Source organism: Ursus arctos, unplaced genomic scaffold (genome assembly GCF_023065955.2).
Source record: "Ursus arctos isolate Adak ecotype North America unplaced genomic scaffold, UrsArc2.0 scaffold_9, whole genome shotgun sequence".
Lineage (NCBI taxonomy): Eukaryota > Metazoa > Chordata > Mammalia > Carnivora > Ursidae > Ursus > Ursus arctos.
The window spans coordinates 64,762,843-64,907,021 of record NW_026623111.1 but is presented as its reverse complement, the minus strand read 5'-3'; the positions used below and the strand labels follow the sequence as shown (position 1 = coordinate 64,907,021).

The 144,179-nt window shown below is 41.0% G+C and overlaps 2 protein-coding genes across 13 annotated transcripts in view; one reads left to right on the top strand and one right to left on the bottom strand.

Annotated features, from left to right (window-relative positions):
- Nucleotides 1–33,419: 33,419 nt before the first annotated feature.
- On the bottom strand, nt 33,420–95,543 carry GPAT3 (glycerol-3-phosphate acyltransferase 3). 8 transcript variants are annotated; one of them, XM_057309639.1, is made up of 15 exons: nt 95,281–95,502; nt 94,306–94,596; nt 86,410–86,476; nt 62,051–62,126; nt 61,042–61,166; nt 54,135–54,405; nt 50,987–51,061; nt 50,371–50,460; nt 48,318–48,411; nt 43,946–44,061; nt 42,728–42,783; nt 41,619–41,704; nt 39,890–40,018; nt 39,101–39,180; nt 33,420–34,694 (listed from the first exon to the last, which is right to left on the bottom strand). In XM_057309639.1, exons 2-15 carry the CDS (start codon nt 94,444–94,446, stop codon nt 34,598–34,600), a joined length of 1,503 nt encoding a protein of 500 aa, XP_057165622.1. In that variant the 5' UTR covers nt 94,447–94,596; nt 95,281–95,502; the 3' UTR covers nt 33,420–34,597. The 8 variants fall into 8 exon arrangements, with proteins under 8 accessions (XP_057165622.1, XP_057165620.1, XP_057165621.1 ...); XM_057309637.1 differs by lacking the exon at nt 95,281–95,502 and adding an exon at nt 94,889–94,996; XM_057309638.1 differs by lacking the exon at nt 95,281–95,502 and adding an exon at nt 94,745–94,870.
- Nucleotides 95,544–132,653: 37,110 nt separating this feature from the next.
- Nucleotides 132,654–144,179, top strand: part of ABRAXAS1 (abraxas 1, BRCA1 A complex subunit) — a 16,770-nt gene continuing 5,244 nt past the window's right edge. The window contains exons 1-6 of one of the 5 annotated variants that reach the window (XM_057309594.1): nt 132,680–132,825; nt 134,406–134,615; nt 134,843–134,933; nt 138,808–138,844; nt 141,616–141,682; nt 143,429–143,622. In XM_057309594.1, the coding sequence (XP_057165577.1) occupies nt 132,739–132,825; nt 134,406–134,615; nt 134,843–134,933; nt 138,808–138,844; nt 141,616–141,682; nt 143,429–143,622 (686 nt within the window). In that variant the 5' untranslated portion in view covers nt 132,680–132,738. Of the gene's footprint in view, nt 132,826–134,405; nt 134,616–134,842; nt 134,934–136,255; nt 136,403–138,807; nt 138,845–141,615; nt 141,683–143,428; nt 143,623–144,179 lie in introns of those variants that run through there. The other 4 variants (XM_026509820.4, XM_057309595.1, XM_057309597.1 and 1 more) reach the window with 4 other exon arrangements.

Here is a 144,179-nt window from a genome sequence, read left to right as displayed (position 1 = left end):
GCAAATGGATGAAATGGCTCTCTAATTATTAATAATGATAATATGCACAGCTATTTACTGGGTACCAACCATGTACCAGGAATTATGTTCAACTGCTTACATTAGCTCATTTAACCCTCCTGACCAAACTCCAGTGAAGAAATTGTGTCCCTGTTCACAGATAAGAAAATGGAATTCTGGGGCACCTGGGTGGCACAGCGGTTAAGCGTCTGCCTTGGGCTCGGGGCGTGATCCCGGCGTTCTGGGATTGAGCCCCACGTCAGGCTCCTCTGCTATGAGCCTGCTTCTTCCTCTCCCACTCCCCCTGCTTGTGTTCCCTCTCTCGCTGGCTGTCTCTATCTCTGTCAAATAAATAAATAAAATCTTTAAAAAGAAGAAGAAGAAAATGGAATTCTGCAGGGATTACGTGGATGGCCCTAGGTTACACAGCTAGAAAGCAGTGGAAAAGGGATTCCAATAAAGGACCGTCTGACTCTGCCCTTAACTTCTAATCATTGGTCATTGGCACTTTTTACACTTTGATGAAAACCAAGATAAACATCCTGCACTCAGCCTACTTTCTTCTTCTTCTAAGAGTGGCTATGATCTATGCCAGGGCCTGCCCATCCTGAGATCCCCTCAGAGCACCGTATGCTTCATTCCTGATGCCTCCATCTGCAGACCCTCCTCCAGCCAGCCTGGCTTCTCTGCAGCAGGATGCCTCTCCTGCCCAGCTCACGGTTTCCTTCCCTCACACCTAAGGCCACTTCAACTGGACGCACCTCTCAGAGATTCCAGGCATGTTTTCTCAGTCGGCTACTCACTTTTAATATTGGAGACAAATACATAAGAGATTCCAACTTATTTCCATCTTTGAAATTTTCAATAAAGCCCAAATCTCATTTTGAATCAAGGACCAACTCTTTCTGACTCAAAGGCTTACTTGCATCTTCTTCTCTTCTTAGATACTCCATAAGCACTGCGTTATTTGCATGGCATGTCACAACGACAGGTATTTTATGTTTCACTGGAAGAAGAATGTCTGAGTGCAGATCATCTCCACCCTGAAAGGACCATCCCATCCTTGTACTCCCCTGGCCTGTGTATGTGTTCCTTCAGCACTTGGCTTAGGCTGCCTTGCCTTCAGCTATCTGGAGACTACTATTCTGGGTCAAAGTTCATTGAAAGCAGGAGACTTGTTTTGCTAATCTTCTGTCCTTGGAGGCTCTTTACAGAGGAAGTGCTCAGAAAAAAAAAAAAAAAAAAGTTGAGTTGATTTTTGTATTTCTGTCATACAGAAACGAAGTTCAGAGAAAACCAGTCCTCTAGGGATGCCTGGGTAGATCAGTCAGTTGAGCGGCTGCCTTCGGCTCAGGTCATGATCCCAGGGTCCTGGGATTGAGCCCCAGGTCGGGCTCCTTGCTCAGGAGGGACCCTGCTTCTCCCTCTGCCTACTGCTTCTCCCCCTGCTTGTGCACCCGTGCTCGCTCGCTCTCTCTTTCTGACAAATAAATAAATAAATCTCAAAAAAAAAAAAAAAAAAAAAAAAAGAGAAAAGAAAAGAAAAAGAAAACTTGTCCTCTAGAGTGACCAGCTCATCCTGGTTTACCAGACACTCTCCAGGGTCTGGCACTGCAAGTCGCGTGTCCTGGGAAGCCCTGGATGGCTGGTCACCTGTCGCCATCTCTGGCATGTGTGCATCTACTTCAAGGGTTCCCCACCAGTCTCAGGGAGTACTCCAAGGAAAAGCCAAAATCATCACACACACACCTTGGAACTTTTCCAAAACACATGAAATAGAATCTAACATAGGTGTAAAGACATAATGAGCTACAAGATAAACTTAAAAAGGAAAGAGGATTTTAGCCCTAAAGATATTTCTTTTCTATTTCTTTTAAAGAACTTCATAATTACATCCTAACTACTGAAGATACAACCTGAAGGGTAAAATGACGGCAGGAAGAAGCCAGACCCTCAGTGTGCACTGTCATCTCTTAGAACACCAGTGTGGTGTGAACGAAACTGCACCTGTGTCATTTTAGCAGCATACTGTGCACATGTTTAAAAAAAATCAATTTTTCTTAAGAGCCAAAGGGTTAAGGAGAGGTCGCAGGCACAATTGGAGAGCCTAAAAGCCAGATATTATTTTTGAGAGACTATAATAGCCTGGTGATCAGTTCAAGAAAATCACAGTCATTCAAGATGATGTCTTACATGTACTGGCTTCTCTGTAAAATGAATTTACCTTTTCATTATTATTTACTGAGTGAGCCAGGATTTCATTTGTATGGATTTTATCCAGCAACTAGGGGGAAAAAAAAACACAGAAAATCTAATAAAAAGATGAAGCTTCTGTACAACATTTTGAGTCTGTATCCTGTCTTTTGAGGTCACATTTCTGTCTTTTTTATGATGTTCATTTTTAGAAAATGAAAAAAAATGTATACATATGGACATATGCATTGTATGTATTCCAATTGTCAGTAAATTCAACCTGACAAGTATGGAGGCAGACTTATCAGGAATGACAGCAACAAAATAGTGGTAAAAGTAAAATCACAACCTCACAAACAGGTTGGTCTCATTGGTCTATCATTTGAGTAATAACGTAGCATCTTGTCTGCCCAGGACAGGCACTTCAATGTCTACTATTTCTGGATGGGTGGTGGGGATAGAATACAGTTAGATTTGGCCTGTGGTACCATTCCCTGTGCAGAGGGTTGAACCCCTGAAAACATGTTCATTAGCAAGTCTCCTGCTCTCGAAAGGGGCCTTCACTAAACCCCCAACCTTTCCATTTCTCATCATCCACAGGGTGGTAGAAATCTTCAGAGTTAAACATCTTGTTTATGATACCCTTATATCGTGCTGCCATCCAGGTCAGAGTTCACTAAAAAGCCTTTTAAAATTAAAATCTCTTGGGAAATTATTTTCCAACCTGTGTACCCCCAAGGGGCCATAGAGTCACTGCAAAGGAATCATGACTGTATTTTGGATTTTCCTAATCAATAAGATACTAAAACAATATCGCCACTGGAAGCAACCCAAGGGTCCATCAACAAATGAATGGATAAGCAGAATGTGGTATATACACACAATGGAATACTATTAAGTCTTTAAAAAAAGGAAATTCTGACACATGCTACATCATACATGAACCTTGAAGACAGTATGTTAAATGAGATAAACAAGTCACAAAAAGACACGCACTGTATGATTTCACTCTAGTCAGATTCATAGAGACAAGAAGTAGAGTGGTGATTGTGTTTTATACCACTGAACCGTACACGTAAAAATGGCTAAGATGGCAAATCTTATGCAATGTGTATTTTACTACAAATAAAATATTGAAGAAAAATACATGTAGCTACCACCATATAAGGGTTTTAAACTTTTTAACACAGAAACAGTGTCCTCATACTCAAAAAGGGTTGGGAGCTTCCAATCTAGTGGGAAAAGTATGAGTAGAAAACAGAAGTTATATTTTTATCCTATCTCAGACACTAACTAGCTTTTGGAGCCTAAGCAAGTTATCTGTCTTCTCTCCACCTTCGTCTCTTCGGAAAAATGAGGATGGTGAAAGGAAGTTCATGGAAAGTATAAAAATACCTTTCAAAGGAAACAGTTATGACTTATCCAGCTTCCAGCCCATTGCTAAAAACCATTACCCCAGATGTTGAATTAGCCATATTTGTTTCTCAAATAAGTACCTTATCCCCTGGAACCATAATTATGAGCCCTAATTTCACTGATCAGGGTTATTCATTCCAAGTCTATCCCTAATTGTCAATACTTGACCGTACTGTGGTTCTCAACTCTTCAGCTGCTTGTGAGCACTAGAAAGCTTACCTGTCAGACAACACTGTGTACAGCATCGAAACCCATGAGGTGATATTCCCTTTTAATCAGTGAGCCGTTTAGGGGTCTGTACGGCCCAGATCCATGGAGGCAGCCCTGAACTTTATAGGCCCATCAGGAAAGAGCAACAGTCATTCAGGACTCTCAGCCTGCCAGAGGAAAGGAAAGCTGGGCCACGTGTCACCAAGGTGGGAAGGTGGGACAGGTGTTGGCTTGTTTTCTCAACTAGCTATTACAAAATCTCCAGGCTCTTATACCTATTGTTGATTTCCCCTAATTTGAGAACTCAAGCTGAATCCTGAATCTTAGCTCCAGCTGAAAATCAAAATTAAGCTAAAATCAACACTAAAATCTGCAGTAATTCTAAACAATGGTGGTCTTTGAAGCAGCATAGCTGTCCACTTTAATTTAAAGATGAGCTTCAGAAATTCAATACTAAAAACCTATCTGAAACCACAGCTCTGTGGCCCATCTTGATATATATAAAATAACATTACTGCTTGTATGAAATAACATTAAGGAGGAAAAATGGAATATAAAATGGTATTTTTAAGACAAAGTAATAGGTTGATTGATTATAATTATGCAGAATGCTTATATGGACATTAGTAAAGATAGATTATTTTGAATAATAAAAATGGTTTAATATTTATTATTTTGGGTAAAAATTTTTTATGTTTAGAAGGAAATTAGAATGGAAAAAGAGATACGCAGAAAGATTCACTACAACTTCAGTGGTGAACCTGTGATGCTAGCCCATCAAAAGCTCCCTCAGAAACCTGTGACATCTTCAGGGTCAAATGTCCATAACTCAGTGGCCATTTCATTACCTAAATCCAGCGGGTGCCATCCTAGTCCTACGCTCCCCCATCCCGTTTATTTTTGTCACTCTTTGCTCTGCCCATGTCAGGAGCTGCAAGTTGTTAGAGAACCAAAAGTACTGCTCCGTCGGAATGGGTGAAATCCCCCACGTGTTTGGTCAGATGGTATTATCTATCAGAGCTGCAGAGACACAAAGCCAATCGTGAGAGAAGAGTCTCTGCTGTATGTTAATGCTGACCTTCTCTGGAGCAACGTGCTCTCTTTAGCTTCCACACATGTCTAATCACTAGGGAGTTGTCTAGCTACACGAATTTTTCACATTTGTCAGCTAAATCAGTGCTCCAAATGCACAATGCAGCACTTAGAAACATTATGTGAATTTATTAAATTCTCTGGAGGACTTTGGGTCCATAAAGCAGTAAATTGATTACAGGGAACTGAGGCCGTAATATTTTCATCAGCAACAAAAGCAGCCGTGCTCCCATATTGTCCATGGCATGGCAAGAGGAACTATTCCTCACTTCACTCAAGCCAGCGGGCTGAGAATCACACAGCAAATGAGGAGAAAGCCCTGGGATGCGCCGACATAATCTGTCATTTAATGGGTTTCTTTCAGAATGCCAGCTTTCTGGTACACCAGTTATAAGAAAACATGTGAGAAATATAAATGGCCTCTTTCTACTCTGGATTTGCCTATGAATGCTTTCAGAATTAGCTCCTGAGATGATGTGCTCATTGACTTTACCATGAAACGGCCTATTGATTTTGCTATCAAAATAAGGAGCATTAGTAGCAAGCCAAGAGGAGATGATGGGTCGAGCTTGATGACATAATTTTGATACTAAACATCCTTATATGTGGTTTGGTGGCCATGCGACTGACTACCAGTATCCCCTCCAAAGAAGGAAGGGACAATCCTAACATTTTCTAGGATGCCTAATATGCCAGGGAGTACTATAGGAGCTTTTCCCAGAATGTTTTCCTATTTCAAACATTACAAAACTTTATGAGTTAGGAATTATAATTCCTGTTTTTAAGTGAGGAAACCAAGACTTAGAGAGTAGTTAAATAAACTGCCCCAAATCACAGAGCTGATACATGGTTAGGCTGGGATCTGAACCACGACTGTGTGTTTCCAAAAACGTCCTTTTTCTATGACCCTGCTTCAAAATATTTGCTACTCATTTCTTCTAAAACTTTGACTCTTGCAGAAGGTAACTGCAGCTCAGCACCTTGTCAAGTTATACATGCCAGAGTATTAAGAATTATTTTGTGAGTTGTTTTTAAATATAGTAATTTCTGCCACTGCATGGGGCAACTTTCACCACCTTGAATCTTTCTGGATGATGAGAAGGTAGATCTGGGGGCAATCTGGTTAATGTCTTGGCACAAGAAGTGTCATTGTAGAGCCTTCTTCTAGAAGATGACATTGATCATTTTACTCTGTCTTTGAACTTTCTGCAAGCATTCTGGAAAAGAGTATGATTATAAAATTCAGGTGTGACAAGTGATTTTTTTTTAACCTATCACTAGATTTTAAGAAATATCTAAAATGACAATAGTGCTTCCCTCTGTTGAAGGGTGTTAGTACAAGAAGCAGAATCAGAGGGGAAGCAATTCTTACTCCTCTGTAGCCTCCAGAATAGTAGATAAGGTCTCTGTACAAGGGAAGCAGGGACCTTGGATTTAGAGAATCTTAAAGGGAAGAAAGGACCATCCATTTAGGGAGTATTGACTTCCTTCCCTGCACCACAGCCCTTGGATCAAGACGTTGAGCTATGACGGAGAAAAAGCAGGGTCTCCATAAGGCCTGAAAACAGCTGGGCTAAAGGCTAACATAGAAGGACGGGTTCTGTTTTATTAATTTGTGGATTCCCAGTGCTTGGCAGACTGCCTGGTACATAGTAGACCTCCAATAAGTGTTTATTAAATTCAATTGAAATATTAAGACGGCTCAGCAGTTTGTCAAGTTATACGTATCAAAGTATTAAGAATTACTTTGTGAGTTGTTTTTAAATGTAGTAATTTGCAAGCACAAATGTATTTCATACGTGGTTATTCACTAAGCCAAGTTCAGCTCTTCCCAGTTCATCTTAAAACCATATATTCAAGCAACCCTTGACCCTGGAACAAGAACCAGCCACTATACTCGAATTTTTCCTAGCATATATCCCCATCCAGAACAGTCTTTTCAAAACTGGAATTATCCTGTCCATTCCAGGGCATATCATCAATTTGCAATTAGCCATGGTTTTTGTGTATTTTTGTGTATTCTGCCCCATACAATTGGCTGCAGTTGTATGAATTGCAAAGATCGTATCTCCCTCTGATTTTTTTGCTTATGAAAGGGGGTGGCTGGCTTTTTTTCTCCTTATTGCTTGTCTGTTGCTAAAAATCCTATCAATCGTTCAGAAACTAATCTAATTCATTTTGAAATTAATGTTGTGAACTCGATCACAGTCCAAATCCAAACAGCCTCAATTGCTACGTGAAACAGCATCACCTACTGGCAAAATTGTTGCATTACATCCTTTTTTTTTTTTTTTTTTTTTTTCTGGTTCTGAAATCTTACCTAAATGCTGAATTTTCTTCCTTTGGGAAACTTTGACAAGTAACTTCACAAACAGAACCAATTAGAAAGACTTCAAATATAATGAATTTCTGACTCTATCTCATCTTCATGAAAACTACTCCTTAATCACAATATTTGTTTTTTAAAAAGGAAAATATCTCATCTCTACCTTTTTGGGGGGGACCAGAAAGTTGTAGAAGACCAAAAAGTTTCCTTCAGGTCTGACACCAGTATCAGATGGAGTCAAGCCAAGAATTTCATGGCTTTGTGTTAAATTAGTTCAGCAGTACTATTCTATGTGTAATACATTTATTTCTTACAAAACACCAAAACTAGCTTTAATAATCATCAGAACTGGTCTTTTCACTGTGAACACTTATTTTTTCCTAAACAAAACATTCATCCGACAAGTATTTACCGATCACTCAAGCTTGAGAATACCACCGTGAACAACACAGATCTCGACCCTGCCCACATAGCCTAGAAGGGAAAAAAACCTATACAATGTCAGAAGTTTTATAATGGAGGAAATAGGAAGCTGTGGGACCACAGAGCAAGGGTATCTAACATAGTCAAGGGGGATTAAGGACAACTTTATAGCTGGTGCTGCTGGTACCCCACCAAAAACCCCTCAACACACACTGAAAGTCATTGGTAACTTCAGTAGATAGTTGTAGTCACACCGATGGTTTCCTCCATCAAGCACTTCCTTGCCCCTCAGTAGCTAATCCTGAAATGTATTCCAGTCAGGCGCCTACGAAGTCCCTAGCAGAACACACACAATTAGTATGTCGACAGGACTGTTAGGATTTCAATAAACTCAATAAATAGCATCCATCTTCCCCACAAATGCAAGGCAATTAAAAAATAAGACCAAAGAGAATGGCAGATGAGAACTGGATATCACATTGCTAATATCGGAGAATGTGGAGCATACCTTTAGGCAAGTGAGTTCCACTATATTCAACCTGAAAATCACACTCATCTTCTGAGTCCCAAGCACCACTGGAACTGAGCGAGCCCCTGGTCTATTTACAGCAAAGAGGGTCAGAGCAGAACGCAAGCTTCCTGCAGGCAGTCTCACTCCCAAGAGAAAAAGAGGAGAGTCTGGGCCCCACAGCCGTTTACTCCTTCCACATTCACCAGATAAGTGACTCCCCTCCAGAAAGAAACAAAGAGGGGGGCAAAAAGAAAAAAAAAAAAGCCAAAAGTACTGCACCGGCAGGGCTTCTTCCACATAGAATAAAACATCAGCGATGGAAGGAAGTGTCCCCAACACCGCCACCAACACTCCATCCTCTCAGCAACACCTTAACGTAACTGTACTAGTCCAGTGATCCCCCCCACAACACACTCAATAAATTTTTTAAAAATCTTTTAATTTCCATACTCTCAATACTCTTTCCAAGTGATATTGGCCCTAATTAAGACCACAGTAATCAATTACATGCAGAGACAATCATTAAATCAATGGTCTTTATGACATTAACAAATGAATTTTAGCCATGTAGTGCCTGCCTGTATAAGGCATTTAAGAAAAGCTTTGCTTTTTTTTTTTCTTTTAACATTTTTGTACCCTTAAGGTGCTAACACCATTAGATATTTATTTAATCCTCGCAATAACCTTATGAGGTTAGTCCTGGTATTATTCCCACTATAGCAGCCATCCCCTTAACTATAGAGAATACAATCCAAGACCCCCAAGGGATGCCTAAAACCACAGAGAGTACTGAACCTTAAATACGTTTTTTTCTGGGTATACATACCTACGATGAATTTAATGTATAAATTAGGCAGAGTAAGAGATTAACAAGAACTAATAATAAAATAGAAAAATTGTAACAATATACTAAAATAAAAGTTATGTGAATGTGTTCTCTCTCTCTCTCAAAATTCCTTCCCGTACTCACCCTTCTCCGGCTGACGTGCCACGATAAACCGCCTACGTGATGAAACGAAGTGCGGGGAATGACGTGGCATCCTGACGCAAAGTTAGGCTACTATTGGCCTTCTGACGATTCGTCAAAATCATCTGCTCCTCCCGTTGATGGTGGGTAACGAAACTGCAGGAAGCAAAACTGCAGATGGGGCGGGGGGCAGGTAGGTGGGGCACTGTACCCCATCAGGAAACTGAGATGCTAGAAAATTTGCCGAAGGTCACACAACTAATGGAAGTAGAGCCAGGATTCAAACCTTGGTCAATCTTACGCCAAAACCCATACTCTTAAGCACTAGCCAATCGTTCCCCTGTAATCATTAAGCGAAATGTATGTCTTAAAATAAGTCAATTTGCTTTAAATTGGAAATGCCAACAGGACAATGAGCTCTGAAACTAATGAATAATATAAATTGATTTCAATATCATTTCATGATTAATTATCCCTCAAGTGCATAAACCAAACTCTGCTCAGAACAAAAGACTAAGAAAACTAGAAAGAGGAAGAAAATGCATCCATCATTTGAGATAAACCATTGCCAAGTGTTTTCCAATCTGAAATAATCTTAGTAATATCTCTAACTCTTTGAGGTTCTATTTATCCCTATCCTCTATGTCAAGGAGATTCTTTTATTTCGGTGGTTTCGATTTACCACAAGCACCACTTGTAAAATAGATACAATTATGGAAAACGCTGCAAATAGAACATACATACACAATGCATACTGCAATTGCAGCCCCTCGTTACTTAGTATTATAATTATGGTTCACGCCCTTAAATTCAGAGAAGTCAGGGACATATTCCAAGCACCCAAAATTATACCTAACAAATAATAGGAATCAAATCAGCATTTATTTGAATGAATAAATAAATGGATGTCTCTGAAGTGTTTGACTTACAAAAATAAGTTTCTCACAGGATTTTTCTCCTTTGGAAATTTTTTAAGGTATGTTAAATGGACCCAAAGTAGATCAGTTCAAGTGAACTGACTTTGTGGTCAAGGTTTTGGGGTTTTTTTGTTTGTTTGGTTGGTTGGTTGGTTTTGTTTTGGTTTTGGTTTTGGTTTTTTTCCTCAATGGAAATAGATACTTGGACCAAGAGAAACCACATATCTGGACTTAAGAGGAATACACGTTTCTAGAAATCCTAAACTTGGCGTTGAATTCATCAATTCAATCTATCTTTGAGTTGTCTCCTCCTGAGGAGGGGGTGAGTTTGTGCTGCTGTATTGTTCTCAGGAAACAAAGTATCTTGGTACTTTCAAAATTGCGGGCATGGGGGAAGGGTACGGATATGCGCTGGTGTCCAAATAGTGGAATGTAGTAGTGGGTTATGTTATTCCTTCAGTTTGCTCAATTTCCCAGGAAGCATTCCCACATAATCTGTCACTAAGGTAACATGCTCATGTCACTAAAGTCCCATCTTTGCCCCCTTCCCCCACAGATGATCACCAGACTCAAGCTCGGTGTTCATGGTGTCTCATTCCCCTTATCACATGATTGGTGCAAGGCATGGCATGTGACCCAAATCAGGCCAAAGTCCTTCCTTGAGGTCCTTCTATTTGTTCCTGAGTCACAAGGCAGAAAATATTTGAAATCTGGACAACTGGCAACAATCTTCTTTGAAGCAAGGGAACTAAAATGAAACAGAAATAAGAATCAGAGGGGGCAGGTGCTGGTGACACTGGGTCCTGGATCTAGCCTCCACCACCTTGGCTCCTACAGCAACTCCTTCAGTTCTGTGAGATAACCCCTTTTCTTTCCTAAGCTAGTTTGAAATAAATTTCTATCCCCTGAGGCTGAAAGAGATCTGATTAATATACCAAGACTTTGGGGCGCCTGGGTGGCACAGCGGTTAAGCATCTGCCTTCGGCTCAGGGCGTGATCCCAGCTATGTGGGATCAAGCCCCGCATCAGGCTCCTCTGCTATGAGCCTGCTTCTTCCTCTCCCACTCCCCCTGCTTGTGTTCCCTCTCTCGCTGGCTGTCTCTATCTCTGTCAAATAAATAAATAAAATCTTAAAAAAAAAAAAAATACCAAGACTTTGCCATAGCCAGGTAATGTAAACTGCCTTTATGACATGGTTCCATAGGGAGGTATTTCTAAGTCCAAAGTGCCCAAAGCCCTCACAAACTTTTTTTTTCTATTTTGGGAGGCTTTTTAATGTTTTATTTATTTATCTTTTCTTTCCTCATAAACTTTTCAACACAATCTTTCTGGCAAGTTGAGGAGTTGAATTCAATACATTCATAATGCTGACCACAAGATGGCACCTAAAGCATTCTTTCAAAAGCTTAACCAGCTATACTAGGGATGATTGCCAAATTCTAATGTTTTATTGATGCCCCACATAGATCCTATTAGGTTGCAATATTGTTCCATTCTAGAGGAGTCCATATGCATTCTGGTAGTTAAGTGTTAAGACCATCTTGCACTTAATGGTCTCCAGCAGATGGTCAAATCACCAAAATGGTGAACAAATGTAAAAAGGTGAGTTTTGGTCATTTCTTTCATGATAACAGATCTACCTGTGATGTGTTCAGAAAATTTAGTCATATGACCATGCTCTATGACAGCTGAAATAACCAGCCCTTATTATACAACCATGATATTAGCCTGATTATCTGTCCCTTTTTATGGCCAAACACAGCTCTGTATTATTTTTAAACTGTTTTCCCTGCTGAAAACTCAGTCACCAGCTTATGTCCCTGTGTATAAACCAGATTTAGTGTATACCAACTGGCCCAAAAAGTCTTCTTGAAACTTGCCTTCAGTTTTCAGTCACAACCTACTACACAGAAGGTCAACACAAAAATATACTACATCTTACAGATTTTATCTTTGGATCATGTTCTAATGTGAGTTTATTAAAATAGAAGGACAAAGCCTCTTGGATAAAATACAAGGAACCCACTACCAGAATAAGTGTTTGCAAACCCTCTTTATGGGGAAAAGTCCTTCTCTGTTGCCCCTCCCTTGAGAGTAAAACACCATCACATGTTATATCCTGATCACAGCCTATGTTTGTTTGTTTTTTTAGCATTTGGCACAATTGGTAATTAAACACTTCTATCGAATTGTTTGCTTAGTATTTTTCTCCCTTTCTCTACAGTTACTATCTCCATGAGGGAGGAACTGTTTTGTACCACTATGTACTTAGCACCTATAACAATGACTGGTACTCAATAAATATTTATTGAATGAATAAACAAATGAGAGCATCACGATTGTAAGCCAATTTCCTGAATACAGAGAGTTACTATAAAACAGGTGCAATTATTTGTCAGGATTCGATCTGCCTTTTGCCCCCCACCCCAATACATACACACACACACACACACACACACACACACACACACACAGACCCATCTCTAGGCACTACCTTTTCCAGCTTGAAATGGTAGTGGAAAGAGCTTCTAGAAATCTGACTCTCTTCTTTTTCATCTATAACAGCCTAACTCAATCCTTATGTGTAAAAGTACATAGTAAGTTGCTACATACATAGAAAGATAAGTAGGTTTCTTGTTAATAAAGTGTTACTTCTGGACTGTGCCCCTGCCCCTTACAGGGCTTTTCTCCCCTCTTTCCACTCCTGCTCCCTCAAATCCAGCAGCCTGATGACTAACAGGTTGGGGCAGGGGGGTGATGATGCAACAGAGAACCTGATGACCCAAATCCCAAGAGGAAGTTACAGCCTGAAAAGAGTTTAATATGATGAACTTTGTTCAGGTGTTGGGAGACTGGCCTCTCAATGAGTCTCCTTGCCATTCTTGAACCTTTAAGGAGGTCCAATAAACAGCACCCTTCTCCTCTGCCTGACTCCTGAACAACGCCAGAAGTGAGATAAATAGGTCAGCATGCAGAGAAGCCAATTACCAACTTTATTCATAAAGGCCGGGTTGGAGAACAATGCCTATCCTGAGAGTCCAGACAGGCTTTCTCAGCCTAGCCTTGATCTCAGAAGCTCAGCTGAGGGCAGGTGGGCAGAGTCACGCATGTTGGTCACTGCCTGGCCAGGGAAGGGCAAAATGACCAAGCCTTGTTTTCAGAACTTTTCACGGGCTACCTCCCCCCAGTCCAGAAGCATGTCTGTCACACACTTGGCATCTTTATTTTCTAAACTCTAACTAGATTTAGTATTTCCTTCAGTTAGAGTTATAAACAACAAACCCTGTAGTATTAGCAGTATCTGTGACTTAACCAATCAATACCACAAATATTTGCACAACACTATACAGTGGTTGCAGATAATTGTGAAATGTTACATAAATTCATCACTACTTTCAAATTATAGTAATTAGACCTAATTACAGACCTACTGAAGATGTACATATATTATGAAGTTTAAGCCATTTTAAGAATTATATTTCAATATAATTGGTTTCCTTTGTGATCCTACTTATTTTATTTTATGCATTGAAAAGTATTTTTCTGAGCTTTACTAGACTGATTACATGGCAAATAAAAGTTAATCATCCCTGTTCTAAGGGAAGACAATTTAAGACTTTCAGCCAAATGACACGATCGTATTTGTCTTTCATAAAGAAAACTCCAGGGGCGCCTGGGTGACTCAGTGGGTTAAGCATCTGCCTTCTGCTCAGTTCATGATCCCAGGCTCCTGGGATCAAGTTCCGCATCAGGCTCCCTGCTCAGTGGGGAGTCTGCTTCTCCCTCTACTTGCAGCTCCCCTTGCTTGTGCTTTCTCTCTGTCAAATAAACAAGTAAAATCTTTTTTAAAAAATAAAAATAAAGAAAACTCTGGGAACCTATACAGAGTGATCTAGGGTTAGGGGAAATTAACTTGTAATACAAAGGCCTTTGCAATGCGGCATTCAATGCCCCTGCCCTGCCTACTGTCCTGCCTTTCTCCCACATCTCTGTGACCTTCAGGACACCTCGTCTTCTCACTGACTCCCGTACATTTCAGGCTCGTTACTTCTCTAGAACTCTGCACATGTTGCTCTCTCTCCTCGGAATGTCTGACATCCTCTCTTCCACATCACGAGCACCTATGCATTCTTCACAACCCAGTTCACATCACCCTCTCTTTGGAGCTACCCCGATTCATAGTCCCATAGCCATAGCACCTTGGACATAACACAGCACATAACAGATGGAGTTCTTCGTAACCATGTCTCTCCATCTCCCAGACTAAGCTGAAGCAGCTATTGTGTTAGTATCCACAGGCGTGCAGTCTGCCAGCCCTTTTGATCTGTCTGGCCTCATGCTGCCTTTGTTGCTTACACAACTCGTCCTATCTTTCTGTGGCCTTGGTCCCCACTGCATACAGAAGCGTCTTATGCCTCTCCCCTTCCCTTTGGCCTCTAGGCCCATGCCAGTCATCCTGGGTCCTTCTCCTCTTACCAAGGCCTCTGCAAGTTCCTAGTTGGCTCCCGATCAATCCCATGCGCCTCTGGGTTCCTGGTCTGTGCACCTTCATGTGTGCATGTGGGTGAACGCGGAGGGATTGTGCCCACACCTGCCACACACGCCACTGTCCCTGCTCTTCTTCAGCTGTGCCATGTTAGCAGGAGAGTTGGGACAGAAGGACTTCTTTCCAAGGCCTGCTGCCTCCAGACTTCCCCTGAGAAGTGAGGGGTAGGTGCTCTCTGCCCTAATACACTCCAAACTCACGAAAGTGTCTCCCCTTCTGATCCTACACCTCCAGCACATGGCTCAGTGTAGCAGTGCCCTCTGAGGCAGTCTCCAGCCTCAGAGCCCCAGTCATATTCCCTCTGAATCTTGGCTTCCCACGAGTCACTCAGGCTTTAATGCCTGTTGGATGGGGAACTGCTCCCACAGCATTATGCATCCTTCTCTAGACTACAGTCAGAAAGTAAAGTCAGTGCTTAGAAAGAGAGAGGGGGGAGAAAGAAAAAGAAAAGGAAAGAAAGAAAGAAAAGAAAAGAGAGGAAGGAAGGAAGGAAGGAAGGAAGGAAGGAAGGAAGGAAGGAAAGAAGGAAGGGAAAAACTCAATGCCTAAGGACTCCTTTGCTTTCTCAAAAACCCGACTCTTCCAAAAGAAATCCTGGTTTCCAATATAAAAATGAATGCCACATGGGGCGCCTGGGTGGCTCAGTTGTTGGGAGTCTGCCTTCAGCTCAGGGTGTGATTCCAGGGTTCTGGGATCGAGCCCCACATCAGGCTCCTCTGCTGGGAGCCTGCTTCTCCTCTCCCACTCCCCCTACTTGTGTTCCCTCTCTTGCTGGCTGTCTCTCTCTCTGTCAAATAAATAAATAAAATCTTAAAAAAAAAAAAAATGAATGCCATATGGGCGCCTGGATGGCTCAGTCAGTTAAGTGTCTGCCTTCAGCTCAGGTCATAATCCCAGGGTCCTGGGATGGAGCCCCACATGGGGCTCCCTGCTCAGTGAGGTGTCTGCTTCTCCCTCTGCCTGCCTCTCCCCCTGCTTGTGCTCTCTCTCTCTCTCTTTGACAAATAAATAAATAAAATTTTTTAAAAAAGGAAAAAAGTATTTTAAAAAATGAATGCTGCAGTGTGTTTTTTAATCAATTCAGAAACTCATTTTTTACATTTTCGGGGCCAAAGCAATGAACGTTGCCAATAAGTAGAAGCCTAAAGGGGCAACAGAAAATTTGCAGGAAGAAAAGCATTTGTAATTTTATCTTCCCGTACTAGTCTGTGTGTTATGTGTGGAATTGGAAAGGGACAATAACAGTATTTGGATAGAATTTTCTGAAGTCAAATAATGAGTTAAACTAAGCCAATAGAAGTCTTGAGAAGTAAATCTAACGTCATTAAAAGTCACAGTCAGGAAAACCTGGAGAACTCATTTTTGTCTAACGCCTCTCGCTTCAAACATGAGGCATTGAAGCTTTGGGAATTCCATGACTCACCCAAAGACACTTTCTATTTTTAGCTGCCATCTACTGGGCACCTGCCAGGCACGCTGGCATCGCGATCACTGTCTCATTTACTCCTCCCAGCACCCATGAGCACTGCGGTGATTAGGCTCATTTTACAAAGGAGTAACTGGGGCTTACGAAGGTTAATTTATTCGCCCAATGTCATAATGCTACTAAACGAAGGGCCAGTTTTCAATCCGGGGATATTCGATGCTGGAGCCCAGGCTCCTCGCCTAGACCTACTGTGCGTCAGACACGGTGCTGAAGGCTGAGAACACAAGAGAAAACGAGATACAGTTGCTGGGTGGCCTGGAGATCCACGCTGCTGTTAGTCTGCGACTGTAGGCTGCAGTCATACTTCTGTCAGGTTAGAAACAAGGATTTCTCCTCTGAAATCTACTCCGTAGCAACTACTCACTCACAGGCAATGTTGTTTAGTGCAAAGACCAAGGACTTAGGGTCAGAAGACTCCGGTTCTAATCTCAGCTCTGCTGCCTACTTGTCAAGTATGAGTCCCGCGCCGGCCTCTGTTTTCTATCTGTGCAAGTGTAAAACGCCCATCCTGGCGGGCTCGCAGGACTGTTGTGAATTTCAAACATCACAGACTTGAAAGTGCTCAGCAAAAGGTTAAGAATGATTGCAAATACCCAGCTGCCGTCACATTGCATATTCTCCCGCAAAGATTTCCGAAGAGTTTTATACGTGATTAAATCAGTTCATGAAAATTTTAAGAAGTACGGCACAACAGTGGTTCAGAGAGGGAGAGGAAGGATGGGGAAAGAAAGGAACCACTGGTCAATACAATAGCATTAGTCATGTTCTGGCTCTGAAGTTATTAGTGGTTCTATGGGTGTTCTGTTTCTTAGTGTACTTTTTTTTTTTTAAGATTTTACTTTATTTTTAAGAGAAAGAGAGAGAGCGCATGAGCAGGAAAGAGGCTCAGAGGGAGAAACTCTGACTCCCCGCTGAGCCGGGATCCCAACGTGGGACTCAATCCCAGGACCCTGGGATCATGACCTGAGCGGAAGGCAGACACTTACCTCACTGAGGCACCCAGGTGCCCCTGTACTTCTTCTTTTTTTTTTTTTTTTAAGATTTTATTTATTTATTCGACAGAGATAGAGACAGCCAGCGAGAGAGGGAACACAGGCAGGGGGAGTGGGAGAGGAAGAAGCAGGCTCATAGCGGAGGAGCCTGATGTGGGGCTCGATCCCATAACGCCGGGATCACGCCCTGAGCCGAAGGCAGACGCTTAACCGCTATGCCACCCAGGCGCCCCTCCCTGTACTTCTTATATACATGTGATACAGACATTCATTTTTATATACTAAATACTGAATAATAAATACTTGAATTTTTAAACAAAGAAAGTAAGGTGTTATTGGAGAAAGGCTGAAAAGAGATTAGAACTATGTGGACTCTCTTCAGAGGAACTTCTGTGTTTGGTTTCTTTTATGGAGGGAACTTAAGGCCACACAGATTCTCTGGGTGTAGGGGGGTAGAAGCAGCATGTCTGACCTACTGACTTCTTTAAACTCAGATCCCACCACATTTCAGCCTTAGAATAGTTCAGTGTTCACTTTTCCCTTTTGAATGGTAGGAGATCATTTCCTCTTCCAAAAAGGACTCTCATGTAGTCTAGAGAGATAACACATTTGTCATAACTATAAATTTCTTTGGAAGAACGACTGGGCTTTACACAGGCCATCTGGAGAAGACAAATGTTTCATGTAAGCATGTGGGAAATTTCACTGACAACATATGTAGCTAAATGAGCTGTCCTCACCGCTGCCAAGAGGAGAAAATTCCATTACACACAAGGAAGGTATTTCAGCCATCACCTCAAAATAAATACACATCAATATTTTAATGTGACTGAAACATATGTAAGGTGTAGCTATGTTTCTTTTCAAGGTACTGACCACCAAATATGCAGCCTCTGCAGAGGGACGCATTGGGTTCAACCCCACAGGGACAGCCTGGAAAGCACTGCATTCGTTTGCTCACATTTAAAGAAACATGTCTTCCTGCAACCCCCCGTGCTTTGCACACCTTCCACTCCTCTGAACACTTGATGTGATGTTACGGAAAAGTAGTAGACAGGAAATCGAAAGTTCTAGTCCTACCCCTCCCCCATCACTAACTCACAGAGTGACCTCAAACAAGTCCTATCACCACTGTTTTCATTTTATCCCCTCTAAAATGAAGAACTAATTCCTTCCCTCTTTATGTCTTAGGGTTCCTGTGAGGATACTATTAACACCTGGTGTTAACATAATATTGTACAATTTAATAAATGTTTCAAATAGATTGTTTCATTCAGTCACAACTGTATCCCCATTTTACAGATAAGAAAATTGAAACTGTATTAGGGGAAAAGTAGTGCTACAATAAATAAATCGGGAAAACTCAGTGGCTTAACACAGTAAGGTTGATTTTGCACTCACGTAACAGCGTGATGCAGGTGTTCCTGGTCACTGAGTAACTTTCTTGCCTGAGGTGGTTGAAGACCCCAGTCTCCTTCTGACTGTGGCTCCACCAGGCCCTAGGGCCTCACAGTCCTCTGCCTTCAGCTGGCAGACTGGCAAAGAAAGAGTGGAGGAAGCACACCCACTTCCTAACAACCTCAGCCTGGCAGTGACCCAATGACTGCCATTCACATTGTATGGGTCAGAACCGGTTATTGGCCAGATGCAAGGGGGCCAGTGACAGTGTGATTCTGTCAAAGAGAAAGTATAACTTCATGGTGAACAGTTCATCATCTCTGCCATGATAGAGTAGTTATGTAATTACCTCAAAGCTGTACAGCTAGTAGATAAGTATCTCTATCTCCGCATAACACACTACCATAAACTCAGCGGCTTAAAGCAACACACGTTTGTTTTCTCACAGTTACTATGGGTCAGGAGTCTGGACATGGGTCAGCTGGCTTCACAAGCGACTGCAGAGCCTCACGAGGCTGTGCGGTCAAGGTGTCAGCCTGGGCTGAGGTCTCATCTGGAGGCTCAACTAGAGAAAGATCCACATTCCCACTCACATGGTTCTTGGCAGCATTTGGTCCCTTGAAGCTATCAGATTCATGACAACGTCCTACTTCAAGGTCAGCAATAAAGAGAGAAAGACTCTAGAGTGAGTAAGATAGCAAGACAGAGTGATATATAATGTAATGGGATTGTAGAAGTAACATCTCATCATCTTTGCTATATTTTACTGGTTAGAAGCAAGTCACAGGTCCACATACACTCAAGAGGAGGAAATTACCCAAAAATATGAATACCAGGAGAAGGATTGTGGGTCCACCTTAAAGTCTGTCCATCACAATGAGAAATTCAAACCCAGATTTTCTGATTACAAATCCAATGTTCTTTCCATTGTTTAAATTTTGATTCCATAGTCCCTATCTGTAAAATGGGGATAATATTTGCATATAACTTACCTAGTAGTTATGATAAACAAATGAAATAGTGGCTGTGAATGCATTCTATAAGCTGCAAAGTACAATGTGAATTTAATAAGCATTTATTGCTATTTTATTCCCTTGCTTGTGATGTTTCTTGCCTGCCTAAATCCTATTCTTCCCTCAAGGACCACCTCAATGTAACCTCCTCCATGGAGTATGTGTATTAGTTGGGATTAGGTTCAGTTTCAGGTAATAAGGAAACAAAATGGTGACTCAAATCACATTGAAAGTAGAGCTGATAAGATAGACCTACAAAGTCACTGGGATCCAGACTCCTTCCAGATCTCTGGTCTGCCTTTGCCTGGAATGTGGTCCTTGACCTCAAGGTCCAAAACGGCCGCTGGAGTTTCAACCATCACATCCCAAACCAACCAGCTAGAAAGAAAAAATATTTTTTATAGATACCTCCCAGAAGTACTTGGATTCACGTTCTTCTGACAAGAAACTAGTCCTCTAGTCCTATAGCTTGTACAGGGTTGCAACAGAGCCTGGTAGACACAGTTTTCCACTGGATATATGATATCTTAAATAAAAGTGGGGTTCCATGACTAAGAAGGAGGAAGAGAATGAATTCGGGGACAATAAACAGTCTCTGCCACAGGGAGTTTTGGAAACATCAAGTATGCACACATACCTGGAGGAAAGGGGATAAACAAGTTTCAGCACCTTGAAACCAGATTGAGGAGAGTCTAAAATTCCAGGCTTACTTCTTTGGTATCTAATAAGGAGCTATGGCATGATGATGAAAGGGGGCTGGGGGGTTAGCGGAAGCTCAATGTAAGGACGGTTTCAGACTTACAGAATTTCAGTTCTAAAACTTCTATAATCCAGCGAGAGATTGAAACGGTCTGAATGCTGCTTGAGTGGTGATGACAAAGAGGAATTAAATAAGAGAGATATTTCAAAGGAAGAACCCAATTATGTGTAAAAATCCCCACACTGGGGGATGTGCAGAGAACCAGTCTCCTTCAGCCTTATTTGAAATCAGAATTCTTAAAATACCAACCACCATTTCTGGCCAGCTACTAATCTGCCCACACGGCAGGACCACATGCAGCCTGTCCCCGAGGGGCACAGGTAGCAATCTCAGGAGTCAGCGCTGGGAAGCCTGACTCGCTGTCAGCGCCCCTTCCTCCTCAAGAGGCATCTAGCCCGAGGCCAGAGAGACCTGCAGACAACCTCAGCTTCCGCCCCAGGCCAAAGCAACAGACTCCCTGAGGTGGGCAAGCAGCCGCGTGAAGCACCCAACGCGGAAAAATAACACTTTTTCCCACCCAGTCAGAGGGTTGTCAGGAAAGATGCTACCTCAGTAACCACAGAATGAATGAATGAATGAATGAATGAATGAAAAGAAAGAAAGAAAGAAAGAAAGAAAGAAAGAAAGAAAGAAAGAAAGAAAAGAAAGTCCCTGAAGTTTTTGCTCAGAAAATTGGGCCATAGAAAAGTGATTCATTCTCAAAGTACTTTGAACTGTTGCCAGAAGATCCACTTTCTTAATTTCATCCATAAATATGACATGACAATAGCAGAACAAACTCTCCTGAATTGGAATTTATTAGGAAGGGTAGAGAAAAGGAAGAAATTTAAAACCTATGACCGCGGAGCAATTTCCCATTATTAAAAAAAAAAAAAAAAAGACTGCTAATATGACATTATTTACTTTCTTAATAGAAGATGAAGTTGAACTTCTGGCCTCAAACTGTGGCTTATGTCTATGAATTTTCTTCTAATGATGTAAGCAATTATTTGATGAGACCACTTTAGAAGGAAATGAGATCAGTCCTAGGACATAAATGCTTCTTTCTCCAAAGCAAATCTCATAAGAATTCACATATCCACTTGGAAATGCTTAAAAAAAAAAACCGAACACATAAAAAAATAAAAACGAAAGCACTCAGATTTGGTCATCACTTCAGTGATTACTACGCCTTTGTTAGCTGAATGAGTTGTGCTGCCAAGATATGTGATTTTGATCCAAACCTACCTCAACAGCATATTAAAAATAACAAACCAAAAATGAACGGAGCATAGGTGACCAAAGCCAGACAAGTGTTAGAGGAGTCACACTACAAATAGAAGAAACGAGAAGATGGAGAGAAAACAAGGTCAAAGCAACAACCAAAATGCTTTTGTTTAATACAGACGAAGAGTCCCAGGTGAGAGAATGGGTGACTTCTTACATTGATTTTTTTTTTTTAAATGCTGCCGTGGTTTACACGTTCAGAGATTATGAGAGTTGTTTTTCTGTAAAGCAGCTTTCTCTCCTGCGGTAGGGGTGTGTTTACAGAAGAAACACACAGGCAACCTGCTTTCTCATGCTCCCCCTAAAAGTAGGACTACATTGTAGGACCTCTAATTCCCAGTATTGATAAATCTCTTTGAGAGTGTGTTAAATTATCCCTTTTATGTTCAGCGGTCAGAGTGGTGTGTTATGATGAAATTTACCACTCTACAACTTTTCTTTTTAAGATTTTATTTATTTATTTATTTATTTGACAGAGAGAGAAGGAGAGAGCACAAGCAGAGGTTGCTGCAGAGGGAGAGGGAGAAGCAGGCTCCCCACTGAGCAGGGAGTCTGATGCAGGACTCGATCCCAGGACCCTGGGATCATGACCTGAGCCGGAGGCAGACGCTGAACCAAATGGGCCACCCAGGCACCCCCCCACACAACTTTTACATAAATATGTATTTCCTGTTGAATGTGGGGACTTCTCTCTGACTACAGAGAGTAGAATCCGGTATAGATTAACAATGAGAAATATTCGTAGATTAACAATGAGAAATATTCGGAACCTCAAATGCTTTTTTCCCCATCTCACCCCAAAACGGTGGACAGAGACTTCTGGAAAGTATCCCTCTGGTTCCTATGAGTTTGCAACAGCTGGGCCTTGCCTCAGCCTGCCTGGCTATTTGCCCTGGCACTGAGCAGAGATTTTGTGCTCTACAGCTGCTGAAAGAATCCACGCCTCTGCCGGCTCCCTTGGCTGCGGAAACACCCCACACGGGCTTCTCTGCCTCAGACGGGAGTTCTGCACCAGGCAGGAAGCTTCCAGAAACTCCTGGGCATAGTTACCTGGCTCAGTTAGACTCAAGTTTCACTACATGAATATTTGATTTAGCTTAGTTATTGACACTGTCCAGAACACTACTCTGAGGGAGACTCTTAAAGTTTATAAACGTTCAACACGTCTGTTGTACATATTTTGCATTTAAATCATTAAAATTAGGTCCACAATTGAGGGGGGGGAATTCCTTAAAACTGCAAGTTCGTTGCCTTACAGCTGTGTTTTAGTTTTTGTCTGGCAGAGCCCTAGGCTTTCATGGGAAAATATTGATGGAGGCAAACGGAGACCGAGTGAATGAGGCTCTGGCCTTTGGAGACCCATCCCACATTCAATATTATGTTTTATGGACTGTGTTTTAAAGTTCTAAGAATTATTCCTTAGCTAAAAAGAGAAAAGTGCCTGTGTGTGTGTCTGTGTGTGTACGCACGTGTATATATACATATATATTACACGTGTATATTCATAAAAAAATTTGTTTTAGGGCTGTTTCATCCGCAACACGCTGTGGCTATGAACCAAAGTGACTGTAAATGCAAACCCACTCTAGCCTAAATGGGGGGATTTTATCGCCTTTTGTATCTGGAAAGTCAAAGGGTTTTCTTTTTTTTTTTTTAAAGATTTTATTTATTTATTTGACAGAGCTAGAGACAGCCAGCGAGAGAGGGAACACAAGCAGGGGGAGTGGGAGAGGAAGAAGCAGGCTCATAGTGGAGGAGCCTGATGTGGGACTCGATCCCAGAACACTGGGATCACGCCCTGAGCCGAAGGCAGACGCTTAACGACTGTGCCACCCAGGCGCCCCTCAAAGGGTTTTCTGACTTCAGGCATTGCTGAATGAAACGTATGAAACTATATCGTCTGGATGGGTCTCTCTTTTTCTGTCTGCTTTCCTCTCTGTTAACTTCATTCTCGGGAGGTATTTTCTATCTGACAGCAAAGATGACCCCCCAGGATCTTTAGATCTGGGTAGTTCTTTCCATGTGCAATCTCAGAAGAAAAGACTCTATCTCCCTGTCTCTATTGCTCTTTCAGAAAGTCTCTGCTTGACACTCTTAGGTCATACGTCCACCCTCGGACCAAGAGAAATCTTCTAACTCGCCAGCCTGGGGGGCGCACACCAGCCTCTACGCCAGGGGAAGTGGCAGAGAAGAATACGGGAAAGAGAGGGATAACATTTATCCACTGTCTCCGAGTAATATCAGACTTCAGTTTGCTTCGTAGTCATGTTAGGAGTCAGTTGGACAGTTAGGTAATCATGGTCAGGGTCCCCAACAAGAAAATATGGCGTCAGCACAGCTAAGATAAAACAGCACTGACATCCTGTTTTGCAGCTTAGACAGAAGCACATTAGCATTCTGCCTTTGCAGCCTTTACAGAAATGACTTCTGCAAAATGTCCCAAAATAAGGCAATTAACCACAAACCATTTGTCATGATCACAGGCAAGGGGCAGTTAAGAAAAAGATGTCAGCACAGAGACATTAACCTAATAGGTAGACAGCTACGTGACCAAAGCCCTGATTGGCACAACTCAGCACATCCTGACTGCATAAGATAGTTCTGCAAACAGGCTCATAAAACCCCCATGTAGAAACTCCAGGGGTAACCCTCTCAGGTCCCCTCCCTGTCCGGGAGCTTTGTACTCTCGCTCAATAAACCTTGCCTTGCTGCCCACCACTCTTCGTGTGGTCCACCTCGTCATTCTTCCAAGCGGCATGACCAAGAACCACGGGCACTCAAGGCAGAGAAATCCTGGAACAGTAATACCACACCTCAGTTTCCAAAATGAAACTTGAAAGCAGAGGCCTAAAACATTTTCATATTCTTTGTTTATTAAAGCCAAATTAATATCCATCCAGGAAAGGGACCTAGTTATTAGAAGAGTCTCTATCTCAAATATGTCTTAAATACTTGTCTGTGTGTAATTTGAAGAAACATGTAAGGTTGAAAGCAAAGGTTGAAAAAAGATACCCGCTGCAACCATGAATCAAAGCAAATGAGCAAAAACCAGGAGGGGCTCTTCCGCTTCCCCTTTCTCTTCTCTTCCTCCTGAACAATTCAGGCCTCAAGCTACAGGCAGGGCAGAGTCAGGTGGACCTCTCCACAGTAGTGGGAAGGCCCCGGTGGACCAGAGCAGGTGTCAGAGTCCACGCAGGGTGATGCGGGTGGGGTAGGGGGAGCCTGATAGGGTGCCACGGAAAGACTACAGCATGTCATTTCTTGTTATTCCTGCCAAAGATTCATAACATGGATCTGGTCATCAAAAAAATATCATGATGGGGCGCCTGGGTGGCACAGCGTTTAAGCGTCTGCCTTCGGCTCAGGGCGTGATCCCGGTGTTATGGGATCGAGCCCCACATCAGGCTCCTCCGCTATGAGCCTGCTTCTTCCTCTCCCACTCCCCCTGCTTGTGTTCCCTCTCTCGCTGGCTATCTCTGTTAAATAAATAAATAAAATCTTTAAAAAAAAAATCATGAAAACATCATGAAAAACTCACCCGCATTAGAGGACATACTAAAAATAACTAGCCTGTAATTTTCAAAATTGCCAAGGTCGTGAAAGTCAAAGAGAGATTGAGAAATGATCACAAATTTACACATTCATTTAGCAAATATTAAGCTTACTGTGTAGTGGAGAATACGTAAAACAAATACCTGATGTTTGGAAATATGTGCTAAAGGAAATTTAAAAAAGAAAAGAAAAGCCGAGTCGGGGGATAGGAAGTGAGAGGGGCTGTTACGTCAGGTAGGACGGCCAGGCAAGGAGGGGATATTTGAGCAGACAAATGAAACTGGAAAGGAGCTTTGCAAACATCTAAGAAAAGAGCATTCTAAGCTTAAGCAGCAAGTGTCAAGACCCTGAGGCATGAATATTCTTGTTGGCTTCAAAAAAAAAAAAAAAGAAGAAGGAGGAGGAGGAGGAGGAGGAGGAGGAGGAGGAGGAGGAGGAGGAGAACAAAAAGGCCAGAGTGTGGGTGTGGGAAGAGGCTGAGCAAAGGAAAGAACGGTAGAAATCCGGCTGAATGGGGTGACCAGTGCCCAGATCGTATGTAGCAGGGCCTTGGAGGTCAGGGTAGGATCTGGGATTTTATTCTCAGAGTGATGGGAAACCACTGGAGAGTTTTGAATGTGGGAGTGACATGATTCAGTTACAGCTTAAAATGCTCACACTAGTGTCTGTTGACCAAATAGACAATTTCTTTTAAAGATTTCACCCATTTATTTGACAACGAGAGAGAGAGAGCGCGAGAGCACAAGCATGGGGAGCTGTAGGCAGAGGGAGAGGGAGAAGCAGGTTCCCTGCTGAGCAGGGAGCCCGATGCGGGGCTCCATCCCAGGACCCTGAGATCATGACCTGAGCTGAAAGCAGACGCTTAAACGACTGAGCCACCCAGGTGCCCCCCAAATAGACAATTTTGGAGCCAAGAGCAGAGGCAGGCAGATCAGTTGCAAGATTCTTACCGTAGCCCGGGTGAGGGATGATGTTGGCTTGGGCTCAGGCACTGAAGGTAGAGAAAGAGTAAATGGCTCCAAAAATGCAGAGCCAAACAGTTCTGTGATTATAAACAACTCTCTCCTATTCAGGTTTTTGTTGTGTTTTGTTTTTGTTCAAGTTTGGGCAGGGGGTGGGGGGTGGTGCAAGTACAGAACAAGGAATCCATTCACCCGAATTTTCCCCAGTTTCACCAAAAAGCACTTATTCATCCTCCACAGCTTGCTCAAACGTCCTCCCGCACCCCGCCATCCCCAGCATTAATCACTGCTCCAGACTCCTACAGCATTTTCCTCCTGGGACAGACAACAAAACAAAGCAAAACAAAGAACCCATAGGCCTTGCCACTTCCTCTTGTGCTCAGTGGTGGCGTCTCCACTTCCGGATTCTAAGCTTGTGTCACGCAGATTCCTGTCTTGGGCAGCGTAGAGCCTGCCATCATCTGCATTTCATCAACGGTGTGTCTAGTATCTAAACAACATCACTATTAGAAGCACTTGCTAAAAGGAGGTATTAAACCAAGGAATTCATTGGGGGTGATGAGGTTGTGGAATACAGGTGAGGTTCAGTGGGGTGGAGTCCGGAGCCGACGACCAAGAAAAATTCTTGAGGCGTCTTTGGTGCAAAATGACGGTTTATGAAAGCATGGGGACAGGACCCGTGGGCAGAAAGACCTGCTGCCCCAGGGTTGTGAGAGGTGGCTGATTATACACTAGGGGGTTGGGGGAAGGTAAGGAAACAGGGAAGTTGAGAAAATACTTTCATATGTTAAAGAAGACTCACAGGGTACCAGAGGCCTTGCAATTGCCAAGTTAAGGTTGTTTACCCGTCTAGTAAGGCATTAACATGAAGATAGTTGGGAACTTCCTGGAGGAACATTACACTCTGCGGGCTTCAAGTATCTGTCGATGGGCTGCAGGTTACAAAGACATTCAATTGTATTTATGTTTCCTTCCGGAAGCTAGGTTATTGATAGAAACACTTTGTTCTTGTAGACTGCTAAGACATTTGTAAACTGAAGGAGACTCGAGTGTTGCAGGGTTGTGGTCTCTATAGGTTTCCTTTAAGGGCAGCCAGGAGTGCCTGAGGAATGTCACCTACATCCCATGGGCGGGGATTGCAGGGTGTCAGCTTCTGCTTTGTCCTCAGCTTGCCTTCTGTTCCCTCATCAGGGGTATCTCATTTGTATCTCATTTTCACTCCATTGGTGAACCCAACTATTGTAGAACCCACTGGATAGAGCAGGGTTTCGAAGCCATTCCCCTGCCTCATCCTGAGCAAAAGTCTGGCTTTTCAGGACAGTTGGAGAAACTGCTTCATACACAAGCAGCCTGAATTTCCTTCCAGTTAGATATTCGGTGCTCTTTCACTTGTGCCTGGCTTAGCAACGACTAGACGTCAGGGCTGCCTGCATCAAAAGACGGTCGCTCTAATAATCAGGCCTGAACCAAGGTCAAATCCTCAGTCGACTCAGGCATAAACCGTCAGGCCTGCATTCCACAGAGCTTAAGTTCACTACCTTTTCCCAATCACGGAGCGCCATTCCACTGACACCATAAAACTGTATGAGCATACTTTTCTATAAATTCTTTCTAAGGAATGTTTCGGCATTTACTATCCCAGCCTTATCTGGAACAAATTAAAGGCCACTATGAATTCACTGTGATAGTTGTGTCCAAACATGCTTCTTGATTTTTTTTAATTTTCCGTCTGCTTCAGTAGATTCCCAAGAACCCGGCCATTTGTCTTTCTTTATCATTGCTGGGTCCCCAGATCCAGAATGGTGATGGGCACTGCAGGCAGCAAATATATGCGTTTTGCTTTATAAAGCCAGAGAAACAGTCATTTGAAAGCTTTCCCAACTCTAACCTGTGATTCCCAATTGATTTTTTTTTAACTGGCAAGGATGTATCTTAACCAAGTCAAGGATACAATTTTCAAAGCTTTGCCAAAAAAAATTAAATTCACTTATTTTCAAGAGAAATACATATCATATTTCACCTTGAGAGGAGACTGGCTCTTTGGTCCCACTCTTCCAGACTTCTCACTCCCTAATAATAGCATGGGGCTCAAAAGGATCTAAAATATTTTAGTTCACCAAGATAGAATACATGGTCTATTTTCAAAGCTATCCCGGGCATCCTTTACAGACACAGAGCCGAGAGGCCAGGAGGTAGCCAGAATCGCTCTATGCTTCCTACCAGAGCAAGGGGGGGATTTTTGACCCCCCATGAAGTGCCATAAAAGGCCTTGACAAGACCTCAGCCCAGGTGTAATACGGGCATCAGGAGAACTTACCTCTTACCACGACACAGAGGATGCCACTGAGCCAGCGGCCGCTTTCATGCTATTAGGTTACCGATTCTCTCCAGACGCTAAAAATCTAACAGCTTTTCCTGTGTCAGTCTGTATCTTCCTGTGTACCCTCATCAGAGTATTTCATTTATAGATGAACAGTTATGATTCGGAAGGAGAGGTTTTGCTCTTTATATTAAAATAATGGCTCAGCAAAGCTTTTTTTTTTTAATTTAGACTTGTTGCTTTCTCCAGTTTTTACATCTACCCACATATAACCCACCCTCTTTTTGTATGATAAAAGGAAGTTATTTTTTTTAAAGATTTTATTTATTTATTTGAAAGAGATAGAGACAGCCAGTGAGAGAGGGAACACAAGCAGGGGGAGTGGGAGAGGAAGAAGCAGGCTCACAGCGGAGGAGCCTGACGTGGGGCTCGATCCCATAACGCCGAGATCACACCCTGAGCCGAAGGCTTAACCGCTTAACCGCTGTGCCACCCAGGCGCCCCTAAAAGAAAGTTATTTTGAACGCTTTCTTAACCGAGCAAGAAGGTTATGACTACTCAGGCCAAAGACTGAGGGAAGACAGGTTAACCCAGGGACAGCGGCCGAGCAGAGGCCACCTGCTGGCTTTCATGTTGAGGGCATTGGCTAAACCAAACTGGAGCAGTAGTTTCCAGAGCATCAAGGGCCGAGGGAACAATAGACAAAATTGAACGCCCGCCTAAGGTGAGACCTCTAGTCTCCAACTAGAGACCCTTCCCTTGAAGGTCAGATCTCAAAGGGGTACATCTTTTAAGGAAGAGGAAAGGAGAAATCACCCATCCCCCACTCCCAGACACCAGCCAGGGAGGCTGTCTTTGTCAGCCCCTAGTGCTTAATGAAGGGGAAAAATAATTTTCCCCCAAGGATTTAAAATGACTTGGCAATTAGAAGCAATGAACTGCTTACAAACACACAATATGGATGAGTCTCGAAACCATGATGCAGAGAATTCAAAACCACGAGATGGCTCTCATTTGGGTTTACAGGCTAAATTCTCACTGTTTACGCGGTTCAATAAACCTCAAGCCAATAATTTAGTTTAAAGTGGTCCCAGATTGCTAATGCCCTAGACCACGGGTAGGCAAACTATTCTGGGTGAAGGCCCAGAGAGCAAATATTTTAAGCTTTGTGGGTCATTCAGTCAACGTTGCCACCACTGAACTCTGCTGCTATAATTCGGAAGCAAACACAGGCAATGCATGAACAAATAGGTGTGGCTGACTTACAATAAAGTTTTATTTACAAAAACAGGTGGAGGGCAGGACTTAGCCTCTGGGCTATAGTTGGCTGATCCCTGGTCTAAAGACCTAATGGATGATAAAAATCCACAGAAAATGACAGATCATCATGAAATATCTCTAAACACAAAACAAAATAAAACTCCATTAATGAGAAACAGCTGGGGGGGGGGGGACAACTCTTACCCTCAAAAGATGTAAGATTTTGGAATTATTGGGAAAAAATATAAAATCAGTAAGCGTAAGCTACCTCAAAACTTATCCAAGACTAAGTACGTTTGAAAAAGAACCTAATATAACTCATAGAAATGAGAAATCTAAAAACTAAAATTAAAAAATCAATGAAAGAATTAGATTAGATAGAACTGAAGAGGGCATTAGTGGAATAGTACAACGGAAGATTGTCCAGAAAATAAGTCTAGAGAGCAAAGAAATGGAAAATATAAAAAAGGGATTAAGAGACACATAGGACAGAATGAGAAAGTCTAACATTTGTTTAATCAGACTTCTAAAAAAGACAAGAGTGGGAAACTGAGATAAAGACAATATCTAAAGGGATATCTGAGAACTTTTGAGAACTGATAAAAAATGTCAGTCCACGGATAAGAACCCAATATGTCACAAACAAGATAATTAACAAAAAATCCACACCTAGATACAACAGAGTGAACTGGCAAAATAACAAAAGCTAAGAAATGATTTTAAATACACTAGAAGAAATATTACTTTCAAAACAATCATAATCAGGCTGGTAGCAGACTTCTCAATACCAACTACAGAATGACCTTTAATGTGCTCAGACAAAAGTAACTGTCTGAACATAAACGTCCACATCTAGGAATAATTTTCAAGAGTGAGTATAAAATATACTTTCAGAAAACAAAAACAGGGAGTTAACCATTATCGAACTGTGATTCCAGATGGTAAAATTAAGAGGTAAGGAGTTACCAAAAAAGTGGTAAAAGTGTGGGTAAACATTGACTGTATAAAGTAATGACCATGCTGCTGGTGGTAACAATGATGATAATTTGTGGGATTATGTAAGTAACTGAAACTCATAACATCATGTAAATTGGTGGAGGGGTGGTAGTGAATGATTGCAATTCCAGTGCTAGGGTCCTTGAATTGTTCAACAGTATAAGGATAGCGATCCATTTTAGACTTTGATAAGTATGCAAGACGAAATTTATAAGGTAACCACAGAACAAACAGAAACAAAACCATTAACCTCCAATTTAAATAGAGAAAATGGGAAAGGGAAAGTAGTAAGTCCAAAAGAAAGCAAGAAAGGAGAAAAAAATGGAAGAAAAAGAAAGTACAAAATAAAATAATAAAAAATAAATCCAATTATGTTATTAAACTAAATAAAATGTTGCTCCCCTACACTGCTGATAGGTCGTGTAAAATGGTACAACCTTTCGGAAACAGTTCGGAAGTTTCTACACTGAAGGTAAACATTCTGATATCCTACTAGGGAGAAATCCTAATTCCTACTAAACATACCAACTAGAGAAAAACTCTCGTGTGTGTATACCAGGAAACATTTACAACAAAGCTAAAAATAACACTACTGTCCATCAATAGTGAAAGGAATAACAAGTTGTGACTTTCCATGCCTTCTAGGATATATAGGCATTCGTATTCTACTTATTGGCCTGGGTAACATGTATCCACGGTAATACTGGGAAATAAGTTTGCAATTTATCATTGCCCTCAAAGTGTACCTGCACACTTTCATATACATTTGTGTGTGTTCTATAATCTCACAATAAATAAAAAGAAGATAACCGAGAATCAGAGAATTGTCAAAGGCTGCAAAGCCTGAGTGCTAAAGCCACAATTAGAAAAAGGCTTTGTGACTCTCAATCTCAACAACTTAACCATTATTCCAAAAATAACATCAGATACTACTAGCATCGATCCACTAGAAACCAGTGTTAAATAAACAAGAGCAAGCCCACAGCTTTTGTCAACATCCTTACCAGGGCCCCGCCCCTAGTTTTCAGTACCAGTATCCCAAATGCCAGCTTTGCCTCGCCTCCCATCGCATCCTCCCCAGGCCTGGCAGAAAGCCGCACCTCGGAGACAAAGACTGAGAGCAACTCTGGCCAAAAGGCAGTCATGACCGCAGAACATTATCTGTAGTCACAAGAAGCAAGAGCCCTTAGGTTATCAACAGAATGCCCAAAGTGCAACGTATGCACGGAAGGGATGATGGCAAACCACCACCATAAAGCTGAATATGCCTTGGAAAGTCTGCTTATCCAGGAAAACTTCCCCCAAGACTGATCTTTGCACCAGACTAGGATCCGGGGCCATTTCCCATGCTTCGAGTATGTTTACTGGTTCTACCATGGCTGCTCATCCAATCCTAAGAGGTGCCAGGATATTTCAGAAAATCTTGGCATTCCTAGAACCCTGTGTCTGTAAATATGACCAGGACAGAGTTGGAATTTAAAAAGGCAACCTGGAGGCTCCATGAATGAATCTATGCAAGGGTTAGATGAAAGGTCTCATCTCATGGATTTTTCTACCGAATTCTGCCTACCCTTGATATCCAGTTATAATTACAGATGACTCAGAAGTTTAGAAGACTAAACTCTGAGCAGAGAATTTCCAAAGTAGGTATAAAACAATATTAGGGAAGGCAAACGCAAAAACAGGGGTTCTAGGGAGCATAAGCTAAATCTGAGCGATTATTGCTTTCTAAAAACATGTTTGCGGCAGCACAGCAATTCCCTAGACAACTTGAAAACTAGTTGTGTAAGTCAAAGACCTGCATAAGTTCTTCCTGAGATAATGTTAGATTTCCTAACGACTACGTGAGAGCATTACTGCTCTAACAGTGCTCTTGGAATGATACCTCTTACTGGTATCCAAACAAAACAGCTGTTAGTTGTCTTATCAGCTATTCTGAGAACTGAGCTAATTAATAAAGTGGCTTCATTAACTCAACTTATATTGAATATGGAAAGTAAAAGGGAGGGGCGCCTGGGTGGCTCAGTCTGTTAAGCATCTGCCTTCGGCTCAGGTTGTGATCCCAGAGGCACCCTTCTCCATGGGGACCCTGCTTCTCCCTCTGCCTCTGCCTCTCTCTCTGTCTCTCATGAATAAATAAATAAAATCTTTAAAAAAAAAAGTAAAAGGGAAAATGGAACTCTCTGAGAAAAACAAAACAAAACAAGAGTCACCCCAACATACATATTTGGATTTGCTGATTTTCAGTCAAGATCAAAGGGAAGAATCGGGATGCCGGGCTGCCTCAATCAGTGGGCATGCAACTCTTGACCTCAGGGTGGTGGGTTTGGGCCCCCATTGGGTGCAGAAATTACTTAAAAACAAAATCTTAAAAAAAAAAAATCAAAGTAAAGAATCAAAGTGTAAGAACAGAGGGAAAAAGAATGGGGGGAGAGTAAGAACAGAAGAGTAGCTGACCATTAGGGTAACCTGTTTACAAATGTTCCTTTGGGATCGAACCCATCTAGTTTGATAAGAATATAATTAGGGCTATGCCAGACATACCTAGTTGCCTGAGTTCACCTACAAAGTAAGTGAAGTCTAGGACTTGCTCCAGGCAGAGTCCACAGGGTCAAAGTCCAGATAGTTAGGCTAAAAAGAAGAAAAAACAAACCAAAACTAGCTGTTGACAGTCTCATTTCCCAGACGTTCCAGTCCAATAAAATCTAGCTATGTCATTGATATGAAAAACAAACAATGCTTAGAATAAGAAAGAATTTAACTCACCCCGAACCAGAAAAGGGTAGAGGAGAGGGAAAACAATGCAACACGCATTTAGAAATATAGAATTTATTTATAGTCACTGTAAGACAGTTTCACATTTTGTGCACGGTTACCAGAAAAGATACAACACTCTCAGAGTTTAACACGGCATTATATCGCTATCAAACATTGCTTATGCTGTGTGAGTTGGGAAATACTTATTTTCCCCTTTAAAAAATTTAAGGCTCAGTTTCCAAAAGGTAAGTTTACCACTTATTTTTCTGTTTAAGAACCTGGGAACATTCTGAACTAAACCTCAGAGGGGCGGAGGGCTAGGGGCAGCGCACACACCGGGCTCATTCATCCTCCCGCTGAAGACAAATGTGATTCATTGCTGTGAAAGGCTCCTCCTGTTTGAAAATACATCGCGGTACAAAATCAGATCAGTAGACGGGAGAGGCACTAGATCTACACCTTAGTGTACAAACAAGGGAAACTGAAAACCTCATCACCAGTTGTCAGCTAAAAACTGTTTATTCAAAATTCGCCTACCTACAAATGCACACACGCTGTAACCCGCTCTCCCTTTTCCTTGGTACAGCTTACCAAACAGTAGCGCTCTTCCAACACACTAGTAAAAAAAATATTTCCATTTGCTTTCAACTTTCAGATCAAGTGGCCACAAATTTGTCCTGAAGAACGTCCTCCATTTTTCTTTTCGATCTTGCAGTAGAAGGTAACCATGGAGGGGTAACCTTGAACCGACAAGGAATCCCGCTGTTTAAGTGATTGAAGGGGGAGGTGTGGGGAGAAGGAGTGAGAAAGTTAATCATGAAAAGAGCTTGGGGGATGTTTTTTGAGAATTACCATATCAACAAGTTCGAAACACAGTGAGTTCCAAAAATGTTTCAGAAGCTCTTTCTCCTGCACAAGTATTTCATTCACTCAACGATGACATCATCATTTTACAAAAGGCAGAATCTGTTTAAATTCAGTAAACTACCTTACAATTCACGAAGCTAATGCTATTATCAACAACAAAAGCCGAAAAGAGCCCCCCACGGGTTCTGCCTCTGGCATAAAGAGGTAGAGAAAATCCATCCTGTAGAAAAGATTAACAACAAAAAATCAAAAACAGTAAAACAAAACAATACTTCACTCCATCGCCAAAAAACCCCCAACGCATTCCATTTCTAGGGGCTGGTTCTGGGAAGCCAAATTTTATCACCAGGGTAGCATTGAGTCTGATTCAAAGAGATCCATTGCCCACAATCATCTTGCTGTAATTCTTCTGCTGCTCTTCCTTGAAGGTGTCCTTCACCTTTGCTCTCTTCAGCCCTCCATCCCTGGGAATAAAAGGCAAATAAATAAAAGATACCCCCAACGATGAGTTAAAAGCATTAGCTAGCTAACACGCAGTTGCACCACAACACTGAGGTGGCTGGCTGGTCCGCAATGGGGCAAAGAACACGGGGTTTGAAAGCAGAAAGACCAAAATTTCAGTCTCTGTTCTACCAGTCACCAGATGAGTTTTACTTTGAGGAAGGAATAGTCTCTGTGATGCTTGATTAAAATTCAGAATAAAAATATCAGGGGCGCCTGGGTGGCTCAGTTGGTTATGCGACCAACTCTTGATTTCGGCTCAGGTCATGAGCTCAGAGTCATGAGATCAAACTCCGCCTCAGGCTCTGCGCTAGGCGTGGAGTCTGCTTGAGATTCTCTCTCTCCTTCTGCCCCTACCGCCAACCCCCCCCCCCGGCTCGAGCTCTCTCTCTCCCTCTCAAAAAAAAAAAAAAAAAAAAAAAAAAGGTTAAAGAAATAAATAAATAAAATATAGAATAATATCTCCACTCAATTTCTTTTTAGAAGTTAGTGTTGCTATATTCAGTATTTGGACTTTATATTAAAACTAGGATTGCTGGGGCGCCTGGGTAGCGCAGTCGTTAAAGCGTCTGCCTTCGGATCAGGGCGTGATCCCGGCGTTCCGGGATCGAGTCCCACATCAGGCTCCTCCGCTGGGAGCCTGCTTCTTCCTCTCCCCCTCCCCCTGCTTGTGTTCCCTCTCTCGCTGGCTGTCTCTATCTCTGTCAAATAAATAAAATCTTAAAAAAAAAAAAAAAACTAGGATTGCTTGACTATCCTTTTCCCCAAGGAAAGCAAAGTATTGTTTTCTTTCATCTAATCAACCTGTGTCTTACTAGAAAACCATCCGGAATATTTAAAATAGACCCACAAGTAATGGTGAGGGTACTGTATATGAATGGTAAAGTACTGAAAGATAAATGGGTCAATCATTATTCAAAACTAATCCTATGTCTACCAAGTTGTATTTTCATTCAAAGCACTATATATTTCAAGTATTTATAATCGTCCATATTCCAAAACAGACTCAGAATAAAAACAAACAACAAAATCACACGCTGCATTCAAGCAGTAGTTAGCGCCTATGTAAGCAGCATTCCTTAATTCAGAGCCCGTGCGTCTTTGAACTCTGTCCAGGGTGGTGAAAACACCGCGCCGCCTGGTTATAAGGACTCTGCATGCCTTTCCTTCTTTGGACAACACAAAGAAACAACAAATTGGAAGCCCTGGGAGGAGACTGGACTATAAGGGGCCACAATTTCTCTCCTAATCTAATGTTTTTGATTTTGAACTCCTAGGAGAGCATGGATGGTGAACTTGCTTACTTCGTACTGTGACTGTTTAATTTTAACCCAGTTAAGCACGAATGTTTACCAAGTGCTCTTTGATGATGATGAATGGATCATAGGTTAGCCCGTGAACTCAATGCCATGAAGACAGAACTTGACCTACAAACAAACGCCTGCCTGAAACCACTGCAACGTTCTGGCCTCGAGAGTCAAATCCAAGACACAGCCCCCCCTCACCCCCCCCCCGTAAGTCCTCAACTTAAAATAGACTGCGGTCCACATACATTCCAGGGGCTCAGCTGTAGGAAATTTCCATGAAACAGGGTTATAAAGTGCTGTTAGCTCTCCAGAATTGTCCCCAAAAGCCTCTTTTATCCAAAGGAGCTGCCTCCAACTACTCACCGCATTTATGTGAATTCTGAACAGCAAGGACTAAGCAGCGGAGCAAGAGGCAGAAGAAAGGCCATTCTTTCTTTCCTAAGGTCCAGGCCAAAACTGACAAAGAAGTTAGCAACATCTGCCCCTAAGCATCCTAACATGATTTTGATGCAACTCTCCTAAGCACTCAGAAAACTCACACTGCTCTGAGCACCCCAGCTGTGACTTGCCCCCTCTAGACTTGAAAGTTTTACCCAATTCCCCTTTGCAATGGCAGCAGATCCAAGTTTCTAAGGAGGCCAGCAGCCATATATAAAAGCCTGTTTAAGATGATACAATCGCGTTCCCATTTAATCTCGGAGAAAAACATTCATACCCAGTGTATGAATGTCAGATACACCTGGAAAGGCAGTGAGTCTTTTTTTTTTTTTTAAAGAAGAGGCTAGGTAGTTAAAAGTTATCATTTATGACAAAATTGCCATTTATGGCCCGATAAAAGGGAATTGAAAAATTCTGAGGTCATCTTTTATATATATATATATTTTAAAGAATTTTATTTATTTATTTGAGAGAGAGAGAGAGAGAGCACAAGCAGGGGGAGCAGCAGCAGGCAGAGGGAGAAGGAAACTCCCCACTGAGCAGGGAGCCCGACATGGAGCTCGATCCCAGGACCCTGGACTCATGACCTGAGCTGAAGGCAGATGCTTAACCCACTGAGCCACCCAGGCCCCCCTAAGGATCATTTCTGACAGATTTTGTTTAAGCCAGTCTGATTGGGATCTGTCCTATGGCTGACTGGGGTAGGCTGTTATCTTTCAAGGACTTCTTCCTTTCTTTGGTGTCTGAGGCTACCGATCCAAAGCTCCAAGGATTTCATATGGCTTTGGGGCAGGAACAGGACTGCGAAGTCGGATAGAGAAAGCAGGGTAAAGAAACGAAAACAATGAGCAAGAAAGAGGAAGTCAGATCCAGCGTAAAGTCGGGTCACTAGGGCATTTATGAACTAGGACCTGTGGAAGCGGGTCATTTAGTTTCACATATTCCCACTTAGGTAGTGTGATACGAATGTTAGTTTTAACCTATCTTGACCCGAACCCTGACCTTAGGGCCAGTCAAGTGGCCCTAAATCAAGAACTCATACTGTGGGGACGGTCAGCCAGGCACTGAATTAGAAGATCACGCTCCAAAGGTGCCACTCTGAGGCTTCAGCTCTCTTTGTCTTCCATCAACTTCCCAAACTTTGTGAATTCACATAAGGAATTTTAGAAAGGGGTTTTCACTATAGAAATTAGTGGCTTCCTCATTAGCATACTGGATGCCAGAAACAAGTTTCTTGCGTGAAATTGGTTGTACTCAAGATACATGAATGGATAAAATATTCTAGAGACATTCCCCAGCTTGCATAAAGAGTATAAGAATCCAGCTGGCCCTTGTTCCAGAGGCTTACTTCCTGAGCAGTCCTGGTCCCTCTGCAGGTTCTGAAGTTCTTGGTCGAACAGGCTTACAGCCTGACTCAGCCAAATCCTGCTCCTAGAACATTACTATAATTGCCTCCAGTGAACTTTTCATGCAAAGTGTTTTCAAAACACCAAAAAAAAAAAAAAAAAGATAAACAGAGGGACTTTATTAAACTTACGGGATGTGAAATATGATTACTCCCATCATAATGTAGGAATAGTCTGATACAGACTAAATGTATATGCACCCTCCCCCAAATTCATATATTAAATACCTAACCCCCAATATAATGGTATTTGGAGATGGGACCTTTGGGAATTAATTAGGTTCAGATGAGGTCTTAAGAGTGGTCAGTAATCCTCAAGGTGAAAAGAGACACTTGTGAGCCTGCTCTCTTCTCTTTCCCTCTCTCCCCATATTCACACAAAGGCAAGAAGATGGCCATTTGCCAGCTGAAAGGGAGAGAGCTCCAACCAGAAACCAATCTTGCTGGCACCCTGATCTCAGACCTCCAGCCTTCAGAACTGTGAGAAAAGACATTTCTGTTATTTAAGCCACCCGGTCTATGACAGTTTGCTATGACAGCCAGAACAGACTACACACAACCTTCCTCAACAAGCAAAACGTTAAATCCAAAGTTTCCATAACTAAGATATTTCATTGATTTCCTTTCACGTTTTTAAGTTTTCTTCAATAGAGTGACAGCTAGCATTAAACATGAACAAGCCTATCAGGTGCCCCTTGCTCCCAGGGTCCATTCCCCACCCCCAAATCTATTCTCACTTTCTTCTTCAGTAAAAGAACCCCCAGTCTCAGCTAGATATATGGCCTTCCAGAACAAAGACGGCATTCGCCGGTCTTCTTTGCAGCTCTTATCACATCACTTGAGGTCTAGCCAATGGGCAGAGGTGGAAGTGACATGCCCAGCGTCCATCCTGTGCTCGCAAAGAGACGGCAGTGTCCCTGTTTTCATTCCTTCCTGCAGGCCGTTTTCTGTACTTGGAGCCATGCTGAAGCAGCACCCTGGACCTGTCACGGAAGCACACTGAGGACGGGACAGCACAGAGCGGCCCGTCTCACCAGCCTGCACTGCCCATGCTTAAGCAAGAGGGGTAAACGTCTACCTTCTTTAAGCCATTGTCCTTTTATGAAAACCACTGTCACTTTCAGCCAAACCTCTGGCTAACCACCACAATCACTGACATTATTGGAAGTGATTTTTTAATAAAAAAAAAAAATGATAGTACTTCTGAGAAATGTCTTACCAGGGAAGCTCAGTCAATCCTCCCTGCACAGCAATGGCAGATTTAACCCTGTTAGCAAACTGGACGGCGTCTTCTCCTTCCTGGGGAAAAGAAAATCACAAGCACATCGTGGGAATAGAGTTTTCAAATAATTCTTAAAATATCTCATAGTTATTTAGATTTGTTTTAAAATGTAAGATTCAGGGGTGCCTGAGTGGCTCAGTCAGTTAAGCGTTCAACTCTTGATTTCGGCTCAGGTCATGATCCCAGGGTCGTGAGATCAAGCCGCACACCAGGCTCCGGGCTGGACGTGACGCCTGCTTAAGATTCTCTCTCCCTCTGCCCCTCTCCCCACATGCACATGCCCTCATGTTCTTTCTCTCTGTCTCTTCAAAAAAAAGGGTAAGATTCAAATCTTAGCTCCATTCTATTCTCAGTCATAGCAAATATCATTTGTTCTATCAAGAAAATGAAGTGCTGTATTGTTTAATTTTCTATCATGTCTATATATTTATTATGCTCTTTATTAGTCTTATCCAATATATAACATTCCATAATATCCGTAGGTTCACTAAACCAACAGCAACTATAAAAACTATTATGGAAGAGTCTCTGAATATAAAATAGCCTGATTTGAAGAAACCTAAATACATTTTTTTTTAAATGACCCATTCGCTGAGAAGGCAGAAAAGAAGTCCAGCTCTAGCTAATGTGAGGAAGGGAGGCACCCAGGATTTCAGGTAACAGTTTTCTCGCCTTGATCTGACTGGATAAAGCACCAAAGACCAGTTGTTATCTACGGACAGATACCTCTCTGGTCATGGGGGGCATGTACCACACGTCACAGACGATGGCCCAGCTGGTCATCATTCGAAGCAGGTAGCTCACCATGTTGTATTTACTACTGTTCCAAAACGCATCCCCAAACTGAGGGTTGTACTGAGAAAAAAGAAAAGAAAATACATCCCAGTTATGAACGAAGTGGTGGCCTCGCTTATGCATGTCAGTGTTTCCAAGGTGACAAGCCAACCATCTCTATCAGACCACAAGAGGAAGAGAAGCTGCTTCGCTTGATAGAAATGATCAAAGAAGTAACCGGGCCAGCTGAGTCCTCTGACCCGAGCCCCAGAGTGCTGCAACAAGAGAGTTACCCACTGAGTCTGAAAGATCTGTCTCCCCACTTAACCGAAGGTGGGCGAAAACGGGCACAGTAACTGTTTTGCTTATTACTGTTTAGTCTTCGGGACTTAATACAATGCCCGGCACACAATCCCCTGGTACCTATCTGTACATACATCGGAGAGAGAACGATCAAACAAACAGGGCAAGATGTAAACAGCTGGTGAATCTGAGTAACGAGTACACAAACGCCTTGAGGGAGACTTTATACACAAGAGGTCTTTAGAATACATTGGTTGGCTAAATATCTCTAATATGATGACATCACAATTTTCCCACCAACTATGTGACTGAGGCAAATTACCTAGCATCTCTGAGACTCAGTTTACAAACTGACAAAGTTTAACTAACGTTGTGGTTTCTAAACGTTCTGGTTTAGCAGCAAATTATAAATCATTTTCTTCAAACTACATCTAATGCAGAGTCCCAGTATATAAAACAGATTTGAAAAAAGGCAAGACAGATGTAAAGAAAAGGGAACCCTGGTGGGGATGTCAATCAGTACAGACACTACAGAAGACAGTATGGGGGTCCTCAAAACATCAAAAATGGAACCGCCATATGATCCAGCAATCCTGCTTTTGGGTATATATCCAATGGAAATGAAAGCAAGATCTTGAAGAGATATCTGCACCCCCATGTTCATTGCAGCGTATTATTCACAAAAGCCAAGATCTGGAAACAACCTAAATGTCTGTCAACAGATGAACAGGTAAGGAGATGTGGGATATATATGTAGTGGAATATTATTTAGCTGTGACAAAGAAGGAAATCCTGACATTTGTGACAACACCGATGGACCTTGAAAGCATTATGCTAAGTAACGTAAGTGAGAGAGAGAAAGAGAAGTACTCTACGGTATCATCTATATGTGGCCTCTAAAAAAGCTGAACTGACAGAAACAGAGACCAGGATGGTGGTTACCAGGGGCTGAGGAGGAGAGAGGACGACGTGGAGGAATCAGGGAGATGTTGGTCAAAGACTACAAACTTTCCGTTCTAAGATAAATAAGTTCTGGGGACCTAATGCAGAGCATGGTGACTATAGTTAGTACTACTGAAGTTGCTAAGAGAATAGATCTTAAATGTTCTCACCATAAAAAAGAAATAGTAATTATGTGATTTGATGGAGGTGTTTGCTCAAACTATGGTGGCAATCATTTTGCAATATGTATCAAATCAACATATGGTATACCTTAAATTTGCATGATGTGATATGTCAATTATATTTCAGTAAAGCTGGGGCGGGGGGAAGGGTATACAAATGCTTGTTATTCTTACAGTCTTAAGACTGAAGTTATATCAAAATAAAGTTACCCAAGTCACTGCCCTTCTGGGGGCCAGGGGGGCATCTCTTTTACCTTAATTGCAACTGGGTGTATGGTTCCTCCAATTTCAAAGCTTCCCTTTTTAAACATCATGACTGAAGTGTTGTTGATGCAAGTCCCTGCAAAGGCGTGGAAAGGAGGAGGTGAATATTTGTAAAGGCAGTCTTTTTTTAAACAAATTTTAAAAAAGGAATTATTTTGATATAAAATAATCTAAAATATTTAAATTATAGCAAAGTTATAGTTTATTATCATTTTGTGAAATAGATCAATCCTGCTTAAGTAATTCAACAGCTCTAAGCAAGTTTAATAACAAACTTTTATTTTATTAAATGCCCTAGAGATATGACTTTGGCATAACAGGTGACAATCTCAATATTTTAAAATAAGGATCTTTTTTTTTTTTAAAGATTTTATTTATTTATTTGACAGAGATAGAGACAGCCAGCGAGAGAGGGAACACAAGCAGGGAGAGTGGGAGAGGAAGAAGCAGGCTCATAGCAGAGGAGCCCGATGTGGGGCTCGATCCCGTAACATCGGGATCACGCCCTGAGCCGAAGGCAGATGCTTAACCGCTGTGCCACCCAGGCGCCCCACCGCTGTGCCACCCAGGCGCCCCTAAAATAAGGATCTTTGAGGGGCCCCTGTGAGGCTCAGTCAGTTAAGCATCTGCCTTCGGCTCCGGTCATGATCCCTGGATGCTGGGATCGAGCCCCAAGTCGGGCTCCCTGCTCAACGAGGAGTCTGCGTCTCCCTCTCCCACTCCCCCTGCTTGTGCTCTCTCTCACTATCTCTGTCTCTCTCTCTCAAATAAATAAATAAATAAAATCTTTTAAAGATTAAAAAAAATGAGGAACTTTGAAAAATTATAAACAATACCTGCCCAAGTTCATTACCCAGAAATGACTTTTAAGATCAAAAAGGCACCATGACTTCCAAAAAAAAAAGCACCATGACTTCCATCAAATGTCAAAAGAAAGCAAGGGATTACTGGCTCAGAGAAGAGCAGCCCATTCCTATAGGACAGCAGACATCTGGACTAAGAATGTAAGAATGCCAATTCTAGAACAATCCAAGTCCTCATACACTTTTCACGCTTGTTGTTACCAGCTAAGGCTTGGTAGGCAGTCGCCCTTTCTTACCTTCAGGAAAGATTAATATGGGTAGCTTTTTCTTATCAGCAATGTGTTCTTTTAGTCTGTGAAGAAAAATAAAGGATCAAAATGCTACCTTTATAAAGGTAGGGGTGGGCGTCCTCTTTGGTCTTCTTTACTCTCTACTAACACAAATACAGTTGTATAGCAAGAAGGAGGGGAAAAATAAGACATAAGTAAAGGAAATCCACTCAAGTTGGCCCCTTTCTAAAAAGCAGAAGGTCATCTGTACTATTTCAATTTCTCTCATCTCACAGTGAGCGACCTTCAGTGCCTTCTGCCCACTCTCAAAAAAGAATGTGAGGTAGTCACGTGACATGTGCTCTAGGGCCCCCGCCCCCCCATCAGAAGGTTTGCGCCCTTCTCCATGTACTTATATTTCGTCATCTGAAAAACAGGAATACTGATTGCTGGACCAGTCTGCCTCGTGGACAATAAGTCTAAAGAAACTCCTTAAATGAGGAGGGCTCAGCTTTGCTGTGACACAGACACCATGAAGCTGAGAATGGCGGCTTCCCGGCTTAGGTCCTGCCTTCCCGGCAGCAGCCAGCCCTACGTTTCCAACTGCTCACCAGAAGGTGGCGAGGCTCAGGTAGAGACGTTACAGCTGCCAGGGTCCCAGTGCCAAACAACCTCCAACTGGGGAATAAATAGTTGCACTGACCTTAAACAGATTTCAACAAGTACTGTTTCTAGAAGCAATAACCACAGGGCCTCCAGGTAAAGGCCTCAGACAAAAGCTCTTTCCCAGCAAAGGCTTCCTGTAGCTCATCTCTACCCGGAGCCCTAGAGGTTCCTTCTGTTTCATAAAGAGCATTACCCCTGTGTCTCTAGATGGACTTCAGTGATAACCGACATCCAGGAAACAATCGGCCATTTCTTTACTCAGCAAACAGTTACCAATTATTTAACCTTCAAGGTGGTCATTTTTAATTCTGAAAACTCAGTGACGGGCCTATACCTACGCCACAGCAATACAAATGTACGGGCCTTCTCATCCCATCATATTTCCCACCATGACTACAGAATTAAAATTTTTAAGAATGTACCGAAGACAGGTTATTCAGCAGAAAAAGCTAACCACAAATAAAGCTCCATATATTTTAGGCTTAATCCTTAGTACTGCTCTGCCCTCTTTGGCAGGAAGGCCAAGATGGATCCGATTTTATGCTACCCCCAAGGATACTGAGTAATGTCACTGCTTACCTCTTAGTGACCAAGTGTCGATCCTTCATTTCTGAGCGTTCAAACCAGACATGTGGACAAGCCTTGACCATAGCTCTCTGAATAATTCCCATCAATCCACCATGGACTTGGCCAACCTAAAGTACCATGAGAAAAAAAGAAACATGTAAAGGCACAGTGAGGCAAAGAAAGCTTTTTTTTTTTTTTTTTTTTTTTTTTTTTAAGTACCAGTAAGTTCCTATTCCCCACCAAGAGAAAAGATTGGCTTTCTTCTAATGACTGAAGTTCTTGGTCTAATCAGAGAACACGAAAGGCCAAATGTAAGCAAAAAGAGTTCTTTAGCAGCACCTTTGACTTATAAGCTTAAAATGTTGCTACACTAGTTACACTCTAGCTTTAAAAAGTAGAAGTCTTTCAGCTTAGTCCAGATAAGAGAAACGCAAATTAAAACAACACTGAAATATCATTTCTCGCTCATTTCAGTGAAAAAGACTCAAAAGCTTAACAATGCACTCTAAGCCAAGGCTAAGGAGAAATGGGCACTCGGGGCAGCTGGGTGGCTCTGTTGGTTAAGCTTCTGACTTTTGATTTCGGCTCGGGTCCTGATCTCAGGGTCTTGAGATCAAGCTGGGTGTGGAGCCTGCTTAAGATTCTCCCCTTCTTCCTCTACCCAGCCCCACCCCCCTGCTGGCCTCTCTCTTTCTCTCGGAAGGAAGGAAGGAAGGAAGGAAGGAAGGAAGGAAGGAAGGAAGGAAAGGGAGAAAAAGAAAAAAGAGAAAGAAAGAAAGAAAGAAAGAAAGAAAGAAAGAAAGAAAGAAAGAAGAAAAGAAAGAAAGAAAGAAAGAAAGAAAGAGAAAGAGAGAAAGAAAAAGAAAGAAAGAAAACAGCACTTATACATTGCTTGGGATGGGGGAGATTATAACACCCACAGAAGGAAATTTGGCAATAGCTATCAAAACTACATTTACATTTATCCTCCAACTCAATAATTCTACTTCTGGGATTTACCCTGAAAATAAACCTCCAACAAAATGAAAATACATATACACATGGTTTTAATTGTAACATTATCTGTAACTTCAAGATACTGGAAATGACCTACGTGCCAAACATAAGCAATCAGATGACTAGAAGACGCTACATACACAGAACAGAGCGCCGTGCCGCTGGGAAAGGTGCAAGGCTGATCTCTTGACTGATAAGGAGTGATTTCCCAGAGATGCTGGGTTGGGGTTTTTTTTGGTTGGGGTTTCATTTTTTTTTTTTTTTTTTTTGAGTATAGTTGGCACACGATGTTACCCTAGTTTCAGGACATGTACAACACAGCAACCGAACATCTCTATACATCATGCTATGCTCACCGTTCGGGCGATATTGCTAAGTGAAAGAAGCGAATTGCCAAAGAGCAAATATAGTATGCTGCCCTTTGTGCACAATAGAAAGGGAAATATATACATATATTTCTTTCTACAAAAAGAAAAAAAAATCCAAAGCAGCGAAGTTGAAAACTACAAGGGTGGGAGGGAACGGGGCAGAACAGACGTGGGCAGAAGTGACACTGTTATGAGTAGACCTTTATTGTTTAGCTTTGACATTTAGAAGCATTCCAATAATAAATCAACAAGGACGGGCCTAGCAAACCGAAAGCAAACTGAAACAAACAAACAAAAACAACAACTGTATTTCAAATGAATAAAAGAGTCAACACGGAAGGAATGGGAAAAAAAAAATCTAAGAAATGTACAAAGACGGTATTTGACCACACACCCTCTCTCTCTCTTCAAGGAGAACTACAAAATACCCTGGATTTTTTTTTTTTTTACAACATTTGTTTTTGTAGTAAAACAGGTGAAGCAATTCTGAAACAATTTTAGATGTATCATAGGATTGAGAAAACAGGTAAATATGTTGATATTTCTGGGAGCCAGGGTATTCACTATGAATAAAGGGAGATACAAAAATGGATTAGGAGAAAGCAAGAAAGAACCCAATGAATTGCATGAATTGGTACAGTCCCAAATTTCCAATATTATATGACTATTAGAAATAAATACTAAATATCAATATATTAAAAATATACATAATTTATACAATTTTTATGTAGAGAGGCAAAGAGAAAGCCAGCACGTGAGAATGTGGATGATAAAGCAAATGGAGCAAAACGCTACCAACGGTGACTTAGAAAATATTTCTAAATTTTTTTAAAAAGTTGAAGTCTTTGTTTAAGAGGAAAAAAGATTCTGAAAAGCCACTGAGATGGGATATTGAATATTCTTCAGATACATAATTTATGTTTAGCCAAAAGAGGCCATATGTGACCCCTGGAGGTCAGCAATACAGTCTCCTCCCATTTCTGCCCTCTCCTGCCTCGGATTTAAACCTAATTGGTGATGGGTAGTAAGGAGGGCACGTATTGCATGGTGCACTGGGTGTTATACGCAACTAATGAATCATCGAACTTTGCATCAGAAACCGGGGATGTACTGTACGGTGAACATAATGTAATAAAAAAAAATTAAAAAAATAAAAATAAAAAAAAAACCTAATTGGCTTTCTTTTTTTTTATTTTTATTTTATTTTTTTTTAAAGATTTTATTTATTTATTCGACAGAGATAGAGACAGCCAGCGAGAGAGGGAACACAAGCAGGGGGAGTGGGAGAGGAAGAAGCAGGCTCACAGCAGAGGAGCCTGATGTGGGGCTCGATCCCATAACGCCAGGATCACGCCCTGAGCCGAAGGCAGATGCTTAACCGCTGTGCCACCCAGGCGCCCCCTAATTGGCTTTCTGTGTCTATCACTCCACTGACTGGAAAGTTAGCAGGGGCTGCTCTCCTAAGCTGTGGCTAATATTGTAATTGCAGTCACACACAATCAAAAAGCATGGAAAATTCCAACAAAATTCTGAGGACTCAGTCACCAATGAGTTTTAGTCAACTTTTTGTTGACCAGAACATAGAATGAATAAATATGGTCCCAGAAACACAAAATCGTAATTCCACAAGTTGGTTAAAATGTCCAAACCTCTGCTTTCTCATCTGTAACAAAATATCAGCCCAAATCTCACTGGATTATGGGAAGGTCACATATAATGGAGGTGAAAGTGCTTGTCCACATAAATGCAAGGAATTTTACTACATATGGCCAGAACGGTGCTGGGGGCCTACCAAGGACTGTTAACAGGAGGGTCCTTGAGTGGGCTTTTAAAGAAAACCATGCTTGTATCATGCACATTTATGTCAGTTTTTCTTTCTTTTTTTTTTTTTAAGATTTTATTTATTTATTTGACAGAGATAGAGACAGCCAGCGAGAGAGGGAACACAAGCAGGGGGAGTGGGAGAGGAAGAAGCAGGCTCATAGCAGAGGAGCCTGATGTGGGGCTCGATCCCATAACGCTGGGATCACGCCCTGAGCCGAAGGCAGACGCTTAACCGCTGTGCCACCCAGGCGCCCCTATGTCAGTTTTTCTTAAGAAAGGGTACATAACTATTAACTGATGCTTAACCTAAAAAAGGTTAAGAACTACCAATTCCCATAAGTCTTTTCCTAGAAGTAGTTATAGCTTCCTTGGATTCCGAATGGGCTCCACAACTTAGACAAAATAATGATTAAAATGTTGTTGCCCAAGAGATATATATCTGAACTTCTACTTTAGACAGATTAACTATCTGGCAATAAGTTAGGGGTTTTTACAAAGGTCTTCAAAACCCCCTCAGTGATTGAGAAAGGCAATGTGGGGTGTGTGTGTGTGTGTGTGTGTGTGTGTGTGTGTATTTATCTTTCTTGCTTCATCATCATTAAAAAGTCTGATTTTTTTTAATTGTGTATGACTCCCTCAGGAAGGAAGACACAACTAATTAACTAATTGGCTGGTAAGGGATTTGCACAGCTCTAAGGAGGAAGACTAAAGTCTCAAAGTGTTATTTATTAAACATTGCAGGGATTTTAGAAGTAAGATGCAATCAACCTTGCAAAGACCTATCAAGCTCAAATATGTCTACATTCTAGTAAGTCAAAAATTTTACTACCTTTTTTTTTTAAAAAGATTGATCCATTTATTTATTTTTATTTTTTAAAGATTTTTTTTAAAGTCATCTCTACACCCAACATAGGGTTCAAACGCACAACCCCAAGACCAAGAGTTGCATTCTCCATTGACTGAGCCAGCCAGGCACCCCAGATTTTTTACTACCTTAATCTAATGGCTACTTTCTTTCTTGTTTTTGCACCACGTAGCGCTCATTTAATGTATGACACAACTTATATAGCTGCAGCAGTATGACCTAATCACTTTCTCATATAAAACTAACTCTCCAGTTTGTGCCAAAATAAATTAAGAGTTTGAACAGTCCACAAAAGATGCAATGACTTGAACTATCACTGAGCTGCTCTTACCATAGCATAGCATCCGTCCGTGGTCAAGATCAAAACATCTATTGGGGAAGTATGGTTGGCAACACAAATGCCTCCCTTCTGGGGTCTGTACTGCCTGCAATTACAAACAATGGTAAATACCAACCCTGGAAAATTGTCATTATTTTGCAGAACAGCATGTATAGATTCGTCCTATTTTGCTTTAAAAAGTAAATTAAAAAATACAGCTTCAACGTATATGGTCCATCTTAAAAAGGTTATCTCTAGGCAGTATGATGGGAATGAGGTGGGAGTATAGGAGAAAGGGCCAATGACGTGCCCTTTATACATATTTACATTGTTTTTTTGGTAATGATTTATTTTCCTTTTATAATGAAAAAGGATAATTTAAAAATATTAGACTGAGTTACAAAGATGCCATAACTTTAATATTGTGATAGGCAAGTTTCATTTATCTTAAGGATTTTCCTATTATTTTAGTCTTCCTAAGCATCACTTTTAGTAATTTCACAGTGACCCACAGAGTAAATTTACCATAGTTTCCTCCCTCCTATCCCCTTAAAGCAGAGGTTGGCAAACTTTTCCTATTGAGGGCCAGATAATAAGTATTTTAAGTTTGCAAGCCAGCCAATCCCTGTCAAAACTACTGACTCTGCTGTTTAGGCACAAAGGCAGTCACAGACAGTGTATAAATGAATGAGCATGGCTGTGTTCCAATAAAACTTTATTTATAAAAAAACAGATGGCAGGCCCCATTTGGTCGCTAGGCCCATAGTTTAGTTTGCCGACCTCTGTCCTAGAGTTCAACCAGTAGTTGACACTAATGAAGCAAAGTAGTCTTGGTTGGCCCAATACAAAGAAGAAAGAGAACCAAACGCATAACAACTCTAGCATGCTTTCCGTAAAATTAGAAGCAATTCTGTATATGATAAGTTGTGACCTCTGTAATTAAGGCACCTTTTCTGTAGATAGTGTCTCTTCTGATCACAGTTCTACCAAAGCATTTCCTTCCACTCCTCATCCTAAAGCTCAGGGCTCAAAGACAAAATCACGTAATTTTAGAAACTCGCGGGGCCTTTTACGTCGGTAACACATGATAAAGCCAAAGGAGATAATGTCTCCCTTCCACAAATGAGACAGAGAGATCCAGTCAACAAAAATCAGAGGCTTTTCTAGAACTTCTAAAACAATGAAGTTAAACGTAAAAAAATTAAATTGAGTTAACGGAAAAGTAATTCCAAAGCAATCAAAATTATTTCCGTCAGCTAATAACTTCAGTTAGCTACCCCTCTTCTCCTCTACGGTTAGGGGTGAGGGAAGCAAAGTGTGGTGTTCTGTCTTAGGGCTCAGTTACGGAACTTCAGAAGTGGCGGGACTGAGACTAGAAAGCAGGCCTCAAGGGTTAAAGGCCGGTCCTCCTTCCCCTCCCCCCTCCAGGCCTGTCAGCTGCATCACTTTTTACATGGACAGACCCAGTTCACAACCTGATTCTGCCACGAACGAGCTACGTGACCCTAGACAGCCAGTCCCAGAGCTCCCCCCTCTTCACCTGTACAACAGGACAACAGTGCCTCTCCTGGAGGATGACCTAGGAGAAGCACGGGCCCGGCCTGCACACCAGACATGCCCAATTATTAAGTGTCATTACAATATTCTGTGGCTCCTTCAGCAAATGGATGGCTTTTTAAAGGTTTATTGTGCAAAACCGCTATGTCTGTGATGGTCTCAGCAGCAGGGATGAACATACGAGAAGTATGCGGATTTCTTTCACCTGCTTCCTCCACCCACGGCTGTCAGTGGCAGGCTGGGTTTGCAGACAAAAAGGCAGAAGCATGAGAGACTATAGACTCTGGGAAACAAACTGAGGGCTTCAGAGGGGAGGGGGGTGGGGGAATGGGATAGGCTGGTGATGGGTAGTAAGGAGGGCACGTATTGCATGGTGCACTGGGTGTTATACGCAACTAATGAATCATCGAACTTTGCATCAGAAATGTACTGTATGGTGACTAACATAATATAATAAAAAAACGTTAAAAAAAAAAAAAAAGGCAGATGGAAGGCCGCACACACTCACTTGTTATGGTAATGAATGGTACCAGAGAGGGCTCGCACACAGATCCGGCAGCAAGTCAGGTGGACCAGTTCGCTCAGCCAGTTTTTGAGGCTGAAAGAAAGAGAAAACAGTTCATGGCGCAGTTGTGGGCACCCGCAGCAAACGATAGAATAAAAGCTTCAATGTGCTCCTTCCCGGCCACATATTGTGTTTTGAAACACAAGCACAGCTCACTTCTTAAAGTCTCATTGAGGCATTTAGGACAAAACTCCAGGGGAAAATAGCTCCCACCCGACGAGACTATCATGATGAATTCCTGACCACGATAAGCTGAGGCTTCTTTGGTCTCAGCCCAGTGACCCTGGCCAGGTATAAGACTCTCTTGCTTTCTGTGAGTCCCTCGGTCTGTTTCCTTCCTTTCCTTCATGTCCCCTTTGAAAAACAATTTCTCACAATATATATGAAAGTGTGATGGCAAATCAAATACAGACTATGAATATGAAGTAAGCCAAATTTTAATAAGTGTGTTGAGGCCATAAATTTGATACAATACGTAGGGATCAAATATTCTTTTTTGTGGACACAGCTAAGAAAAGTGACAATCCTATTTATGGCCAAATGGAAGGAAACATTTCACCTGCTGTCTGGCAGCTGCCCAACCAGTGTAGTTCCTATAACCAACAAACTGATCCCAATGAAAGCCAAGGTAACCCTGAAAAAAGAAAAGAAAAGGTAATGCAAAAGTTAATTGCACAGTAAGAGGCAAAGGGAAATAACCTAAAAGTTCACAGATAATGAAACTGTAAAGAAGTTTTAGTCCATCTACAATATGGACTATGGTGCTGCCATTAAAAGAACTGGGTAAATCTCTAGATTCTGACATGGAAGAATGGTCCGTGGTACATTTTGAGAGAAAAAAAAAGCAAAATAAATTTCAAAATAATTATGTAGAGTGGGGTACCATCTTCAAAATAATAGCAAGCATATAACTAGTTCATAGATGCATAGAGAAGACCTGGAAGGTCATTCACAAAACTGTCAAACAATCGATGTAATCACCCAAGGATTAAACAGGCTAGTGAAAAGAATAAATTAAAACCCTTGCCCTTTTGCTTTTCTGAATTATTTTAATGTTTTTAAATATACTCATATTAACTTCATGTGTAATGTAAGAAAAAAGGTTTATGTTGTATGAAGGATTCATGTCAGGTTGAAAGTAGTTCCCTTATTTTGTCTGGGATACACTGGTGGGCATGGTAGGATTGTAAATATCCTCCAAAGGTCTAAAACTGACTTGTTCTGTGTTTTTTAATGATGGGGGTAGATACAATTCAAATTTTTCTCAAAGGAATTTACAATTTAGAGCAAATAGCAAGAAAGGCTCTATCATAATAAGAACACCAAATTATAGCACCATGTGGAAACCCTTTCATGCAAATCTGTTGTCCCTTTGTATGTTCATGGTAACTCAGAAGTTAGTAACAAGATGACTGACAATACCTCTAATCACCACAGATACTTTCCATTTTTAAAGGTGCTTTTAATATTCATCTAATCACTTCAAAAAGAAAATAGTCATTTTCAGAAATGTAAGTAGAATTACACAAAAAGACAACATTGAGATTTAAAACCTTTCAAAATAAATAGGGGTTCCTTATACACACATTGTTAAGGTGTTAAACCTTGTTAAAGTCTTAAAAAAAAAAACCTTGTTATAGTCTTGGCTGAAGACCTTGTGACAGGGCAATTTGAAGGTCAGATTCAGCTTACTTTCGATGCCGTATTTTCATGCTAACCACTGATACACAATAACTAAATCACTGTTGAATCTTACCCACCAATTATGTAAAAGTTTTACAATAACATTTTGCTACCTTGCCCTAATGAGAATCATTTGATGCTACACATCGAATCAGAGGGGTTACATTGGAACATGTTTAACAACTGGGTTCAAAACTCTTGAAAGTTTTTATTTGGTAGATTAATAGGACAAAAACTTCCGGTTTCCAGTTTAAGTGAGCCAAGGTGAGAGCTCTCACAGATGTCACAAGTTTTCAGCCACAGTCTGTTCTTTTAAGTTTTACTGAGATACAATTTACCTATCATTGAATTTATCCATTTAAAGTAGTCAACGGTTTGGGGCATATTCACAGAGCTGTGCGACCATCAACACAATCAATGTTAGCATGACCTGCTTTTTGAGTGCTCACTCCGCAGCAACCGCTCATCTTCTAAAGCATTTACACAGCAATTCTTTCACACTGAAGACGATGTACTAAGAGTAGGAGTCTCAATTCTATTGCTTTCTTCTTCTTGGGTGCTCACATTACTGGATTATCCTACATCTGTGGTTTCTTTGCAAGAATCTTCTATGTTACTTCTTTAGTTTGCAAGCGTTAGTTTCATCTAAGTAGATAATAGAATCATAACACCATTTGCTGGCACCCACCACCGGTGAAAGCTAACCGACAAATGAGGGCATCTCAAATACTCTGTCTTCCAAAAATCCTCACTCTTCTCTCAGGGGGCCTCGGATACAGTGCCTGACTCGTGGGCCAAGTGCAGATGTAAGAGCTAACCTATATAGTCAACTTTACCAAAGTTGCATTTCTTTTTAAGACTAAAAACAGAATAAATGGAAGCTCTAATTATAAATAGCCTAGAAATGCCTAATAAATAAAAAGCTCAGATATTTCCTTCCTGCATACTGATGGGTAGTCTTGTACATGCTCAGAGTACATGAACCCCCAGTTGGGGAACACTGGCTTACGGTTCAAGCAAAAGTATATGTGAATCCCTGAATTTCACTTTGTTATCACAGCTGAAATGATTCCCAAAAGACATACTGTGCCCCAACTGGCAAACTGGCAACATGGGGGGAAAAAATAGAAAGAGCTTAGAAATGTGCCTTTGCCTATACTTAAGCAATCTCTTCACTTGTAATAAACCTGAATGAGGCAAGTATAGGCCACCCTAGGGATGGTCAAATGGTTTCAAGTCATGTGCCAACTCAAGGGGACTGATAGCAACTGCCTGGAAAGCTCTATTGAGAGGACGCCAAGGCTATGTCCAGGGAAATTAAGCAAGACCATCAACAGCAATATTGCGACTGGTACATATGCCTACGAGCTGCCGTCACCATGCTGGACACACTGTGGCCACCTGTGCTTCACCCCACTGCCCAGCGTCACCTCTGCTACGCTGAGGTTCCCCACGGTGGCTCCAGTAAAGTGCACTTGAAGGTACCGCCTCATCGGGCGGCACTCAAACTCAGAACCGGGGGGGACGCGGGTGGCGAACTTTTAATAAGAAAAGTGCATCATAAATGGAACTAGTGGGACAAGTTCCGTCTTCTAAATGGCTCTCTCTCATGGGGTAACCATTAGCAGTAATTTCTTCTCTCCTGTGCAACTGTGAACTGCTACAGACTAGCAAGGAAAGGCAGTCACAGTTTGGCTGACCCCCTGGTGAATGCAAAACCGTGAAGTCCTCTCTTCTTTTTTCTAACTTCCCTTTTCCATCTATCCTCAAATGATTTATGGCCGAAAGAACAACATGGATCCAGACTGACATATATTCGATTCTGAATACACACCTTCATTTGGGGAAAAGATGTGAAAGGAGAATAGATACTTGGTATGTTCCTGTGGACGTCACATTGGGTGGTGTTTTGCAGGTAGGAAGGGGTGAAGTTAGTGCCATAATACTCTCATGAGACCATGACATACATGATTTAAAAAGAAAGCTGAACCGTGACACCATCAATTACTGGGCAGGAGACATACCTCAGGGGTAGTAGGACACAGTAGCGTACTATGACGCCCAGCACCCACACCGTGGTGAGCCGCAGACTGATGTACTGGAAATTTATATTGGTCCTTGTGAGGAGATTCCATGATACTAGCTCCTCTGAGGAGAACCTTTGAGTCACTTCATCTTCCACAATGGCTTCCAAGCCCTTCTTGGAGAAATAAAACACGTCAGACAGCTCAAAGTCCCTTCCTCGCAGACCAGAGAGCCCTTTTTCCATGGGTGACTCATCTCTTTGGATAATACCTTAAAAGAAAGCATCAGGACATGAGAAAATGCCATAGGATACAAGAACTGACCAAGGGGGCAACTCTGTGCAGAAGACAGTTCAACACATTTTATGAGTAACGTGAAGCAGATTTCAAAAATAAAAGACAAGTAACTGCAGTGGGAAAAGAGGTGAAATCACTCAGTCTGCATAAAATGGCCTCTACCCAATGACTTTAATTCATTAGAAAGAAATTTGGTCCTCAATCACCCTTTTCTTGTTGCATTTCCTCCCTACACACCATTAGGGAAACAAGTTACAGAACGAACTCTCTGCAAGGACAGATCTAGACTGTGTAAAAATAAAACCTTCTGTTTTCCCCTGATAAAAACCATAAAGCCAAAAGCAAGCAAAATGTCAAAACATATTTACCCAAATGGCAAAAGGCTGATGTCTTTAATATGTAAAATGACTTAATAAGAAAACAATCTCAAGATCATGAACTGAATTCAAAGAAACATTAATAGTTAATAGACCAAGACCGCTTACTAGCAATCAAAGAAATGTGAATTAGACAAAGATGGGCCTATTTACATCATCAAATCAGCAACATTTTTGTTTAATGATAAAGTTCAATGACAGAAGTAAGTATTTTCATACTCAATTTCTGTGAGCATGGAACTAGTAGCAAGTTTGTCAAAATCCCTTTGGCATGAAGAGGCTAAAAATAGGTTTGCTGATGATTCAATAATTCCAATTTTAGGAATCTACCATAAGAAAATAATCAGAAATGTAGGCAAGAATGTTCACTGTAGCATTTTCCATTATAATCAATCCAGACGCGATACAATACATCTAATAAATACTGTAGTTAATAAATACCTTAATGTTAAGTGAAAAAAAGGCAGGATCTAAAACTACAGTTTAACTTTATGAGATAGATATACATAGGAAAAGTGTCAAGAAGGCCACTTTTGTGGTTATCTCTGGGCAATACGATTAGATTTTCCTCTTTATCTGTTATTGTCTTTCCCATAAAGAAAATAATTCAAAGATTTTTAAAGTAGCATAAATTTTGTAAATTGAAAAAATGATCACTGCCACCCAGTTCTGCCTACTAAATACGAGTCATGGAGGAGAAGATCTTCAGATAAAGAGTAGCTATATACACAGTGATGTAACTATTCAATCGTCCCTCTGGGGTGTGTCGCAAAGGAATTTACTTCCTAAATTAGAAAGTCTTTCCTTTTGAAATGGAGATTAAGATATTAAATTCCCTGAAAGAAGATCCCCTCTGATTTTCTCACTTTCCGGTTTACTAGGAAATCAATGAGGAGAGTGGAGAGTGCTATATGACCTGTTCCCTGGAGAACAGTGTACGTGCATCCATAGACGGAGAGCTCATAATACATCGTTTGTTTTGAAGGAATAGCAGCATAATGCACTGGAGTAGAAAGTAAAGAGGAACTGGAGTCCAAAGTCAAGGTCTTTAGGACAACCACCAGCTCTAAGACTATGCGTAATAGATAAGTCACCTAATTTGGTGTCCTCCTTTATAAAATTGGAGGTGGGAAAATTTTTAGTTTCTTTACAGGGCTAAAGTTTCATGATTTTACTTTTGGGTTTTGGGGGTAGTTTTTGTTTGTTTTTGCCACATGCAAATCTAATACCTTACCACCTTAAGAATTAGAGCAATGAAATAAGCTCTTGAACAATTCAATCATCTTTTTTCTGTCTCCAAGTCTAAGTGGTTTAACCTTTCCTCGCCCTCTCTGGAAAGGATTTGCTTCCTATTCGAGGATGAACCAAGACAGTGTCACTACTGAATTACCCTCTTGCTCTGTGGACAGCTGCAATACCTCAGAGCAGGTTACTCAAGCCAAGTACTGGCCAATATTCAGCAGTGCAAGAGTTTCGTTATTTAGCAATATATAGGGTTTTGTGGGTTTTTTTAAGTCTAGAAGGGGAGGGAAAAACAAATTACTCAGCAAATCTCAGAATGAAACACACTGGAGACAGTGGACAGCCCTTCTAAAAATACTTTTTCGGAGGGGTGAGAGATAAGAATGTAAGTTCAAGTTGCCTCATTATTTAACTGAGCCAGGAGAGAAGGGATCTGTAATCAGGGGCCAGCCCCCAGCCCCCACCTACTCGATGTGCAATATTCTCTCTGCCCCCTGACCTACTTAATTCTGCGTAACTCAAATAAAATAGAACTCAATTTTATATTTTTGTTAAGCCTCTTTCAAAGGTATGTGGGTGACTGCAATGGCTCCAATTGACAAAGGATTAATTTCCAGAATATATTAAGATATACACAAAAAAAAAAAGAAAAAGAAAAAAATACATATGGCAAACAATTCAGAAAAAGAGTAAGACTTAATGAGTACACATTTTAAAAGATGTTCGACTCCACTATCAGCAGAGAAATACAAACAAAAACGACAATGAGATACTATTTCATACCCATAAAGACGGATACAAACTTTAAATTGAGTCATTTCAAGAGTTTGCTGGAAAACAATTTGGAACCATCTAGTAAATGTAAAGATATTCATAGCCAGAGACCTAGCAATTCTACTTCCAGGTATACCTCAGGAAAACTTTTGTTCAGTAATTTCAAATATACAGAAAAGTTGCAAAAAGAGTTCACTTTACCCAGCTTCATGAATTGCCAATATTTTGTCACATTTGCTTTATTGTTCTATCCTTAGATGTATAAAATGATACTTTTTTTTCTGAACCACTTGAGAATAAATTGCAGACATCATGCCCTTTGCCCCTAAATATTTCAGCACTGATTTCCTCAAGACATGAGGTTTTATTTAATCACAATGAAATTGTCAAAATCAGGAAAGTGGACGTTACTGCAAAACTAGTATCGAATGTACAGACCATATTCAAATTTTGACAATGGTCCCAATAATATCCAAGGATCATACATTACATTTATATGTCATACATTATATTTATATGTAATCTCTGTAGTCTCCTAATTACATGACAAAGTTCCTCAGCCTTTCTTTGTTTTTTAAGACATTGACTTTTTAAACCAATAATACATTGTGTGTTAATTAACTGAATTTAAATTAAAAAAATAAATAAGGGAAAAAAGACACTGACATTTTTAAAGAGTACAAGCCATTTATTTCATAGACTGTCTCTTAATTTGGATCAGTCCGATGTCCCCTCGTGATTAGATGCGGGTTGTCCACTTTGGGCAGGCGTACTACGTGAACGATGTATCCTTCTCAGAGCATCACATAGGGACATGTGATCTGTTTGTCCCATGATTGATGATGCTTAACTTTGATTGCTTGATTTAAGGTAGTTATTACCAGATTTCTCCACTGTAAAGTTACCATTTTTCTCTTTTTGATTAGTAAGTGGGGAATTATTATCTGTAAGTGTCTATAAAGGAGAGATAATTTGAAACTATGGAAATATCCTGCTCCTCAAAGTTTCACCCAATGGTATTAGCAGCTTTGCTGATTCTTGCCCGAATACATTGGCACTATGTGTCTTTTTTTTTTTAGATTTTATTTATTCATTTGAGAGAGAGAGAGCAGGAGCAGGGGGGGTAGCCGAGAGAGAGAGAAAGAAGCAGGCTCCCCACTGAGCAGAGAGCCCAATGCGGGGCTCGCTCCCAGGACCTCAAGATCATGACCTGAGCCGAAGGTAGATGCTTGACCGACTGAGCCACCCAGGCGCCTCATTATGTGTCTCTTAAAATGGTATTTTCTCACTCCTTCCACATTTACTATTTCCATTCCACCTTAAAAAAGAGCTTTTCTGTTATACCCTAGAAATTCTTATAAAATTGTGCAAAATATATATGAGAACATTTTGCCACATTGTCTGCAACAGCAATCTAAAGGTACATTATATTAATGATAGATGGATATACAGCAATATATACCAATATCATTACGTTGTACACTTAAAACTAATACGTGGTAATTATACCTCAATAAAAATAAATAAATAACCAAAGGAAGCTCCTATAAAAAAGAGACGGACAAATACAGTGCATACTACACAAGAGCTAGAAGAAATTAACTGGAACATTCATCAACTTAGTTAATTTGCAAACATCGTCATGAACAAACAACTCAGAATGATATGTGGAAGACGGTATTTTTATAGAGCTTGAATAATGCAAAACAACAAATACTACGTGTTGTTTAAGATACATACATGTATGGGGGGAGTATGAAAATACGCACATAAATAATAAACATGAAAATCAGAGTAGTAGTTTCAGGCGTTGACAGGGTAATGGAATCAGGGAATGATACCAGAAGAATTTGATTGTTTCTATGAAGTTTTATTTATTTATTTATTTGTTTATTTGTTTATTTATTTATTTATTTATTTTTTAAGATTTTATTTATTTATTCGACAGGATAGAGACAGCCAGCAAGAGAGGGAACACAAGCAGGGGGAGTGGGAGAGGAAGAAGCAGGCTCATAGCAGAGGAGCCTGATGTGGGGCTTGATCCCATAACGCCGGGATCACGCCCTGAGCCGAAGGCAGACGCTTAACCGCTGTGCCACCCAGGCGCCCCTGAAGTTTTATTTATTAAACTAAGGAGTGGCTACACATATCCTATAACAATAACAACAAAAAAGTTACATGGAACTGGTTATTGTTCCTAAGATGAAAATCTATATTGTCAGAGACAGCTCTTTCATAAGGCACACAAAATCCGCAAATGGGTATTACTGTAAAATTCAATGTCAAAAGAAGCACTCCTGAATACATATTACTTCCTTCCCTAGGTATACTGACTATTGAGGGTCAGAATTACTGATTCAATTTACCCTACATATACCTTCTGAGAGAAAAACAAATATTTAATCCAGTCAACATATAGGGGACACTCACTATGCATCAGGCATCAAAGTACAGGCTAGAAAGAAAAAGAGGAAATATTGTTCTTTTTTTAAGATTTTATTATTAAAAAGATTTTGTGAGTTATTTGAGAGAGAGCGAGCGAGAGCTGAGTGGGGGGGAGGGCGAAGCAGACTCTCCACTGAGCAGGAAGCCCGATGCAGGGCTCGATCCCAGGACCCTGAGATCATGCCCTGAGCCGAAAGCAGATACTTGGTTGACTGAGTCAACCCAGGTGCCGGCTTTTTTTTTTTTTTAAGATGTTATTTATTTATTTGTCGGAGAGAGAGCACAAGCAGGGGGAGCAGCAGGCAGAGGGAGAAGCAGGCTCCCCACTGAGGAAGGAGACCGATACAGGACTCGATCCCAGGACCCTGGGATCAAGAGACCTGAGCTGGAGGCAGATGCTTAACCAACCGAGCAACCCAGGCGTCCCAGAAATAAATCTTTCGGCACCAAGAACTGTTCATAAGTACACTAAAAGTCTTCAAAATATAGATATAAATACATATCAGATTTAACGGGCACAGACACAATTTTGATATCAGTTTTTATCGTCATTAAGGAAACCTAGTTTTATCACGAACAAATTAGTGCTGATCCTTCAGAGCGATCCTCGTTTCTTACCTTGATAAAACCCTGACTCCAGGAAACATTTCCTTTTGTTTCATAAGTCAGCTTCAAGACTTCAGTAAAGCCATAAACATTTGACCTTTGTCCTTATACGGAATGTTCTGACGAACCCGACAAGGTCCATGCTTGGATGAAAATACAACGAGAAAAACTCTCTCTTTCTAATAGGAGAGATTAATTGCACAAGCTGCCCTGTGCCCTATGTCTTTAGCAAGTCATGGTACATAAATAATACCAGCTATGAAAAGCCTGTCAAAAGAAATAGAGGCTGAAGTTAAAATCATCTCAAATATAATTAACTCGACATTAGCTGAGTGAACTCTTGGAATGACTGCCCAATGATAAATCACAGTAGTTTAGCCATCCTGCAGATGGAAAGCATGCTTTCTAGGTCAGCTGTTGGGGAAAATCAGGGGCCTCTACAGACCAAAAGTGTATACAATAGGCTTTATATAGAGGAGCTGGTCCTTAACCTGCCAGTGGGCTATATTCCAAAAGTCAGAAGCTCGGAGTTCAAAACATACTCTCTCCTGGAAACTTTGATTGAATTAGTCTGTTTCAGCTAGAATCCTATCCAATCATAAGCCCAACTAACACAGAAACATAGGTGATCATATAGTAATAATACATGTAGTAGAAACCCCCTGTAGCTCTGTTTCTACTGGAAATTTTTAAATTAAATCTGGTTTGGAATTAACAAAAATACACTACCTTGTTCTGTAGTGCCTTCGAGGATACATGAGAACTTTCAGGGGTACTGGTAATGTTCTGTTTCTTGATCAAAACGAGAGGTACATGAGTACTCACTTTGGGAAAATCATTCAGTTGTACATTTATAATTTTTACGATCTTGCCTGTGTATGTTAAGTTTCAATTTAAAAACTATTTTACTTGTGATGTGTTGTACAATATTCCTATACTTAACGATATTGTACTAAGTACTTAAAAATTTGTTAAAAGGATAAAGCTCATGTTCAGTGTCCTTACCACATGATTAAAAAAAAAAAAAAAAAAAGAACTGAAGGAGGCAGGATCTGTGAATCCCGTTTCTGTGATTTATCCACTATAGGATTAACTAAATACTTCTTCCATTACATTAAAAAAAAAAGTTCATATCCCCCTAAGCAAGTGGGCAGGGAGGAGTTTACCTGTGGGGGCACCAACCACTGGTAGCGAAGGCTTTTCCTGGTGTGAGGAGCTCCTCTGAGGGGGTCTGGTCCGTGGCAAGAAAGCCCGGCCTACATTCAACCCCAACCATGCCCCGATATCCTTCCTGATCAATGTGATTAAAGAAGAGACCAAGGTAAAGTAGTTGTAAAGATTAACCGCACGTGGCTGGGGGTGGGGCTAGGGGTGGGGTGGGGTGGACCAGGGCTGCTGGCTTTAAAGAACAGAAATATTCACTGTCAGGCTCCAGAGGAACATTCAAGCCACCACTTAGATGGAGGTAAAGACTGAAAGGTTTTTACACTATTCGTACAACCAAGGGCCTGGATAGGTCAGACCAGCAGTCTCTGTCCTTGTTCTTGTCCGTCAATCACCACACAGATGAATACATCCATCAGGGCATCAACTACATAGTCACCTAACTGCACAGCTTTCCAGCCCTCTTTTTGTCCCCTTTTTCACAAAAATTGGGCTGTCATGCTGCAAGGCTAAGCTCTAGATATACCATGTGCAAAAAATTCCCGGGGCCATTAGTCAGGTCATAATTTCTAGCATGCAAATTAGGCGGTTTGACAATGCTTATTTCTCAGTGAATCCTTTGTGTTCCTGATTACCACTGCTCTCCTTCCTAAGTACTTTTTAAAAATCCAGTTTATTGGGGCGCCTGCGTGGTGCAGTGATCCCGGAGTCCTGGGATCGAGTCCCACATCGGGCCCCTGCGCTGGGAGCCTGCTTCTTCCTCTCCCACTCCCCCTGCTTGTGTTCCCTCTCTCGCTGGCTGTCTCTATCTCTGTCAAATGAATAAATAAAATCTTTAAATAAAATAAAATAAAAATCCAGTTTATTGTTATTAACTTGGTTAAGTGTAACAATGTCGTCAGGGTTATGTTTAAAACAAGTCAGTTTTTTGAGATGCATACACGGGGGTACTTGAAGGTAAAATGGCATACTATCCAGGATTCGTTTTAAAATGCTTCCATAAAAGGATACACATTAAGGTGAGAATACGGTGTTTCTGATCGCTTATCTGTAGTCTCTAATTTTCTGCAATGCTCACATACTGCGTCTGTAATGAAAATTTTAATTAAAAAACACTCCACAAAGGAAAGACTGGAAAAAAAAGGATAGATGACGTAAATTCTTGTTGAATTTGGGTGATAGGTATAAAGAGATAAATTGTACTATTCTCTTTATTTCTTAAAAATGAATGCTATATTTTTACAAAATCTATTTCAGAAACTCATTTGAAAAGTCAGTTTAGCTGGAAATCAATTTCCTCATCTAAATCAAAAGCATTCATTCATTTAATCAGTCAGTCAGCCACTGCAGAGAGAGAGCCAGGCACTAATTATAAAAGAGAGAAAAAAAGGAGCTGAACTCAACAGCTCTCAGGCACGGCTGCACATCAGAAATATCTTTGGAACCTATAAAAATACAGCTGTCAGGGCCCAGTCCCAGATCCACTGAACTAAAATGTCAACTACATTTTTAAAAATACACATGAATGGATAAAAAAAAAAAAAACTGTAAGGAAATACATCAAAATATTAGTTCTTAAGCACGGGGTAGTTTCAAGGAGATAAACACAATGCTTTTCCTTATAGTTAAACACATAAGTTCAAAAACACTTCTAACCTAATGACACTCAGAAAAAAATATTAGGTCTTTCCTGCGAAACAAGATTTCATATGGGTGATTTTTAACGTTCTTGTTTATACATCTACAATGTCTCCTTTTTCGATAAAGTGTATGTATTATATTACATCGTGAGAGAAAAGCACTTAAAGTGCTATTTTTTTTTAAAACTGCAATGAGATGCTACTATGTACCCACCCAAATGCCTATCAGTAAAAAGGCCCCAAATGCCAAGTGTTGAAGAGGCTAGGCAGCAGCTGGACGGAACTCGCACACTGCTCTGAGTGTACAACCCATTCTGGAAAACCAGGTAGCAGTTTCTAATACAGTTAAGCACACACTTGCTTACCCTATGGCTTTCAGTTTCCCTAGAGGGATGTCCTCTAGCAAAACAAGCAAATAGGTTCATGACAATGGTCATGGCAGCTCTATTCCCAATGGCTAAAAACTGGAAACAACCCAAATGTCAATCAACATGACAACAAATAAACAAATGGTGTATTTCAATAAAGGAATTCCATAACAATTAAAAAAATTACTGAGTCGTGCAGCATGGAGAAACCTCATAAATATGATACTTTGTGAAAAAATAGGTACAAAAGAGCACATACCGTATTATTCATTTATGTGAATTTCAAAAATCAAAAAGACTAACGGATGACAGAAATCAGAAGAGAGGTTACAGCAAGATCCGAGGGGTGAGCATCTGGGCAGGGGCTTGAGAGAGCTTTTGGATCTGGGCTGTGTCCTTAGGGGGGCTATAACAGGTTCTTCGACAGGTCTATAAATACCCAAAAATACCTCTAGCTGAACATTCGATATTTGCGCATTTTAATATATGTTAATTGTGCCTCCATTTTTTAAAAATCAGAAAAATGTCATATTTAAGAGTTGCCATAATTTGTAGCTATAATCCCAATTAGAGGTTCTAGGAAATCATACCTTTTTTTCCCGTATTTTTAAATTTCCCATTCTAAACTAGAAGACAACTGACATTTATTGAATGTTTTCTGATGCCAGACCGTGCTAAACCCTTGACACCTATATTTACATAATCCCCAGAATCCTATGAGGTTTCGTCTATTACCCCCATTTTACAGATGAGGAAACTAAGGCTCAGTAGGGTTGAGTAACTTGCCTGGAGCCACAGAGACAATAAGGAAGAGAACCAGGATTTGAAACCAACTCTGTGACTCCAAAACTAATTGCTTCCTCACATCCTAAAGCTTCAAATTCCACATCACTCTGTCCAACACCTGCCCTTTGACAAGCCCCGAATATATAAGACCTTCCCCATCGACTCCACATCAGCTCCAGTTCACCTTGCTAAACAGAAAGCCCCGAGTAACAGTTCTCACTAGTGTCTCTCCTGCATTTGAGGGAAGGAATGGAACTTTGATGTAGGAAAACCTGTATGTGGCCCCCATCTATCATTAATCTGGATATGCACTTGTCACTAACTGACTTACACTTCCTCGTCCTTCCCAGATAATTGTAACCCATGTCACTTTTTTTTTTTTTTAAACTAGGGCAGGAATCTTTGAGAGCCAGGAACACATTTGATTAGGTCTCTGTGCCTTCTCATGATAAGCCCAACAAACACCAGCCCCTGGGCAGCAGCCCACTTGATGCTCCTCCCCCAGTTCTGTAGTCAGCCAGGTCTGAGCTGTCCAAGGAGGCTCTTCTGTCCAACTTAGAACTCTGTGACTTCGGCACACATGTGTCCTGCCAGTATCCTTGCTCTTCAACACCTCCCCGAGGCACAATCAGCTGCCCCCTGTATCTTGCAGGCCAGTCAAGGTTTAGAAAGGATAATCACTTTTGATGTTTTATTTATTTTTTATTTATTTTTATTTTTTAAGATTTTATTTATTTATTTGTCAGAGAGAGAGCAAAGCAGGGGGAGCAGCAGCAGGCAGAGGGAGAAGCAGACTCCCCACTGAGCAGGGAGCCTGATGTGGGACTCGATCCCAGGACCCTGAGATCATGACCTGAGCTGAAGGCAGACGCTTAATGGACTGAGCCGCCCAGGCGTCCCGACCCTTGATGTTTTAAAGTTGTTGCTGTTAGATATACTCTAAAACCTGCAACCTCCTCATTAACCTGGGCTGTCACCCAGCCAAGGTTTTTAGGAAATAGCTGCTATCTCTTTTGGTCCCGACAGCCTGTTATACCCTCAGCCATGACTCTAGGTTTGAGTTCAAGGTCGCTGAGCCAAAGACAGATTGACCATGAAGCCAATAATGTTCATCTTCGGTCTCTTCACCTGCACGGCTCTTTCCAAGGTCCCACACCACTAGCAGTTGTCTTCTAGTTTAGAATTTTGTATATTCTTTTACCTAAAGAGGCTCTCCAAATTGCATAACTTCAGGCACCCACAAAACTTGCATTTGGCCTCACCTCTGAATCACATTGTCATTTCGTTGCTACAAGCAACAGATCCATGATAAACCATTCACCTTGTAAATTAAATTGATTTAGAAGGAGAAATATTTGGGACTCCTGGGTGGCTCAGTTGGTTAAGCGTCTGCCTTTGGCTCAGATCATGATCTCAGGGTCCCGGGATCCAGCCCCGTGTCGGGTTCTCCGCTCACAGGGAGCCTGCTTCTCCCTCTCCTCCCTGCTTTTGTGCTCTCTCTCTCTCTTAAATAAGTAAATAAACTCTTTCTAAAAAAATTTTTTTAATTAAAAAAAAAAGGAGAAATACTTGAGGTGAGAGAACCAAGTTATTACCAATAAATATTAGAACATTGGGAGTTCACAGACACACATTAACATCTTTCTGCTTATTTACATGTATTATTGATAATATATTATCTATTTGATGATCAAATCACCAATATACTCCTTAGAGGGGTTGCTGTTGGCTAGGTCATCTTTTGGTTGTTGTTTTAAGGTTTGAAGTTTCTTTGATTTTGAAAGTGGAAGATTGAAGAGAAAAATTAAAAAATGTGAATACAAGCAAAATGAAAAAAAAAAAACTCACTACATAAAAGTTTCATATGTGTCCCTATAGCAGCAAAACTGCTTTAGAAAAACTAGATTATCATATGCCATATAATAGGTCCGTAAAAAGAAAAGGGAACAAAATCAGCACAACTGTCATGACTTGTCATACGTATGAAATGTGCTCAAAATAAATGCTGGCTTAGCATCTCCTTTGGTTTCCTAAGAGGTATTCGATCATGATTGCCTTGTTTAAAAAAAAAAAAAAAAAAAAGCATTAATTATGAAACTACGCATGCTCCCCCGGCAATGTTGCCCCAGTTGGCACACTAAAGAGTCACATTCAACTTTTTTATTTAATTGCATTTTATTACATAAAAAGGATAAAGTTTGCCTTAAGCACCTATATACCCCACCAATTAATTTTCTACTAAAAAAACCCAAAAAAAACAAAACAAAAAAAAAACCTCTGCTAATACTAACACCAAGAGATGAATGCTCTAAAGAGAATCATTTGTACAAATAAAATAATGTGTGGAAGTAAAATAACTTTACCCGCCCCCCAATAAGCACCAGACCCATACAGTTTTAAGAAATTCTATCAAAACTTTAAATCTAAAAAGGAAGGGAGGAAGGGAAGGAGGAAATAAGTAGGTAGCTAATACCCTCATCTCAAGGATCAATTGCAAAAAGCCTAACCTCAATTTTGGCAGACAGTTTCCAGCACCACATTATGACCAGGCAATGTTTAATGCATAAATGCAAAGGTGACTCAACTACGAAGCTATTAATGAAATTCACCATCATACATCTAAGGGGGAAAACATATATTCATCACCAATGATGCTGAAGAAAACATGAAAAATCATTCTTGATTTAAAAGAACAAGAATCGACAAGTATGTAACATAAGGTGGAGAGCTAGATCAAAGGCACTATGGTGTTTACCGGAAAGACACTGAAGTCCCTACAGCCTGTACCCAACCAGAATGGCAACTAGCATCACCGCTATCCAGCACTGGACTGCAGTAGCAGCCAGTGCAATTAGACAAGTGAAAGAAATGAAGTATAAACTGGAAAAGAAATAAAATATAAACTAAGTTGAGTAAGAAGTCATTAAACCATCACTATTCGAAGCTAAAATGATTACTTACCTGGAAAAAGAAAAAGAAAAAAGAAATCTGAATACCTATGGTATAAGCATTCTTACTTTTATATCCTTCTTCTACCTTACTAAAATCAAAAACCTTCCGGCCTTGAATGACACACTGGACCAGATGGACCTAACAGATATATTCAGAACATTCCATCCTAAAAGGCAGAATACACATTCTTTTCAAGCGTGCGTGAAACATTCTCCAGAACAGACCACATACTGGGTCACAAATCAGGCCTCAACAAGTACAAAAAGATTGAGATCATGCCATGCATATTTTCTTTTTCTTTTTCTTTTTTTTTTTTAGATTTTATTTATTTATTTGACACAGAGAGAGACAGCCAGTGAGAGAGGGAACACAAGCAGGGGGAGTGGGAGAGGAAGAAGCAGGCTCCCAGCAGAAGAGCCTGACGTGGGGCTCAATCCCAGAACTCCGGGATCATGCCCTGAGCCGAAGGCAGACGCTTAACGACTGAGCCACCCAGGTGCCCCATGCCATGCATATTTTCTAACCACAATGCTATGAAACTAGAAGTCAACCACAAGAAAAGTTTGGAAAGACCATAAATATATGGAGGTTAAAGAACATCCTACTAAAGAATGAACAGGTTAACCAGGAAATTAAAGAAGAAATTAAAAAATACATGGAAGCAAATGAAAATGAAAACACGACAGTCCAGAACCTTTGGGATGCAGCAAAGGCTGTCCTAAGAGGGAAGTATATAGTAAGACGCGTCTACCTCAAGAAGCAAGAAAAATCTCAAATACACAAGCTAACCTTACACCTAAAGGAGCTAGAAAAAGAACAACAAAAGAAGCCTAAATCCTGCGGAAGAAGAGAAATAATAATGATTAGAGCAGAGATAAATGATATAGAAACTAAAAAAAACCCCAGTAGAACAGATCAATGAAATCAGGAGCTGGTTCTTTAAAAAAATTAATAAAATTGATAAACCCCTAGCCAGACTAATTGAAAAGAAAAGAGGAAGGACCCAAATAAAATCACAAACAAGAGAGAGAAATAACAACAAACACCACAGAAATACAAAAATGAACTATTGGGACTTCATCAAGATAAAAAGCTTCTGCACAGCAAAGGAAACAATCAATAAAACTAAAAGGTAGGAGGTGCCTGGGTGGCTCAGTTAATTGGGTGTCTGCCTTCAGCGGGGCTCATGGGCCCAGGGTCCTGGGATAGAGCCCTACACTGGGCTCCCTGCTCAGCGGGTAACCTGTTTCTGTCTTTCCCTCTGTCACTCCCCCTGCTTGTGCACTCTCTCTGTCAAATAAATAAAAATCTTAAAAAACAAAATAAAACTAAAAGGTAGCCTATGGAATGGGAGAAGGTATTTGCAAATGACATATCTGGTACAGAGTTACCATCCAAAATCTATAAAGAACTTATCAAACTCAACACCCCAAAAACAAATAATCCAGTAAAGAAATGGGCAGAAGACATGAAGAGACATTTTTCCAAAGAAGACATCCAGATGGCTAATAGACACATGAAAAGATGTTCAACGTCACTCATCATCAGGGAAATAAAAAACAAATCAAAACCAGGATGAGATACCACCTCACACCTGTCAGAATGGCTAAAATAAACAACTCAGGAAACAACAGATGTTGGCGAGGACACGGAGAAAGGGGAACCTTCTTACACTGTTGGTGGGAATGTAAATTGGTATAGCCACTCTGGAGAAAAGTATGGAGGTTCCTCAAAAAGTTAAAAATAGAACTACCTTATGACCCAACAATTGCACTACTAGGTATTTACCCAAAGGATACAAAAATACAGATTTGAATGGGTACATGCACCCCAATGTTTATAACAGCATTATCAACAATAGCCAAACTATGGAGAGTGCTCAAATGTCCATCGACTGATGAATGGATAAAGAAGATGTGCACATATATACAATGGACTATTACTCAGCCATAAAAAAGGATGAAATATTGCCATTTGCAAGGACATGGACAGAGCTGGAGAGCATTATGCTAAGTGAAATAAGTCAGCTAGAGAAAGACAAATATTATATGATACCACTCGTGTGGAATTTAAGAAACAAAACAAATGAACATAGGGGGTTAAATGAGAGGCAAACCAAGAAACAGACTCTTTTTTTTTTTTTTAAGATTTTCTTTATTTATTCGACAGAGACAGAGACAGCCAGCGAGAGAGGGAACACAAGCAGGGGGAATGGGAGAGGAAGAAGCAGGCTCATAGTGGAGGAGCCTGATGTGGGGCTCGATCCGATAACGCCAGGACCATGCCCTGAGCCGAAGGCAGACGCTTAACCGCTGTGCCACCCAGGCGCCCCCAGAAACAGACTCTTAATACAGAGAACAAACGGATGGTTACTAGAAAGGAGGTGGGGGGGATGGGCTAAATAGGTGATGGGGATTAAGGAGGACACTTGTAGTGATGAGGATTGGGTATCGTATGTAAGTGATGAATCTCTAAATTCTACACCTGAAACTAATATTGCACTGTACATTAACTAGCTAGAATTTAAATAAAAATTTGGAATGAATGAATAAAAAAATAAAATCAAAAGCTTTTCAATATACAAACAACAGTCAGTTAGAAGATAGGATGAAAGAAGCCACTCCATTTACAATAGCAACCAGAAATATAAATTTAAGAGGAAATGCAAAACCTATCTGAGAAAAACTTAAAAACGTCCCTGAGAGATATAGAAGAATACCTAAACAAATGGAGACATAATGTCCTTGTAGAATCTTACTCAACAAAGATAATGTGAAGCTGCCCTAAGAAAATGTATACATTTCATACAAGTCCCATAAAAATCAGTTGCATTTCCTCTAGATCATGGACAAGCTGTGTCTCAAGATCATACAGAAAAATAAGCAGGAAGGTTCTGTGAAGGAAAAGCAATGAGGACAATAATCCCTACTGGACATTAAAACAATCTATTAGGGGCGCCTGGGTGGCACAGCGGTTAAGCGTCTGCCTTCGGCTCAGGGCGTGATCCCGGTGTTATGGGATCGAGCCCCACCTCAGGCTCCTCTGCTGGGAGCCTGCTTCTTCCTCTCCCACTCCCCCTGCTTGTGTTCCCTCTCTCGCTGCCTGTCTCTCTCTCTGTCAAATAAATAAATAAAATCTTAAAAAAAAAAAAAAAAGAAAATTTAGGAAAAAAATAAATAAATAAATAAAACAATCTATTAAATTTACTAAATTATTAAACAATAATTAAAACAATATAATGGTACATAAGAAGATCACATAAAAATACGGAACAAAATAGAAAGTACAGAAATAGATCCAAAGAAATGCAGGAAATTAAGGATGCACTACAGATCAGGTGGGTAGAGATGAACTGTTCAACTGGGTTTTTCCACAACTGGATAGCCATCTGGACAAATACACCAGAATAAAAGAATCAAAGATTTAAGTATTTAAAAAACCCCACGAAACTAATCAAAGAAGACATTGGAGAATTCCCTTAAAATTTGGCAGCAGGAAAATCTTTCTACTAAAAAACTCAAAATCCAGATGCTATAAAAAGAAAATACTCATAAATTTGACTACATAGAAATGAAAAATATCTGCATAGCAAGAAGTATGATAAGCAAAGAAAAAAATACAAATCACAAACTGAAAGAAATATTTGTATCTCCTCACAGACAAAAGTTTATCACCTTATATATGAGAAGGTCCTAGAAATCAAATTGAAACAGAAAGGTAGGAGAAACACGGGGCTCCTGGGTGGCTCAGTAGGTTAAGCATCTGCCTTTGGCTCAGGTCATGATCTCCGGGTCCTGGGATCGAGTCCCAAGTCGGGCTCCCTGCTCAGCAGGGAGTCTGCTTCTCCCTCTCCCTCTGCCCCTCCCCCACCCCCACTTGTGCTCTCTCGCTCTCTCTCTGCAACACTCTCTCTCAAATAAATAAATAAAATCTAAAAAAAACAAAAAAGAAAGAAATCTGAGAAACAAAAATAACCAAAAAGAAATGAGTAGATGATGGTTCCCAGGAAAAAGAATACAAATGTCCCTTAAACATGTACAAAATCACTCTTTATAACAGGAATGCAAATTAAGACTCTCCTGAGTTTCTACTTCTCACCAACCAGATCGGCACAAATCCAAAAGTTGGACAGATTTACACCTGCGGTGAAGCTTTGGGGAACAGACAGTAGGCATACACTTCTAGTGAAAGTACAAATAGTGCAAACCATTAATGAAGGGCAATTTGGCAACATCAACCAAAATTACAAATGCTCTTTCACAGAACAATCCATTCGTGACACAGATTGATGTTACATGTTAATTCATGTGACAGATGTAATACTGCAGCATATATTTTTTAAAGATTTGATTTGTCAGGGAGAGAGAGAGCACAAGCATGGGGAGCGGCTGGCAGAGGGAGAGGGAGAAGCAGGCTCCTCGTTGAGCAGAGAGCCCAATGTGGGGCTTGATCCCAGGACCCTAAGATCATGACCTGAGCAGAAGGCAGACACTTAACTGACTGAGCCACCCAGGTACCCCTGAAGTTTACTTTTGTAACTCAAATGACTTTTTTGGGGGGGGGTATATTTCTTTCCTTTTTTAAAGATTTTATTTATTTATTTGAGAGAGAGCACAAGCAGGGGAAGGGGCAGGGGGAGGGGGAAGAGACTCCCCTCTGAGCAGGGAGCCCAATGTCCCAGGACCCTGGGATCATGACCTGAGCCAAAGGCAGACAGACGCTTAACCGACTGAGCCACCCACGTGCCCCTGCAGCATACTTTAACAGCAAAAGGTCTAGAACTACAGTTAAAAAGAACCATTTGTACTCATATAATGAAATTTCTTGTTAAAAAAGAAGAAACTTTCTAAGTAATAAATGGAAAGGACAACAGGATATAGGTTAAAAATACAAGGCTCAGAATAGTGTTTACTGTATGTCGTCTTAGGTGTTAGTAAGTCAAAAAATCACAAACATTTGTATTATAATAGATGTTTCCAATAGCATATGAAGAAACACTGCAACAATCCATAAGAAACTAACAGGGCGTAGAGGCAGTCAGCAATGGGTGGAAGCTATACTTATCAAACCACATGTTTTTAAATTACTATGATTTTTGTACCATGTGAATGTATTACTTATGCAAAAAAATTAAAATACTTTTTAAAGATGTATAAACCCAAATTTAAAACACTGACACAAGAACTTGCAGACACATACCCTGTGTGTTCATCTGCTAGCTCTCCCAGAATCCCATCAGTCTGATGGCTCAGTATGTCCTCAACATTGTAACAAGAAACAAAGAGAAACTTGACCATGACCGCTTTTCACATAACCAGTGTCACCCTTCCATTTCAAATCTTACCCCAAAATACTTAATTTCTACATTAGCTTTAGAGGTCCTTGATAATCCCCTACCTCGCATGTATATACACTCAGGGAAAAGCACAGTTTACAGAGAAGGTATTCAAAGGTTTTATTTCTGAAAAGGAATTGGTAGACGACATCTATTTTTCTTGGGAGAAAAATACAGCAGAAAAGAGTATCAGTGGGCAGAGGAACGAGGAGAGAGAAAATATAAAGTTAGAACTCTCACTTCCCTCAGTTTCCATTCCCTCTGCTCTTATTTTCTTCCCTGGTTGATTCTTGTCTCATTCGTTTATCTTTTCCTGTCCCTTTCCTACGAATTTTTCTCTAGTGTTTCTAAATGTCTTTCACTCTGTGAGTTCACTAAATCCACTCCCAAACTCCCAAATGTGCACCTATAGCCTGACTTCTTGCCCAAGGCTCACGCTTTATGTGGGGGCCAAGACATTCCACCTCTCCACCAACCCAGTGCTCTTGTGCGAAGCCCCAGGACCTGTAGAAAGATTTATCGTGCAAATGGTGTCAAAAGAAAGCCCAGGTAGCGATATTCATATTTAAAAGAAAGACTGTAACAAGAGACAAAAAAGGACAGTACGGGATAATAAAGGAGACAATCCAACAAGAAGATGTAACAATTGTCAATATTTATGTACCCAACATGGGAGTACCCCAATACATAAAACAGTTAAAAACAAACATAAAGGACCTAATCGATAGTTATACAATAATAGTAGGGGACTTGAACACCCCACTTATGTCATTGGCCAGATCATCCAAACAGAAAATCAAAAAGGAAACAATGGCCTTGAATGACACACTGGACTGGATGGATTTAACAGATATATTCAGAACATTCCATCCTAATACAGCAGAATAGGCATTCTTCTCAAGTGCACATGGAACATTCTCCAGAACAGGCCATATATTAGGTCACAAAACAGGCCTCAACAAATATAAAAAGAATGAAGTAATACTATGCACCTTTTCTGACCACAACGTTATTAAACTGGAAGTCAGCCAAAAGAAAGAAATCTGGAAAGACCACAAATACATGGAGGTTAAATAACATGCTACTGAACAATGAATGGGTCAACCACAAAATCAAAGAAGAAATAAAAAAGTACATGGAAACAAATGAAAATGAAAACACAACAGTCCAAAACCTTTGGGATGCAGCAAAGTGGTTCTAAGAGGGAAGTTTATAGCAAGACGGGCCTACCTCAAGAAGCAAGAAAAATCTCAAATACACAAGCTAACCTTACACCTAAAGGAGCTAGAAAAAGAACAACCAGAATTAAAAACCAGCAGAAGGAAGGAAATTATAAAGATTATTTTCATTTAAATGAAATTAAGTTGAAACTAAAAAAAAAAACAAAACAGTAGAACAGATCAATGAAACTAGGAGCTGGTTCTCTGAAAAGATCAACAAAATTGATAAACATCTAGGGGCACCTGGGTGGTTCGTTCGGTTGAGCATCCAACTCTTGATTTCAGCTCAGGTCATGACCTCAGGTCATGAGATGGAGCCCTGTGTCAGGCTCTGCACTGGACGTGGAGCCTGCTTGAGATTCTCTCTCTCCCTCTCCCTTTGCCTCTCCCCTGCTTGCTCTCTCTCTCTCTCTCAAGTAAATAAATAAATCTTTTTAAAAAATTGATAAACATCTAGCCAGACTCATTAAAAAGGGGGGGGACTTAAATAAAATCACAAATGAAAGAGGAAAAATAAAACCGACACCACAGAAATACAAAAGATTGCAAGAGAATATTATGACGAATTATATACCAACAAATAGAACAACCTAGAAGAAATGGATAGACTCCTAGAAACATACAAACTACCAAAACTGAAATAGGAAGAAATAGAAAACTGGAACAGACCAATTACCAACAATGAAGTTGAATCAGTATTCAAAAATCTCCCAACCGATAGAAGTCCAGGACAGACAGCTACCAAACATTTAAAGAAGAGTTAATACCTATTCTTCTCAAACTATTCCAAAACACAGAAGAGGAAGGAAAACTACTGAATTCATTCTATGAGGCCAGCATCACCCTGATACCAAAACCACATAAAGACACCACAAAAATAGAGAACTACAGGCCAGTATCTCCGATGAACACAGATGCAAAAATCCTCAACAGAATCCAACAATACATTCAAAAAAAAAAAAAAAATTCATTCACCAGGATCAAGTGGGATTTCTGCCTGGGATGCAAGGGTGGTTCCATATTTGCAAATCAAGGTCCCATTACCTTCCAGAATGGTTTGCCATCTACCATCTCTCCTTTTTCCACTTTCCTCTCCTTCTTCCTGTCTAATCCCACTTCTGCAAAGTTACCAGATTCATCTTCCCAAAACTTTGAGATCCCCTCACCTAAGCAAGTAACTTCTTAGCCTGGCATTTAAGGCCTTCTAGGACTTAAACCTAAATATCTATCCAATCTCAACTCTACCTCCAACTCATTCTCACTCATTCTAGCTCCAGCCAAACTAAAGGGTCTTTGGGCCCCTAATGTTTTCTGGGCTCTCTTACCCTCCTGCTCTTGGTTACAATTTCTTCCACCTGATACCCTTATTCCTAAAATCATTCAAAATTCTTCATATCTGCAGAATGTCATTTTCCCCTTTTTTTGTTTTCTTTGAGCTCATGAACCACCAACTCCATCCACCACATGATGCAGGCATTGTCTTAACTGTTTATAAGTAAAGACCAAAAAAAGACGAAGTTACATCAAACTTATGAAATGTCATTTCTAAGTTTCTAAAACAAGCTTGTACTAAAGGACACAAGGGGTGGCTTATCCTATGGAGGTAAAGGTGGAACGGCAAGGCAATGGCTTCCCTTAAGAAAAAAAGGATGTTAGTTCTTTTTGTTAATTACAAAATGCCTTTCTCTCTCCTTGAATAGATACCCCAATGCACATGCTTTTCTACTGACTGGAGATCTTAGGCACGGGCTCGTTGTATGGAACGTCAGATGAGCATCAGAGGCCGCACACCCTCACACGCTGGGATTTCATCATGCCTACTGGCATCACACACTTGACATCTGTTGTGGAGAAGTCATGTGGATTGGCCAATGACGGGAAGATAAACTCACTGTCGTGAACATATGAGTCATTGAAAATGAGGATGTTCATTTATTTGAGTAGATTTGTACCAAGGTCATTGCAGAGGCAGGAAGAGGAAGTGATACATATGCATGATAACTAACAGATACCAACTTAAGCAAAAAGCTTACCACTCTTGGGAAAAAGGAATATACACTTACTCTTTGCAAAGACTTTAAGTACTCCACACAATCTACCGAGCAGGTGAATGTTACTAATTACTCATAGCCAAAGCCTGTACTCTCTGTCCAGTCTTAATCTCCTCTTTCTCTTGTTGTTGTTTTGTTTTGTCCCTGAAGGGATGGTCTCTGGGATTTGTGATCAAGTTCCTTCTGTGTCAGCGAAGAGAATTTCTCTGGTTGCAAAGGGAAACCAGAAATCATAATGCTGTTTTCTCTAATAACCTGAAGAGTGTCACTTGGGATGCATACGCACTGTCTCCAAAGTACTTCAGCTTTTTGTAAAGGTCAAAGTCAATGCTCCTTCAAGTTGCTGGACAATGCATACAGTGCATTTTTCCAGATATTCAAAGGTAAAAGGGCCAAACTATCCCACCCCCAAAGTTTGTCCACACCGTCTCCTACATCCTCGGGCTTTCAGGTCCACTCTGTTTCCCAGTGAAGTGAGCAAGTGCGGGCTGCCCAGCACGCAACACCAGGGAAGCACAGAGGCATGGCCCATCAATTCCAGAAACACTGAGGCGAGACGGGGTGAAGGCTCTGCGACCCTAACAGAAAAGCAGACCACGCCCTAGTCTTTCCTTTTGCTCACCAGGTGTCCCCAGAGGTTACAAGGAGACATCAGGGCTCTATGGGTTTTATTCCCCGAGGAAACTTTAGAAAACAAAATAGGACTCCAGGGAATTAATGTCCTTCCCTAGCCAACCCAAGCTTTGAGGGCAACAGAACTCTGAGGAAGAGAAGCAGGAAAACCAGTCACCTGACCTAGAAAAGTTAGTGAAGGAGGTACAGAGGAGAGCTCCCAACATACTGAGGCGGGCACACCAAGAGAAGGTCCTAAGGGTTTTGCACATCCCCAGGGCATCCAGACATCACTAGGCCACAGATTCACATTACATGTTAATCCATGGTACAGACGTAATACTGTCGCCCTAAGAAAAGGACTCTCCAATCACAAGTCCAGCAGGCTGTCTCCTCTCCCTGAGCCCCAAGAGCCACTCCTCAACAGACCCAATGAACTACCACTATCTGCTCCCCGTCTCCCCAGACTTCTGCGTACCAAGCATGCTTTGGCACCCTGGCCCCTCACCTTCTTCTTTGTTCAAAAACTTATGCTGCCCTAAGAGCTTCCGCGCGAAAACAGAGAAGATTGGGAAGTGCTGTTATAAAACCTCCGAGAGAGAGGAGAAAAGGGGGAGAGGGCTTGAAGGGTTGCTGCTACTCGCTGGCAGAACAAAGAATTGATGAAGAGCCTTCTTGCCTTCTCTGCTAATGGAGTCAGTGACCCACAAACAGATACACCCATGTTACAGAGACAAATACTATTGAAAGACAGATTAAAAACTGAAAAACTTAAAATTTGTATACTGATTTTATTACAACCAAGATGACAAGGCACTGCTAACAAGTGAAAAGAGTTTTATTACATAATTCATGCTGCTCCCCAAATTCTCAACTGTCCATTCTATGTGTAAAACTTTGTGTAATCTACTTAGTAGCCTGGTCCAGTTTCATGATCATTTTTTGCTAAGAAGCTCTTTCTTACATATAACATTTTCCTTTAATGTAAGCCAGTCTTTTTGCTCCGTCTTTTATGGATATGGAGAGAAAGAGGGTGCTTCTTCCTCCTAATAATTAACCAACTGTCGTATGAATCATCCCTCAGTTTTTTTCCCACATTTCCTCATCAACCTTCGCAGGTCTGGTTGGCCACTACAGTCATCCTTTTTCCCGGCTTCAGAATTTCCTTTTTACGATCCTTAGTATAAACCAAAAACCTGGGATTCTCTGTGCCTTGACATCACATCTAAACTACTTTGCATTTGAGCCCTTCATATCCAATGTCGCCCTCTTAGCCAAGTTTATTTCTATGTCTGTCCCCTTCCACGCACTAAGCTCACTCCCACTGCTATGCAAACTATTCCCTCATGCCCCGAGTTTAGAAAGCCCTGTCACCTCAGTTAAACCCAAGCCACCTCTACATGACCGGTTCAACACTAACACGTCCACCAAAACACCCTCTCCGCAGTCTCCCATCCACAATGATCTCTTTTCATGCTGCGCTGATGAATTTTCTTGCTCAAGTTAATTGTATTTATTTTTGTGACATTCCATACCATCGGCACCAGCTGGCTTCAGGTTGTCCCCGGGATGCGTGGAGACTGGCGCTATCTCCTAAGTAGGCCAAGGGTTGCCTGAGGGCATAGTTCAGCATATGACGTAGGTACACAGATAACACCCGGTAAGCATAGTTCAGGCCGGGACCAGGGTCAGTGATCGCCAGCGGCCCAGGGTCAGTGATCGCCAGGGCTCGTCACTGTGGAGCTCAGTGACGTTCATCACGCTCGTGCTGCCACGAACTACAGCGGCATTTTAGGTTCTGCGCTCTCCCCGGCCTTCCATGCCTGAGAGTCTAAACTCTGCCTTCTGAAGCCGAAGCCTTCTCCAACCGTGTAACCAAGGCTGGCTAGCCCATTGCAGAGCATCCTCCTTGCGTAAAGGATCTCGAATGTCACCCCTCTCTCTGATGGCTCATTCATCAAAACAATCAAGATTACTTTACCATTCCGTTTCTTGGTTATTTAAAACCCAGCTAAGGGCATTCAGTCAGTGACAGGGCACTTCAATTCCGTCAGTCATCAACACAACCCCAAATGATACAACCAAATCTACGCCAAAACCCAATCACTCAAAGGATTCTCCCCCTTTTAGTTAGTGGTCCTTCGGTACACAGGTGAGAAACTTCATCTATTCTCCAGATCAAGAGCGGTGACAAGGTTTCATCAGGGAGAGCAAGTCCAAAGCAGTCAGGAGTCAGAAGCTGTCTGCGGGTTTGTGTTAAGGACGTTACATCGTGGTTCGGAGGCAAGGACTCATCACCCAGTGATGCCTGCCAGGGTTGTGGGGGGATAACAGATAGAGTGGATTTGTCGACCTGTTATTTGGAATAGGATACAATCAAAAGCTTTACTGAAATAAAGGTACGTTCAATTTTCCTGTTTTCTATAGGGTTTATGTATCTGTAATAAAACAATTTGCCCCTTTTAAAATTCTGAGTTATTTTCTGTTAGTGTCTCTCAGTTACCAAGAGTAGAAGTACTGGAGGTGTACTTGTTCTCCTGAGAAAAGCAAATGAGAACATCAGCTCCCTTTTTCATCATTATATGCCCCAGTAGTTCCCCAGAAACTTACAAAATAAGCAATGTTGATTATAAAAGAGGAAGATTTTTAACCCCAGATATAAACACTAATCATGAAATTAACCATGTGTTTATACCTATTTTGAAGCATAAACAGAGCGGAAGTATGGACATTGTAATCCATTGTCTGTCAACACTGCAGAGGAACTAATAGGCATTTAGAATTAACAGGCAGAGTTTCATTTTAACAACTAACAATTTTTTTAGTTTTTTAAAATTTATTTGAGACAGAGAGCGCAGAGCCAGCGAGACAGAACATGAGTGGAGGGGGTAGGGGCATCGGGAGAGGGTGAAGCAAGCTCTCCTCTGAGCACGAAGACTGACTTGGGGCTCTATCCCAGGACCCTGAGATCATGAACTGAGCTAATGGCAGACACTTAACCCACTGAGCCACCCAGGCGCCCTAACAACTCACATTTTAACATTTTAACATCTCGTTCGCTATACTGTTGACCCATTTCTTGGCTGACAGCCCACATTAAACTTTGTTGACTTGGACATGACTAATTTGATTAAACAAGAAATCCCACAACAGAGAAACATCTGTAAAACTTCATTGTCAAATGAGCCATCATATCAATTAAAATGTCAGCCTTAATGTGTGGCATTGATGTAGGGTATCTTTTATTATAATTCTAAATATTCTCATAGAGTCATTTCTTTAAAAGTTCTGTTGATGATTTGAAATTGAAATGTTATGAGTTTCCTAGTGCGTGACAAAGCCCACATTCAGCAGAGGAGTTCCCATTTGTGGAAGAGTTACACCTCAACCTTCAAAGGGAGAATTGAGAAGACACAGATTGACCCGAGGAGCAGAGAAGGAAGGGATAAGTTAGGCAGGGAGTGGCGGCAAGGGATTTTCAATAGGAAAGACAAATTGGATTGGGATTTCTTTTCAGTCTACCTTCCACTACTTACAAGATCCGAAGCAAGTTACTTGACCTCCTTCGCCTATAGTTTTCTCATCCATTAAGTGAGAATTAACAAGACCTTCCTCATGTAAATAATTTTGCACAATGGAACCATTGTTTAATAAACGGTGGTGATTATTATTATTGACCGGTTTTTGTCTATAAAATAGAAACAAAATGGAGAAGCTTTGTTCTTTTGACTGGGGTTTTCTCTGAGGGGTAGGGTGGCCAGAGGGGTGTGTCAGGTGAGGACGCTGGTTTGGGGAACACTTCTAAACTGACAAGATGGATTTTGGGTTTCATGGGTACCTGATGAGACGTCGGCTCCTCCCAATGGTATGGAGAACTTCTCTAAAAGAGAATGCATTCTCAAATTGACTCTCCTATCACCTAATCCGGTAATCTTCTCACTCTCAAAGAATCCCCAAGTCTCCACTCTCATCTGGCTTTTTCAAACCTCCACAATTCTGAGATGCGGGTTCTCTCCTCATCTGATGAGGAGTTTAGGACTGAGAGAGCTGAACACCAACAAGATCGTCACCAACTCAATAGTCCTGGGGACAGAACCGTCTAAAACCTGCTTTTATCACTTATATTTAAAAGCAAAACTAATTTCGTAGAAATAGGGATAGGGCACAAGGCATGTCACCTGCTTTGTTACTGCAATGCAACAAGAAAAATGATCTGAAAAATAATAGTATGTTTTATGAGCTTCCTCACTGATTTCTTAAGATGGGAGCCTTCCTTTCTGTGATTTGGGGCTTCTATCACGCCCTTTCCACCATTACTTCGCAATGCAATAAAGACGATTTGTCTGATCTGACCTTTTACCTCCTTTCCTGCCAGAACCACTCCTTCCTGCTTACTCACTGTTGGCCAGAAAAAAATGCTAAGTCATCTCCTTTCCGAGATTAGAGTACATAGTTACACACAAGTCTCCAATCCAGTCTAAAGTAAAGCTCCCTCCAAAATAGTATACTCTCATCAGATTATGAGGCAAAGTTTGAAGGAAGATTCCCTTGTCTCACCTCCACCTTTCCTTAAAGAACATGCCTTCTCTCCCACCATCCAGTGTTGTCTGATAACCCTGTTGTTCACAAGACTTAATCACATTCCATCCTTCCCCACATCAGCCACCAAAGACTGGAAATCAAGTTCTCTCCCTCAGGGGCCTATTTATTAGAAAACTAAGAAAAATTATGCTAACGATACTGGATACCAAGAGATGAACGCATTATTCTCTAAGAGCAGTGGTTCGCAAAGGAGTAGACAAGGTTAGGAGTAGAGAAAGGCTTTTGCCCCCAGGGGACAGTTGGCAATGGGTGGAGACACTGTTGGCTGTCACATTAGGAGTGCGCTACTATCATCTAGTGGGTACTGCTAAACGTCTTACAACACATATGACCACTCTCCATGAAAACAGATTATTCAACCCGAAATGTCCGTAGTGCTGAGGCTGAGAATCCCACCTCTAACAGGTAAGACATCTTGATTAACAACTCTTGTTCCATAGGTTTACGTTTCAATTGCAGGCACTGGTCAGACTCCACGGGGATGTGTTTTGGAGCGGGTAACCATCAGTCACACCCTTGAGACAAGTATTTTATTTTCTATTCATATAAAACTAGTTCTATACATCAGACTAGAGACTTTAGCTGAGCAATTCTTGATATTTTATTTAGTTCAGTTTTTTTTAATTTTTATGCTTAAAATATAAGTTTATCCAAAAAATATGAGTTCAACAAAGACAAAAGATACCCATTGTCATATTTGCCTCAGATGTTCTTTAAAGAAAAAAAACTGGAGATGCAGTTAAAGCCCGTATCCCCATCCTTTCTCCTCCTTCCTAGAAGATAACCACTAACATGTGGTATATATCATTTCCACATATATTTTATACTCCTCTACATCTATCAACATAATTACATAGTATCTGCTTCTAGTAGTAATTTTAAATAAATGTTTTTATACTATACATTTTCTTTTCACTCAACATTAAGATTTGTGTACTTTGTCCTCTTCATGTAAATCCAGTTAATTCATTTAGACCAGCTCATATATTAATTTTCCTCTGGATGAGTGACTGCGTTGTCCCCACATGTTCACTATTTGTATCCACTTGTAGCAAGTCTCCTAACACATACATGCTGAGAGTTTGGATAGGTTTGCTATTTTAGGAGAAGTGGAAGTGAGGGATTATAGACTAAATTTCATGTAATATAAAAATTTCATGTAATAAATTTCATGTAATAAATATCATGGAATATTGCACTTAGAAATACAGATGACTAATTCTAGGGTTTACAAACAAACAAAGAAAAGCCCAAGGATCAAAACTTTGTCTTACACAGAGCTATAGTAAGCTGTGAGGATAAAAATGTAGGGTATGCTAGTGAATTTTTTCAGAATCATCTGCTATTAAGTAATTTTTGTTCCAGGAACGAAAACTGTACTCCATATGTCCAATAAAGCAGTATCAATAAATAAATAAACGTATCTGTAGACCATGACTGAATCTTGGTTCAAACAAATTTTAAAAACATTTTTAAACTGTTAGGGGAATTTATATACGGACTGTGTATTAGGTGATATTAAAAAATTAAGTTTGAGTTAACTTAATAGCACCGTGGCTATTTTTTAAAATCTTTTTCTAAAAAATGCATAAAAGATATGAAATCTTATATTGCATTGACTATTTTAGCAAAAAATAAGAAGGCACAGATGAATCAAGCGTGGCAAAATCTCGACAAATATTGCCTATATCAGGTTCATTATACTATTTCTCTGCTTTTGTGTATGTTTGACAATTGTCATCACCATCATCACCACCATCAGGCACACGATTTACAGGGGCAGACTAATAAAAGCAGTAGACATTTGGCAGTGATAAGGAAAATCTCACTCGAAATCCTTCCATATCCCATAACTGGATTATTTTTCTCTCTACAAGTAGCTAGACAAGTGCCAGTATTTTATCAGCAAGATAACCTCATTAAATGCATTATACTCCATATCCCTGAGGACAGCAGATACTGACTTGTATTCAGGGAGCTTACACCAAGACAATACTACTAAATCAACTTTGTTGATTTAAACAGACTCTCTAACCCCCTTACCCTCCACTCCCCACCCCCTTGCCTGCCCAGTGGGGCGCCTGGGTGGCTCAGTAGTTTAAGCAGCTGCCTTCAGCTCAGGTCATCATACTGGGGTCCTGGGATAGAGCCCCACATCGGGCTCCCTGAGTCTACTTCTTCCTCTCCCTCTGCCCCCCCCCACCCCTGCTCTCTCTTGCACTCTCTCTCAAATAAATAAAATCTTAAAAAAAAAAAAAAAAAAAAAAAAAAAAAAACCAGCCTGCCCAAAACAAAATCAGTATTAAAAATGACACAAATTTCTGTCACAAAATGTTATCCCACATTTTCTATATGCAAGAGATTTAATATCGACACAACCAATGTTGTACCAGTATCAACATGGTTCATCAAGTCTCACAGAAAGAATTCCAAAAGTAAAATCAGAGGGAAATGTGAGGCAGCCTGAATTCTCTCTGAAGAGGTACAACATCAGAAGTTTCACTGTAGCATTTTGTCTCTTGTGTGTGTTTGGGTGGAGGAGAGATGGGATCTGGGGGTGAGACATACAGGGCAGGAGAGAATTTAGCACGGGGGCTTAATTAACAATAGGCCACGTGACCCCCAAACCCTATGTGTGGTGACTGCTGGAGTAGGGCAAAGGGGAGGACCTGAGGAGGTGGCATACATGGCCGTGCAGACATCGCTGAGTCAGGCCAGCGGCACATTCTAGAGGACAGTGCCAAAATGACTGAGCCGCGGCCTCTATTTATCTGTATTGTTTGTGACACCTCCAGGACAAGGGCAAATCGGGCCTTTCTTCCTGCCTGTTGACTTTTGCTTGGTAAGCATTCAAAATGTCCTAGTAATATAACGCAATTTATAGTGGAATTAATCTCCAGTTCTGAAAATGGCGTGATGAATTACATTCATTACAAGTACAATCCTAATTACTAACTAATTGAAGTCTATTGCACAATAAATCCTCGAAATCAGTTAAGTACCCAAGGATGATGTGGGTGGCTCCAAATAGTCAATGGGGCCTTGCACTATTTACAACAGAGTAAGATAAAAGCTGATAAAATCTCAATCAGACCATGTTCCTGGGTCCGAGGAGATGCACTTGTCCCATGGCTGGAGTAGGGAAACACATCAGCCCTCAGGAAACAAACTAGGGTAGAGGGTAATTGCATTCTCTACTGAAGTCGACTGTTCAGTACAACACAGTTACTTAAAGAGGGGAGAGAAAGATTTATCTTCAATGCTGTAGTAACGGTGAGGAAACGTCCTTAAAACTGGAAGAAGGGGCAATAACAGGGCTTCTTAAAGAGATGCTGCTCCTGACCCGATCTGAAGCTCAGTCAATAAAGGAGACCATTTTTATTAGAAGACCCAGCGGAAGACGGCTAAAGACAGGAGAGAGCGATTGAACCACAAAGGTATTTCCCTAGGTCGGCTTTCAGTCGGCTTATTAATAAAAGCACAAGAGAAATATAACGCAAGAGGGGTTTAACTAGAGAGAGAGAGACTCAAAAAGTGCTTCCAAAAATATGCTTCATCAAATAAAGCAGCAGCAGAAGAAATTTTTGATGCAGAAAATAAACATAACTATTTTCCCTGTTTAGCCAACCTCTCCCTCTCAGTTTCCCGAACCTGTCGTCAGCACTGTAGCGCTCACACACGTCCAGATCACACCTGCACTGCTGGGGCCCTTGGCCTGCCGGTGACCCTTGCCTCAACTTTGACCGGCTCAGCGCTGACTGGGGCTCCTGTTGGCAGCCATCCAGAGACAGGAGGCTCCAGAGGCAGAAGATTGCAGCAGCCGGGCACACGGCGCTCAGTGCGTTTGTGGGTTGCATCACCCCCGGCCAGTCTGTCGAGGAGGAAGCTATCCCTCTCTGCAGACTCCAAACACCAGGGTGTATCCACAAGGCACACACCCCGTAACAGGGCCACCCAGGCAGATGGACATCAGGATGGGCGTGGAGGTGCATACCATGCAGAGCTGTGGGATTAACACAGATGAAGGCAGCATGTATCAGAGACTAAATTGGATCCCACGTTGTCCTTGGCTTACGCACCTACGTTGAGCATTTATCACAGCGACCTGTCGGATACCTGTCTCCTCACAGGACCCGTATCTTCATCATCTGTGGCTATCGCATCAAACTTACAGGTAGCCAATCAATGCTCAGTTACTGCAACAGTCATTGCCAATTTCATGGCTAAAAGGAAGGGCAGCTACTCTGAATGAAAGAAGACAAATTTGGCATCCTATAGCCCTACTCTAAACCATTATGATTTATATTTTCTCCTCTTGTTCACTTCCACTTTTCCCTGGAGGTACCATGGAGAAGACAGATGCATGGAAAAAAAAAAAAATTCGACAAGTGGCAATATTCACTTCAGTACAGGCTAAAAAATCCAAACCAATGCTAAGGACACCCTCATCCAGTGATTTTTAATCCTCTTAACCTACCAAATTGAAATGCCCTGTGCCCTTTTAAAGTCATGGCCTAAGATGTGTGCCACCACCACTCCAATCTACAGGGCTCCATAGAATTTCACTCAAGATCAGTGACGGCCCAAAGTCTCACCAACTACAAGAAAACCAGCCATAAAGTTTGTTGTCTCCTTAAATCATAAGGATACACATTCAAAAATGTACCCAGAAAAATTAGAAATTAGTAGATCTGCTATGTCCAAGAGAAGGTATCTGACAACAAAAAGAAGACTGCGTATAGCCAGAAATATCCAATCTTGGTAAAATGTTACTGGTGATAATACTTGGTGTTTAAGTAGATATCATAAAGATCAACTAGTCGTTTCAATCATTTTAACATAACAATCCAATTACACTACATGAGCAGATGTTTTCACTCAAATACTTCATTTCCAAAATGCATTGTGGTATACAGTTTCTACAATTTCTCGTAGACAAGCTTCCAGAAGATAAATTCCTCCTAGTGAGGTGTGTGACATTTTGATTATCTTTAACCCTAAATTAGATGGGCACAAAATTGTTTCTACATTTTTGAAAAACACATAAAGGTTCAGTCTTTTAATTAAGTCAAGTGACTTATTTATTCCTAATTTCATAGCCGTCCCTCCAAAGAATTCTACTTTCCTATGAACCCTGTGTCTTGAACAATTCTTAAAATTCTTACCCGAAGTAAAAGGGTCTATTGGAACAACGGCAAAGCACTGATAAGCAAAAGCACTAATGAGCTCAGTTGACTTAATTCACTTCTAACAAAAATTAACAAGTGTCTTTACTGTAGGACTTTTCCAAGCCTTTGTTACTACGTAATATTACTTTCCAAAAGCAAGGTGTCACATGTGGTGATTCCCAAGCTTATTTCACGGGAGGGGAGCAATTATGTATTTCACGTAATACCAGTCTTTAGTAGGAAAGGGTTATCGTGAGGATCATTTTTGAGAACCACAAGTTAGAATAAGCTGCTAATAAAACCTCGAAAATAGGTTTAACTCCAAGGTAGTCCAATTAGCATTATTTTCTTAAACCATTAACTAGATCTTTAAAACTACAGGCAACCATCTTGACATGTATTCCTTCAGAAATGCCCTGTAAGAACAGATAGACGAACTCACACATTATTACCACCTTTACAGTGAAAACTCATTCAAAATTCAGGCAGCTACTATTTTGCATAAAGGACGAAATTATGAATGATCCAAGGCCTACAGAATGCACTGCTTTCTGCATATTTCAAGTTCAAACTGGGTAGAGGTAAATTTATCCAATTTGGATATCATAACCATCATAAACGAAAAAGAAGACTTACCGACAGAAGCTGAGTTTTTAAGACCCGACTCCTTTGGGACTCCTTTTTCAATTCGTATCGTGGCCCACTGTTTAAAAACAAGTAGCATTGTTAATGTAAACGGTTCCATGGACACGATGTGACGTACTCAAACCGTATACTTACGTGCAAGTGAAATGAAACATTAAGCCCGGCACTCTCTGATTAGAGACACCCTAGTAAACCGCGGAGGTAATGGTATTCCAAGGCTCAAGTACACTCCTATACTAGTCACTGATCATGCTCTAATAAACTGAAGACAAGATCGTGCTGACCCTATTGAAACCCCTCACACACACCTGGGACCCCATAAAGGTCTCCTTGAAAGCACAGGTTATGGCATCAAGACTGAGTTCAAGTTACTTAATCCTTCTAGGCCTAGTTTCCTCATCTGTGAAATGAGGATAATAGTTCCTATCCCATAGGGTTGTTAGGAGGATTAAATGAGATTAACACCGGTAAACACCTAAACACAGGACCTGAAGAATGACTACTGTTTTCATAACAAATAAAGCATTCAGAGGCCAGATACACTCAGAGAGACCGAATTGCCTGCATCAGAAATAGGCTTGCAGAAGGAGGCAGTCTACACTTGGGGAGCTGGAAAGGAAGGGGTGAAATCGCTAACTAAAGACACCACGTAGCCACCTGGTCACTTGCCCCTAGTGAAATGCACAGGGAAAATGTTATGATTATGAGGAACAGGAGAACAGGAAAAATCAATTCCCATTTTTGTTTTCAATGTACATAGGAGTGTAAAGAGAGATACCAAGGTGTGATTTGTTATTTTCTTCCTTATACTTTTTCTATGCATTTCCAAAATTATCTACCATTAACATCCGAGTTCAAAAACCACAAGTGAACTTTGTTGACGGCATCCCAGAAAATCCCAATGGCTGTCTTTCCAGTTCAGAAAAGGAATGATTAAAATAGTATTTCAATGATTACAATTCCAGAAGGTAACATTGTTGAAACTGACTGACTGGAGAGGAAGTGGGAAATTAGAGGTAAAAGGCATTGGGATCATTATAATTAGGACTTAAGCACCCTTGAAGGAGCAAAAAGAATTAATCGAAAATGCAGTGGCTAAAAACAGGTATTGCTAGGCTCACAAGGAATTAAACAGATTTTTAAAAATTCAAGTAAGTAAGACAATGAAGGACACAGGCTAAATGACCTAAAACATATACTTGAAGGTCAAGGAGAAGGGCATGATCTGACTACGTCAGGACCCCCTGCACAACATCCCAAAGAGCCAAGTAGGAACATGCTATTTGTGCTTAGAGAACAGCCTATAAATAGAGACTTAATCTTCCCAGCTTCAAGCGGCAAGTGACAAATGATAATAAGACTCAATCTTAATCTGATTGCGCCTTTTTCCTTCTTTGCTGATTTAATGCAGGAATTCTCAAACTCTAGACATGTCTCTCATCCCTTCTCAGTAGAGGTAAAGGTTTATTTCCATAGTTTTTCACTTTCAAGCTTTAGTACCTATTGTCATTTATAATTAGACCAAAGAGAGAATTAAAATAAAATTTTGTCCATAATCGAACATTTGTTATCTTGGAGCTCACTTTTTTTCTTGTGGCCAGGTGATTTTATATTTTATATAAATGGCAATTACCTTAGATTAGGACAATTACTCCAGGCTCGTGTGATGGAAAATATTGATATTTTGAGGCTGCTATGGGCTGAATTGTGTCTCCCCCCAAAATTCATATGTGGAAGCCCTAACTCCCCAGCATCTCAGAATGTGACTGCATTTGGAGACAGGGCCTTTTTAAAAAGGTGACAAGGTTAAAACAAGGCCTTTAGGGTGGGCCTTAATCCAACACGACTGGTGTCCTTCTAAGAAGAGGAAATTTAACACACATAGACACCAGGGATTTGCACACACAGAGGAAAGATCATATGAGGCCATGGCAAGAAGGCAGCCATCTGCAAGCCAAGGAGAGAGGCCCCAGAAGAAACCAAACCTGCCAACACCTTCATTTTGGACTTCCAGCTTCCAGAATTGTGAGAAAATAAATTTCTGTTGTCTAAATACCACACACCCAGTCTGTGGTATTTTGTCATGGCAGCCCGAGCACACTGATACAGGGGCATGCCTCCTATAGCGTGATGTGCTCCAAAGAGCTCCATGTTCTGTCACCAGACAAGCGTCAGGGTGCATAACCTCTCCTGAAATGGTAACTCCTACAAAATGCAGTTACGGTGTTCAAGACTAGCAAAGTGTCAGGTTAGAGGAGAAGTCATTTAATGCCAAAGGTAATCTGTACTAGAGAACCACTTTCTTCTGTGGGCTTGCTCCAGCGAAGGTGAAAAGCACCGAGGCTTTGCAGCCAGACACGTACGCATATGAACTGTGGCTCTGAACTTCCTGGCTGGGCTCACCTCAGAGGAGAGATTTTTCACCTCTTGAGACCTCATCCCTAAACCAGGGACAGTACCAAGACAAAAGATGAAAGAAGATAATCTATCCCATGACCGCCGCACAACAGGCCACAAAGTAGAAAATGTTGGCTTCCTCCTCCCTCCTCACACCCCACTATTTATTTAGCTTCCAAAATTACTTTTTTTCCAGACCACCAGTGCATCTTCCAATAAACAGCTATGTCTCTTCTACCACGCCAACTGATCAGGTTAAGCCCAAAAACAGAGGTGGGGAATATCTCTTCAGAAGCTCTAAGCCTCTTCTAGAGGTTATCTCAGAAAACATCTGCCTCCAGGAACCACGAAAAATGCAGTTCTGACCACAAGATGATCCTGAAATATGATGGTGACTTCTAACAACCCCCATTGTTACTCCGATCTCACTTCCCCTTACAAAGAAAAGCTGAAAGATACTTCCCATCAGGTTTTCACTCTACTTTACTTTAAAAATCCTCTTGGGAAGCAAAAGTAGCTGTCTCTAATTCACTCACACAAAAAGGGTTAAGTCTGATTTTAAAATATCTTCCTTTTTATTCATGTATTCATTTATTTTTTTTAATAAAAACATTTATTGTTAATAAAAACGTTTTAATAAAAACTGGGTGTGGAGCCCAGCTCAGGGCTTGAAATCATGACCCTGAGATGAAGACCTGAGCTGAGATCAAGACTCACACTGCGCTTGAACTCACAGCCCCGAGATCAAGAGCTGAGCTGAGATCAAGAGTTGGACACGTAACTGACTGAGCCACCCAGGCGCACCTAGGTCTGAGTTTTAAAGCTTAGATCAAAATCTTGCAAAACTGTGACACTGTCACCTAGATAATTACAACTTTCAGTTTTTACTCTAAAAAAACATTTAAAATTAACTTAAAAAAGAAAAGGAGAGGATGAAAATTATATAAAAATTCAAATACTAGGTTTAGCCAAATAACAGCAGGCCACCATCTGTAGCATAATAAAACAGCTTCTTGACAGAGCTGTTATCTTGGCAGAGTAAGAATTGAGGCTCTAGATTCAAATTAAAATCCCAATTCTACCACTAATAGCTGTATGCCACTATTTGGACAAATTACCTCTCTGAATCTCCATTCCCCAACCTATCAATGGGAGTAATACAGCCTCTGTCAGAGAGTTGTGGAATTAAGCACACTGCCTGGGTAGCTTTTCTTTATTAATACTTTCTGTCGTAAACAGCCATGGCCTTCTAGCATGTTTATTGTATTTCCAACACCAGGAATAACACCTGAGTATTATATTAAAAGGGTGTTATAACCATCTGACATGACATTTATTGACATGCCTTTTATTTCTTTTCTTTTTTTTTTTTTAAAGATTTTATTTATTTATTTGACAGAGAGAGAGAGACGGCCAGCCAGAGAGGGAACATAAGCAGGGGGAGTGGGAGAGGAAGAAGCAGGCTCCCAGCAGAGCAGGGAGCCTGATGTGGGGGTCGATCCCAGGACCCTGGGATCACGCCCCGAGCCGAAGGCAGATGCCCAACGACTGAGCCACCCAGGCGCCCCATGACATGTCTTTTAAAAAAGATGAAAAACTAACTGGTGGATGGAGGAAAGTGTAAAGGGAAAGAATAATAATTAAAATAAAAGACAAGAATAGTCTGCTCTGAGTTGTATGCTAACTCCTTAAAGATCTCAAGGTAAGTTAAATCTTAGCCACAGACTTTGGGGCGCCTGGGTGGCACAGCGGTTAAGCGTCTGCCTTCGGCTCAGGGCGTGATCACGGCGATCTGGGATCGAGCCCCACATCAGGCTCCTCTGCTATGAGCCTGCTTCTTCCTCTCCCACTCCCCCTGCTTGTGTTCCCTCTCTCGCTGGCTGTCTCTATCTCTGTCGAATAAATAAATAAAATCTTTAAAAAAAAAAAAAAAAATCTTAGCCACAAAGGAGCAAAGACAAAAAAAAAAATCAAAAAACAAAAAAAACAAGACCAAAGAGTGTTCCAGTTCAGACTCCACTGACATTGGAGCATCTCCTGTGCATCACTGCTTTCCTTGACCTCTCCTCACTGACCTGCGCAGTAACACTCTGAGGCGTACTCCTCTACGCCCACGTTGAAACTTAACTGCCCTGCCCATGGTCACAGGGCCAGAAATTCAGAGGAACCTGTCCGTGCTTCCAGCTTATTTTTCAAAAGCTGAGGAGAAAAAAATAGTCCATTAACATTCATTATCTGTCCATTGCCTGTGTTATCTGGTTAGATTAGATAATTTACATACCACTGCCCTCCCTTCTACTCTACCCATCCTATATTCTCTTCCCATCTTTAGTTCCCTCTAATCATGAGCCTTGTGCCAGCTCAGAGCAATCCTTCGCCACCCTCACCCCCATTAACTTCTGCGGTTGAAAACAGCATTTTTTAATCTTAAATCCATGTTCCTGTTTGGGATAAACACGAAAACCTCACTCACACACACACCCCTTCCAGAGATTCCGACTCGTATACCCTACCATCCGAACGCACTATCCTCTCTACACGTCCCCACCCCAAAGTTTTACTTTTCATAGTTCGAAGTCCTAAAACAATTTTCCTAATAGGAAGTTGTAATAATGCTGTATATACTCCTTAGAAATCATGATATACCCCTGGAAAATCACCGGCTTAGAGAAAGAAACAACCAAGTCCATTGAAAACTAAGTGCTAAGGAATAATGAGGAGCAGAACGACTGGGCCTTGCACAGAATCGACAAAAAGGCAGGGTATTTGTCCAGAGCTAAAGATGTCCTAGTACTGAACAACCAGCACAACTTTTAAGGGTCAGGAAAAGCAATCCACTGTACTACCCAACCGCCTAACAGAAATGTCGGGGAAGCATCAAAGGCTCTTCTGGCTGAAGGACGAGAAGAAGCCGTGGGTCACCACTTCCCTCTTCTGCGCCTAAAGCAGACATCACTGTGGGATCACAGCTCCTTCCTGAGGAGCCCACCTGCTCCCAAACACAGGCGCTCCAGTCAGCTACAGGTCAGAGCCGGTCCACAAAGTGAATCCCCATTCTAGTTACGTATATGCCAAGCATCACTCTGACCCAGCAAAGGGGGTAGTTCCTTAGGCCGTCATCTACCTGGTTGCCAAGCTAAGTGGGCTATCTCTCAGTAACAAGCAGCACATCTCTAAAAGTCTCTTCAACTCTAGATGGACAAAAAATTAAATTCAGGCCCTACCTACCCGAAGACCAGATCCTAAACTGGAGAGATCCCTTCCAAGTATAGTAGGTATTTGCCAAGCCGACAGCTACTAGCTGGTTCTCTCTGCTTGACATCTCTTCAGTTGTACCTTGAATTATTAAAGCAAGACAGACAGGATGGTCAGCCGCTGGAAGCCAGTGTGTGGGATTTACCTTCACTCCAGTCTCACTTGGGGTATAAATTCCGAAAGACTCTGCTGTACAGGGGAACAACTCAGTCATTTCAGAGTTCTGAGAAAGAGTTCTGAACACCAGCCAAAGAAGATCGTCTGCTATGGGGAGAGTGTTTGTAAAAGATCTAGCAGTAAGAGGCAGCCTAAGAAATTCACAGCACAGAGTGACCAAGTTCAGAGTGTGAAGTCAACAGGAAAGGTTACAAACTGCAGCAATATCTCCCAGGCAGAAACAACAGAACTTTTAAAACGTGAGGGCTGAAGATAAAGACTCAAATATAACTTCAAAGACAAGGCAGAAAAATCGCCATGAAAAGAAAGTGCAACAAAAATCTGGGGCAAAACAGGAGATTAGCAGGGAGAAGAGAGTTGCAGGAGGTTAGTAAGTGAGAGATTAGCAGGTAATCTCCACGTGGGAGATTAGCGGGTTAGAGATGTGTATCTGAGAGCCACCCCACTCACCGAGGGAGAAAAAAGCCAGGTCCCGGGGGTGGACTGAAGATAAGGGCAGAAAAATGAGAACCCGTACTAGCAGGTCCTGTAGAAGTTAGAGAAAAAAGGGTGCTAGAGTTTAAATGGCATTATTCGTTTAACAAGTAGCAGCAAACACTGACATAGCACCTAACACCTACAGACACCCTTCTAAAATGCTGGACATATGAACTCATTTAAACAACTCTGTGGGGGTGCCTGGGTGGCTCAGGTCCTGGGGATTGAGCCCCAGGGTCCAGCTCTCTGCTCAGGGAGTCTGCTTCTCCCTCTGCCCCTCTCCCTGCTCATGCTCAAGAGCTCTCTCTCTCTCTCTCTCGTTCTGTCTCTCAAATAAATAAATAAAATCTTAAAAAAAAAATCAAAACCAACCCTAGGGAAATAGGTGTTATATTGTTATTCCTATTTTATAGATGCGGAAAATAAAGCACAAGGAGTAGGGGATTTCCCTAAGGTCACATATTGAGGAGCGGAACTGATTTTGGAACCAAATCTAAGCAAATCCGTATCCCAAGTCTGTCGTCCTGACCACTAGACTACAGGGCCTCTCCCCAGTTAAGACTCCAGGCTCCACTTAATTCAAGCAAACCACTGAACTTCTCTGAGTCTCTGTTTCCTCCCCTGAAAAAAAGGGGATGACGCTGGCCCTCCCTACCTTCCAAGGCTTTGGGGAGCATCCGATGAAAGAGCAAAGGGGAAAGCCCTCTGTAATCTAAGCTCTGTGTAAGGGTGAGCTGCTGTTGCTCCCCACCAGGCTCACCCCCAGCTAACACCTTTCTTTGCAGAATTTGGAAGCAGGAGTGTAGGGAAAACAGAGGTCAAAGAATATACGTTTTCAATGACATTTCAAGTGCTTTTGGTTAGATAAAATTTCCATGACTCCACTAAAATATTATCAGATTTCTCTCTGCCGCCCAGCAATTGGTTTCTTATCTTGAGCATAAACTAGAACGTGATGCCTCTCTGGACAGCATGCCTTAGTACACGAAAGGACCTCTGAAACCTGGGGCTATAAAAACTAAGGAGAGTGAAAGGACAACTGCACTACATAATGGGTATAAAGAAATCGATAATAGATGGGGCGCCTGGCATTCCGGGATCGAGTCCCACATCAGGCTCCTCCGCTGGGAGCCTGCTTCTTCCTCTCCCACTCCCCTGCTGTGTTCCCTCTCTCGCTGGCTGTCTCTATCTCTGTCAAATAAATAAATAAAATCTAAAAAAAAAAAAAAGAAATCGATAATGTAAAAGACGGATGCATTGTTACTCTAATCAGTAATAATAATAATAACAATAATAAAACAGTGGGTGGGGGTGGTTCTGCAATCAACTTGGGGAACAGCAAGGTGGTCCGGTGGTCACAGCCCGGATCCCTCCACTCTGCGGAAGGAGCCAAGATGCTGTCTCCGCGCTAGTGCGGGAGGTAATCTGAAACGCACACCCCTCGGGACCGCTGACCTTCCAAGATGGTCCCCTCGCATCAACCCGGCTCTCCGCAGATCTACTCGCGGCCACCACTGCCCCGGGGTCTCTCTCCCTAAAGCCCTCAAAGGTGTTGGGGCGCCGCATCCCCCCGGCACTCACCTCTAAAGTTTTCACCAAGATCTTCATGTAGACCTCGGAGATGCCCAAAGACACCCCGAAGACCGAAGGCAGGAGGATGAGGCAGAGCACCAGCGTCAGCCAGGTGGAAAGGATCTTCCCGGCCAGCTCTGCGCCCTCCATGGCTGGGCGCACCCTCTCGGAAGGGGTCCACGGAGGAGGTCCGAGCGCGACAGCTGTCCCTGCCCCTAGGCAGTCGGGCTGCAGCTCCGGGAGCAGAGGCGCGGAGCCGGGCTCCGGAGAGTCAGCGCCGCCGCCTCCCGGCACTCACCTCTGCCGGGAAAGAAGAAAGGAAGGAAAAAACTTTCAGAACGACTGCAATTTCCTTCCTTCCCCTTCGGGCTCCTCCCGGCCCGGCCGGTTAACTCTTTCTCCGCTGGAGGCCCAGGCCAGCGCCGAAGCCACCGCAGCGAGGGCAGACCTGGTCGCGCCGGCAGGACGACTGGAGCCGGGGTGAGCGAGGTGACACCGCGGCGAGGGCAAGGCAGCGCAGCCGGGAACGCGCCCCACCCTGGTGCCTAATTTCCTCTGGGTGGCGACTGCGACGACTCAGCGGCTGACTCACCGAGGCCCTCCCGGAGGCCCTCCCGGAGCGCGGATCCCTGCGGGCGCACCGCACCACTGCACACCCGCCGCGGGCCGAGCACTGGGCTGGGGCAAGCTGCGCTCCCGCGCCCGGCGCCCTATTTCTGCACCCTGCCCTCGCCCCACCTCCCCCGCCACCCAACGGGGAGCTTCCAGGCGGGATCTGCACCGCCAGCGCCGCAGCCCCCACCCCCACCCCCGCCCCGGCGGCCTCCCTTCTTCCCCGCGCCCCGCCTCCCCCAGCTTGCCCAGCCAAGGTCCTTTAGGGAGCAGAGCTTTCTGCAAACTGTTAGCATTTCTTCACCCCCAAAATGAACTACTGACGTATCCGGGACGCTTGAGAAGACCATGTTTGTATGGCTGTAAAACCACCTCTTTGGAAGGGCTTTCGGCGAGAGGGAAATGCACAGAGCGCCGCTGCACTGCCGTTCGCGCCGCGTCCAGGTCTCCCACGCCTCCTTCCCCTCTCTCCGCTGAGCCGCTCTGCGGCTCTCTCTTGCTCGTCGGGAGAGGGGAAAGCTCTCTCCGAGAGTCGCCTACCCCACTCAGCAGCCATCGCGCTGGCACAGGAATCCTTCCGCTGAGGGTCGCTCTCTTCCTGGGGGAAGATTCCAACCACAGTTTGCCCTACCGTTTACCCAACACTCAGCGCGCAGAAGCTGCAGGAAAATGCCAGGTTGGCTCAAATCTTCAGCAAGCTGCCGCGCGCCTCCCGGGCATTCGGGTCCCCCCCCCCCCCCCCGCCCCGCGCTGGCGCCTTGCTAGCCCCTATTAGAACAGTGAAGGGCAAAAACGTCTATGGCTATTTGCGACCTGATCTGTTCTTAAGAATGAACAGATGACGGGATGTCGAGACAGTAGGAGATAGAAAATCAGGCTGCCCAGGGCTTCCAGATCTTTACCGAATGAGACCAAAATCTCATACAGACAGGTCTCTTTCCGGCATTATTTCAAGCTGGAAAAACTGGGAGGGCAAGCAAACTGAATTAAAGCAGTGTTGATAGCAAACACGTCAAAGAAACCTGCCCCTGCCCAGGGTGTGGAGGAAATGGGGCGCAGAAAGGGGGAGAGAAGCCCCAACGCAAAGAACGTAAATAAACGTTTGTCCTCTGCACCTCCTGCCAGGTGTGTACCACAACCCTCCCCCACCGCTAAGAAAGAAAACAATTACGACTTGGTCCTAAGAACCAAGTCATGAATGAAGAAGTTTCAGGGCTTTGGCTTCTCTGTATGTCCTGCCAGTTTGCAAAAACAAGGAAGACACGATTGCCAAAATCTGTCCCAAGTCCTTGCTGAAAACGAACGCATATTTAGCATAAAACCTCAAAGGTTATATTGACTCATTTAACACTTGTACTTCAGGCAAAATTCTCTCCTTATGTTGCCTCAAAGGAAAGTGACTAAGGAATGTTGCATGATTGTTCCAAAGTTTACCCGGCAAACACCCAGTGCACGCAACTCAGCGTCAGGATGGCTTTTTCTCCCCAGCCAGGCAGGGTGCTGGGTGCCCACAACCCCTAGTCATTTCTGTTGCTCATGGTCAAACTCCATGACTGGTTTTGGTTTGTTGTTTCTGGTTTTTTCACTACTGTGGAAGAATTACTGTCCCACAGCGGAACGGTAGAATGGTAATAACATGGCATTGTGGTCTCAGGCTGACTGCAGTGCAGACAACTCTAATTTTGAGCTTTTAGTCCTGTGCTTCAGCTCTCTCCTCAGTCAAATGGACTCATTTTCGGGTCAGATGTGATTGTGAGTTTGAAACTACTTTGTTTAACAACAAAGCTCTCGGCAGAGATTAGAAGGAAAGTTGGTGCAAGTGCAAATCTGTCATCTTTTTCTTGCCTAAAATACAGAAGAGCCAAGATAGGCTCACCCTTGCAAGTGATGAGGGAGAGGGAGGGAAGGGGAGAGAGGGTGGGTGGTCCCAATGTTCCATTCACTCACCTCCCCTCGCCCCTCTCCTGCAGCCCTTGAGGCTCTTTCCATCACACGTCAGCAGGACCCTCCTTCCTTTCACGCGGTTAGGACCCCCTGCACTTATTCTATTAGCTCCCAGGGCTGCCTTCACAAACAACCACAGACCCAATGACCTAAAACAACAAAACTTTATTTTCTCAGTTCTGGAGGCCAGAAGTCTGAAGTGGAGGTGTTTGCAGGGCCAAGTTCCTTCCGAAGGCTTTGGGTGGGGGAGGGGGATGACACAATCTCTTCTTGCTTCCTCTTGCTTCTGGCGGCTCCCAGCATTCGCTGGCTTATGGCAGCACCAACTCCAATCATTGTCTCAGTCTTCCTAAGTCTCCTCTTCCCTTCTCTTCTCTGATAAAGACATTGTCATCCTGGACTTAGGACCCATCCTTATCCAGGGTGACCTCATCCCAGGGAAAGCCTTCATTTAATTATGCTCAATCTGCAGAGACCTTTTTTTCCAAATAAGGTCACATTCACAGGTTAGGATTTGAGCACGTCTTCGGGAAGGCTACAGCTCAATCCACTATACTTATCATCTCTGTAAACTGAGATAATAACACCCACTTGGAGAAGTTGCTATTGGGATTTGAGATTATATTTTAAAAATTTAGCTGATAGTAAAATGCTCAGTCATGAGGTCATTTAGAACAATCCTGTTTTTCACCTTCTGTCCTGGCACATATTTTAATAATGCTTCCTTTCACTCTCAAAAATAGCCTGGTTTGAATGGTAAATCACATGGTTCCCTTCTGTTTACATAGTTTCTAAGACGCTTCCCAGTCCTAAAATATTAGATCCTTTGAGAAAAACCACTGTCAAGTCCATGCGTGACCCTTTGCCAACACCTGAGGCCAAGTGAAGTTGTATTAGGGAATGAAGGAAAGGGGCTAGCGTCTAATTCACATCTTCTCGAACTTCCGTGTTGGGTAGAAATTCCTGGGGCTCTTGTTAAAATGCAGGTTCTTAGCAGGGTCCAGGTAAGTCTCTGGGAGCCAACGCAAAAAGAACTGATTCCAAAGAGCTGGCAGCCCTTATTCGAGGACTCGTTTTGTGATTTTGCATCTTCTTCTTACCCTTGCTTTGACAACAGTTGTGGGTCATGTGAACAGAGGAGTTTAGGTTAACACAATTTAGCAAATGTCAATACTCTCATGAATGGATACCTACGGCAAATACGCTGCCATCCTTGAAGCCAAATGCTGACTATTGCTTTACTGTAAGAGGTAGCACAGAACTGAGCAGTCTGCGGGTGAAGCACATTGCTGAAGCGTTTTATTTAAACAGACAAGTTTTGCAATTCTTGTCTCCAGTCTTGGTATGAGATCTCTTTCTCTGACTTCACACCTTTCTTGGGCCTTCATCCTATCCTGCCTTGATTCCTGTGTTTGCTTTACTGTAAACTATGAACTGCTTCCTATCAGGAATCTTTTCATTCATCTGTAACTCCCTGCGCATTATCCACTCCTCCACCTGCACAGAATTGTACTTCATGCCACACGGTTGTTCAAAGCCCGCAATGTGACCCTAATGGTCGCAAAGTAAAGTCCAAATATCTTAGGCTAGTTCCTGAGGCACTCCGAATTTAACTCCCATCACCCTCCAACAAAACCTTTCTGACCTTCTTCTGGTTTCTGCAGGGTTTCTTCTTCTCTGGGTCTTTGATCACATCACAGTTCCCCCTCCCCATGCCCCCCAACATCCCCTCCAACACCCACCCCGTGGACCTGCACTAAAACTCCTTCACCTGACCTCCATAAGCTTCTATTTTCACTGATAAACCAGAGTGACATTTTGGTTCTCTAGGAGTTAGTGTCAATTCAGAAATAGCCACCAGTATTCCCTGAAAGTCTGATTATTTCCCTTTCTTCAATGCGGAGTAACCCTGATAAATGGCCTTAGGTCTTTTGGTGGAAGACCAAGAGATAGATTAACAGTATAACATTTTGGGCAGTCTTCAAGGGGAACCAGCCTCCTCTTCTTTCAAGTGGTTCTGGGTCCATAAACTGGCTCAAGTTTGGAAATTAATTGAGGGACCACGACTATCTGTTTGGTGATTCAAAGTAAACTTCTGTTGATTAAACCTAGAAGTCTTCCACTTATACAGAATACAAGTGAGAATTGTACACAGCCTGTCTATTTCTTTTCATCAACTGGTCAACACCAGAGGTTTCTTGGAGTCAAACTATTCTGATTACTACTCGGACTCTACTGTCTATTACAGTCATCATGCTCACCTTGTCTGGGGCAGTTAAGTGCAGCCTCTTGGCCCCTGTGTTCCTTGAGTCCCATTATCTCCCTTATGTTTAAGGACCTCAGTTCCGTGGCAGCTGCTCCCACTGTAAACTCTGACCTCCAGAGAAAAGCAACCACAGAGCTCTTCAAGGATGCTGGGGCTCCCTTTCACAAATTTATTTCTCACAGTTGAAGTAAGAGGTTATGTCTTTGGAACTTCCTAGGATGAGTGATCAGGCCTTAAATGATAAATCCACCCTAACATTCCAGTCTCCCTAAGCCTTTGGATACTCTCCTCTACAGTATACCAAGGTAGTTCTGCCTTTTCAACTTTTTTCGTGTAGACCACCTTTGGATACATGTTTCAGACCACAAGTCACACCATTAGATTCCTTTTTGGCCCCTGGAGCTGAAACACCAAATCTGGAATTTCTGCTTAGTGGGCCATCTCAATAGACTTCACCTGATCCAACTTTAGATTCCTTCCACCATGCTCTCACACCCTTAGTATCTATGTCCGCACATATTCTGCATGTTTTTTGCCTGTACAAATTTTTAAATCATGCAGTTCTTCCGGAGCATAGTACCTCCCCATGGGTCCTACTTTGTATTTCACCTTTCAGGTCCTGCTAGGACTTGAGTGTCGTTACAGGTCTAGAAGCCAAGAGTGGTGGAGGCAAGCCCTGAAGAGAATCATCATGGTCTTTCAAGGCAAGTGCCTCAGGGGAGGCCATTACATAAGGTTCTTCAGGCAAAGGAGGGCTAAGTTCTTCAGGCAGACTAGAAAGCTGCTTCCACTGGCAAAGACGACTCAGCAGAATTTAAGGGTTTGACGTCCCCTAGCTCTGCCAAGATTTGCCCTGATATCCTTGTGTCAGTTTTCAGAATCCTGTTTCTTCCCAATCAATGCCATCACTTTTGTGTTATAATTCAGTCACTCAGAGGATGAGACTCTAGGCATGCTTTTCAGAAATATCGCCCATGGCTACAGAAGATTCGGGTTTGTTTCAGGGCACATACAGAAGCTTTCAGTTCATTTCTTTGAAGTGCCACCCAAGAATTTGAAACCCTGAGCTCACTCTTTTCTTTCCCTACTATTGGAGCGCAGTTAAGAACAAATAGCCCATCTCATTATATTCCTTAGTTTAACTAAAACGATATAAAATAGCAACTATATGGTTACCCAGAATCTTGCCTTTTATTAATATTGATTAGGAATATCCAATGGCCATATTTTGCACGTCTCTTACTGTATCATGCTGTGGACTATCAGTGCCCCTCCTTACATCACTGAAAATAGAGCCACTGGTGCATTTAAATCGAATCAGATTAAAAGACAACTCCAGAAAACTCATCCTTCAGATTCTGAATGAGTACATGTGGGAATAAAAGGCACGGCACAGGAATATATTCAGTGATATTACAATAGCCTTGTATGGTAACAGACGGTAGCTCTACTTGTGGTGAATACAGCATAATGTATAAACGTGTCAAATCACTGTGTTGTACATCTGTAACTAACGTAACATTGTGCATCAACTCTACTCAAATTAAAAACTAAATTTAAATACCATCAACCACACATGTGTGAGAATGAGGGCAAAAAAGGAAAAATAATATCTTACTATAAAAATAGTAAAAATAAATTATTACTATAAGAACAGTTGTGACTTCATGCACCCATGAAAGGGTCTCAGGGACCTGCAGGAGTCCCTGGTTATATTTTGAAAACCACTGACCTAAATAAAAGTATTTCTCCAACAATAAAATAATAGTGGTTGGAGACACATTATTTATGATGCAGTTTTCTAATACCTAATACCTCATGCCTCATTTTAACTTCTATGAATTAAATTATATGACTAAAAAATGAAAAGAGCAAAAATAAAACAGCGGCCATTCCACTCAGGTAGGATTTCGAGATGGAGAATATAAATCTTCTTTTTCTTCTCAAGGTGTCAGTTCCTGGGGGGAGGGGGGCCACTCAAAGTGTGAACATTTCTCATGCCAGGTATGATTCTAGTGCTAAAAACTGGAGTGCATATTTTCAACTGCTTAGCCCTAAAAGCCAAGCGTTTGCTTCATCTGTGCTCAGTCCAAGGAGCAATGAATCTATTCCAGTACCGGAAGGAGAACTGACATGGTAAGAGGTAGTGTGTTGGTTTCCATGATGGAGCATTCCTAGGGAACTCTTCAAGGATGATTTTGACACACTCAACTATTTCTTTATGGATAGCCTGAGAAACAAACTCTTGGATCTAGAATGTGACCCCCACAGGGGTGTCTGGGTGGCACAGTTGGTTGAGAGTCAGACTCTTGGTTTTCTGCTCAGGTGATTATCTTGGGATCATGAGATTGAGCCCCGCCTGGGGCTCCAGGCTCAGCCTGGAGTCTGCGTGGGCTTCTCTCTCCCTCTGTCCCTCCTGCTCGTGTTCTCTCTCTCTTTCTCTCTCATAATAAATAAACAAATCTTGAAAGAAAGAAAGAAAGAAAGAAAGAAAGAAAGAAAGAAAGAAAGAAAGAAAGAAAGAAAGAAAGAAAGAAACCCCACAGATTCTACTCTACGGTCTGATTGGGAACCACTATCATAGGACCTGATAGCTGAACCTATCAGTCTATCTATCTATCTAGTCTCCAAACGTAGGAGTCAGAACCAGTAGTTAAAATTTTTCATGCCATAGCAAACTGCTAGGATATAGTGATATACTCAATGCGCATTTGCTGAATTGAACAGAATGTCCCAAAAGAGCGAGAATGCAGCTTCCAGGAGTATGTACACAGGGAGAAGGGAAGCCTCTGACCAGAAAGCCGGAGCCCCCCTTCCCCCAGTCTATTTATTCAGTGATTTTATGTAAACAGCTGTCAGAAACAACAGGGACTTTATAAGGATCCATTCAATGTTTTTTAAGAAATTTGGATTGATTGCCCACATATTAAAATCTAAAATTAGAATTTCCAGACTCTCTTATAATCAGGCAACACTGACCTTGCTTCCTATAGGACAGAACCTCTCCATCTTCATCCCTCTCATAGTCTTTTGTGATCATTATGGCACTGGTGTTTATTTCTTAGAATAGAATAGAAATAAGAGGAAAATGACTTGTACTTTGTACCTAGGTACTTATCAAAATTTTTCTTAACCCCAGCTGACTTCATTTTCATTACCTGCCTAGCCTCTTCCAGTAGGTATTTGAAATTTGAATGTAGATAAACCTCAGTATTAGCCCAGTTAGTCAGAATTTCTTCCACAGGACTTTTATTATTCCATTACTACCAAAGCCTTAGAGTTTCAGTATTCCCAAGAGCTGGATCTTATGAAGAAATGAGTTTCTTTTTCTTTTCTTTCTTCCTTTCTTCCCTCTTTTTAATTTTGTTGTTGTTGTTCAAAGACTAGAGATCTTCATTCAAAATTAGAGAAGGAGTTTGAAGACCAAGTGCCCTGTGTCCCTAGGACAATACTAAAACAGAAGACCCCGCTATAGAGTTTGGTATCTCTGGGGAAGGGGAGGGAGATGACGACAAAGGAGAATAAAATTGGGGAAATAATAAAATGTTGACAAAAGTTTCCATTAAGAAACTGCTTGCTTAGGGAAGGTCTTCTTCCTCAGGCAGCTGGAATCACTTTATCCCCACTAATATCCACTTTTATATAATTTACAAATATTCCCAAAATATTTCTCCAATTTTGGAAGAATCATTACATTATTATAATAACCAGTAAAATCTTCAACAGATTTTAAAAGTTGACTTCATATTCAAAATTTCTGGATAATAACATTTTGCTCAGATGCTAATACTCTGTCTCGCCTTCTGAACTTACCTGAGCGTGGGTAAAACCCTCGTCTCTCTGATGGAGGTACTGTAGCATATGTGCACACACGTGCACACACATAGTTGCTTATACAGAGGTCTTGGTGGTTTGGTGATTCCAGGCATGATTTCACGATTTATCATTCTCTGATGATATAATCAATCATGCACTAAAATTCATTCATGATTGGAAAACTTGCCCACAGAGATTGATTTTCTGTCTTTTGTCCTTAAAATATTCACATTTCAGGGAAAATATAAAAAAAAACTCTTAAAGATAAAAATTTTAAAAGAGCAAATGCAACGCTGCATTATATATTTGGACAAGTGGTAATAACCTGAAACTGGTATTTCACATATTATTTAGATGCATACCTTCCCTTTACTCAGAATAAAAATAAGTAGATTGATAGTTAAGGAGAGCAGTCAGATTTATCCCAGGGTTAGTCTTAGAGTCTTTCATTCTGCAAGTTCATAAGTTAAAAATGTTTCCAAATCACAAGAGTTGCCTTTAATTAATGGATTGCTGTCACCGCCCTGTAATACATGGTGCTAAAGTTCACTTCTGCATTTTGAGCAGAGAGCAACTAGCTGACAGCAACAACTAAAAAGAAAACAACTTGCAGACTAATTAGTAGCTTCAATGTACTCTGGCCTCTGTTGAAAATAAAATCTCTTCAACTACCATGATGACTGTTATAATGCACCACTGTTACTTATAATGCTTCACCCATTACTCTTTATTTGTCTCCTCCTCGTGTCTCCCTGCCAAAGTTGGAGGAAAAACACTACCCTCATCAAGCCAGAGTTTAAAATAGGTAGTGATGCCAAGCGCATTCCAGCATGACTTCTACGCTTCAATTATTTCCACCATTCTTTTTGTTCTTCTAACAACTGAAGACTTTATTGTTTTACTTACTTTATTAAATCCATCAGGGATTATTTTCACTAGAAAATGACTAACAATGTTTTGGGTGGGACCTCAACATAAATGCAAAGAAAACTGCTTAACCCAAACTTGTCCGTGAGTAGACAGTAAGGTAAGGCAACCGTTTCCTCAGTGCTTCTCAAAATGGAGTTCCTGGAACCATAAGAAACACAGACATAATCGTGGGGGGTCGGTAAGTCCTCTGTGAGCAAGTAGTGGCCATCTACTCCTTAACTCAATGTTTCTTAAATTAGAGCATAAACATCCTAGAGATCTGAGAATTCTCTGGTTTGAGCACCCCAGGAAGATGGTGATATGGTTCTGAATCTGGTGACCTTAAATCTGGAGGAGATGTTCTTTGGAACCAGGAAAATCCTGGCCTATAAGTCTGTCATTAAAGACCTTAAAAACCAGATGGTTCACCTACACTGTATATGTTGAATGACTTAAGGAAAACATCAGCTTGCTCTCTGTTGACTAAAGTCTCAGCCTCAAGCTTTCTTACTGACCTGCCTTTACAAAAGTATGTCAGGGGCAAATTCTTTGCAACTCCTGTCTGGAAAATACCATGACCCGGTCTCCCCAGCACACCTAAAGCCAAATGCAGAGGACTCCACAGCAGAGATTCTGCAAGATTGCCTGGAACGAGCTACCTTGATGAGGCAGGTTCTTATAAAATTCCTATGGGGTTAGAGAGAGTGAGACAGAACATCAAAACTGCAGACCAACCGCCACCTCAGTGTGATCATCTCCATTTGAGATAGCCAAAATGGCCCTGGGTTTTAAGATCTCAAACTTGGTTGAGTCAAGCTCTTGTGGCCAGTCCATAACATCAATTCACAGGAGACTGAGCTATGAATCAGAATGCCTAGTGCCATATATATACGGTGCTGTGTATATTTTTCTAGTAGTCAGAACACCTTCAAAATATAGTATCTCCTTTGGGGCGCCTGGGTAGCGCAGTCGTTAAGCATCTGCCTTTGGCTCAGGGCGTGATCCTGGCATTCCGGGATCGAGTCCCACATCAGGCTCTTCCGCTGGGAACCTGCTTCTTCCTCTCCCACTCCCTGCTTGTGTTCCCTCTCTCGCTGGCTGTCTCTCTGTCACATAAATAAATAAAATCTTAAAAAAAAAAATAGTACCTCCTCCTTTCCTGTATCAAAGGGCTGAAAGGCCAAACTCACAATCAAAAGAAATGAGAGCAAGACAGCTGTATAGTTTGGAGGGTTCTTTCCTCCATGGCCAAGAGAAACCTGGAGCAGGATTGCTGCTGTGTGGCTAAAAGATGAGTTGCCACCTACCAGTGCTTCTCCGGCCATGCTATGTGATAACCACTCAATCAACCTCTCTGGTTTCTCTCTTTTTCCCGATTCTACTTGGACTCTCATCTTCCTACCTTAAATAGGTTTCTCGATAGTTAGTGAAGTCATCGTTCCTTTCGTGTTAGTCATATTCTGGTCACTCATCTGGGAAACTTACTCTAGTCACCTTCATGGGTGTTCCTCACATCTCTTCTGCAACACATTTACCAGGTTTTCCTGATGTTTTGTTTTGCTTGCCACAAATGACTCATTATGCATAGTTTCATTCATCCTCTTAAATCATTTTCTGAAAAAAGTGAGAATAGGTGGGTCTGGGTGGCTCAGTCGGTTAAGTGTCCAACTCTTGAATTCAGCTCAGGTCATGATCTCAGGGTTGTGAGATAGAGCCCCGTGTTGGGCTCTGTTCTGGGCTCTGCGCTGAATGTGAAGCCTACTTAAAATTCTCTCTCTCCCTCTGCCCTTTCTCTCTTTCCCTCTCTGTCCATCTCTCTCTCTCTCCCTCTCAAAAAAAAAGAGAGAGAGAAGTTAGAATAGGTAATTACTTCAGAATTAAAAGGGTGATGAGCAATAAATGTATGAGTTATATACCTTCATATAATTGTATACATTATTTTCATTCTCAAAAGATGTTCTTATTTCCAAATTCTGGTGATCCAGGGATATCTTGTTCCATTCTCTCTATATGGACTTTTTTTTTAGTAATTCTTAATGAAAAAGTCCATTCATTCAGTAAGCAAATATGGAGGTCATACTATTTATAAGCCAGATATTATGATAAATAAAGAAGAATAAAATGTTTCAGCACATGTGAAGAAGTTGACTAAGAAAGTCCATAAATACAGTATAACCTAGAATGAATCCACTTTTGCCCCTTCTAATCCATTTTCCAGTATGTTATTGGAGTAGTCATTTTGAAAGAAAGCACCAGCATATTTTAGCTTATTTGGTCTTAGAGCCATGTGTAAGATATCTACAATCCAGCATAGATAGGGTTGTGCCAAACCCAGTCCTATTCCTCATTACTGCCTCTTCTAGTAGAAGATTAAGGCTCTGGGTCCTTGGCATGGATGCAAAAACTCTGGATCCCCTGCAAGCAATTCTTGAATAAACCCACATCTGCCTCCCCAAGGCTAAGCCTCCTTTGCTGTACCATGAGCTGTAGGTATAAATAAAGTCAAGAAACATTTCCCACCACAGAAGCAACTGGGTCCCAGTGTAGTAATGATTCAAGGGAAAATTAATGAAGGAAACCTCACTTAAAATGGAGTCAGGAGGCCAGAAGGGGGCGCTCTCATGCCGTGACACTCAACATCAATTACAGCAAGAATTGTCAATTAATTATAGACCCCGACAGAACTGTCAACAGGAAAAAATCAATAGTCATAGGTCCCAACAGGAAAAGATGAACATTGCATCTTCTACATAAGAAATCAGCTACCGCAGCCACTCAGCCAGATGAGAAACCATCATCTTGAACTCTTGCTTTTCTCCAATGGACCTCCACTCAAAACAACCCCTCCAACATCCTCCTTCTTCTCCATGAAATCACATTCCTCTTATTTGTTTGTTGGACTTGCCTATTGTTTTTGCTGTAGCTTGTTTGTCCCAAATTGCAATCCTCTGCTATTTCCAAATAAACCCATTTTTTGCTGGTAAAATAACTTTTATTTTTAAGTCAAAGCTATACATGACTATTTACAGTACAAACATGGCACTGATTAAGACTTATGTTTAAAACATCTACATTCCTGTTTTTCTTTCAGGTTTCACTAAAAACAAAGTGTTAAGTATTTCCTTTACATTTGTGTAATTAAGAGTCTGTTTACAGTTGACTCAGAATGAGATTCCAAAATATATTTTAGTTCTCTCTCTCTGTCAGTTCAGGTAACCCTCCCCCAAGTTTTAGTCAGAACTTCCACACCTGATGTTCCTTTTGGCTTGACACTGTTTCTCTCCCCACCTCCTTTCTCCCTATTTAAGATCTTAAGAAGACTTTCCTTGATCCCAACACTAGGGGGGGTAGGTACCTTAATTATTCTTGCTTCTAGCTTTCTCTTTCCGGCAAAGTGTTTATCAGAATTGTGTAATTATATTATCACATAAGAGATGATGTCTTGAAGGTTTTGTCTCAAATTAGATTATAAATTTCATTAGGGCAGACACTAACCTGACTTAAAGTAGATATTCAATAGTTGTGAATTCATGAATATGAGGAAAACATAAAGCAGCATTCCTATCCTCCAAGAATTTAGAATCTTATTAAGGAAAGAAGAAAAATCCAAGAAACATTTACTATTCCCAGCCATCAAAAATTAAGAACCGGGGGTGGCTGGGTGGCTCAGTCGGTTAAGAATCTGCCTTCAGCTCAGGTCATGGTCTCAGGGTCCGGGGATCTAGTCCCGCATCGGGTTCCCTGCTCAACGGGGAGTCTGCTTCTCCCTCTCCCTCTGCCTCATCCCCCCTGCTCATGCTCTGTCTGTCTCTCTCAAATAAATAAATAAAATCTTAAGAAAAATTAAGAACCAAAATTTATTCATTCCACAAATATTTATTGAGTGCCAGCTTTGATTTTGACACTATTCTGGGGATTGAAAATAAAGTAGAGGAGGGAAAAGATAAATAATCTCTACTTGTATGAAGTTCATATTCTAGCAAAATAATTGATGTTGATTAGAAAAATTCTATGGGAATAAAAATACCTTTCTACAATAGAGAAGGGGAAACTGGAACTCTAATAGGTGGCATGCAGATTTGTAGAAAAGAGAGAAAGGGATTATTATGGTCTGAATGTCCGTGTCTCCCCACTCACCCCCCAGAATTCATATTTTAAACCCTAACCCCCAAGTAATGGTTTTAAGAGGTGGGGACTTTGGACACTGATTAAGTCATGAGAGCAAAGCCCTTGAGATTGGGCTTAGCACCCCTACAAAAGAGACTCCAGAAAGCCAACTGTCGTAGGGTTACTGTGAGAGGGAGCCTTCATCAAACAACGAATCTGCCAGCACCATGATCTTGGACTTTCCAGCCTCCAGAACTGCGAGAAATAAATGTTCACTGTGAATAAGCCATCTAGTTTATGGTGTTTTTGTTAGAGCAGCCCAAAGAGACTACAGGAATATAAGAAAGTAAAGTTTGGTAGAGAAAGCATGACCTGGGTGGGGAGTGGAGAAAAGACTCCAGTTGAGGGCAGTGGAAGACTAGGTGGATTAGACGGAGATTTAGCAGCAAGGCAATTAGCTATTTTAGGAAAGAGTTCATTTGCTCAGGCTGCCTTAACAGAACATCGCAAACTGCGGGGCTTAACCAACAGGAATTCATTGTCTCAGTTCTGGAGGCCGAAGTCCAAATTCGGCAGAGTAGGGAGGGTTCCTTCTGAGAGCTGGGAGAGCGAATCTGTTCCTTTCCTCTCTCCTAGCTTCTGGTGGTTGACCCGAAGTCTGGCATTCCTTGGCTTGAGGACACATCAGCACGTCTCTGCCTTCATGTTCACATGGCATTCTCCCTGTGTGCGTAACTGTCTCTTTACTTGGCATTCTTGTTACAAGAACACCAGTCATACTGAAGTAGGGGCCCACCCAATGAGGTAAGCACTTTACTTACCTCTAAAAGTTGGATAATAAAAGCACTTGTAATCTCCCGTAAAGTAGTAGTTTATAACTCCAATGGCTATCAGAACTACGTTTTTCAGAAATGACAATGCCTGGGTCCTACCAGCCTTCCCAGCATGTCAGAGGATTTCCCAAAGCCTAATTGCCTTATATATGAGGCTACTTCTCTCCTCATCACCTTTTTATTCCTTTTGGTCTAGTAAGCACTGGCAGACAGGACCCCAGAGTTCCGGTTTTGACTCTGCTTCAAATTAGTATTTACAGTTCATTACAGTATGATTCACGATGGTCAAGATATGGAAATAATCGAATTGTCCATCAAAGGGTGGCTGCATAAAGAAAATGTAAAATGTATAAGAATATTCACCTTTTTATCTCCTCCAGTGCCGTCCATGTTGCAGTAAATGTTGAGAAATCATTCTTTTTGATAGCTGAGTAATATTCCATTATATATATGGACCACATCTTCTTAATGCAGTCATCTATTGAAGGGCATCTCGGCTCCTTCCACGATTTAGCTATTGTGGACAAAGCTGCTATGAACATTGGGGTGCATATGGCCCTTCTCTTCACTACGTCTGTATCTTTGGGGTAAATACCCAGTAGTGCAATGGCTGGGTCATAGGGTAGCTCAATTTTTACCTTTTTAGGGGACCTCCACACTGTTTTCCAGAGTGGCTGTACCAACTTGCATTCCCACCAACAATGTAGGAGGAAGTCAAGCAGAGAAAGACAATTATATGGTTTCTCTCATCTATGGAACATAAGAACTAGGAAGATCGGTAGGAGAAGAAAGGGATAAAGAAAGGGGGGGTAATCAGAAGGGGGAATGAAGCATGAGAGACTATGGACTCTGAGAAACAAACTGAGGGCTTCACAGGGGAGGGGGGTGGGGGAATGGGATAGGCTGGTGATGGGTAGTAAGGAGGGCACTATTGCATGGTGCACTGGGTGTTGTACGCAACTAATGAATCATGGAACTTTACATCAAAAACCAGGGATGTACTGTATGGTGACTAACATAATATAATAAAAAGTATTATTATAATAAAAGAATATTCACCTTTTTAAAAAGAAGGAAATCCTGTCATTTATGACAACCTGGATGAAACTGGAGGACAAATGGCAAGTGAAATAAGCTAAGCATAGAAAGACAAATACTGCATCATCTAGGTACTCGTAATCATAGAAGCACAGAGTAGAATGGTGACTGACAGGGACTGGGGAGTGGAGAAAATGGGGAGATGCTGGTCAAAGAGTATAAGCTTACAGTTACACAAGGTGAATAAGTACCATAGATCTAATACACAGCATGGGGACTAGAGTTAATAATACTGTTTTGTATACTTCAAAATTGGCCGAGAAGGAAAATCTTAAGTAGTCTCACCACACACACAAAAAGGTAACAATGTGGGTGATAGACGTGTTAACCATCTTGACTGTGGTGCTCATTTCACAATGCATGCATATATCGAAACATCAAGTTATACTCAAATAAATACGTCTGTTTGTCAATTGCACCCCAATAAAGCTAAAGAAGAAGACAAAAAAGGATGAATCAAATAAATATTAACCATATAAAATACTTTGTGGAAAATAACTATTTACAAATTTGATGGTTTAATTGCTCTTAGTTTTTACATCGGTAAGATAAGAAGAGCCTAAATAATCTCTAAAGTTCCCCCTCAATTCTTGTCTTATTTGATACCTGCAACCAAGGAGAATGTTTAGTAAATCTGCTTTTGGCATAAAAAAAAAAAATTAAGGTGAAATGCTTTAGAACATGCCACACCCAAATATACTGCTTTGGCATGTTGTTTATTTTGAGCTGAAGACATCTGAAAAACAACAAAGGCAGAAAGAGCACTCTGGCCTACTCTTTTTTATTTTTTAAGATTTTACTTATTTATTTATCAGAGAGAGACAGAGAGCACAAGCAGGGGAAGCAGCCGGCCAAGGGAGAAGCAGGCTCCCTGCTGGGCAAGGAGCTCAATGCAGGGCTCTATCCCAAGACCCTAGGATCATGACCTGAGCTAAAGGCAGACACTTAACCAACTGAGCCACCCAAGCATCCCTGACCTACTCTTTCTATCAAACAGCAGGTCATAAAATTTCACGTGAGAAGGATGGCCTGCCTGACCAGGAAGAGAACCAAGTTTTGGTTTCACGGATTTTTCTCCATTGTTTTTTTATTTTCTATTTCATTTATCTCTCCTCTAGTCTTTATTGTTTCATTCTTCCTACTAGTTCTGGGTTTGGTATGTTCTTTTTTCTCTAGTTCCTTAAGCTGTAAGTTAGGTTGTTGATTTCAGATCTTTCTTGTTTTTTAATATAAGTATTTATAGCTATGAATTTCCCTCTTAGCACTACTTTCAATGTGATGCATAGTTATGTTATCATTTTCATTCACCTCTAAGTATTTTCTACTTTCCCTTGTGATTCCTTCTTGACTCATTGGTTGTTGAAAAGTGTGTACTTTAATTTCCACAGTTTTGTGAATTTTCTAGTTTTCCTTCTGTTAGTTGATTTCTCTAACTGCATCCCATTGTGGTTGGAGAAGATACTTGGTACGATGTCTATCTTTTTAAATCTGCTGAGACTTAAGTGTAGTGTAACACGTGGTCTTTCCTGGAAAATGTCCTGTGTGCACCTGAGACGAATGCACACACTATCGTTGCTGGGTGAAGTGTTCTGTACCTGTCTGTTAGAACTACTTGGTTTATTGTGTTAAGTCCTCTCTTCCCTTGCTTATCTGTTGTCTAGTTGTTTCATCCATTATTGTGAGAGGGATATTGAAGTCTCCAACTCTCATTGTTGAGCTGTCTACTTCTCCCTTCAACTCTGTCAGTTTGCTTCATGTGTTTTGCTGGTCTGTCATTAGGTAGGTAAATGTTTCTAATTGTTATATCTGCTTGCTCTGTTGAATTTCATTTAATATACAGGATCCTTCCTTGACTCAAAGTTTTTTGATTTAAAGTCTATTTTGTCTGATATTTGTATAGCCATCCTGCTCTCTTTTGGTAACTATTTGCATGGAATATCTTTTTCCGTCCTAGCTCCTGCAAGCTGTGTGCAAGCCGCTCTAAGAACACATGTGTATCTGGCGACTACGGGGCTGGGAATGGGGCTGGGGAGCTGCTACGATGCCAAGAGCTGAAATTGACCAATTACTCCAGGTGGATGGTATCCAAAATGAATTGAATTTAGGAAACCGACCAGTATGGGAGAATTGCCTGATATGTGGGAAAACCCACACATCTGGTGACAACAGTATTATGTAGCAATAGTGTGAGAGTAAAGGAGAAACACACAGGATGAGTGTGTTTGTCCTTACATGTGAGTGTTATGGGTTGAATTGTGTCCCCCAAATTCATCTGTTGAAGTCCTAACCTCCAGCACCAAAATGTGACTGTATTTTGAAACAGGGAATTTAAAGAGGTAATTAAGGTTAAATGAGGTCGTGAGGATGGACCTACTCCAATATGACAAGGAAATTTGAATGCAGACACACACAGAGGAAAGACCATGTGAAGAGGCAGGGAGAGGATGGCCATCTACAAGCAAAGGAGAGAGGCCTCAGATGAAACCAATCTTACCAACACCTCGATCTTAGACTTCTAGCCTCCAGAATTGTGAGGAAATATATTTCTGTTGTTTAAGCCACCCAGTCTGTAGTATTTTGTCCTGACAGCCCTAACAAACTAGTACTGTAAGCACAGACCAATTTTGAAAATTTGGGTAACAGTCATAGAGAATAGCATGAATTATGGCAGAAGTCCCAATAGTTCATTTTTGCCTTTGTTGCCTTTGCCTTTGGAGATTATCTAGCAAGAAGTTGCTGCGGCCGAAGTTGAAGAGGTTGCTGCTTATCACACTGCTATTCAACATAGTACTAGAAGTCCCAGCCTCAGACAAAAAAAAGAAATAGAAGGCATCTGAATTGACAAAGAAGAAGTCAAACTCTCACTCTTTGCAGATGATATGATATTCTATGTGGAAAACCTAAAAGACTCCACCCCAAAACTCCTAGAACTCATACAGGAATTCAGCAAAGTGGCAGGATATAAAATCGATACACAGCAATCAGTGGCATTCTTATACACTAACAATGAGACAGAAGAAAGGGAAATTAAGGAGTCGATCCCATTTACAATTGCACCCAAAACCATGAGATAACTATGAATAAGCCTAACCAAAGAGGCAAAGGATATGTACTCAGAAAACTATAGAACGTTCATGAAAGAAATTGAGGAGGACACAAAGAAATGGAAAAATGTTCCATGCTCTTGGATCAGAAGAACAAAAATTGCTAAAATGTCTATGCTACCTAGGGCAATCTACATACTCAATTCAACCCCTACCAAAATACCATCAACTTTTTTCACAGAGCTGGAACAAACAATCCTAAAATTTGTATGGAACCAGAAAAGACTCCGAATAGCCAAAGGAATGTTGAAAAAGAAAGCCAAAACTGGTGGCATCACAATTCTGGACTTCAAGCTCTATTACAAGGCTGTAATCATCAAGACAGTACAGTACTGTAACAAAAACAGACACATAGATCAGTGGAACACATTAGAGAATCCAGAAATGGCCTCTCAACTCTATGGTCAACTAATCTTTGACAAAGCAGGAAAGAATATCCAATGGAAAAAAGACAGTCTCTTCAACAAATGGTGTTGGGAAAATTGGACAGCCACATGTGGAAGAATAAAGCTGGACCATTTTCTTACACCATACACAAAAATACACTCGAAATGGATGCAAGACCTAAATGTGAGAGAGGAATCCATCAAAATCCTAGAGGAGAACACAGGCAGCAAACTCTTCTACTTCGGCTACAGTAACTTCTTGCTAGACACGTCTCCAAAGGCAAGGTAAACAAAGGCAAAAATGAACTAGTGGGACTTCATCAAGATAAAAAGCTTTTGCACAGCAAAGGAAACAGCTGACAAAACCAAAAGACAACCAACAGAATGGGAGAAGATATTTGCAAATGACATATCAGATAAAGGGCTAGTATCCAAAATCTATAAAGAATTTATCAAACTCAACACCCAAAAAACAGAGATCCAGTCAAGAAATGGGCAGAAGACATGAACAGACATTTCTCCAAAGAAGACATCCAGATGGCCAACAAACACATGAAAAGATGCTCAACATCACTCATCATCAGGGAAACGCAAATCAAAAACCATGATGAGATACCACCACACACCTGTCAGAACCTGTCAAAATTAACAAAACAAGAAACAACAGGTGTTGGTGAGGATGCAGAGAAAGGGGAACCCTCCTATACTGTTGGTGGGAATGCAAGTGGATTCAGCCACTCTGGAAAACAGCATGGAGGTTCCTCAAAAAGTTGAAAATAGAGCTACCCTATGACCCAGCAATTGCACTAGTGGGTATTTACCCTAAAGATACAAATGTAGTGATCTTAAAGGACAACTGCACCCCAATGTTTATAGCAGCAATGTCCACAATAGCCAAACTATGAAAAGAGCCCAGATGTCCACTGATGGATGAATGAATAAAGAAGATGTGGTAAATATATACAATGGAATATCACATAGCCATCAAAAAATGAAATCTTTCCATTTGCAACGACGTGGTTGGAATTAGACGGTATCATGCTAAGCAAAATAAGTCAACCAGAGAAAGACAATTATCGTTTGATCTCACTGATATGTGGAATTTAAGAAACAAAACAGAGGAGCATAGGGGAAGAGAGGAAAAAATGAAACAAGACAAAAACAGAGAGGGAGACAAACCATAGGAGACTCTTAATCATAGGAAACAAACTGAGGGTTGCTGGAGGGGAGGGGGGCAGAGGGATGGAGTAACTGGGTGATCAACACTAAGAAGGACATGTGATGTAATGAGAACTTGGTATTATATAAGACTGACAAATCACAGGCCTGTACCTCTGAAACCAATAATACATTATATGTTAATTAATTGAATTTAAATAAAAAATGTTTCCAAAAATAAAAATAAATAAAAATGCAAATAGAAAGGTAAAAAAACATGGTTTTCCCTTGGAATGATTTGAAGTTGTGAATGCCACAACTACTAAATAGAGATGAATATTATTGGGTCTCAATTTTTTTAAAAAGATGTATTTATTTATTTGAGAGAGAGAGAGAGAGAATGGGGTTGAAGGGCTGAGGGAGAGAGAATCCCAAGCAGACTCCATACTGAGCATGGAGCCCAACACCGGGCTCAACTTCACAACCCTGAGATCATGACCTGAGCCGAAACTAAAGAGTCAAGAGGCTTAACCCGGGTGCCCCCATTGTGTCCTAGTTTCAGTAAGCAAGCACATTCCTCTGAAGCATCAGATCTCTAACTAACATGATTCCAACAGAGCAGCTAAAGTGCTTTCCTTATTTTGATTGTTATCTTCTTTATTCTGATATTTAACTACTAAGTCAATACACAACATTACTCACAAAATTGTTATAGTGCAGGGAGCATAAATCCTTTTCTCTTATTCAGGTAAGAGACCGACTGGTTTTCACAGGAATTCCAAACGTAGAATGAAACTAGACCTCATTACTTGTTTACCTCCCTGGAAGAAAAACTGTAATGTTACTGTTGATTACTACGTAGATCAATGTGTAGATAGGAGTTTCCCCCATTTCAAAGACATACATCAGTATTATTAATGTATTACTAATCCATTACTTTAGTCCTTTATGCCAATATTTATTGATTTGTTTACTCATTTTTCCTGACATCATTATACAAAGTCTTCAATAAAAGAAAAGTTTCAATGTTGCATTTCTTTTCTGGCCTTTATATTATTATTCATTTTATTTCGTGATTATTACTGAAAATAACTTAGTTGTGTGGAGGAAAGAATGTCAAAAAAAAACAACATGCTTGCTCCAGGTGTCAAATATGCTAGACTTAGCCCTGGAAGGCTGCACGCTGGTCCAGGTTAGGTCCTCAGCCTGGCAATCCCAGCCTCAAATATTAGCTTTCCCTGACTCAAAATGTTAATTTCAGAAAAAATTAATTTAGAAACTGGCTTTGCTTGGGTCATGTCACAGAACAATTCAGAGACCTTTTATGTAAGTAGCATGTTAGGAGTTTGCTTTTGTTTACAATCAAAGGTAAAAATAAAATGTTAAAGGAAGTGACAAGGCAGGAGGAAAAAAGTCTAGGAATAGTGGGCTCCGTTTTCTTTCACTTGAGTCATCTGATTGCCTGGAAGTTACCCCCAAGGGCCCATCCCAGAGTCTGCCCTGGAGCCTGCTGCTGGGTCCTGGGGAAAACAATTTCAGTTACTTGCATATCCTCTTCAACAGCGGTTCTCCAGTTTTAGCAGGCACTAGAAGAGGGTGTTAAAACACCGAGTGCTATGCTGAATTGCTTATTCCATAGGTTTGGGGTGAGGCTAGAGAATTTTTATATCTAACAGCTCTTCCTCCAGGAACCATGCTTTGGGACCATTGCCCTGAAAAGCCGTGAGAATCTTAGCCACAGTGTGTCATGTCTGCCTTTGTTCTTCTGTTGATACCGCTATCTTAGTTAAACCAGAATTGTGCCATTTTCATCAGAAACTCTCAATTCCCCCCCTTTCGGTTAATGTCAGCTCCCAAAGGAACCAAGTTGTCCATAAAGGCTGTTTTTTGACACGGTATATTTAGTTGGACTTAGCCTTGAGAAAACGGCTGCAGAGCGACATTTAAACACCTATATTTCAGACAATGGGGAAAGACAAAAAGATCGATGACAAACACATATATCATAAGAAATATCTTGAACCGATTTTTATATTCAATTCTTTAGTCAGCCTAGGACTATCCAATTTGGGTCAGAGTTAGGGTTCAATTACGTATCACAGGTATTTGTTCAAGAGCTTGCTGTCAGGTCAAACAAAAATCCTGTATAAACCAGTGACATGCAGTGTCTCAGACTGCTCCCGGTAATTTATCACCCTAATAAAATGCGAGCAACTGGTGAGCTTGTTTTGAATTTGGAAAGTCCGCTGACCACTGGTGCATGTTGGGTTCTCTGAAAGCCAACCCTGGGATGGAATTTTGCCCATAGGGCATTTATTAGGGATGAACACTTGGGAGGGGGGTGGGAGGGGGATTAGGCAGAAGGTGAAAACAAACTGTCATGCAGACCTGGCAAAGCCTCAGCCAAACCCACAGGGACCTCTGGGTCTTGCGGCACCCGTCAGTCTTGTTCCTCTTTGGGCCAAAATGGCCAGGGCTTTACACCCCTGCATGATGAGTTTCATGTTGGCCACTAGGTGGCTTCCTGGAGCTAAGGCAAACCTTGGCAACTGAGACAGTAAGTCCTGTTCACAGAATCATGTCCAAATTATACGCTGCATTTTGATGAGGTAAGCGCAGGAAGAAATGTCCCAGGGATTCTCATCAAGGAGATGTAAACGTGCAGTTTAAGGTAACTTGAAGATATCAGTTGCTGTCTTCATTTAGTTGGTCTGATTGTGGAGGATGTATGCTCTGAATGGAGTTGAACAAATCAAGTAATGGTTTTTATATGACTATGTGAGAAAATAATTAGATAACAGATTTCATTATTGGTCCCATGTTTCTTTTTCTTTCTTTTCTTTTCTTTTCTTTCTTTCTTTCTTCTTCTTCTTCTTCTTCTTCTTCTTCTTCTTCTTCTTCTTCTTCTTCTTCTTCTTCTTCTTCTTCTCCTTTTGTTAGTTGGGTCCACACCCAGCCACGGAGCCCAATGCAGGGCTTGAACTCAAGACCCAGAGATCCAGACTCGAGCTGAGATCAAGAGTCAGGTACTTACTCTGAGTAAGTACTGAGCCACCCAGGCACCCTCCATGTCTCTTTTCTATGCTCAATGTCTTTTGGGTTTCTTTAAGGTTCTGAAAAATAACAGTAATAGCAAGTAATTATTAGAGGCCTAGCGTCCAATTAAGGCATGTAGATGTGACGGGGCTGATAATACTCTAGAGTGTTTCAGGGTCAATTATAATCCAATAGTTGGAAAATCCAATGGCTAGAAAGTCCAGTGGTTGGGAAATATTTCATTCACTTCGATTGTTTCTGAATAATATTTAGGGATTTTATTTTATTTATTTATTTATTTTATTTAAGGTTTTAATTTCTTTTTATTTAGACACCCCTTTCTTGCAGAGTTAGGAACTGAACCAGGAGCTGGGCCAGAGCATTTATGTCTAGGGGAACAAATGAGTTTCTTACATTATTTCTTTTTTTTATTAATTTGGATTTTATTTTATTTATTTTTTTATAATAATATTTTTTATTATATTATGTTAGTCACCATACAGTACATCCCTGGTTTTTGATATAAAGTTCTATGATTCACTAGTTGCATGTAACACCCAGTGCACCATGCAATACGTGCCCTCCTTACTACCCATCACCAGCCTATCCCATTCCCCCATCCCCTGCCCCTGAAGCCCTCAGTTTGTTTCTCAGAGTCCATAGTCTCTCATGCTTCATTCCCCCTTCTGATTACCCCCCCTTTCTTTATCCCTTTCTTCTCCTACAGATCTTCCTAGTTCTTATGTTCCATAGATGAGAGAAACCATATGATAATTGTCTTTCTCTGCTTGACTTATTTCACTTAGCATTATCTCCTCCAGTGCCGGCCATGTTGCAGTAAATGTTGAGAAATCGTTCTTTTTGATAGCTGAGTAATATTCCATTATATATATGGACCACATCTTCTTAATGCAGTCATCTATTGAAGGGCATCTCGGCTCCTTCCACGATTTAGCTATTGTGGACAAAGCTGCTATGAACATTGGGGTGCATATGGCCCTTCTCTTCACTACGTCTGTATCTTTGGGGTAAATACCCAGTAGTGCAATGGCTGGGTCATAGGGTAGCTCAATTTTTACCTTTTTAGGGGACCTCCACACTGTTTTCCAGAGTGGCTGTACCAACTTGCATTTCCACCAACAATGTGAGAGGGATCCCCTTTCTCCTCATCCTCTCCAACAATTGTTGATTCTTGCCTTGTCCATTTTTGCCATTCTAACTGGCGTAAGGTGGTATCTTAGTGTGGTTTTGACTTGAATTTCCCTGATGGCTAATGATTTTGAACATTTTTTCATGTGTCTGTCAGCCATTTGTATGTCTTCATTGGAAAGGTGTCTGTTCATATCTTCTCCCCATTTTATGATTTGTTTATTTGTTTCTTGTGTATTGAGTTTGAGAAGTTCTTTGTAGATCTTGGATACCAGTCTTTTATCTGTAGCATCATTTGCAAATATATTCTCCCATTCTGTGGGATGCCTCTTAGTTTTTTTGACTGTTTCCTTGGCTGTGCAGAAGCTTTTTATCTTGATGAAGTCCCAATAGTTCATTTTATCTTTTGTTTCTCTTGCCTTTGGAGATGTGTCATGAAAAAGTTTGCTGTGGCCGATGTCGTAGAGGTGGCTGCCTATGTTCTCCTCTAGGATTTTGATGGATTCCTGTTTCACATCGAGGTCTTTCATCCATTTGGAGTTTATCTTTGTGTATGGTGTGAGAGTGTGGTCCAGTTTCATTCTTTGACATGTAGCTGTCCAATTTTCCCAGCACCATTTATTGAAGAGACTGTCTTTTTTCCACCGGATGCTTTTTCCTGCTTTATCAAAGATTAGTTGCCCAAAGACCCGAGGGTCCATTTCTGGGTTCTCTATTCTGTTCCATTGGTCTATGTGTCTGTTTTTGTGCCAGTACCGTGCTGTCTTTGTGATCACAGCTTTGTAGTACAGGTTGAAATCCGGCATTGTGATGCCCCCAGCTTTGTTTTTCCTTTTCAACACTTCCTTGGCGATTCGGGGCCTTTTCTGGTTCCATACAAATTTAAGGACTATTTGTTCCAGTTCTTTGAAAAATGTCCTCAGTATTTTGATCGGGATAGCATTGAAAGTGTAGATTGCTCTGGGTAGCATGGACATTTTAACTATGTTAATTCTTCCGATCCATGAGCATGGAATATTTTTCCATCTTTTTGTGTCTTCTTCAATGTCTTTCAAGAGTGATTTGTAGTTTCTAGAATATAGGTCCTTTACATCTCTGGTTAAGTTAATTCCGAGATAACGTATGATTTTTGGTGCTATTGTAAATGGGATGGATTCCCTAATTTCTCTTTCTTCAGTCTCATTGTTTGTGTATAGAAACGCAACTGATTTCTGAGCATTGATTTTGTATCCCGCCACATTACTGAATTGCTCTATAACTTCTAATAGTTTGGGCGTGGATTCTTTTGGGTTTTCCATATAGAGTATCATGTCATCTGCGAAGAGAGACATTTTGACTTCTTCTCTGCCGATTTGGATACATTTTATCCCTTTTTGTTGTCTGATTGCTGTTGCAAGGACTTCTAGTACTATGTTGAATAATAGTGGCGAGAGTGGGCATCCTTGTAGTTCCTGATCTTAAGGGAAAGGCTTCCAGCTTTTCTGTATTGAGAATGATATTTGCTGTAGGCTTTTCATAGATGGTTTTTATGAGATTGAGGAATGTACCCTCTATCCCTATGCTCTGAAGTGTTTTAATCAGGAAAGGATGCTGTATTTTGTCAAATGCTTTTTCTGCATCTATTGAGAGGAGCATATGATTTTTGGCTTTTTTCTTGTTGATAAAATCTATCACACTGATAGATTTGTGAATGTTGAACCATGCTTGCATCCCAGGGATGAATCCCACTTGGTCATGATGGATAATCCTTTTAATGTACTGTTGGATTCTATTAGCCAGGATCTTGTTGAGGATTTTGGCATCCATATTCATTAGGGAAATCGGTCTGTAATTCTCCTTTTTGAGGGGGTCTTTGCCTGGTTTTGGGATCAAGGTAATATTGGCCTCATAGAATGAGTTTCGTAGCTTTCCTTCTGTTTCTATTTTTTGAAATAGCTTTAGGAGAATAGGTATTATTTCTTCTTTGAATATTTGGTAGAATTCCCCAAGAAAACCGTCCGGGCCTGGAGTTTTGTTTTTTGGAAGGTTGTTTATCACTATCTCAATCTCTTCATAATTAATTGGCCTGTTTAAAAAATCAATTTCTTCCTGTTTCAGTCTTGGTAGTTTATAGGTTTCCAGGAAGGCCTCCATCTCTTCCAGATTGCTTAATTTATTGGCATAAAGCTGTTGATAAAAATTTCTAATAATCCTTCCAATTTTATTGGTGTGGGTTGTGACCTCTCCTTTTTCATTCATAATTTTATTAATTTGGGTCCTTTCTCTATTCTTTTGGATAAGTTTTGCCAGTGGTTTGTCAATTTTATTAATTCTTTCAAAGAACCAGCTTCTAGTTCTGTTGATCTGTTCTACTGTGCTCCTGGTTTCTAATTCATTGATCTCTGCTCTAATCTTGATCAACTGCTTTCTCGTGCGTGGATTAGGCCTATTCCTCTGTTGCTGTTCCAGCCTCTTGAGGTGAGAATATAAAAACTGCATTTTAGATTTTTCTATTCTTTTGAGTGAGGCTTGGATGGCTATGCATTTCCCCCTTAGGACTGCCTTTGCAGTGTCCCACAGGTTTTGGACCATTGTGTTTTCATTCTCTTTGGTCTCCATAAATTGTTTAAATTGATTTTTGATTTCCTGATTTATTGAATCATTCTTGAGCAGAATGGTTCTTAGTCTCCAAGTGTTTGAGTTTCTTCCAAAGTTTTCCTTGTGGTTGAGTTCTAATTTCAAAGCATTGTGGTCTGAGAATATGCAGGGAATAATTTCAGTCTTTTGGTATTGGTTGAGACCTGTTTTGTGACCCAGAACATGGTCTATTCTTGAGAAAGTTCCATGGGCATTAGAATAGAATGAGTATTCTTTGGGTCTGGGGTGTAGTGTTCTATATATATCTATGAGGTCCAACTCGTCTAGTATGGCATTCAAAGCTCTTGTTTCTTTGTTGATTTTCTGCTTAGGTGATCTATCTATTGCTGATAGTGGAGTGTTGAGGTTCCCTACTATTAGCATATTTTTATCTATATGTCTCTTTATTCTGGTTAAGAGTTGGCTTGTGTATCTTGCTGCTCCCCTGGTGGGGGCATATATATTTATAATTATCATATCCACTTGTTGGATACATCCTTTAAGAATAATATAGTGCCCTTCTGTGTCTCTAACTATAGTCTTTACTTTAAAATCCAATCTGTCTGATATGAGAATTGCTACCCCAGCTTTCTTTTGAGGTCCATTGGCGTGAAAGATGGTATTCCATCCCTTTACTTTCAGTCTGAATGTATCTTTAGGTTCAAAATGAGTCTCTTGTAGACAGCAAATGGATGGGTCATGTCTTTTTATCCAATCTGCAACCCTGTGGCATTCATGGGAGCATTTAGGCCATTTACATTGAGACTGATTATTGAGCGATATGATTTTAATGATGCCATGTTGTCTGTAAAGTCTTTGTTTCTATAGATTGTGACTTTCTGTTCTGTAGCACTCTTGGGGCCTTTTTACCTTTATAGAACCCCCCGTAATATCTCCTGTAGGGCTTCATGGTTACGAAATTGGTTAATGACTGGCGATTCTGGAACGTCTTTATTTCTCCATCAATTCTGGATGACAGCCTTGCTGGATAAAGGATCCTTGGCTGCATGTTTTTCTCTGAAAGAGCTTTAAAAATGCCCCACCAACCTTTCTCTCATTCCAGGTCTGTGTAGACAGGTCTGACGTAATTCTGATGCCTTTGCCTTGGTACGTGAGAAATTTCTTTGCCTTGGCCGCTTTCAATACTGTATCCTTGGATCTAATATTTGCTAATTGCACTATGACGTGACGTGGCGTAGGTTTGTCGTGGTTGAGCTTGGGAGGGGTCCTCTCTGCCTCTTGGACATGAATGTTTGTTTCCCTTGCTAGATTAGGGAAGTTTTCAGCTACAATTTGTTCAAATATCTCTTCTAGACCTCTGTTTTTCTCCACCCCGTCGGGGATGCCAATGATTCTGACATTGGAACGTTTTATTGAGTCAGTAATCTCTCATAACCTACATTCTTAAGATTGGATTTTTTTGAGCCAAGTTTCTATTTTAGCTTTCTCTTCTACTAACCCATCCTCCAATTTGCCGATACATTCTTTTGCCTCATTCACCCTGGCCGTCAGAGCCTCTAGTTTTGCCTGCATTTGGCTCATAGAATTTTTAATTTCTGCCAGATTCGCTCTCATTCCACCCTTAGAGATTCTATATTCTCATTAATATTTTCGTTACTACTTTTTTCAAGTCTACACATCATCTTGACCATTGTTACTCTGAACTCCATTTCTGATAATTTGGTTATATCCAAATTCATTAGTTCTGTGGCAGAGGCCACAGACTCATTGTCTTTTCTTTGCTAGGGGGGATTTCTCCTTCTCGTCATTCTGATGAGGAGAGGTTGCGGGGTTGTCCAGAGCCCAAATTATTGACTGGGACCCAGGCCGTGCGCCCTTGTTTTATAGGGATCTTAGGGATGTGGGCTTCTTGACTTTTCAGCCTGCCTTCTGTGTTCTGGGGGAGGGACCTGCAGCACCGATACTCAGGCAACCCTGTTTGGGTAGAGTCTCCATGTCCCCTGCGAGGGGGGATGGTGATGGGCACTCTCTGAGCCGGTATTTCCAGGCTTTTGTTCTCTGGCGGCTTTCCCTGGCGGTTTGTTGTGCCTCTTCTGAGAGTCAGAGCAGCAGCGGCCGAATTTCAGCCTCTGTCACGGAACAGAAGGATTGCGGCCCGTTCTCTACTAATGTTCTGGCCACTTTAACTCTGTTACTGTTGGTGCTGCTCAACCCTGCAGCGTCCCGGGATGTGCGCCCCACACCCGGCGTCCCAGCCCTCACTTCCAGGGCCGGCGCGTCTCTGTCCTTTGTGTTTCTAATGCCGCCAGCCGCCAGCCGCCCTGCGCGCGCTCCCGGATCTCCCGGTCTCAGTCTGGATCCAGTGAGCGCACCGGGATTCCGGTGTTCCGCGAGATGCCTGGTGGTGCGCGCACCCGGCTCACGGTCTCAGTCTGCTGTTTTGCGGGTGCCAACCGGGAGCCCACCCGCTCCCCCGTGCAGGTGGCTACTGCTTCCCGGCGCCCGAACGCGGCGGCTCCCTCCCCCTTCCGTTTATCTTCCGATATCTGTGCGCGGTTTCATGGCTCCCCGCTTCGTACCTCAATACTCAGCGCTGGAGATGTTCATTTGTAGAGATCCAGATGCGTCTTCCTGCGTCTCAGGCTGATTCCGTGGTTGTTTAGGCTGGTCTGGTACCTATCCAGCTCGACTCGGGGGACCGGCTGAATAAGGGGACCTCTACTCCTCCGCCATCTTAACTCCTGATATTTAGGGATTTTAAAGTTCATTGTCAGATCATGGATCTTGATCCAAAGATCATGGGAGAAAGATGTTCATACCAAGAAGTATAAAAACTCTTAGCTTTGGGGCTCCTGGGTAGTTTAGTCGGTTGGGTGATCAACTCTTGGTTTTGTGTCAGGTCATGATCTCAGGGTCATGAAATTGAGCCCCATGTCTGCTCTGCTCAGTGCAGTGTTGCCTTGTCCTACTCCCTCCTGCTCTGCCGCGCCCTCCTCCCCCACTCCCCCACACATGCCCTGTCTCTCTCAAATAAATAAATAAATAAATAAATAAATAAATAAATAAATAAAATCTTAAACAAAAAACTCTTGGCACAAATGGCTCCAATCCAAACCCATGCACTAAGAGGCTTGACCAAACTTTAGCATGGTTCCTAGCAGACGAAGGCCATATCCCTGGGATAACCACCACTACCCTGCCCTCCAGAAAAGGCCAAGACTTCCAAAAGAACTTAATGTTTGTTTCAGCCAATATCTGATGATAGGCCCTTGACCTCCCTTTCTTACAGCATTTATTAAAATGGACTTACAATTATAAATGCTTGCTCTGTCCCACTGAGATGCATTTGTATTTCCTGTAACCAGGAGTGTCTTTCTCAAGGACCCAAAAACCATACCTTTGAAATGTAATCATTAGGAAGGATAGGGTCTTTGCCTCCCAGTCTTTTGGGGGAGGGAGGGAGCCTAATTTTGATAAATGCTGGTTAGCAGAAAGAGATGGCCTAATCACATTTATGTTAACCAATACATTACCCTTTTTATGTAATTTTTCACTTCCCTGACTCTGCTCAAGCCTGTACTTGCTCCCCCTCCCTATACCTTCATTCTTCTTTAAAAAAATAAAATAAAATAAAAAACATGTATTTATTTATTTGAGAGAGAGAGAGAGAAAGTCGGGGGAGGAGCAGAGGGAGAGAACCTCCAAGCTGACTCCCCGCAGAGTGCAGAGACCAACACAGTGCTAGATCTCAAGACCCATGCAACCATGACACAAGCTGAAACCAAGAGTTGGATGCCCAAACAACTGAGCTTCCCAGGTGCCCCCCCTCATTCTCCCTTTAAAACACCGTATCACAAATTAGAATGGAGCTTGCTTCTTTCCCCTACGGCACTAGTTATAAATAAAAGCTGCTTTTACCACATTAACCAATGTCCAGCTTTGATTATCTTTGATGATACCAATGGCGTCTTATTGATATATACAGCATTTGGAGATAGATTTCTACTTATGGAAGACTTCTGCTTATGGAAACCACTTAATGAATCTCAGGATTAGATCCCCAGTGGAGCTAGATATCTGGGATCCCAAACACATCAGGCTGATGGTATGGACTGAATTGTGTTCTCCCAAAATGCTTATATTGAAGTCCTAACCAAAAGTGCCTCAGATTGTGACTATCTTTGCAGGTAGGGTCTTTAAAGAGGTAATTGAGTTAAAATGAGATCATTAGGGTAAGCCCTAATCCAAGTGACTGATGTCCTCATAAGAGGACATTTGGATACAAGAAGATACCAAGGATGCTTGTGTACAGAGGAAAGACCATGTGAAGACACAGTGAGAAGGAAGCCATCTGCAAGCTCAAGGAGAAAGGCCTCAGAAAAAAACAATCCTGCCAGCACCTTGATCTTGGACTTCTAGCCTCCAGAACTGTGAGAAATAAATTTCTATTATTTAAGCCACCAGGTCTGTGGTATTTGGACATGGTACCCCTAGAAAACTAGTACGGCTAGGAAGCACGCTCCCACAAGAGTATGCTTTGGAGCTTAAGAAACCTATAAAGTCCAAAATGTTCCTTTATAGGATGTTCTAAGACTGACTTCTACTGGTATTTTTTCTTATATCTTGCGGTAGTACATGGAGGAGGAGTATGCCTAGTAATGCTCGTTTTGAAAATGTATCTCATACATGTTGGACATATACTATGAAAATGGTAGTTTGAAAATACTTGACAATAATAGAAATGTACCAGGGAGGAATCTGTCATAGTAGGAGTCAAGCCAATCATCATGAGAACTTCCTATAAAAGTTTCATGTGGTATAAGTTTATGGAGATTTTGAGGTAGAGATTATATTATGATGATGGTGATGATGCTGGAGTAAAACTTTAAATGAAAGAAAATTATGCTTTTTAGGAAATTCAAACTCTTCTGCTCTTGTAACAGATCGTCTCATTTTACCTTCTTAGAGCTTGGGGAATGATCTGCACATTGACATTTCTTTCTTTCTTTTTTATTTTTTATTTTTATTCACTTATTTTTTATAATAATTTTTTATTATATTATGTTAGTCACCATACAGTACATCCCTGGTTTTTGATGTAAAGTTCCATGATTCATTACTTGCGTGTAACACCCAGGCACCATGCAATACGCACCCTCCTTACTACCCATCACCAGTCTATCCCATTCCCCCACCCCCCTCCCCTCTAAAGCCCTCAGTTTGTTTCCCAGAGTCCATAGTCTCTCATGGTTCATTTCCCCTTCATTTATGAAAATGTCTTTCATAGTTCCTTAAGCATTTCACCTGTAAAATGGGGTGTTTTTAAAAATTATCATTAATAGGGGTGCCTGGGTGGCGCAGTTGTTAAGCGTCTGCCTTCGGCTAGGGGTGTGATCCCAGTGTTCTGGGATCCAGCCGCACGTCAGGCTCCTCTGCTGGGAGCCTGCTTCTTCCTCTCCCACTCCCCCTGCTTGTGTTCCCTCTCTCGCTGGCTGTCTCTCTCTGTCAAATAAATAAAATCTTTAAAAAAATTATCATTAATAGACTATATTAAAGGAATTCCCCATGTTGGAAAAAACAAAAATACATATATTTAGCAAAATTTAGAGCATGGCAGAAAAGTTTCAATGTAACCAGAAAATTTACAAACTATTAGTCAAACATATTCAAAGACTTAGAATTTGGGTAACTGGAGGAGGTCTATTTGTAATTTTTTTACAGATTTATTTATTTATTTGAGAGGGAGAGTGCATGCATGCCACACACACACACACACACACACACACACACACACACGAGTCTGGGAAGAGCCATAGGGAGAGAATCTCAAGCAGACTCCCCACTGAGCTTGGAGCCCAAAGCAGGGCTCGATCCCACAACCCATGAGATCATGACCTGAGCTGAAACTAAGAATCGGGCACTTAACCGACTGAGCCACCCAGGCACACCTACAAATTTTTTAAATAGTTCTTAAAGTGGAGATTCCAAAATCTCTCCATTTTTCATGTTTTCCTGAGTTATCATATGCTAATTATAGGTAAAGCAAAGTAAAATCAGATAAAACAGTTTTTCAACAATACGTCAATATTGTTTGAACCCGTTTGTCCCTGTCATTGTGGGTTATTCCTTGCAGTATTTGGTTGTCCAGGTTCTTTAGTTTTCCTCGATCTACAGCCATTTCTCAGTCTTCATGCTTCATGACATTGACATTTATGAAGAGTACAGGTCAGTTATTCCGTAAAGTGTTCCTCAATTTGAGTTTGGTGTTTCTTCATGATCAAATTCAGGTGATGCACTTTTAGCAAGAATATCACAGATATGGTGTTGGCTTCTCAGAGCCTCATACCGCGAGGCATCTGATCTTGATTTGTCCCTTTACTGGTGATGTTAACGTTCATTATTTGGTTAAGTTGGTGTTTGTAAAATTATTTTTCCTCCTGTCATTCACAAACATCTTTTGAGAAGACACTTGGAGACGACGTTGACAGTCTGTTACTCAAACTTTACCCACTATTTGTAGTATCTGTTGCCTGTATTGATTATGATGATGATGACGATAGTTGCTAAAAGACATTTTCTAATTTCGTGATTTCTTCTACATTGATTAGTTGGTATTCTACTGAAAGTAAGAGCTTTCTCTTACCCCAATCATTTATTCACTAATTTATATCAGTATGGACTCAAAGATTCTTATCCATTATTATTGTGATTTTGGTACTTAAATTGCCTCAGATTTGATCAGTATCACCCTCTCCCACCTGATTCTTATGCCAAGTTGACTATTTACATCATTCTTTGAGCCCATCCTTACTTTCTGGAATTAAAAAAAAAAAGTTCCAGGCTCATCTTGTATTTTCTGTGCTTCAGTCCTTGAAATCAGCCTTTTTTCCAAGGTGGGTAGATCCTTCCTGTGAAGAAAAGTACCAATTACCAATTATTATATTTTAAAGCCTTTTAAAAACAATTCTATTGTTTGCGTGAATCCAGTGTTTAGACTTTTGGTAAATGATCTCCATCATGGTTCCATTCACCCATTAGTTCATTAATCCTAATTAGTAATTGCCTCTTATTTAAAATAATGTTTTTTAATCATAAGACAGGGAAGTGTTCCTAAACATGATACCTTAGACAGAAAGATTGAGAACATGAATGGAAATTTTAAATACAAGCTTTTGCATTTCTGTATTTAAAATGATTACCTTAAATACAATCAAAAGTTAAAAAACATCTGAGAAAAAAACACTTTGAATATTTGACAGAAAAAACTTAATACCTTTATTATATCAACACTCTTTTAAATCAATAAGATATAAACAGCAATTGAAAAAGAGCAAATCTATATTGATATAATTTACAAGAGAACAAATAAAAGTGGCCAAATAATGTTTCAGTTTCATGAGCAAGCAAAGTACCAATTATAATAATTGAAACTACCTGACAGGAAATTTTTGACCCATAACACTGGCAAAGATTCCATTTAGTGACAATTTATTTTTTCAAGGCACTCATTTCTTATGGAATTGTAAATTACAACAGTTTTACTATAGGACGACTTCACTGTATAAAGTAAAAGCCTTAGCAGATTTTGGTTCTACGATACTAAGGGTAGAAGCCACTTTTAAGCAAACAACTTGAGCAATGAAAATCTGAGAAAAGGTAAAAGGGCCCACAGTGACCCCCAGGCTGAATACAAACAGGCACATTAGGCAACCCTCCTCAAAGCATCTCTAAGCCCTAGCTGACCAATGGGCACAGGTAAAAGGAAAATTCCATACTTTCCCATATTTCCTCACCTTCCCTCCTTAACTGCAGTCCCCGACCACTGCCTCCTGGCAGAGTCTCTCCTTTGTGTCCTGCTTGCTGCTCCCTTGCAGTGTATTCAATAAACTTCTACCTCCCTTGCTCTGCTTTGGGTGAACACTCTCACTTCCTGTGCTGCTGGTCTCCACCTGATTGATCTCGAGTCCCCCCACACTATGCAGGAAAAGTGTGCCCTAGTCAGATATAATATTGTTACAAAACAAAATTCAATTGAGTAAATTTTAAAGATCTTATTGGCTTTATTCAACAATTCATAAGTTGGGCAGCGTCCAATCTAGCAGATAGAAAGGAGCTCCGAGGAGCTGTACAAAATGAAAGACTTTTTAAAAAAGATTTTATTTATTAATTTTAAAGAGAGACAGCAAAGGAGAAGAGCAGAGGGAGAGAGAATCTCCAGCAGACTCCGCACTGAGCACAGGGCCTGATGTGCTTAATCCCAGAACCCCCACATCATAACCTGAGCTGAAACCAAGAGTCGGATGCTTAATCCACTGAGCCACCCAGGTGCCCCCAGAATGAAAGACTTTTATAGGCAGAAGGGAGCAGGAACACGGAAGTTATACTAGACAAAAAAGTAGGTTGGTTATTGCAAGTTGGCTTTCCTTTCGGGTATAGCAGGGGTCTATCAGGCAGAACTCCTAACTAGTGCTAATTACGAACTAGTCAAAGATTCCATCTCTGGGAGAGCAGAAACTAAGTCTCAGTTTGGGCTGGGGGCTTTGCAGAAGTGATTCTACTTTAAGCCTGTTGTCTTGTTTTCCCATAAAACATTTAGATAAAGGAGACACAACCTCTTCACATAAAGCCTGTTTAAACATTACAATTTTCATTCAAACTTTTACCTTAATCCTATCAACTCTTACATTTCTATATTCCCTCAATCTAATTGTAGCCCATGTTAGGGCCTCCCCATGTGCATGTGTCTCCTGTGTCCAGGAGTCTCAGGAACTTCTTTTCCTCATCCTTTGACCATTTTACCCACTTCTGAGTGTGTTAGGCTTTGGGTCCCGAGCGAAGGGACCCTGGCGTGTGTATCAATCTTTATCTTGGTTAATCTGCCTATTGCCCCAGGTCATTCCAGGCCAGGTTTCTCTTTGCCTTCCAGCTTTTTAAATTCCTCCAAACTGGGGTAAATAGAGCAAACTTGTTTGGGGCATTTTAATGTTGGGGAACCAGAAGGGGGTTCATTTGGTCCACCCAATCTTCAACAGTGCTGTATTAAGACATTTTTCAACCCTATCTATGTCCGTTTTGTCTCATTTCTTAATAACTGCCTAAAGATTTCCACCTTACTGGGAGAGTTCTTTGACTCTCCTCTCTGCCTTTCCCCATTTCCTTGTAAACTAATTTAATTTTTTTATTAGTCTCTGAAAGAGCCATGAGAAGAAGCTGAGACAACAAATTTTATAAGGCTTCTCAGACATTTGCTTGCTTTTGCTCAGGGAAATCCCATTCTTAAGGAGTTGTAATGGAGGTTTCATTATTTAGGCATGATTGGTTAAGTCATTGGCCATTTGTGATTAAACTTAATCTCTAGCCCCTCTCCCCTAAGAGGTCAGGAATGGAACTAAAGTTTGGTCTTTCCGGCAACTAGCTCCCATCCTTGTGCTATCTAGCTCCCCCACCCTTAGAGTCACATTAGCAAAAGATACTTCTATCACTTCGGAGACTCCAAGAGTTTTAGGAGCACTGTTCCTGAAGGTAGGCACAAAGACCAAATATAATTTTATTATACCATTGCCATCCTGATGCATGTGAAGTAGTATCTCACTGTGATTTTGATTTGCATTTTCCTAATGATTAGTGATGTTAAGTATCTTTTTGTGGGCTTATTGTCCATCTCTGTATTTTATTCAGATAAACGTCCATTCAAGTTCTTTGCTCCTTTTTGAATTGGGTTGTTTTATTGTCGTTGGGTTGTAGTTCTTTATATGTATTCAGGACATTAATCTCTTATCAGATACATGGTTTACAAATATTTCTCCCATTCTGTAGGTTGCCTTTTCACTCTCTTGATAATGTCCTTTGACAGATAAAGGTTTTAATTTGATGAAGTACAATTTGTATATTTTTTCCTTTGGTGTCTGTGCCTTTGGTGTCATCCAAGACATCATTGCTAAATCGAATGTCATGAAGCTTTCCCCCTATGTTTTCTGCTAAGAATTTTGCAGTTTCAGGTCTCATGTTGACATCTTTGATCCATTATGAGCTAATTGTTGTCTGTGGTGTAGGGTAAGAGTCTAACTTTATTCTTTTGCATTTGTTGAAGAGACTGTCCTTTTCCTAACGAATGGTCTTGGCAAACTTGTTGAAAATTATTTGACTTTGTATTGAGGGTTTATTTCTGGTCTCTTGGAATAGTGTAACATTTTATTTTTTTAGTCCTTTACATCATTACCATTTATAAAACAGAAATTATGTGAAAGATCTTTTCATATCAACAGTGATTTTATTGAAATGAAGGCAAGAAACTTAATCTTAGGTAATAAGCACATAATTCTACACATCTTCAAGGTGTTACTCAGCCAAACAGGGCTACCACACAACAAAACCCAGAAACGTGCAATACTAACTCAATTCAGGAGTCTGATATTTTTCTAACTTTTAATCATTTAAGAAACACGCCCACCCAGGGGCGCCTGGGTGGTTCAGTCGTTAAGCTCTGCCTTCTGCTCAGGGCGTGATCCCACAGTTCTGGGATCAAGCCCACATCGGGCTCCTCCGCTGGGAGCCTGCTTCTCCCTCTCCCACTCCCCCTACTTGTCTTCCCTCTCTCACTGGCTGTCTCTGTCAAATAAATAAAATCTTAAACAAACAAACAAACAAACAAACATAGCTTTACATATTTGTGTGTGGAATATTGTCAAGCCTTGGTCTTCCCACTCCCCTTACCATTTATATCAAATGACCCTACACAGCATGGCTTACATATCATTAAACTGTCAGAACAATGTTTATAATCAGTGTATTCATTAAATTACCCTGAGTCCTTAATTTTCTAAAAGTTAGCAAACCTTCAAAGAAACCCAAACCATCCCACCCCCACGGGATAGACCATAACTGGAGAGTTCTAGAGGAGATAGTCTCTGAAAGGGGTACTAGTACTCTAGAAGTTTCAGTGAGTAAAAGGCAGTATCATGCACTTTGGAACCATAAACACGGCATTTCCATTGTGCTATTACAATTACATAAGCAATGCTTCTATTCTGTCAGCGTTGTTCATTTTTTATAGTTTGCATATATGCCACGGATCGCTCAGCAAGCAGCAGCTGGCACCCATACGCGCTTCATGGCGCTCTACAAAGGTGTCCCAACACCCACGGGCCTTTAGGGCAAAATGTGAAGCCGAAGCCACGGTGCTACCCCGACCGCGCTGCCTGAGAAGAACCCACGGTGGCCGGCTCCTCCAGGCACAGCCATCTGGCCCCACCCTTCCCCACAGAGGGCGCCCGCGCCTCCCCGGGCCGCTCCCTCCGCAGGGCGCGCGGCTTCTTGCGAGCGGCTTCTTGTGCGCCGGCGCAGGCCCCGCCTACCCGCTCGGCCCCGCCCTGCCGCCGCGACGCTTAAGGACCCGGCCCGGCGCGCACCACCTCCGCACCCTCTCGCGGGGCTGCGCTTGCGGAAGCATGGAGGGTGAGAGCACGTCCGCGGTGCTGTCCGGCTTTGTGCTCGGCGCGCTCGCTTTCCAGCATCTCAACACCGACTCGGACACGGTGAGACGAGGGGTGAGGCGGGCTCCGGCGTCGCCTGAGAAGAGGCTCCGCACGGGCGCCCCCCGCTGCCCCGGTCCCCGCCCACGAGCTCCCCGCCGGCGCCCCGCTGGCTCTCTGCCCTGGCGCCCTGCCTTCCCCCGCTCCTGGGCCGTCCTAGGTGTGCCTCCCGGCCGCCAAGTCTTTTCCAGGACTAGCCCTCCCTCTTCTAACCAGTGTTTATTTCTTCGCCCTGACCGGAGTGTCCCACATGCCCCCGTTTCTCTCTTCCAGCGTCCCTCTTTTTTTCTGGTTAAACTTGGTTGTGAAAGGATGGAAAGTTCACAGAGCGTTCTCCCACTACGCTAGGAAGGTGGCCGGTTAACTTTCCGTTTCTCCTCACTGCCGTCAGTAGTTTTCAAAGACAGCTAAATTTTCTCGTGCACAGCAGCCACTGCGTGTTTGTTGAAATAGTAGCCTAGTGAGGGAATTGTAGAAGATGCATCCAGTGGCTGTTTGGGGGGAAGGCTTAGTGGATGGCGAAGTCTAATTTGGTATATCAGGTATCTGACTTTTGTGTACATTGGTGTCAAATTTATGAAATTGTGAGGCCTCAGTTCCTTTTCTGATGCATTCCATTATAATGGAACCATTTAAGTTTATCCTCAAATATTAGTTATTATTTCATACTTCTACCAGGTTCAAAATGTCTGGATGACGTAATGAAGTAGTTTTTTAAATACCGTACACTTTTTTAAAACTTTTATGAAATCAGAAAAATACTATAAAACTTTGAGCCTGAGAAGTAGTGTCTTAGATTTAAGTGTTTAGTATGCTAGTACAGTTTAAAGAATACCATACTGAACAAAGCCCACTGATTTCTGCTAAATATTGTGCCCTTCATTTTATAACGTCTGTTATCTCTAAAATTGTTTTTTGGCACAATCCTAATAAGGTTGGAAGTGATATTTTTCATGTATACAATTTTAAATAGCCTTGTAGATTAACACCCGGCTGAGAGCAAATACATGGCGATTTAAAGTGTGTGCGACTGTGGAAATCATTCTGGAATGTCTTAGTGTGAATATAAACAGAATGGGTCCTTAAGTCTCTAGCTTAAAATATTAACTCTTGGGAAGTACCATAATGTTAGATGGGCTCTTATTTCTAACATCTTTTTCCTAACATCTTTAAAAGGTGGTTTTCTGGATAGCTGTACTTGGATTGACCCCACTTCCTTTCCCAGGGTTTATCTTGAACACAGGCTATAGAGTTCTGGATTGTTACCCCACGACTCCGGTAAAGACACATTATTGAAACATTTGGCTTGTGGTTTTTTAATGGAGTGGGGGGGGGCATTCTTAACTAATTGTAAAGAAGATAAAATCTTTATTGTCTATTAAGCATATTGGGTCTTTAAATATGCCAAGTGAAATAATTAAAAAGTCCGAAATTCAAAGACCTCATTACTGGTGTGGCAAATGCCTGCATTTTAAAAACAAACAGGGCTCACAGCTCCCCTTTTAGATCAGACTGAATTCCAGATCTTTAATATTTTGTACAATTTCTAATCTAAGAACACTAATCATCGTGTCATTTCATAGCTCAGAAGCATCCACTGGCTTCCAGAAGCACGTGCCATTAATCCAGAGTCCTTGACCAGTTATTTGGGATGTTCCATTATCGGCGCTATTCCTATCTATGATTTCATTACTCAGAAATGGGAGCCTTCTCTGTTCCAAGGCAAACTGCTCTGCTCCTTCTTCTTCAAACATTGTGTGCTCATTTCTGGCTTTAAGCCTTTTACGTTCCAGGTGCGGTATTTACAATCTCTTCTGCTCATTTTATTATTTTATTTACAGTCTTTCTACTGTTCATGTTTCCTAACTACACTGGAAATGCACCTGTTCTTTCTTTTGGGTACCCGGGGCTGTAGCACACACTTTGTATACATTGTGAAACACTTGGGAAATATTGGTTAGTTAAGTGAGTGGTTAATTCAATCAGATATTCCATATACTGCTTATTTTTATCTTTATAGGAAGGTTTTCTTCTTGGGGAAGTGAAAGGTGAAGCCAAGAATAGTATTACTGATTCCCAAATGGACGATGTTGAAGTTATTTATACAATTGGTGAGTCACTTACTTCTGTGTCTCTTATATTTGGTGGTTTATGCTGAACAGGATCAGCATAAATTAGTTTTTAAATTGTTTTAAGAAACAGATAAAACATTTTAAAGCAAATTTTATTGCATTCATTTCTCAATTAAAATTATGGCCGTGGCCTGCTAAAGCAAGAAAGAGTGTGGGACATAGAATGCAGATAAGACTACCATGGGGAAACAAGGATGGAGTAGCTCCTGCTTATATTTAAGTGGCAGGAAGATGGCCCAGCAAAAGGAGAAGGAACCAGCAAGCAAGACCAAAAAAATAAAAAATTAAAAAAAATAAAACAGTTCAGACAAAAACATTAAATGCAGCAGAAAAGTTGGAAGAGTACTGAAAAAACTGTGGTGAAATCACTGAAAACCCTCAGAACTTGTGGAGTGTAATGGGGAAAAGGCCAGCCTGCAGAGAGGTTGAGGAGTGGGAGGAGAAGCACCTGCAGCAGGTGGCAGCTATTCTCTCAGGAAGAAGGGCAAAGGGAGCTTTAAAATATGTAGGGGCTTTTCTGCTTACCTAATACATGATTTTTTTCTAAGCATATTTTGAAAAACAAAATTGGCGGGCTTTATTAAAAAAATGTGGCATGATGACATCAGATTGTGTCATGACCACTTTCCCATGTTAAATAAGCCTCTAAGTATTATTGTTTATAACTGCATTGTATTCTCTGTGATTTCAGCAGTCCTTTAAATAAATTATAATCAGTTTCCAGTTTTTCATTTTCACAAATTATGCCACAGTGAACATCCTTATACATTTTTCTACATTTATTATACATTTTTCTGGAGGTGGTGTTACGGTGTTAAAGGATTTGAACATTTTTAAGGTTCTTGATCTGTATTAGCAAATTGCTTTCCAGAAAGATTGTATCAGTTTATAGTTCCTGTATGTCATTTTTTTGTTTGCCACTTTAAAAGGTTAAAAATGGAAGTATATCTGTAAATTTACATATGTATATAAGTTTATATATGTGTAAAGTAAATATATAAAGTAAATTCAGTCTCATTAGAGTCTCTTTGGCAACCACTGTTTTACGAGTATTTTTTTGCTCATTAACAATACACACGTATATAAATGTGTATGTATTTTTATATATACAAATGGGATTATACTATATATGGATAAATAGTTCCAAGATAAGTATCTCCACTGATACTGTTTTATTAGTGCAGAATAGTATCAGTGTGTATAGTTTGTCCCTCTTTCTAATGGCTCTATATTCCTGCTGTATCTACATACCATCACTTATATAATCAGCAATGAATGACTTACTATTTTTTTGTTTATAGAAAACACTTCGTAGTGCATATATCTCTATGCCTTGAGTCTGTTGGAAAGTCAAATTCCTTGTAGCCATTGCCTTTGGAAAAGTCATGCTATCTTAAGACTCCTCCACGATATGTAAAAATGCGTGGGTCCCCATACTGTTGCCACCAGTAGGTATTATCCAATTTTTTAATCTTTGCCAATTTGATAAATAAAAATAATTTTAATTTGTATTTCTTAATTACAGATGAGGTTGAGTGTTTATTACTTTGCAGACAGCTTTTGTTTTTTGAAAAGGACAGGCCTATTGCATGCTTTGACTTTATTTCTGCTGAAGTATTTTGCTTTTTCTGACTGATTTGTAATTTGCTTTTTCTGACTGATTTGTAATACCATGTTATAACTCAAAGTAATTGGCCTTTTGTCCTGTGTTACATGTTTATACGGTTTGTAATTTTACTTTGTTAATGGTGTTTTTTCCTGCTGAGACACAAGCTTTATTTATTTTTTTTAAGATTCATTTATTTGAGGGGATGAGGGGCAGAGGGAAAGAAAATCTTAAGCAGCTTCCACACTGACACTCAGCATGGAACCCACTTAGGGCTTAAATTTCAGGACCCTGAGATCATGACCTGAGCCACAACCAAAAGTCTGACACTTAACCCACTGAGCCACCCACCTGCCCCAGACACAAGCTTTAAAAGCAAACCGTTGGGACATTTTCCCCCCTAACTGTAACTGGCATGTTGCCCAAAGTAATCAAACATTTTAAGGAGTTTAATTAAACAACCATTTATTGAACAACTCCATTGTGCTGGGAACAATGCTAAGCTTCAGGGTACTAGGCAAGTGCTGAAGGAACACTTAAGTATTTGCTCAGATTATTTTAAAATGTTGGATCACTAGATGACTAACAAGTAAAATCCAATCTGTACAAATTACTACACTTCTTTGGTTAATGAGATTTTCATCCTACACATTTTCAAACATACACCAGCATATGTTTGGCCAGTTATCACTAACAGACCATTTCTGTTCAGTTTTGTTTTGTTTTGTTTTTCAGACAGGGATTTATCTGAGGATAACATACATTGCTAGAAGAAAATGTCTAAAGAGGATGATCACTTTTCCTTTTTTTAAAAAGACTGAATTATTTTTATTAATATACACATAAAGTTGTTGAAATGGTGATGTCATGTAGTTTTCTCTTTAAAGAAGGCACTTGCAGATACAAACATGCAGAGATGTCTCCAGCCTTCAGATGTTTGCTTGAAGAGATTGTTCAACAGCAGTTTGATAACCGGTTTCCTTATCTAGCTGAAGAGTCGCAGATTCTCTGTAATCAAACTGATGTCTTTGATTTAAGTGACTAAAAAAATGTCTAGTAATCTGGCTAGGATCTGCCCAAAGAAGAGACACACAAATAGGACATGTCACGGGAACTTTCTGAAATAGATGATTGCTGTTCCAGTGATCCAGTAAATGCTGTCTGGTAAAATTTTATTTTTGACACAAGGGACACTTTAAAGTGGGAAGCTGAGAAGAACTTGTATTCTCTTTGTTGTTTTTAAAGTAATCTCTGCACCCAAAGTGGGGCTCAGATTCTCAACCCTGAGGTCAAGAGTCGCATGCTTTGCCAACTGAGCCAGCCAGGCACCCCAGAACTTGTATTCTCTTGACAAGTTTCTGTGTTAGCAGGTGTGGATGTTTCACTCCTAACTGTTCCTTCGATAATTTTGAAAGATCTGAAAGTTTGGAATGATAGAGGGAACACCATATTCATCTTGATATTTCTTACAAGATATATAATGGTGTCTTATGCCATAGAATTTCATCTCTTTTGCACAGAATTTAGATGTATTTAGATGTATTTTTATTGACAAGAATAAAACTCCCGGGGCGCCTGGGTGGCTCAGTCGTTAAGCGTCTGCCTTCGGCTCAGGGCATGATCCCAGCGTTATGGGATCGAGCCCCACATCAGGCTCCTCTGCTGGAAGCCTGCTTCTTCCTCTCCCACTCCCCCTGCTTGTGTTCCCTCTCTCTCTGGCTGTCTCTCTCTGTCAAATAAATAAATAAAATCTTAAAAAAAAAAAAAAAAAGAATAAAACTCCCTTCCTAAAAGACACTGGGTTTTTTTTTCTTAGTCTGTAGTTAACATTGACAAATCCTTTATGAAGCAACTACTTGGAATAATAAAAGATAATGCCTTTAGCAGCTGTTGTCAACTGGGTAAAAGTAGAGCATAACCTTTTTAGAACTCTATGAAAATATAGCAACTTTAAATTTATCTTGTGTTGCCGATCATTATTAAACCTGTTTAGAGGGAATGTAGTGTTCTAGTTAAGACTGAGGCACTGGGTTTGAATTTTGGCCCCACCATTCTCTCTGCCTGTTACCTCATCTTTAAATGGAAGGAATGATATAACATCTGTGTCATAGGTTTGTTGTGTGGATTAAATGAGATAATGTTAAAGTACTTCTTTGCTCCGTATATGCCATTCATATGTGAAGTGCTCAATATATGCTATTCAAATGATAATCAATGTAATCATAACAAAAAATTCCTTTTTTCCAGACATCCAGAAATATATTCCATGCTATCAGCTTTTCAGGTATGTTGTAAGAGCAAGTAAATGATCCATTGTGAAAATTACTCTCTGCAAATGAAGTAATTTTTAAAACAAAACATCTTAATTATCAGTTTATACATGGTGGTACTGATAAAGGTGAAAAGACTTTTTAAAAAATACCTGAAAATTCACTTGTTCATTTCAACCCTATCTAATGGTTCTTTCTCTGTATTTATATGCTTGCTTTAGCTGGTCTCCCCGACTCTCCCAGGTACCAGTTTACCTAGAGGATTGCTTTTCTCACACTCAGTCACCTCATTGCATATTATAAACTCAGTGACAGTTCTCATACGTCAGCAGCAGCCCTTTTTTCTACTCTTTCATTCAGCTTATTTCATCATTTGTTTTCTCACTTACCATATATTTGATCTTTTGTCTGTTAACTGATTAGGTTTTTTATCCAGCCTGCTTCCTCTTGCCTTCCTATGGTGAAAATTTGTGTTATTACTCCTACAGATAGTAATAGTACTGTGGCCCTAATAGGCTATGATATTTTAAAAAACTTTTCGCTGAGGTATAACGTATATATAGAAAAGTACACACATAAATGAGTTTTCATAAACACCTGTAACCACAACATGTGTAGTTTTAATGAAGTAACTTTATGATTTATATAAACCATACTTGAAAAATCAGCATTTCTATCTTACAGTCACACTGTATGTACACTAAGGTTGTGTAAGAATTGCAGTGGAGCATATGGTAAGGGTGAAAAGGATCTGTGGTTGGGGATGACAGAAATCAAGGCTACCAGAAAGAGATAGAATTTGGATAGTGTTTTACATACAATGGACATATAAAAATATTTGTTGAATGAGGGATTCTTGGTGGAGACTCATAAAACATACTTTCCTGAGGGACTCTGGAGCAGCAAAAGATTAGGAAGGAAGAGTGAAAAGAAAAAGTGATTTAAAATTTGGCAACTGCCTTAAATAATTATACCAACTTAATAGAGTCTTAGAATGGAGGAAGCCCGTCTGATGCAGTGATAAGAAACCCTCAGCCTTTTAGCCTCACAAGATAAAGGGGAGGGAGGCATAAGGAGAACCCCCTGAAAAGGCTGTCATTCAGTAAAATTTTCTACACACTTCATTTTCCCTTAGCAAAACAATAAGCCTAAAAAGTTCATGATATAACCAATGCCACAGAACTGGTTAATGGTATTGTTTTAAATAATACAGGTAAACATGTTAAAGCCTTTTGATACCATACTTCTTGGAGTCCCAGTTGGATAAGCTTTAATCCCCAGTTTTTATGCTAATACAGAGGGTGCCAAAGTATGGCCCATTTTTATAGGCCATCTATGAATAGTTAATATATTTTTTAAGGGTTGTTTAAAAAACAAAAAGAACAACAGAGGAATATGCAGCAGAGACTGTGTCCAGCAAAGCCTAAAATATTTACTGTCTGGCCCTTTACAGAAAAGTTTGCCACCCCTTTTCTAATAACATTGTTTCTCAAAGTTTTCTGCTGAAAAACACCGAATCACTTATCAAGAATCTAGAGGAAACATCTGGAAAACAGTCCACTGAAGCCTAAAACTTAGTCACTTAAAAAATTATGCAGTTTAACATGAATTCTGCACAATATCTTTGTATATAAAAATGGCCCCTCTTCCCAGGAACTTCACATAAAAACAGTGTTTGCACAGAGTGTACACTGTTATCCTGTTGTTTCTTATATACCTGGTGTATTGCCTTATGCCCCACTTTGAGAAGGGGGAAGTGGATCGTGCTAGAGAAATACAGGAATAAACTGTTGTATTTAGAGTATTCATGTTAGAATAATAAACAGGTAAAGTGGAGGGATCTGTTTGATCAGTTGAAATCCCCTTTTGATAGGTGGAACACTCCATTTTGTCTATTTTCCCATTAAAATTTTTTGATAGAGGATTTTTGATGTAAGTCTTTTTAAGTTAAAAAGCTTGCTTATTAGGATATCTTTTTTTTCAGTTTGACATAACTAAATTTTGGTACAGATTAGAACTACCAGTAAAAGCCTATTACAGTGAATATTATTTATAAAGGATTTTGCATAACAGGTATTTCACCATCATAGAAAAGAATATTGTTTATTTCAGTGGATGTTAAAAGGAGGAACCTATTCTCTGCAATCCCTGTTACTGGAGAAGGAAGAAAGCTGGAAGTAAACACTTTAGAATCTTTTAGAATTGTCTTTCAATTCTCCCTACTATCTTTGACATTCCAGCAGAACAAAGACCACTAAACTAAACCAATATCTAAACCCCTTGCCCCCTCCCCCTCAAAAAACACCCCAAAACCAACCAGCTCCTAAAGCACTTCTCAACTTGAAGGAGTTATAGCTTTTGGAATTAGCAGTGAATAAACTGTCTTTTTGTTGTTGTGTTTCATTCTCATACATTCTTTTGTATGTAACAATATTGTAAAAAAAAGTTTTAATAAGTAAACTGTGAAGGAATTGTGAACTGGCCATGTTTAAAACTTATGTTTAATGGATAGTTTGGTTTTTTTTAGGCTTAAAAAAATGTGGTGCCAAACTTATTTCTTGAAGTTTCTCCACTCCTTTTCCTTTCTCATTGTTTATGGGCCTCATATTTCTATCACTTTAAGTCTGTTAATTTGAGAAACTTCTCTATTATTACTTTTAGAACTTCATCTGACCAGCAAGTGGGTATATGGATTTTGGCTGGGTAAGGAGTAACTGAAATTAAAAGTGCTAATAAATTCGTATTTTTAGCCTATTTGAAATGCCTTTAATTTGGGCTTTTACAGCTTTTATAATTCTTCTGGTGAACTAAATGAGCAAGCACTGAAGAAAATATTATCAAGTGTCAAAAAGGTATTCCCTGACTTACCTTTTGTTTCTTGTTTGTTTGTTTGTTTGGTATTATATATATTATTTTCAGCTCTGAAAAACGTGTAATAGTTTAACAAAACTTTTAAGCAGCACTTGTCTTCACAATGTCATGTAAGCAGGTGAGGAAAGACTTGTTCTTTCCAGAAACTCAGAAATTTTGCTCTCAGAGCAAAACTAGTCATTAAAAGTATTAATCTTGTTCTTATCCTCGGCTGTTCTAATTAGCATTGATCTCTTCCTCTTCTACATTGCTACCATACCCCTTCCGAGTACCATTTATTCTAGGACTTAATTCATTACTAGTCTTTTACATAGCTGTAGTTACTAGCACTTTGCTATATAGACTCTCACTGGAACCCTCTACTGCATACTTGGTATTTAATTAAGACTTGTTGAGTGATCAAAATAGGGTTTTTTCCCAAAAACAAATGGGGGGATGGGTACTTCTTAAAACATTTTGAACTCTGAGTTGAGAATAAAAGTAGATTCAGTAAAAGAAGTTTCTTTTAAAAACCATCCTTTGATGAAAATGCTTTGGGCTTTCCCCCCAATTATATTTGGATATTTAAAATGTACCTGTAAAAAGTTTTTAGTTTTAAAAAGAAGAGAACTCATTTTAATTTCCTCAGTTTAAATGTGCAGATACAAAACTTAGTTGCTAAAGTCACACGCCGATCTCTAAGCACAGTGGTTGCTTTTCTCTTATAATTATTAAGTTCTCAGTGAATGAGATTTATTTTTCCAGTTTAAAAAAATTTAGTAATACTGGGGCGCCTGGGTAGTGCAGTCGTTAAGCGTCTGCCTTCAGCTCAGGGCGTGATCCCGGTGTTCCGGGATCGAGTCCCACATCGGGCTCCTCCGCTGGGAGCCTGCTTCTTCCTCTCCCACTCCCCTGCTGTGTTTCCTCTCTCACTGGCTGTCTCTCTGTCAAATAAATAAATAAAATCTTTAAAAAAAAATTATAAAAAAAAATTTAGTAATACTAACAAATTTGTTCAGCAGATGTTACAGTTTTATAAAACCATTTCATCTGATCTTACTCAATTTTGAAACCAACTCTGTGGGATAGGTGATATCATTCCCATATAAATTTCAGTTAAAAGTTACTGGGTTCAGTTTACTTATTTAGCTAACCAAGTACCCGAACAGAAGTTAACTTGTTTTCATTGACATTTTCTTCATTTAAATTTTGACTAAAGACTAAGATTTTAAAATACCAAATACCAGAAAGAAACTAGAGGAAGTTAGGAATTTTTTCCCCTGTACTAATAAAATAGTAGCCCTTTAACTGAATGGAAAGTAATTTGACTGTAAGTCACTTTGCATACTTTAAAAATAAAGTGTAGGGGCGCCTGGGTGGCTCAGTTGGTTGGGTGAGCCTTTGGCTGGGGTCATGATCCTGGGGTCTTGAGATGAGCCCTGCCCCATCGGGCTCCCTGATTGGCAGGGTGTCTGCTTCTCCCTCTGCCCCTTCCCCCTCCTAGCTCATTCTCACTCTCTCTTTCTCTCTTAAACAAAATCTTCAAAGAAATAAAATAAAATAAATAGAAAAAAAAGTGAAGTGTATACTTAAGTTTGTGCTTTGTTTATATATGCCCCAAATCTTGCTAAATTTAAGAAAGCCATTTTTAAGGCTGTCAACTTTACTGCTTAATTATGATAGTGAGACATGTAATAATTACAACCATTAAGGTGTACACCTGATATTTTTTTTGTATTTTCTCTCAGGCTGTGGTTGGTTGGTACAAATTCCGCCGTCATTCAGACCAGATCATGACATTTAGAGAGAGACTGCTTCACAAAAACTTACAGAATCATCTTTCAAGCCAGGAACTTGTTTTTCTACTGTTAACACCAAGTATAATAACAGAAAGCTGCTCTACTCATCGGCTGGAGCATGCCTTATATAAACCTCAGAAGGGGTAAATGTTGGCCAGTCACTGGCTATTTTCAGTTAATAGAAAAATATACCCAATTGTACTTTTGCCTCTTACAAATATTTTCAAATATTGTTGCATTAGATTGTCACAATCACCCCCTGAAGTTGGTCTACCGTGTTTCTTTATAGATGGGAAAATGAAGGTTAGATAAGGAGATTAGAAGCCCAGGATGGAACGATGACTGGAACGATCATGAGTGTTTTTGGCACCAAGGATTTGTTATTATTTACCATAAAGTGGAAAGCTGGTTGCTAAAGGACATAGTATGGAACTAAGCCTAGGTACTTGAGCAGCTTTTCTCTAACCTCTGCAACGAAGCAAGGCCCACCAAATGAGTTAATTCCCCCTCCCAAGTAATATAGCATTCTCATGGAACATGAGGATTAAGTAAGGGAGTAACAACTAAGATTAATTTTACTATTCATGGAAGACATGATAAATCTCAACAATACTGCCTATTTTTACATGTTAAAATAGCCATTACAGTACTACTTTCACACAACTGTCTTACACTGTGCACATTTCACCACTTTTAAAGG

What these genes read in the sequence shown, in the direction of transcription:
- GPAT3 (XM_057309639.1), bottom strand. Translation starts at nt 94,446, where the DNA reads ATGGAGGGCGCAGAGCTGGCCGGGAAGATCCTTTCCACCTGGCTGACG. An exon ending in ACCATTCATTACCATAACAA is followed by an intron (nt 48,412 to 50,370) that starts GTGAGTGTGTGC and finishes TTGTAATTGCAG; the next exon opens with GCAGTACAGACCCCAGAAGG. An exon ending in TACACCCAGTTGCAATTAAG is followed by an intron (nt 40,019 to 41,618) that starts GTAAAAGAGATG and finishes CTTTTTTCTCAG; the next exon opens with TACAACCCTCAGTTTGGGGA.